Raw genomic sequence first — 144,179 nt, forward strand, 5'->3', positions numbered from 1 at the left:
GGCCTTCCATAAGGTGAAAAAAGATGAGACTTAGAAGAGAGAAGAAGACAGTTTGTTATCTGCTTACACCTTCCTCCAAAAAAATATTGTAGCCCCTGGCTGGGTACATACTAACATTGAAGAGCATTTTGATAGAAGTGTGAGCCTCAGTCATAAATAGTTAGAGCCAACTGGGCATTCAGCCAGTGTTTTTAAGGGGGGAGCTAAGCAACAGGAGGATTTCAAGTAGGAAAATAAATAACGAAGTATATTTGTAATCAGGAAAGAGAGAGGAGCACTACCCTGATCATTTGGAAAACCAAGGAATCCACAAAATCAAACTAGTCTTTAGAAAATAGAAAAGGAGGACCGATGTCAAGCGAAAAGCAGCAGTCAGCACCGGGATTGAAGTCCTAGTCCTAAGAGAATCTGGATCAAGTGAGTTTCCTAAACTGCAGCTACACTCCCAACTTCCAGCTCTCTGGACCACATTTGACATATGGAGTTCTCAAATTTTAGTGTATGAGAATCACTTGGAGGGCTTCTAAAACACAGATTGCTGGGCTCTAGCCCTGGGGTTTCTCATTCGGTAGGTCAGATGGGGCCAAATAATTTGCATTTCTAATAAATTCCCAGGTGATGCTAATGCACTGGTCTAGCGATGTACTGGACTACATCAATGTTGTCACATCTGCTTGCTGAGAAGAATCACCTAGGAGAAGCTTATTTTAAAAATACAAAATCCTAGGTCCCATGCCAAACTTTCTGACTCATAACCTCCAGGGAAGGGACCAATATTTTCTATTTTAATAAACTTTGAGTGATTAGTATGATTAGGCAAGTTTGAGAAACACTGCACCAAGTCTTCATGAATTTCCTTTTTGCATCTGTCATTTTCCCACATGGTACCAATGGGTGGGTTTTGCAGTATGGCAATAGTTGTACGAGAAGTTAAGAATAGCACAATCACTGAGTTCTGTAACCCTAATCTATTGATACTGCCTATAGGCCAACCATAGAACTGCACTTCTCTTCACGGACAGATGCCCTGGGAGAAGTCTTTCTTAATACCAACTGGCCCTGGGACTGTGATGTAGTCCAGAGCCCACACTGAAATAGGCCCAGGTGATGTAGCTTTTGCTGGCAACTCTAATACTTCTCTTTTGCTCCTTATTATCCCATAACCATGTCTTGCTTCCAATATTAATGGGGTCCCTAGCCTCAGGTTGTTTCCTCTTTAACTTCACAAGTACTTAGTGTGAGTTATACTCTAGGAGTTTTATTTCAAAACCACTTTCTCTTTTTTTTTGGCAGGAATATTCTTGCTGGCACCTGCAGAGGAAATCTCATTGGTTCGGCAGCTGGTTGATGGTAATTCAAGTTAATTGTTTAAAGGGTGGTTGGGGATTTGCAAAGAGCTTGTAGTAAAATTGTTTGGAGCCCAACTATGCCCATGTGCTGCTTTGGTACACATATAGTTCCTCAGATCCAAATTCCAGCCACTTACTCAAAAGTGAGGCATCCTGTAAATGGCTTTCTTTGGACCATCTTTTACCTCTGGGGATTTATAGTGGTCTTAAGAATAGTGGCCTCAAACATATCATATCTAATCTTTTCAGCAACCCTAAAATGTGTTTGTTACTCTTTTACAAACAAGGAAACTGAGGCTAAATGAGATTAAATATAGAATCTTCAAGGTCACATGACTAGCTAGTGTCAGTCAGGATTCAAGGCCAACTATCCAACTTCAAAGCCTGAGCTGTCTCTACAAGACTACAGTATTCTGCCTTTGAAGAAATTCAGGATCAAGTTGGAGAGCAATATTTCAATTTGTTATTTTTTTCTTGAGTTTCTAAGATTGCATCTAAACTTCAGTCAAGTGAGATAAGGTTGTGGCACTCTTTCTCAGTTTTGTCAGTTACTTCCACAGAATCTCTGCCAACTTCAAGTGTAAATACAAACCTAGTTCTGTGACTGGAAAGTCAGCAATTGGATGGTTATTCAGAAAGTGTGGCTAATTACCTGCTTTAAGTAACATAAAGACAGTTTGGACTTTGAATTATCTTGAACTTTTGCTTTTGCTCAAAGTCTCATTGCTGATTGTTTCACATCTTCTTTCTGTTCTTTCTTTCACCAGCAAGGACTTATTGAATACCAGTTCTATGCCATACACCAGACTCAGGGATGAAAAACATATCCCTGCCTTGGCTAGCAGAGAAGATGGGCAAATACACCAACAAATTACAACACAGATGGACGTTTTATCAAGAAGAAGGTTTCCTGATAGAAGTGGTACTTGAGTTGAAACTCATGAAAGATGAGTTAGGATTAATCATGTACAGAGGAGAAGGGAGTATCCAGCCGAGAAGGAACATTATGAGCAAAGTACAAAAGGGTTGGACGGCAGTTTGGCATTGCTGGAAAACAAGGTGGATGTGGAAGAGGAGACCAGAGGCTCAGCAGAGACTAGATTGTAGAAAGCCCCATAGACTAAGTTAGGTTGTTTTAACTTTATCCCTAAGGCTATAGGAAAATATTAAAGATGTTATGAAGGAAAATAGCATAAACAGATTTTCATTTTATTAACAAAATATTACTCTGACAGCAGAAGTGGAGGATGATTAAAGGGCCCAAGACCAGAATCAGGACATGGGTTACTGGGGTAATTCAGATGGGAAATGATGGAGGCATAGATTTAAAACATGGCAGTGATGACGAAGAGAATTGAGAAATACTGGTAGGATTAACAGAATTTAAAGGAAGGTTAGATATATAGAAAGAAGATTAACTCAATCTTTAATTTTTTTCCAAAGTCTTATTAAAAAATATTACTATGTTTTTCCTCTTCCCTCCAAATTCTCTTAGTATGACATTTACTTAATTTTGCTTGAATACCTATTTCTATTCTTTACCAGCAGAAGCAGGAGCCTCTCCCACCACCACCACAACAATCAGCAAGTATTTATGGAGCACTTATTACTGAATCATACTTTGTCTAGTCTTATAACAAATTTACATCCTTTTGTTTTAATCCTGAATTTCTATTGGTAGTCTCTGTTTGGTTTAACCCTGTATTTTACATGGCATTTTGGTTTTTTAGTGTATAATCTCTTCTGCCCTTCCTGTGCCATAGTATTTTAGTGCTTATTACTTAAGTTCTCATGTTTTCTATGTACACTTGCAATTTTATTCTTTATTATTTTCTCTAAGTAATTCTAAATAAGTACTTCTTGTCTATTTCCAAAGCATTTAAAAAGATTTAATATTTCAATTATAAGTTAAATACACTGATAAAAAACCATGATCAGCAACTACTAACTTTCTTTAAGAAATCAGCTAATGACTGTTATTCATTTACTATGGCTCTGGTATACTTATTTCGAAAAGGAAAACACTATACTTTGCTCAAAAAAGTCATAAAATGAAAATTTTCTACTGCTCTCATATGTGCAAATTATGTTCATTTTATTCCACAGGCTATATATCTTCAGCAATACCTTCATTTACTTCTAAGTGTAGTAAAATTCAGCTCATACACCAACGTAAGAAATAACTTAGCTAACCAAAAGACAAGTTAGTTTTATATGTAGTTTCTATTTATCTCATTTATTTTTTTTCTAACAGCAATCGCCCCATATTCAACAAATATTTGCAGTTGTTTTCTTCAAGAAGTCTAAAGAAGACTCTCTGCACCACTCAGATTTAAAGACTGACAGAAACAGCACATCAAAGAGGAAAAGTAAATAAAGAATCAACTGTCAACTAAATGCTACCTTTCCCCATATTGTGCACACCTAGTGTCTTAGGCATCACTCATGTAGATTGCAGTCTGGCCACTTAGACTCGCCATCAAGTTTTTATTGAGTAATTTCTATGTTCTTACCACAGTGCTAGGCTCTGTAGGTACAAAAGCAGAGGTCCTGCCCACAAGGGGCTTACAATATGGTTGAGTATTAAAAAAAAAAAAAAACTACAAAAGCTCTTAAAAATGCATATTGTACAAATTATTTTTATATAAAAAAGCATTTCAGATAATGACAATAAAATAAAGTCTTAGAACATGAATAAAGAGAGAAACATTTTAATCCATGGGGTAAGCCTAGACATATTTTGAATTAAAATATTTAGTAAAAGCCTGGATTAATGAAATACATAAGCACAAATATTTTTTAAGACAGCTGTTAAACATTTAAGTATTCATAGTAATTAATTAAAAGCATATCAAGCAAGGTATATTTTATTCAGATCCTTAAGGTGTCTGAATAGTTACAATTATCTTAACAATAGACTTCTTTTAAATGTGCTTCCAACTACTGAAGATGTTGAAAAAAATTTTGTTCTCTTAAGTAGCTTATATGGTTTCCTTATAACCTAGTTTTCGTTATTTATTTAATTTTTAAAAGTCGTTCTTGTAGACACTAAAAATGTAGACCAATTCAACACTGTCTGAATTTTCATATATTTTGTGGACCAAGGTCCCCTTATAAGATACATATACACATTTACATACAAAAGATAATGACTTTAATTTTCTCCTCCTTCCTTGGGAGAATTTGGATAAATATAACTTCTGATGGAAGCTTAGTCTTCTAACCCTAATATTCCTTGTTTCCTTTCCTTGCCCTGGCTCTGAGATTTCAGCATGGCTTGGCATGCCTCTTCACATTACCCTGTCCCAACCTCTTTCGGGAACAGCATAGCTGGATTTTTTTTGCTTTTGTTTATTTTGTTTCACACTGGGTTGCAGTGGTGCTGAATGAAATCACTGGCTCTGCAATAGAATGTTGGTAGAAGTAGGCAGGAGTTTATTTCTTCCAATGCAAAAGTCATAGGTCTATATGTAGTCAGGAACCAGGTGTATACAGCCCATTTTTTGTGGTGTCAAATACTGTACTAGTGTTATGAGACCCATGAAGAAAATATAAGAAATGTGTCTGTCAACCATGAAATACAATTTTGTCAAGGGAAAAAGACAGGCATAATGAAAATATTTAAGGAATAATACGGTAATTATCGAAATGAGCACTATATAACTTCAGAGCTGGGGAGAGAGGTAAGCAGATAACAAAGACATAGTAGCCCTCCCTTAGTTTCAGGGAATACATTCCAAGACCCTAGTGGATGACTGAAACCACAGATAGTACCGCATCCTATATATAGTATGTTTTTTCCTATACATAAGTACCTATTTTAAAGTTTAATTTATAAATTAGGTACAGTAAGAGATTAACGATAATAACCAATAGTTATTGTACAAGCTCTTTTTCCTTCTTCACAATTTCAAGAATAGAAGACTTCTTCTTATGTAGATTTTAGCAACCTCAGCATATTTTTTTTTCTTTCCTTATTAAATCGAGAACTTTCACTTAAAGGAAGCACTTTACACTTAAAGGAAGCACTTTACAATTTCTCTTTGGCATATCCGAATGGCCAAGCATCACTACTCTTGGGCTTTGGGACTATTATTATTATTATTATTTTTGGCCACACCACGCATCTTGGGGGATCTTAGATCCCCGACCAGGGATTGAACCCCAGGCTGGTGGCAGAAAGTGTGGAGTCCTAGCCACTGGAGCACCAGGGAATTCCCTGGGGCCATTATTAAATTAAAAGCATATTAAGTGCTTGAACCCAGGCACTGCAAAACCTCAACAGTGGATCTGATAACTGAGTGGGCTACCATGTGACTAATGAGTGGGATACGGGGGACAAAGTGATGATTCACATCCCAGGTAAGACAGAGCGGAACCCTAGGAGATTTCATCACGCTACTCAGAATGACATGCAATTTAACACTTATGAATTGTTTTTTTCTGGAATTTTCCACTTAATATTTTCCAGCTGTGCTTGACCACTGGTAACTGAAACTGCAGATAAGGAGGGGCTTCTGTACTTAAATTGTCCAAGGCCTAAGGACAAGGTGAGATTCGAACATGTGGGAGATGAGTAGGTTTTGTGTGGGCAAAAGTAACCATGAGGTATTAGAATCAAGAAGAATAGCATCCAGGGATTTGTTGTTACATAATGTTGATTCTGTCCATGACATTTCAACCCACACAGTCAGGAAGCCAGTTTATAGTTGAAAGTGAGAACTCCTATTATACAGTTGGAGGTAAGTCTAGATAAAGAATTAATCACAGTTAATACTTATTGAGTACCTATTGTGTTACACTCACTTGACGTACCTTATCACAATAACCCCACAGGTAAGTATTATTGTCTTTAGTTTACAGATTAATTCATTGAGACTAAATGAAATTAATTAACTTTCTCAAGTTCACAGAGCTAATGAGTGGCACAGCCAGATTTAAATCCAAGTTTGATTCCAAAACCCATGCTTTTATTACTAGATCACATTGTCTTATAAGTGGAGTATCATTGTAATAAGTCTCACATCCCACTGTGCTGTAGGGAGAACAGTAAACCTGGAATCAAAAAACTTAAACTTGGATCTGAATTCCTACTTATGTTAGCTAAGTGACATTGGGCAAGCCCTCTGTACACCTTACGCTCTTTTGTAAAAATAAAATAGTAAATAGATGAAGCTAGACAACCACATAGCTGGATGATGGACAGATAGAGAGGTAACGGGAGTGTGGATATTCCTATGATGGTCTGCAAATTCTACTTGCTCAATAAAATATGTTGAATTTAAACCTGAATAAAGGGATTGTGTACAGCATCAGTTTTGTGCCAGTTACATGGTGCTTGAATTTCAATACATATTTAATGAAAATAATTGTAGTTTGCAGCTAATTCACACTGGTTCAACTAGCCAAAAAGAATGATTCAACTATTTTGGTTTCATCACATTGACAGAAATGACAATGGAGTCACAGTATAGGCTCCTATTGCAAAACTACTGATACCATATTATCATCTCTTTCCAAGATATCCTCGTAGGTGACAGCATGGCCCTTAGGTGCCTAAAGAAGGGACACTCAATAAATATGTGTTGAATTAAGTGAATGGGGCGAGGGAAAAGAAGGAGGAAGGGAGTGGGAAAGAAAGACAAGAGAAAGAAATGTTGGTTGAATTTATGAGCAGGTAAGGGCACATTAGCTGAGAGATAGTAGATGACTCAAAGTATTTTTTTAAAGTTCACAGAATTTCTTATTTCAGACAAACTAGACCCTCATAAAAAAGTAACAAAACTTGATAGTTGATAACTATGTCATTTATTAATTTTGTCTTTTGTATGCCACCCAAGAAGAAATGGTAAGAAATGCTGAATTGATAGTGGTGGATCGGAGACTGCACCCGGATTTTTTAATGCTCCAACTCAACAGTTCATCCCTTAGCTTCATTATTATTTTCTATGACATATCAAGACAGCCCTTCGTTGCATCACACCTTTCAGTCTTCAAAGACAGAGAAATAACAATTATGCTGATTCCTGAGTTACTAAATGACACATAACCAGAATACAGACTTAAGGGCTTTTAGTTCCCAGCTTAGCCCAGAAGAACACATCTCCAAAACATTAATCACACATTTTGCATAAATATCTTTGGTCATGGTACCCTCCTGCCTTCACTTGGCATCCTGTTCTATCTCGTGAAGTTTATGTCTTATTAATTGAACTCTTGCTCCCAGTAAGTTGACTTTTCACTGACAAAAACTTTTACTGATTTTTCAAACTCATATTGTAAAACCAAAACTACGATAAAATGTAAAGATATCCACATCAGTTGAGATTCACATAAGGGTTTGAAGCTGGGGGAAAATTCCTGAAGGATGGGGTTTTCTTTTTCTCATTTTTTCACCAGTCACCATCTGTGCAATCGTGCCCAGCTTCTTAAATATATACTCAAAATCCAGTCCCAGAAACCAATTTTTAATACTCAAAGACACGTATTGCAGTAATAAACTTGGTCTCAGTGGATATTACTGACAAGAAAAAACATTAAAATTTTTAAAAAGATGAAAAAGAAGAAACAATCCAAATCAAAATATAAAATTCTCCTTCTCAGGTAGGAAGAAATACACAAACTCATGGAAGCAGGAATTGCAATAAAAAGTCCACCTCCGTTCTTTCATTATCTGTTAGAATAAAGAGAAAAAGATATAATAAGCATGGATAGGAATACTTTTGTTTTTGTATGGTGTGAGGACTAAGATGTAAGTGCGAAATATAATGTCTTAGACATCAAAACATTCTTTTTTTTTTTTTTTTTTTTAAATGGGGATGAGCTTGAGGGACTTTTTTTTTTTTTTTAGAAATTCACGTTCTTTTATTTATTTATTTATGACTGTGTTGGGTCTTCGTTTCCGTGTGAGGGCTTTCTCTAGTTGTGGCAAGTGGGGACCACTCTTCATCGCGGTGCGCGGGCCTCTCACCATCGCGGCCTCTCTTGTTGCGGAGCACAGGCTCCAGACGCGCAGGCTCAGTAACTGTGGCTCACGGGCCCAGTTGCTCCGTGGCATGTGGGATCTTCCCAGACCAGGGCTCGAACCCGTGTCCCCTGCATTGGCAGGCAGATTCTCAACCACTGCGCCACCAGGGAAGCCCCAAAACATTCTTGTTTGAAGTAATTACATCTGTGTTTTGTAAATAAAAACAATTTAAATAATTCTGGATTTTGGATCATGTAAGCCTCTGGATCATTTAATTATGCTAAGTGTATGCCTTCATTCTGAGCAATTTTTCTGGTTTCCAAGATTGTAATCCAGAAGAATAATCAAATTATAAAACTATATCGATTGTATAAACATTGAATGGTCAAATAATCTTGCCTTAAAAACAAGCACTAATCAGTATATAACCACACTCTAAAAGCATCAGGAAGTGTACTGATTAAAAGAGCCATGAAATACAATTTTTCTCCTATCAAACCAACAAAGTATTGTGTGTGTGTCTTAAGATACATACAGTGCTGGTTAGAATAAAGCAAAGTAGAAACTCTCACACATTGCTGAAGAAATTTTAAATCTCTAGTAATTCTTTTTGAAAGCAGACTATAGGCATCTTTCAAGAATATTAAAAATTTATATATTATTTATTCTTTAAAGTATACTTTTGGTAAAAACAATCACAATTTTTTTTTTTAATTCTGCATTTCAGTCTTTGGGTAATAGATACAACTCTATTCATCACGGTGCCAAATTTGAACACACATATGATTAAGTAAACTATAGTATATTCTTTTAATAGGCTATTACATAAATATTAAAGTTACTTTAAAAATAATTTGTAAATAATCTGAGGAATGCTTATTTTATGTTAAATGAAGTAAAAAAACAAGACACAATAATGAGTATATATTATCATAAGTATGTAAAACTAAATCAAGGAAAGTGTAGGGGAAAATGAAGAGAGAAATATACTAAAATGATGGTGGGTTTTTCTTGAGTAGTGGAAGTAAAGTTTAATAAGTTGCCTTTCTTTCTAATTTTCTTTATTTTCCAAAGTTTCTATAGAGAGCCTGGCTTATTTATATAATGAGGGGAAGTATGATAAGATTTACTTTAAAAAATTAAAAGTGGGATTAGCATGAACCTACCAATAATGAGATGGGAGCTGGGTATCTCCCTTCTTTTCCCTTCTTTTGTTTTCCAAGGGATCTGTGTTCATAGCAAAACAGTGCCTGTAATATGTATATTACAGGCAGATATCCAGGGGAAGGATATAAGATCATAAAAGTAAGTTGAGTAAAAACTTTATTGGCCTTGTGATTTTTGAGGTATGTTCCAGAAGCAACCAGCTTATTCTTATCCTTTGGGCATTGTTGCACAGTATTTATTGAAAAACACATTTAGATCTTGCCCTGAAGAACAGAAGTGATTATCTCTCAGTTACTGCCACTATGGGAGAACAAATGGTCAAAGAAATTGAGCTGCTTGAATGTCCACATCTCTCATAACAACTTATATTGAGTAGAGGAGCTATCGTACCCAGCTGTACCCAGGGAATGAAATAAAATGAACATGCTGACTTTCCATCAAAAATGAAGAGTTCAACTTATTTGAAAAGACATGTGCTATCTTTGAAAATAAATTAAAACTTTTTACATGCTCTCATTAAAACAAAAAAGATCACACAATGCAATGATACGCAGAAGACTATTCATTCAGTTAACCCTACAGTCAGTAACAAGAATATTGAAAGGAAATGTTTGAGGGAGGAAACTAATGCTCAAAATTTAGTCTGACCAAACGTGCATCACATTTGGCATTATGTTCTGCTTTCTGCAATGTTCATTCATTGAAATATATGTTTTATACAAAACAGATATAATCGAAAGGGCAAGTAAGAGTGTACTAAACATATGGTGAACATGCTGAGTTCTGGTGCTTAAGCAAAACAGGGGTCACTTTTAGTGTTAAAATACTCCTGGAAGGATGGGATTAACATGTATACAATACTACGTACAAAATAGATAACCAATAAGGACCTACTGTATAGCACAGGGAACTATACTCAGTATTTTGTAATAACCTATAAGGGGGAAGAATTTGAAAAAGAATATATATATATACATATATATATATATATATAAAATATATATATGTATGTATAATATATATGTATATATATAATATATATATGTATATAATATATATATGTATGAATTTCTGTGCTGTACACCTGAAAATAACATGACATTGTAAATCACCTATACTTCAATTTAAAAAAAATTTAAGAAATACTCCTGGAGACTGTTCTTACTATGAAAAGTAAATGACGTGAAGGCTCTTTCACTACATGAGAGTTGGTCAGTTCCAAGAGCAGCCTGGAGCCAGTCTCAGAAAGTTCGTAATTGGAGGAAATGTAAGTGAAGTTGTAAAAAACAACAGTAGCTCCTTGGGGAATCTAGTCCTCCTTAATCAGATGTGTGTGCTTAGTTTGCATTTTAATTCTTAGAGATATTCTGCCTTTGTAACATGAACTCGGAGCAGAACAGAGAGATGGGGGAGGGCTAAGCTGTAGATCCAGGCGGCTTCTACATCTCACCTTTCCAAGTGGTCACTCCACATCAAGGTTGAGGAGCACTGGTGGGGTAAAGAGGTGGAGCTGGAGGCATAGTTGTTTGTGTGGTGCCTGATCTGTGAACAGACAGAGGGTTTCAGTGGATGAATTATTGATTATGACTCCTTTCATCAGATGACACTTCCCTGAACATCTTTAAAAAAACAGCAGAGCCCCAATCCATACATCAATGCCCATCGGTTATGACCGAGTAAACAAAGATGTTTTAGATATTATCTCCCCGAAACTGTCCCATTCCTGCCTCTGTGCTTTGACCCACATTCTATTTCTTCCCACACTGACACACCAGACATCACATGAGAGCAGAAATCGGGTCTAATGTGACTTCGGGAGCCCTAGAGCATTTATCACAGCATTCGTTAAATGCCGAATGAAAGCTCACTGACTTCAAATGATCTTTATAGCTAAATCTAATTCTACCACTCTCCAGCTTTCAGTGGCTTCCTGTTGCTCTTAGGGTACAGATCAAAATTCTTAACGTTATCTGTTTGATCCAGCCTCCGGCTGCAACTCCAGCTTTGCTTTGAACCTTTTGCTACCGTGTGCTCAGGCCACACTAGCCGTCCAGGAATGTCACAAACAAGGTCATCCTCCTCCCTACCTCAGGGCCTTTGCACTTGAAGCTTCCCCTACCCAGAGTGCTCTTCCGTTCCCTCATCACCTGGCTGACTGCTACTTGTCCTTCAGGTCTTAACTTGGAAAATCACTTCCTCAGAGAATACCCTGTTGACTAGGACTGGTCTCCCACTGTGTGACCCACTATTTTCTTTGCAAGAATTCATTGTAGTTTGTAACGACTAGTTATTTGTGTGATTATTTGTTTAACACGAGTTGTTATCTCTAGGCTACAAGCTTCATGAGGGCAGAAACCATGCCTGGCTTAGCTTATCACTGCATCTCCAACAGCTACCACAGCGCCTGGCACATAGGTGACGGTCGGTAAGTATTTGTGGCCTGAATGAACAATGCTGCATAATTTGCCCTGAGGCCCGTCCCTCAACAGCATTCTACAAATAATCACTTAAATTCATTCGATGCAATAAAATATTGAAATATACACATTTCGACAAAGTTGAAATACATAAATAGAAAATATACCTGAAAAATGTTTCCTTTTTGTACATTTCTTAGTAATTCTCTTACAAGAACTAGCAAAATGAAATGAAATTCTTATAAGAAATTGTTACAAGGAAGAACAAAAAGAAATTGAATTCAATGTATCCTTAGTCAGTCTTTTTTATCAGATTGCTAGAGTCCTTTTTTTCTCAAGAGTATAGTTAAGATCATCTTAAATAGCATGTCCAACCCAAGTGGCGTGACATTATATAAAATGTCCAGACAGACATGTGGTTCTCCAGTTCTTGACTGTGTTAAGCAAATAGACAATTTTTTGTTTTAGGAAGGCAGGGTTATTTGAAGGACAATAAAATGACACGTCTTCATTGCAACAAAAAAATATAATTTGGCCAATATCTATTTCAGAGCAAACAGAAGATGTTCAGGGACACTTTTTATAGAAACATTGTGGATCTGGAAGAGTGGTCAGAGTCGAGGTCAAAGTAGAAAAGAAAAACAAAACAGGTTTTCCTCTTCATTCTCTGAGACTTTCAGAATCCCCTGGGTGCCCCTGTATGAGAAGACCCTCCATCTGTTAAAGAGCAATCTGGTTAGATTGGGTCCCTTCACTAGAGGACCGCTAAGTTTCTCTTCCTGATGTCATGCTGCTTAGGTTCTCATTTAGAGGACTGCTTTAACTAAGTAATACACTTGGGATTGCATTATTTGTTGGCCCAACTTTAAGAGCAAATATAACAGTAGGCATTTGGGTATCATATGCCTGTCCAATGTCAAGTAGCAGGAAAAGAAGGAACTAAAGAGAAATGAGGCACTGCAAGGTAATAGGTGAAGAGCCGTGAGTTCTGAAGCATGGTATGGTGCCCTGTTCCACCCCCTAAACCACTCCCCTGGTGGAACCCATCTCCCCTATGGACATTCTACGTGATTCACTCCGTCATTCACATTACAAAATTCTGCTTCACGGTCACACCTAATTCTGCAGCTTACTCTGCCCCTGCATTTCATGCCAATTTTCTCTCCTGTGTGTCTCTTTTATTTCACTCCTTCTCTCCAGTCTTCACGTCATTGTTCAGAGTCTCACCCTCATTCTTCTTGTGCAGTGTATCAATCTGAACTATATGAAATTCACATTTTTGTTGGATCAAAAATGGTTGGATATTGGAAATTATATCTGATTCAACCTAATAACAGCCTTCTAACTAACTAGTGTTTCTGACTGGAGTCTTTCTTTTCTCTAACACATCCTTCGTATTGTTTCCAAGGCAAACCTTGGCAAATCCTAAACATCTTTGAAGGTTCCCCATTGCTACAGGATAAAGTTCTGAAGTACCTAAGGTGCACCACTGAGTGGTTCCAACCTCCACCTCTGGGTTTATCTCCTGCTTCTCCTCTTCGTGTGACCCTTGATTTAATCCTGTAAACTACTCACACTTCCAGAAACCTGCCAAGGCTCTTCTACACCTAATTACTATGGAGTTTGCTATTCCCTTTCTAAAATGCCTCTCTCTACTTCTGTCCAGAATCAATTGTACTTTTCCTCCAAGATCCAGTCTTTTGTTTTCTTGGAAAAGTATCTTTCCTTCTATCATATATCCATGGCATCGTATACATTATTCAAGATGTAATTATCTCATTATATTGTACTGGATTGGCCAAAACGTTTGTTTGGGTTTTTCTGTAACATCTTACAGAAAAACCGGAACAAACTTTTTGGCAAACCCCATACTTATGAGTGTGTCAGTTTCTCACTTTCTGATTCATAGCAGGAGCCCAATAAATGTTTGTGAGTAAAACAGCATTCTAAGAAATGATTGGCTCTCCTCAGTGGTCAACATTATGAGGCCAAGGACTAACCAAATCTTTTGGCACACATAAGAACCTACTAGGTAGAAATCACTTTATCAGGCATGATGATATGTTCATATTTTAAGTTTCTTTTGACTCTAGAAATGTGTAGTCTCTGTATGTCCCATATAATACTTGAGCATATCCATGGTTACCTTTCACCTAACTATATATCACTCTAACCCACTGGACTGGGATGAAAGCACTTAGACACTCAGTGCACTTTTTTGAATGAATCAATGAAGGAATCAATGAATAATAAGTAAGGACTGTCTTGTGCTGAGTATTCCCAGAGGCAGACCCTGAGCCAAGGGCTTGTATGCAAGTGACTTATTAAGGATGTACTCCCAGGAGAAACAGTAAGGGAGTGGGAAAGTAGGACAGAGAAGGAGAAGAAGCCATGATGTGGTGAGATTTTAGGTAATTCCAGTCTCAGTCTGAAGCTTTGGGAAACTCTGGAGTGTAAACTACATTTCAGAGTTTATCCCATCTCTAGACAAAGGGTCTGGGCTTTCCTACTCCCATACCCATAAGTCATTGCTGCTTTGGGGAGGAGTAAAACCCGTAGGTTATGCTGGTTCTGCCTGTGGGTGAGCCTCTGAAGGTACTGGTGTGAACAATTGGCAGCAAAACAAGCAGAAGCCGGGGATGGGTATAGAACTGGTGTACGGGATCCGATAGGTTCTGCGTAGGGATCCAGTCATGTGGGACACACTCCAAGCAAATATTTGGCAAGTTAAGTTTAGCTAGTAGTGGAGGAGACTGCCCATGTGTGTAGACTGGGGAGCTCTGTTCAGCGGGGTGTCCTGTTGAAAATAATCTTCTTCACTCCTGCTACTGATGCCTGGACTCCCTCTAGCTAGGGATAAAACTTCTTAATCTATATTGAGAAGCAATACTTGAAAGGGAATTACCTTGGGTGGAAGGGAGAAAAGGTAGAAATATTTATGTCAGGCAATGCCAAACTCTTTTACGTTTAATCCATTTAATGCTTTACCGCTTTAAGACACTGAATTTCATCCACATCAAAGTATGAGTCTTTCCTGAGAGTGTAGGACGTACAGGTGCTAATGGGCCTCTCAGACATCTTAGCTCTTATCACCATGAAGACACTGTCCAGCTCAAAATAAGTCCTCTTCCTCTTGTTTTAGCTAAGCTTATAGCTTTGTGTGTTCTTCCCAAATTACCAAATATGTATAATACCCAAGCTGCTAGCGAAGCTGGTCCTCTCTCTGGATATGAGAACCCAAAGATTTTCAGTTAAAGCAGCTTCATTTACTCAGCCTTATTACAGGATATTTTTAAAGATTCCTGTTAAGATAGAAAAGACTATCTGTGTGTGTGTGTGTGTGTGTGTGTGTGACCTTCACTTTGCATTTGACTCTTGGACCAAATTATTTTCCTGTGGCAATTGCGATAAAAAGATTGATGTACGAGTGGCCACTCCAGTCACCTGAACACAACCCAGGTGTTGGGTCTGCTGCCATGGCTTGCGGGTGGACCCTGGCTGTTAGTGGCTTGGCTGAGGATGCCGGATGCCTGTGTTCCTGGAGCCACCCTGCCTCTGTCTGGTGAACCCTGCGTTAGTCTGTCTGTGAGGTTCCTTTCAGAACGACCCAGCTGCACCACAGAGTGCAGACTACTCTTCAGCATGTTGCTAAAGTTCCCTCTGTTTAGTTCGCATCATCTCACTAATTTCTCCCCATCCACTGTTTGATCCTGAACAGCGGAGGTGTATGGTCTGATCTATTGTCTTCAGGATTTCAATGCCAGATGTGTAATATATTATAAAGGCTAGCTGAATTCCTGAGGAACACAGAGAAAACTATTTGATGATTACTTACCTTCCATCACCTCTAACTACCTGTGTCCTTGTTATAGATCACCCTGCGCCTATAGCTAACCCTCCCTCTTCCAACTTTCTGTTCCCTGGCTCTATTCCACTGCCTTCAAAAGTCATAGGCTTCCCTTATCTTGGGAAATAAAATACACACAAACACCTGTTCTTGACTGCTTGTCCCTTCCCCTTTCTGTAAGTGTGGTCCAATCTCTCGCTCCCTTTACCACCAGCTTCTCTACATGATATATCCGCTACTCTTATTTCCTCTCCCTTCAACTCCCTCCTAAAAGACAGCCCCAAATTATAAAGTTCTTTCCCTTTGTCAGGCACTGTTCTAAACATTTGACAAGTGTTCATTCTTTGAAGTTTGCACTACTATCATCTCTCCACTTGACAGATGAGGAAACTGAGGAAAAGAAAGGTAAAATAACTTGTCCAGGGTCACCCACAGGTAAGTGGCAGAGCTTGGATTCAAATGCAGACAGTCTGGTCCCAGAATACATGCTAACTACACTCTACACTTCCTCTATAATTGGATTTCATCCCAGTGACAGTAAAACTAGTCTCTTGGAAACTTTGGAATTTACTATCATCTCTGGTATTGTAGTACTTGAGCTAGATACACCTATGCTGCATACTAAGATCTAATATTTACAAGATTGTCCTCTTTTTATACAAGTATAATGAAACTTCATTAATTTGGAATGAACAAATCATTCTGATGAGGGCTGAACTAAATGTTTTATTTTCATAATGTATAAAAAGGGGTTAATTGGGGACTTTCCTGGTGATGCAGTGGTTAAGAATCTGCCTGCCAATGCAGGGGACACGGGTTCGAGCCCTGGTCCAGGAAGACCTCACATGCTGCAGAGCAACTAAGCCTGTGAGCCACAACTTTTGAGCCCATGTGCCACAACTACCAAAGCCCGTGCGCCTAGAGCCCGTGCTCCACAACAAGAGAAGCCCACGCACTGCAACAAAGAGTAGCCCCCGCTCACAACTAGAGAAAGCCTACACTCAGCAACGAAGACCCAATGCAGCCAAAAATAAATAAATAAAATAAATACTTTTTTTTAAAAGGGGTTAATTGATTAAAGAAATAAGTAAAACATGTAAGTCAGTAGGGGCAGAATTTGACCTACTCCAGGAGAAAAAATATAGATAATTTTAGAATATTGAAATGCAAATATGTGACAAAGTTATTTTTTATAACTAAAAAATAAAGCTAGCTAGCTTGCAGCAGAGTCTTGTCTGGAATTCAGCCTCCTTATTTCTGTTCCATCATAAGGCCCCATAATCAATCTATAGATTTGATTCACTTGTAAACACCCCCAGAATATAACAGTTATTCAGCAAACACTTGTTTCATAAAAAAAGAAAGAGGTGGATAACTGAGCAGTGTGAAAAACTAAAATGTGACCTGGCCAATTATACTAGTCAGTGAACCCCACAAGGACAGAGATTTTTATCTGTTTTTGTTCACTGATGCACCCCCAGTGACTAGACCAGAGCCTGCCACAAAGCAGCTTAATTACTGTTTAATGTTTAAACGAATGATTTCTATGTGTTTTTACATAGAGTGCCTGCAAGTGGGTGGATATTGTTTCCATTTTATAGATGAAAAAAAAAATGAAAGCTCAACAAAGTTAAGTAACTTGCTCAAGTCTAGACCTAGATCCAGGACTAGAAACTAGGCCTTTTGCTCCTAGTTCATTACTTAACAGTAAAAATATTGCTTTCTGATTTTTAAAAAATCAGTTAATTATTCTGTATAAGGGATAAAGATAGATATGGAAGCTTCAGCAACATTCTAAGGAAATGCGTACCGCTGGTGCATTATCTACGGTCATTATGCACTTTCTGGTCTCGGAGTGAGGCATCGCTTCTACTCTGGGTCCTCCTATTCCACTCTATCAAGAAGAAGAAACAGTTTTGCTTCTTACTCCTCAAAGCTTTCCTTCCCTTCATCTTTCTCTTCTCAGAGAAATGAAAGAGGGAGGTGCAGCGCCTTTTTTCTAATGATGGTCTTCATGCTCTCCCTGAGACTCTGAGCAGCTAAGGCTACATAAAGGCTCTAATGTCTGACAATCACCTCCTCAGTAGAACTTCATCTTCGGGTTTTTACAGCCTTACAGTCCAAAAATTTTACACTGAAACTCGGCTATGTGACCTCCAATGCTTCTGTTTTAACCTAGTCTTTTAAAGGCGTTCTGCCTTTTTCTCCTTCTAAAACATTAAAATGTGTTCGAAAGAGAATATACCTTAAATGTAATTCACACTGGTTTCCTCACAATAGTACAGATTGTAGAAACCCTAAGAATTCAGAGAAAGGGAAATAAAAGTGGCTTTTGTTTTGGGGGGTGAGGTTTCATCAAGAGGTATAAGGTGTGAAAAGAATTGGTAGGGAGGAGGGGGAAGCTTGAACAAAGACAGATGCTAGAACATACAAGAGTCAGAAAAGCACAAGTGGGCTTCCCTGGTGGTGCAGTGGTTAAGAATCGGCCTGCCAATGCAGGGGACAAGGGTTCAAGCCCTGGTCTGGGAAGATCCCACATACTGCGGAGCAACTAAGCCCGTGCGTCACAACTACTGCGCCTGCGCTCTGGAGCCCGCGAGCTACAACTACTGAAGCCCGCGCGCCTAGAGCCTATGCTCCGCAACAAGAGAAGCCACCGCAATGAGAAGCCTGTGCACCACAACGAAGAGTAGCCCCCGCTCGCAGCAACTAGAGAAAGCCCACGTGCAGCAACGAAGACCCAACGCAGCCAAAATTAAATAAGTAAATTTAAAAAAAAAAAAGAAAGAAAGAAAAGCACAAGTGCAGCTGGCAGTAATGGGCACTTCACTTCGGGACTAAGATTGGGTAAAGCTTGGCAGCAGCTGAGGAGGCAGAACGGCTTCCCACCTCAGAGAAGTCTAAGACTTTGACACAATTTGGGGGATTACAGACTGATAACTGGTAGCCAGAAACCTCATGCAGGAAGGAAGGCTAAATGTTAAAAATCTCATTCTGTGTTACTCAGCCATAAAAAGGAACGAAATTGGGTCATTTGTAGAGACGTGGATGGATCTAGAGACTGTCATACAGAGTGAAGTAAGTCAGAAAGAGAAAAACAAATACTGTATATTAATGCATATATGTGGAACCTAGAAAAATGGTACAGGTTTACAGGGCAGAAATTGAGACACAGATGTAGAGAACAAACGTATAGACACCAAGGGGGGATGGTAAGGGGGGATGGTAAGGGGGGATGGTAAGGGGGGATGGTGGGGGGGATGGGGGGATGGGGGATGGTGGGGGATGGTGGGGGGATGGTGGGGGATGGTGGGGGGGATGGTGGGGGGGATGGTGGAGAGGATGGTGGTGGGGATTGGTGGTGGGGGGATGGTGGTGGGGGGATGGTGGTGGGGAGATGAATTGAGAGATTGGGATAATAAGAACCTGCTGTATAAAAAAATAAAGTGAAATTCAAAAATTCAAAAAAAAAAAAATCCCATTCTGGGAGAAGCATCCCAGACTCTACAGGGAGCAATGGTTGCTCTAGCCTCTGGCTCCCAGGGAATACTATCCACCCCTCTGCCACACCTGTTACAGTGCCTGCAACATCTGCTCTCACATCTGGCCTCTCAGGAGACTCTGAGAAGCTGGAATATCAACACTGAGGTTGTACCTCACCCCCGAAATTTTCTTTATTTCATGCTACAAAGTAAGCGGGGGGGAAAGTTTTCCCTTCAGAAATCTGGCTTACATTATATAAATGAAATACGAGAGTTTCTCAATACCCTGAAATCTAGCCAGCCTTTTGTGGGTAATATCCAGAGGTGGGGAAATTTTGACTGAATACTACTTCTCTGTAAGAAGAATATAATAGTTTCTTCCACAGCATTTGATAATATCTTTGGATACTATACTTCCCAAGAGCCAATTTAGTCATTTTTCCACTGCTAAGAAAATTTAAATCTCTTTTCCAACTAGTTCTTTTCATTAAGGGCCCTTATCATGCATTTTACTTGAATATTTATTTCAAAATTCCAATTCCAACTTATCACCAAATCTAAGTGATTCTTGTTTTTTTTTTTTTTAATGTATCTAGGAAATCCTTTCTTCCCTAACCATTCTGCATCTTTCTTAGTTCCTCCTTTATTACCCACCCACAGTGTCACTGCAACCTTCTTTAGTCCCCTAAGTGATTTCTCTGCCTCTAGTCTCTGCTATAACCCAGCCCTCATAAAATCCCACATTCAGCCTATGGCATTGAAAAAAAAATGGATTCTAAAACATACCTGGTTAGAATCCTGGTTCCAATAGTTATTAGCTGTGTGACCTTGAGGAAGTTAGTTGAATTTGCAGGGCATCAGTTGCCTCCTCAGTTAAATGGGAACAGCAGTAGTTCTACCCCATAATATTATCAGTAGGATTAAAAGGGAGAATGTATAGGAAGTGCTTAAAACAGAAATTGACACAGAGTAAGCTCTCAGGAAGTATTAGCTATTTCAGCTACATTGGGCATGTCATTCGTTATACCACCTGCACCTACAGACCCTTATAAGGGAAGTTCCTCTGCTCACAGCCCCACTGAAGGGGCATCCACATCCACAGGCTACCATATCTTGTACAAGGATTCTGCATATCCCAGGAATACCCAGTTGGACAAGGTATACAAACCTAAGACATATAGCCTTGCCAGTCAAGGAACAATGAGCTGACAAGGCAGATATTTCCTCTCTTGAGAATCTGAATTTGGAAATGTTGAAAAAATCAGGAAGTTAGCAGCAGGACCAGTGCCATGAGGAAGCAGATATTGTAAGTAAAGAAAAATTATAAAGTTAAGAAATTATATTGACAGTGGAGAGAAAGACTTGGCAGTTGGTAATGGAAACACAGTCAAACAGATAGAAAATAGCTAGGTCCAATGATGGCAGAGGATTAGCAAGGAACTCATTTATTCCAACAGTTGATTCTCTGGATCCTGATCTACCCTCCAACTCCAGCCTACGTACTCCAGGCCATGATATTCCATTATAATAAACCTCCCCTTGCTTGAGTTAACCTGAGTGGTGCTCCATTTCTTACATCGCAAAGAGACTAAACAACAACATTGGCCATTGCAGACACCTTAGTTGATGAGTTGGTAATCGGATCCCTACTTTAGCAGTTCTTACTGCCCATCAATCAACTCACTGCCCACCAATTCACCCTGTACACTGTCCCTACAATTCTCCTCGTCCTGAATGGGCTCCCATTCTTTTTTTTTTTTTAATTTCTATTTATTTATTTTTGGCTGTGTTGGGTCTTTTTTTTTAAACAAATTTATTGGAGTATAATTGCTTTAATGGTGTGTTAGTTTCTTCTTTATAACAAAGTGAATCAGCTATATGTATACATATATCCCCATATCTCCTCCCTCTTGCATCTCCCTCCCATCCTCCCTATCCCACCCCTCTAGGTGGTCACAAAGCACTGAGCTGATCTCCCTGTGCTATGCAGCTGCTTCCCACTAGCTATCTATTTTACATTTGGTAGTGTATATATGTCCATGCAACTCTCTCACTTCGTCCCAGCTTACCCTTCCCCCTCCCTGTGTCCTCAAGTCCATTCTCTATGTCTGCGTCTTTATTCCTGTCCTGCCCTTAGGTCCTTCAGAACCATTGTTGTTGTTGTTTTTTTAGATTCTATATATATGTGTTAACATATGGTATTTGTTTTTCTCTTTCTGACTTACCTCACTCTGTATGACAGTTTCTAGGTCCATCCACCTCACTGCAAATAACTCAATTTCGTTTCTTTTTATGGCTGAGTAATATTCCATTGTATATATGTTGGGCTCTCATTCTTTTGGGAAATATGCACAGCCTACTTTTCTTTCAAGAGCTAGGTCAAATCCCACTTTCTCCATGCAAACCTGGGTACCATACCAGACAGAACTGGATCCAGGCTTGCAGAACCTGAAGCATATACAACTTTCTTTAATGAAATGAATATAAAACCAGACCTCGGAAAAGGCCTGTGAAATGAGGGGCTTTGAAGCCTGAGCTTCATTAGCTTAACCGTACATCTGCCTCTGGTACCAACTCAGAAGGAACTTTTCCTCAGTGAAATTATTCTACCAGCTACATTTACAGCAATTTGTATAATCACACAGAGCTGCTAGATGAATTATTACAGTCTTACACCTTGCCTCCCACTTTGGGAACATCATTTGTGAGTGGGCTGCAACATTCTTCCTTCCATTTGGCTAGAATTGGGGTTGTTCGGACATAGCCAAAGTCACTTAGAAGTATCAGTATCTCCTGATTGTAAGTTCCATGGAAGCAGGGTTCACACCTATTTTGTTTCTGCATCATGCCCACATATCACAGTGCCTGGAACAAAGGATGAACTCAATAAATATTTGCTGAGTGAATGAATGAATGCATGATCTTTTCATTAAGATTCTAGTTCTTTAAAAGCAGGGCCTGTACTATAAATACTCTAACTAACTCCAAAGAGCCCAGCATGATATATGACACAGAGTGGCACTAGTTAGTATTTGCTGGCTGACTTATGATGCACTATGTATGTATAAGGGAGATTCTTTTTCTTTAAGCTTGGTGATAGCCATGCACACCTGGTCAAATTCACAACCTGCCTTATCTTGTATGCACTCCCCAGGTCTATAAAGGTAAACCATGCAAAAGGAAGAACAATTGATTGGCATCAACAAGATAGTAGACTAGAGACTAACCCTTTCCTACACCATCCTTGCTGCTCTCTGATCCATTGAATTTTGTTGGTTTGTTCCACATCTGGAGTTTTCTGATTCTCAGAACCAGGGGGATATAGCCCTATACCCAGACATAGACTTTAATCTGAGCCTGGCTCCTGAAAAATCCTGGCCTGCAGTGATTCATTGTCATGGAGAACTTGAGCTGGCCAGAGGCCTATTAATGCCCATAATTGTCGGTTTGAATAATGAAAACTTGTTGTTACTGGGTGTACAGTACTGCATGGCTTAGCTGTTGTAGCTATCTGTTATGTTGCTAATTCACTTAAATAATAACATTATTTAGGTTGATCAAAATAACAAAATTATTTTAACTATTCAAAATTACTAAGAAAATAAAGGTAACCTAGGAACTCACAACCTACTCTCCAGTTGAAAGGGAAAATATTTTTTAAACTTTTTCAAAGATGGGAAAAAATGAAGTTGTGCAGTTCAGAAAAATAGGGAAAGTATTTTGATGAAACAACAACAATATTCTTTGAAGCTTTAAATACCTCCTAATTATTTTTTGGATCAGTAAAAGTATTGTTTCCCATTTCCTCCCCACAGCCATGGAAACCATTCCATCATCATAGTCCCAGGCAAATGGGACCAATTTAAGAAGGAGGAAATGGCATGGAGGCAGGCAAAAGCCTTTCTAGTGCTAGGAGGCGGGGATGATATAGGAAGAGAAGCAGGAGAGATGTCTTTATTTCTCCACCACAACTGCCTCAGCATCAAACCCCACAAGTGGGAGGGTGACAAAAGAATAGAAACCTCAAGTAGAAAGAAGGGATGGTTACAAGTCTTTGAGGACACAGTCTCAGAGTGTGCCCTGGCACACATGTCTGGATACTGCTGGAGAAGGGGAATAGCAGAGAGAGGCCACGATGATTGTCTGGGTGCCCCCAGCCCTCACATGGTAGAGAAGGTCCCCCAGAGTCTCCCTGGGGTTCATGGAAAAGAGAAGAAAGCTAAACGCCAGAGGAGCTGCCATGGAGCTGCTATGTTCGGGACCAGAGTGACACCCTGGCAGAGATAGCAGTTCCTATGGGTTGGACAGCCCAAAGCAGTTTCCAGAGGAAGGAAGTGGCAGAGTCTTGAGGGTCTGCTGTGCCAGTGAGACAGCAATGGGGCTGAGTCAGCAAAGTAGGACCACAGGGCTCAAATGTGCTGAGGAAACAGTTCACAGGCTTCACCAGCCCTGAATCAACGGGGGATGCCAGCAGCTACCCAGCAACCAGGAAGACCAAAATCAACTCTAGGGAGGGTAGGGAGGACCCAGCGGAGAGAACCAGGTCCCCTGTGTGGACAAGCTGCCTCTCTTTAACTGCCCCCATTGCCATGAGGGAATATAAGCTTCTTCCGTCACACAGATGCCATCTTGGCTAAGGAAAGAAGGAGCTGGGAGACACCATGAAGAAAGAACACATCCCTTAAAGAGACTGAGTTAATACAAACTGAGAAAACAGATGGACAACATACCTTCAACTGTAAGTTTAAGAACCTACCCTCTACTGTCCCACCTCCCAGCCCCTGACCCAGCCAGCAGAGAACATAGACTTGTAAGGAAGTTTTGTTCTGTATAGAAGATTTTTAAAGACATTAAAAAAATACCTAAGTTTAGACTGTACAATTATCACCCCAGCCTTTAGCAAAAGTAGAGACTCCAAGAGCCAAACAAATGCAAATAACACTAAATAAATATAGTGACCACCTTTTAAATCTGTGACTATGGGCCTTTGTTTTCCAGTTTAAGGCATTATAAGGGAGATGAAGAAGGAAGCTGAAACAGTGCCCAAGATGACTAATAAAAGAAGCCCATCCTAATTCTAAACAAGTCAGGAGTATACAACTAAAGACAAATTAAATCTAATAATAGTTGCAAGTGTTGTTCTGTTGTATAACTTATAATCAGAGACAGTCAATGGAAGGTCTCATTGCAATTTTACATCCAGTTTTTAAAAGGTAAGTCACAGGACATATGGCTCAAATAAAAAGAAAATAATCGAATGCATTCTTATCGTATATTACCAAATTGATAGCGGTGAAAGATTAAATAAGATTAAAAACTATCATAAATATGGTAATTGCACTGAGTAATGGATTTCGTGATAAATTAATCCTGATCCTCCAGTTCAGAGCTGATTTACTTGATCTCTATGCACTTGGGCATTCCGGAGGATTTTCTAGTCCCTGAAGTTACAGGTGTGGTCACTGTCTGAGGTAAAACACTTGCATTCTTATGAAGTTACCTGATCACCTGCAGTCCCTTCTATGCATAGGGACCACCACAACCATCCAATACAATCAAATTAAACCAGCACCAGAATAACACTGTCATGAGGCTAATGATTGGATACTAGCAGAAGCTATCAAGGGTCTTTTATCCAACAGGCGAGTAAATTCCACAGAGTAGTGAAGGTTAATTCAATTCAGCACTCACTGATTACGTATCATCTACGCATAAGACACCGTGCGAGGCATTGAAGGAAAATCTTGACTCATCAATAAAAATGTTATAAGCTGTATATAATTAAATAGTATTCATTATGTGGTGTAAGTCATACATATTTAATGGTTATGATAAGTCTAAATTCTCGACATATTCCCATTTCTCTAAGTGATGACAGCAAAGAAAAATGGTTAAAGTCTCATTAGTCACAATTTGGCCAATTGGAATCTGGATCTTATATAAAAGTAGTTTCAAAGCCAGTTGCTTATCTTTAAATACAAAATAATATAGCAAATTATTTAGTATTCAGCTTCTTTTGTTTTTAGTAATATAATAATAATATAGTAGAATAATATAATAACTATGATCCTCGGGCAGAAACTTGATAGATTCTTTTACATAAAATAACCAATACACATAAAAGACATTTAGAAAGTCATGTAATACGAGAAAGAAAGACATCCTGCCATTTGTGACAACACAGATGGACCCCGAGGACATTGTGCTAAGTGAGATGTCGGACAGAGAAAGGTATGGTAGGATATCACTCATATGTGAAATCTAAAATAGACAAACTCATAGAAACAGAGAGTAAAGTGGTGGTTTACCAGGGGATGGTGGTGGTGGGGATGGGAGAGATGTTGTTTAAAAGTACAAACTTGCAACAGGTAGTAAACAAGCTCTAGACATCTAATACACAGTATAGTGTACTAGACAACACTATTGTATTATAACCATCAAACTTGCTAGGAGACTAGAACTTAGTTATTACAACCATTAAAAAAAATGATAATTATGTAGTGTGCTGGAGGTGTTAATTATTGCTACAATGGCACTCATATCATGATATATAAATGGATCAAATTAACATGTACACCTTAAATTTATGCTTTGTTATATGTCAAATATGTTTCAATAAATATAAAATTTAAAAATAATTTAAAAGGTACATAAAAATAAGGAACCATTCTTTGACTGTGGCAGGGATTGCCAGTTGCTTTCAAATATCCACTCTCCTCTTCTTTATAATAGAATCTTGATTATTAGCTGAGAAACAATTTAAATACTGCATTTCCAGCTCTGTCCCACTTAGGTGTGGCCATGTGACTAAACTCTGGCCAATTATATGAAAGCGGGAAGGAGGATGCAGATTAGTGGCTAGAGCTCAAGCAACCATACTGGGCCATGAGTCGGTACACTAAGAATGACAGCTAAAAATAACATAAGTCTCTGATGATGAGGAATGGCCAGATCATCCCGGGACGGACTATATACAGAGTTTATATAAGTAGGAGAGAAATATCTGTCTATGTTTTTCTTAGTTATTGTTATTTTAGATTTTTTTTTTTTTTGCAGCCCATCAAAACCTAACATACATAACATAAAGCCATCGCATCAGCCAGTGTAAATTCTAGGCAATTGTCAAGAGAAAACCTGAAGTAGTGCAGAGAGAAGGCATACTAATAAAAGGAAATTAATAGTGTTTTCATCATGTCTAGTCTAAGATGAATCCATTATCTAAAATGTGCAATCCTCAAGGCTTCAGGAGTTGACATGACGAGACTGATTTTTTGGCCCTAACCTAGGTTGTACCCAGCAGTTCAATGATGACTTCAAATTATTTGCAGGTAATTTTCCCAAATTTGTACAGTATTTCTGCATTTTCAAAGAGAAAAGGTGGCATAGCATGGTAAGCCTGCATAATTCAAATCTGCTCCTTCCCCATACTGTGTTTACAACACAGATGGTGACACCGGAAGGAGCTCAGAAACGGAAATCATAAAAGCTGGGCTTCAACCTTAACTCACTCTAAACCTGGACAAGCTTATTTACATTTTATAAATCTCCATTTCTTTGTCTATGTTATAGGGATAATGATAACGTTGGCCCCATTTTCCCCATAGGGAAGTCGGGATAATCAAATGAAACAGGTATATGTCAAAGCGTTATCATTGTTACTAAAATCATTTTGGTATTTACTTAAGTTTCACTGGGAGAGGGACTTTCTTTTCAACTTTCTGGGATAATTAACTTTAGAAAGTGACTCTTTTCCCACATTAACTTCCATTCCCTAACCGTCTCATTTTCATGATTCTGTAGAAAAAAATTTGTTTTTATGATGTTTGAGTTTTTAAGGGCTACATGTATGCAAGTATTTAAGCTAAAATGATGTTATTGGGAATGGGTGTTTGGCTAACTTAACAACTGCTTCTTTTGAAACCAGCACGTAAGAAGCACTTAGACAGACATTGAAAATAAAAATAAATTTATTAACTAATTACAGAAGACTGCGCAGTTAAAATATATCATTTACTGATTGAAATCTAAGTGTTCTGTGCAGCAAATTCCCTTTAACCAGGAATTAAGCATCGAGGCGTTTCACATAGCAGAACGTTTCACAACATTGAGCAATTATCAATGGTCATAAAAATGACTCTGGACCTACAAAATACTGAAGCATTTTCTGAACTATCAAAGAATCAATGTATTTAACTAGCTGAAGTATACCACACCACTATCTTATTTATATAGCAGGAAAGTTCATAGCAATAAAAAGACTAGATTATCTGAGATCTACATGGAGCAAAATAACAAAGGTTATAATTCCATTTTACAGGTAGTAAAAGTGAGATTGAACTTCTTGCTCAAAAGAAAGTAGCTTGTTTGAATTTGATTGTCAAGAACTGCCTTCTGGATTGTGATTCACTTCATAGGCTCCCTTCGTATTCAAACTAGATGAGTGGGGCTGCCATGTGATTAGCAGTGAAAGTCATCTTGCTTCAACTCCACCTCTCTCCCTCTCTTTGCTTTCTCTCTCTCTCTCTCTCTCTCTCTCTCTCACACACACACACACACACACACACCATTAGAACCTTCCCTCTTCAATATGATCTTGAAAAATGAGACACTCTACAAGGACATGAACTCGGGGGCTGGCCCTGGCCTCATACTTTAGAGCTAACAGTACAAGGAAACATATGGGAGAAGAGGAACTGACCAGTCATCTAACTGCTTTTTTTTGAAAACCCACCCACCTGCTGCTCACCATCAGCAAGGCTGACTGATAGGACATCCTCTGTCCTGGCTCCTCTCCAAACTCTGTCTTCCCTTATAAACTTGCTTTATTTCTTTTCTTTTTCACTGTGACTTTCAATATAGTATCTGAGCCAGAACATGAGGGAATAGGGGATGTATGTGGAGTGAGAAAGGAGGGGACGACTTACCCAGGGAGTGAGCACACGTAGACTGGGCCCCAGTCCTTTCTGGGAATTGCAGGGAGATTCATTCTGTGCCTCAGTCTCTGATGTGTGCCCAGGAGAGGATTTTGAAAGGGGCCACATTTGTTTCAGGCATATGTTTTCTCTCCCCAGTACCTTCCCTACAAACTTGGCCCCTCTTAGCCCTCATGGCTTTCCTCATGGCATTCCTTCTAAAGAAATCCTATCCCCAGCTCATCATAAAGCTTAGGTGTTCTAAGTCTCATTCTTGTGAGACTCTACTAAGTAATTAGAGCCCAAGGAAATAATTGTTTCTGAGCTATTAGAGAGTGACAGTGCTTTACTATTTTATTTTTACCCAGATAATGCATTTACTTCCTAAGATGGGGTCTTCCATGTTCTTGCTTAAAGGAATAATAATTCTGGGATTTTAGATCCTATGATGGGTCCTATAGGGTCACGAGAGCTTTTTAAAATCTTTAGTGTCGTAATTGAATTGCAGGATACCCAGCTGGTGTTGAAAAATTGGTGTGGGGAAAAAACCCTCATATTTGGTGTCATAAGTGTTGAGAGTAGCATGTAAAAGAAACAGTGTTTTTTTTGTTTTTGTTTTTTTTTAGAAGCAGAACAATTTTTTAATGAAATTCCAATTAGAAGCTTTATAGACATGACAGACAAAAGAGAGATCTTGAGCTCAGGCTATACTAATAGCTGGTGTCATACTGTTCAAAGTCCAACCCACCACCCCTTGCCCCTAATTCTACCTTACACACACACACACACACACACACACACACACACACACACACGGTCATCCCTGTAGATAGGACTCTGTTGAACCGAACTGAAATTCTATTGACTCCCAATCTCTTCTGCCTCTTCCAGCTGTAGGATTCTATGCAACCAGTTGTGTAGACACACCTAGCAGTAAAATCTCAAAATATACCCTCCTCTCTACAGTGCTCTCAAGTGGAAACAACCCAAGTTAGAGTCAGAAAAGAGGGCAAGCAAGCATTTCATCATTTCATTTGATTTCCTTTAGGGCTCAAGCAAATAAAGAAATATTCATTTAAAGCCTCACCCTATGCTATGAATCCCACTCAGGGAAACAGGAATGAGAAATGCAGTTTCTAATCACTTAGCACAGTGACTGGTATCTTGGAAGCATTTGATGAATGATCATTGAGGCTGAGTTGAATATTATAGCAAAATATGTCCAAGGCTCACAACGTAAATAGCTCCAACATCACTGTGGGCAGAACTCTTTGAGATTAATTCCATTAGATACTTGAAAATAAATTCCACTGACTTTATTGTTTCTTTTACTTCAATTAAAGTACATATTTAGCCCCTCAGTGTTGAACTCCTCCCTCTTCTAACAGCAAATGCAGATATTAGAGCTAGATATACTTCCTTCCCACCTCCAGGTAGCCTCTAAGAATCTCATCTTGGGACTTCCCTGGTGGTCCAGTGGTTAAGAATCCGCCTTCCAATGCAGGGAACGTGGGTTCGATCCCTGGTCGAGGAACTAAGATCCCACATGCCACAGGGCAACTAAGCCCACGTGCCACAACTACTGAGCCCATGCGCTGCAACTACTGAGCCCACACGCTGCAATGAAAGATCCCACATGCCACAAAGAAGATGCTGCATGCCGTAACTAAGACCCAACACAGCCAAATAAATAAATAAATATTTTAAAAAGAAAAAAAAGAACCTCACCCTTCCTTTCTGCCCAGTGGGACACATTTGTCTTTAATTCATTTACTTTTCAGTATCATTGTCCTACCTTTGTTACGTGTTCTTCCCAAAAAGCAGAAGATGTAACAGATGATGTCTCTGTTAAAGGGAAAGATCCTGGAGAAACCAAGGAAAATCCCGTGGTTTTGGTTTGCTTTGTAAAGCGCCTGCCTGCACGTGGGTCACTGGTGAACACACCTCTGGCACCTGAGTTAGAGGACCCCTAGTGCCATGCTCACTTTCTTAGAAATTCACTACGAATTGCCAAGTGAGCCAGTCTTAGGCAGCAATCTACATTTTGTATGGTTAGGCTAGAACATCCAACAGACTCTCCTTTTGCTGCAGTGCCTTAATAAGCCTGGGTGTGGTTGAGGAGCATTAGTGGAAGTAAGATCTGCTGTCTCTGTCTGAAGGGCTCAGGGCAGAGTTTTTCAGGAATGACCTATGGAGGCTGCTCAGGTGTGCTTTTGGGTTTTTCAGTCTTTGACGTGTGTGACATTCATGCTTTGCTCCTTGAGGGCAATCTGTATCCCTGTGTGGCCCAGCACAGTAACAGGCAGACAGGAGAAGTGAGTGGGTGAATGAAAGACAGAGTGAGTGAGAAGTAGAATTGATGGGGAAACTGTGGTCTAGTGATATGAGTACTGAGAGGAAGCAGAAAAGCGTTTCCAAGTGTTAACCAAACAAAGCCTTGGAGCTGGGCTGATAGCTCCCAGTTCAGCTTCCTTGCGGGTCAAAAGGAGAATTTCATCAGAATTTGTTTCTCTTGAAAAGCTCCCCATTCTTGGAAAGAAAGTGTTCTTTCACTCTTTATCAGCCTCTGACTCCACAGCTGTGTTGCCAAAAGGGCTAGGAGCAAGCGTGTGGGATCCAAAGCTCAGACTATTCAGACTATGAAGCCAAGGGCTGTTCTGCCCCTCATACCATCCTGCTAACCACAGCTGCCTTCTCTTCTCTCTGCCAGCCTGGATGATTGTCTCTCAGCAGGCCCGTTCCCTGGGTTATTCCGCAGACAGATGAATCAACAGACAGATGAATCAACACAGGCAAGGTTTTCCCTTCATGTTACCTTACAAGCTTATCATGAGTATAAGAAGTGTTGCACCCACTGAGACTAATGGTCCCTCCAATTTAATATTTTGTCCAATGGTGGCACCAAGGGACCTTTTACTGGGAAGGAATAAGGGACATTCTGAATGACATGTATGCCAAAAGTTTGGATGCTATCATCTCTAATTTCAGTCCCTAATGTAGTTAACAAATATCTGTTGAAACATGTACTGTATATCTAGCCCTGTGGTAAGTTATGTAAGCCTTAATTTTTTTCAAACCCCTCCTTGGACATCCTTGCATTTTTGATTTGTACTATTTGTACTGTGGTCATTTAAATCAATCTAAAAGATATTTCTATGTCTACTATGTGTCTACGGTTCAAAGTTTGTGGGAGGAGAGGAAATGGAAGGGCCTGGGACGCTAAGATTAAAAAGATGTGGTCTCTCATTCAAGGAGCTAATAGTCCAGTAGGAGAGCTAGAAGCATGCATAGCTGACTCTAATACAAGTCAAGCAGGGAGACGTAATCACAGAGGCATAAATAAGGTATTATAGATGCACAAAGGGGGACTTAGTAATTCCAAATGAGGCATTAGGAAAGAATTTTTAGAACAGGTGTCATTTAAGCTGGGCCCTAATGAATGAGTAGAATTTTTTCCATTAAGAAGAATACCAGTCAAGCAAAAGAAAGAAAATGTAGAAACAGAACTGTGAAAGTACATAATGTGTGTGAGGAAAGGATTCCCAGAAGGCTGGGAATCTGTGTTGCCAGATAAATCTGGAAAGGTGGGTTGGGACTAGCTTAATGAGAGCTTTGAAGAAGTGAAAACATTCATACTTTGTACAGTGGATACTGGGAAAGCATCAAAGGTTTTCTGAGTGCACTGCTGCTATCTCCACTATCCAAATAAGAAAACTGAGGCTTATAAAGGGCATGAAAGTCACTCTTAGGCAAGTGTGGAGGTGGTAGTTGAACTGAAGCTTAACTTCAAAGTCCAAATACTACACCTAGTCCTTTTTTCTTTTTTTGAGATATAACTGATCACAATATTACATCAGTTTCAGGTGTAAGACATTATATTGGTATATATTGTAAAATCGTCACCACAATAGGCCTAATTAGCATCTACCACCACATATAGTTATGATTTTTTTTTCTTGTGATGAGAACTCTTAAGATCTACTCTCTTAGCAACTTTCAAATATACATTCCAGTATTATTAACTAAAGTCACCGTGCTGTACATTACCTCCCCATGACATTTATTTTATAACTGGAAGTTTATAACCATCCAGTCTTATTCTTAGTTTTTATCTATAAAGTGATAATAATAACAGTACTTCTCTATCTACCTAAAAGTTGGATCAAATAAAACTACATATGCTAAAATGCTTTAGAAATCATAAAAGAATTCTGTAAGTATTAATTATTAGTATTATTTTATTGTTACCACTTACAACTAATATTATTGCTGAAGGTAGCATAAATGCATTTTTGCAAATGCAAGTAGTGTTATTTAATGTCAATACCGGCTATAAGTGATTGAGTTCTACTGTGCTTTGTACATGTATTATCTTATTTCCTTTCACCATACTGTGAGATAGGAATCTTATTTCCAATTTACACATGAGTAAACAGAAGCAGAAAGAGATTAAAAAATTCCCCAGTCACGTAGCCTTTAAGTCAAGAACTAGGCTGCAAATCTATGTCTTTGAATCCCCAAACTCTTTCCATAAGGCCGCCTACTGCTTTCTCATTGATGATGGTATAAACCTTTCAGGTGGCAGTGGCACATGGAAATGATGTCTTCAGGAAGCACTTAATGCTGCCAGTGATTTCAACACTTCCAGCAAGGATGGCAGTGTCTGATTCTGTGTTTCAAAAAAGATGTAACTATTTCTAACCCAGTTAAGGATCATGCTGAATAAATAAGGAATATGTTTCCTTTAGGCTTAATTTTAACTGGAAAACATGACCTATTCTGTCCCACCCTCTGAAAATGAAATAAAGTCTTTCTTTGAGAATAATTCCTCTGTTGATTTAAAAAACAAAACAAAACTCCTTATTGATGCAATTGTATTGATTCTTTATAGTTATTTCAAATTTTAAAAGCTTCCTTAAACACCTACTGAATCATTTGTTTCTATATTTTAAAGTATATTTCTCATTTTTCTTGGTCAAGAAACTTAAAAAAAAACACTAAGTAGGATTGGTAATGTACAAAAATTTGATGAATATTATTCATGCTCAGTTTATTCTTCTAAAATATATGTTTTACACATAGTAAAAAATTATCAGAGTAGATAACAAGCTGACTTTGACCAAATTCATAATCTTGGCAGTTTTTCATATTTAATGAGGACAATCAGATACTCAAGGCAATAAAATCATTGATAATAAGGCCACCAGATATTCCAATTTAATGGGAAAATAATTGCTCTTGCTCTTTTTTTTTTTTTTTTAATATAACATTCTTGTTTTCCTGAGTACAGTTTTCAAAAAATGTTGTAAACTAATAAGGTAAACACAGAGACCTTGAAAGGCTGGCTTTGAGATTAGATCCAACTATGATTCAGTTAGTGTCACATAAGGCAGAATATAAAGCACATAGGAATGGGGTTTGAAGCAGAGCACGGCTCAACAGCTAAATTCAGACAAATTTCTTTCTACCATTTCAAATATTTTAGCCATTTCATAACCGGTTTCATGCAATGAAATCACTTTGACAAAGGATGTTTTTTGTTTTTTTTTTTTGCCACACTGTGTGGTTTGTGGGATCTTAAGTTCCCTGACCAGGGATTGAACCCCGGCCCTTGGCAGTGAAAGCATGGAATCTTAACCACTGGACCACCAGGGAATTCCCTCACATCCTTATTTCCTTACCCTAAGTCTTGAGAAGGTTGAATAAAATTTGTATGCTTGTGAAGACATTGAGCCTCAGCTGGAAACTGAGCTTGATTTTGATATTAGGGATAATAATTTATAACATAATAATAACCATTTAGTGAATGCTTATTATGTGCCAGGTGCTAGGTAAACACGTGCACGCACTGTTTCATTGAATCTTTGCAATAAATCTGTTAAACTTTAGATAACATTATTATCTTCGTTTATAGTTAAAGAGACTGAGGTTTAGAAAGTCGAGGCTAATTAGCTTGATTAAGGTCAGCCTACTAATAAATGAACAGAACTAGGATGTGCCACCAGATTTAGTCTAATAACAGCCCCGTCCTCTCAAACACAATGCTGTATGCTTGGGCCTCCCAAGATAATGTTAAGGAATTAGTACAGAGGTCGGGATGTCTTTTTCCACATTCCCAGTATGGTTTATGGATTCCTCAAGCAGTTAAGATTGCTATTGTGGCTACTATTACTTCTATTAATACAGCATCAATAACAACGACCCCTGCATATTTATCATACCCACCACTCTTCTGGAATATTTACACATTTAATCTTCACAGCTACCCTATAAAGTAAGTGCAAAAATCCCAATTCTTCATATAAGGATTCAAAATCTTAGAGAGTTTAAGGAATTACTTTCAAGTTCCATAGCTATTAACCCAAACTTTGATCCAGGTCTGACTCCAAAACACAACTTTCATACCCCTGAAGGTAATCTGACCATGACACCTCTCATCCAAACGAAGTTCCTACTAATCTAGTTGGCATCCTAGTTGCCTCTTGCCTTTCTCCAAGGATATCACTCTCTCCCTTCCAAATGGTTGTCTCATGCAAATAAGAAAGATCCCCTAAGTTTGAGTGTATCATTCTCCATCCAGTGAAATGGAGAATGGTGTTTCCCATTAAGAAACTTCAAGCAATGTAATCATCCACTGTTATTACATTTTTTTTTTCTGAACCCATTCTCTCATTAAAACTTACTTTCCTGAAATGAGGTCTGTAAATTACTACTTTAAAAGTTATATTATTATTAACAACAAACCATTATGAAGATCGTCAGTCTCCATTTCTCATGCAGATTACATAGAAGTTGGCAGGCAGAGGGAATTTACCCTTCAAACATTTGCCCTAAGCTGTGACTCATTTGATTTGGTTTAATTAACTCCCGGGTCAGTAAAAAAAAAAAAAAAAAAAAAAAAAAAAAAATTTTAATAAAGGTTTAAGTGTAATTGGGTTAAGCCTGTTCTGAATAGATGCTAATCAACCCCTGAGATGCCTGAGAATTGCTGACTATTGTTGTAATTGAAATAGTAGAGATAATGTGCAAAATTAGACCAAAGATAAATTCCAAGATGCACTGATTTTTTTCGATTTTTCAAGTTAAACTGCTATAGGTAGGCTGCCATTTGCATTCATTTGAAAACACAGAATTCAAGTTTTGGAGCTGCTTAGATTTTATTCCCTTGAGCAAAATGTTCTGCACTGTTCTAATCAGCCTGACCAGTTCTGAAGAAAACAGAGCAGCCAGTTGAAGAGAAAATTGGTGAAGGAATAAAATGTCAAATATACCAAATAGATTTTGCTTGCTAGCAGCAAGGGAAGAAAGACTCAAACACTGGGGACAGCTTTTCTCTTTCTCAAAGATAAAATATGCTTCGCTCTGAAACTGCATTGTATTTTGCAGGAAGAAGCTAGAGCAAATTTCAAAATTAAACAGGAGGAGGTGATAAACAGAATGGTTTCACTGCAGACAAATGGCCGACTCTCCCTCTGGCCGGTCCTGAATTTTACAAGTTCTCCCAGGAGTCCCTGTGTCATTAGGAAGCAAAAACACCTTCTCATTAAGCCCAATCCTAAGTTACCTTACAAGCAGGAGAGAAAGTATGAAAGGAAAAACAAAAAAAGAAACAAAAAAAAAAAACAAAAGCACTGAAAAAGATGCATACTTAGTAACCCAGATCATGATAAGCTCTTAGTTTTTAGCAAAACTCACACGCCTGGGCAGCAAGCGGAAGTGCCCTCTTTTTGTGCAGCCATCTGCTGCCGGCGGTGATATTCTCTCCACTGCAGAAGCGGCCCTGCATCCAACAGGGAAGGTCTGAATGTCCTCAGTAGTGTGCACACGCCTAGATTGGACATAAGGACTACATTTTTGCTGAAAATCTTGTTTGCTGAATCTAATCAGTACTGTTGGAAAAACCACCTTCCCACTGCTGCCCAAGATTATTTCTGGCTGCGGAAAAATGCCCAGGCATCAGAACAGAGTCAAAGCCTTTCTTTCATGGGGCCTTAGAGGATTTCTCCAAGATAAACTTGATGCTTCAGAAAATAATCATAGTAGTAGTTCTTCACTAAGTGAATTCACAACGATTACATTCTAACCTGAAATCAGGTGAGAATCCCAGCTACACTTCTCACTAACTCTGTGGACTTGGCCACGTGATTTACCCTCCCCGAGCCTCAGACTTCTCATCTGGAAAGTAGTGGTAATAACATCTACCTTGTGGCATTGACATGAAAATTTGATAACATACGTAAAATATAGGTGCTCATAAAATGATATCTGTCACTATTGTTATTATCACTATTATTGTTAGTGTTCATGTGTATTTAAAATCATTTTCTTTTCTAGGAGTTTGGTTCCTTACATTTTTTTTTTCTATTAAAAAGCCCATTTTAAAGCCAGTGTGATCAAAAGAGTGAATTATTCAAGAAATACATCAAGACACGGAATCTAGGAAACGGGGTATCTAATAAAAAAGAGGCAATAGGCTGAATAGAAGAGAAACTTTAAAAAAAATCTTAGGCTCTAAAGGAGGTAAAGATTATCTGATAGGTTTGAGCACTTGGAAAACTGTTAAGATTTGGTCATTAGCACAAAGAAAGTTAAGCAAATTTAACTTGATAAGTTCTTAACTCTAGAAAATAAAAAATGTGTCCAAGAAAAGAAACATGATGACAGTTCTACTGATTCTGCAGTCAAGAATATTTACATTGTCATAAAAACGCAAACAACTGAATTCTGATTTAATAAAATTGTGTTAGAACCATAATGGGACAATGCGTCAGGAGAGAGTTAAATCCAGCAAAATAGAAAATCAACCTACAAGGTCCAAAGTTGATTAAGCAGGATACAAAAACATAAATAAGTTATTTAGAAATATGATGGTATATTTCAGAAGAAATGTTGAAAAAAAGCTGAAAGTAGTGATGTTTGGAGAGCAGGCTGGTGGGGGGGGGTTAGAATGAGGAGTGTGGGTATCATAATAAGCTTTTTTTAACTGAATGAAAGGTTCTTTAAATTCTGTAGTGCTTTACAATTTTCAAAAGTTTCACATACGTGATTTCATGTAATCCCATAACCCTTTTATTTATCCCCTAACCCTATATTGCCCCCATCCCGCCACTAGTAACCACTAGTTTGTTCTCTATATCTGTGAGTCTGCTTCTCTTTTGTTTTATTCACTAGTTTTTGTTGTATTTTTCAGATTCCACATATAAGTGATATCAGACAGTATTTGTCTTTCTCTGTCCAACTTATTTCACTCAGAATAATGCCTTCCAAGTCTATCCATGTTGCTGCAAATGGCAAAATTTCATTCTTTTTTATGGCTGAGTAGTATTCCATTGTGTGTGTGGGGGGGGGTATGTGTATCACATCTTCTTTATCCATTCACCTGTCATAATAAGCATTAAGTGCCATTTGGCTTTTTAAAGGGATGAACATAATATTGTGATTAAAAATGAAACATTGAAGAAAAGAAATGCACATTTGAGATATAATGGACATCCCATACACAGACACACAGACACACACACACATTGATAAGCCCAAGTCTACACAATTTAATCTTTGTAATATTTCCTGAGCCAAAACTAAAGACGTAAATGAGATCTATCATCTAACAATCAATATTATAGGATTTGGTAGTTTGGATGAGGAGGAAAAGGAAAGGAGGCAGAAAAACTTAAGAAATGGAAGGCATGGCCCCTGAATTCAATTATCCTCCAGTCTGGTAAGAGGACAATCTCATAGGAGAAGGAGGCTAGGAAACTAAAAATTCTTTTTAGGGAGAAAAGGAACAGAAACCTTTTATAGGCATTTCTGGCTATGTCGCCTAGAGATTTCCTATGAGCTGTTTTTCAAAATTCAAAAGAGAAAGACTTGTGTGTGTTTAGCTGACAAGTTGAGCTGCATGACATTCCAGAGAGAAAGGAAAATCATGGTTTTTCAGCTAGAAGAGACCACATAGATCAACCAACCTCTGATTGTACAGATGAGGCAAATAAACTTAAAAGAAGCTATGTATCTTTCCCTATGGGGGACCAGAACTAGACTTCTAATATCACTTGTGTGTTCTGGTGAATGCCCAATACTAAGTTAGCCAGACTGTACTATAGTGGTTTGAGATGAGAAAAATCATAATTAAATTTAATGTTCCACTGATGACATCCAGATAATAAGATAATATTAACCATTATCTACTTGTATAGTGCTTTCAAAAGTGTCCTTATCTTCATTCTTATTTAATCCTAATAATCCCGTGCTGATAAGCAGATTCAAGTTCAGAGACATTTACTAAATGGTCAAGGGCAAACAACCACTGAATAGCAGATTAGATAAACGGACTTAAGTGTTCTGACTCCTTGTCCAACACTGGGAGTTTTTCTTTTTCATTAAAAAAAGAAATGAACTAACCCACTAAACTTTAGAGAACATTTTAGAGAAATGACGTTGCTTTAAAAATGCTTTAACATATTTTAAACATGCAATCTCTTAGTAGTGGTCAAATATTAATTAATTAAATTAATAAATGAATTATTTTAGGTTTCAATGACAATTCTGCTGAAGGGATAGTAGCAGAAATATGCAAAATGGCTATGGTGGGAGAAAATCTGTCATAAGGAGAGGAGCCGTGCATGTCTAACTAGGGCTGCAAAACATTTAAGGCAGCAGTTCCCCTTCAGAGCTTGGCAATAAATGAATATTATTTCTCCAAAATTTTTCAAGTAAAAATTAATTCTGTCCCTGCAATTCTTAAAATAAAGAGGCCAGGCAAAAAAAAAAAAATTTTTTTAATGGTCAAGGAATGTTGAAAATAAGTAACAAAGAGCAATTGCTCTTCCTCTAAAAATGGCTGTTCATGGATCTTCTAAGGAGAAGACTCCAAACCACTGACTTATGAAAATCAACTTGCAATTTCATGCATACTATGTACAGCTGTCCGATTCACATACACACATCCAGAATGTAGGGTGCTCTGGTATCAAAGTGTGGGGTTTCCAAAATATAAATATTTCAGTGCTCTAAGATGGCACTTTTTTCCTCAATAAGGCAACAAAAATGCAAAGATAAATGTCATTAATTGCTCCAGATGTTTCCCTCTAGAGAAGTACAAACTATAAACATCAATACTGCATTCCACTAATAGTTTCAAGCATTGGCTTAAAGCATCATTAATCTTACATTTGTAAGAAGGTCTGCAAGTGTATGCCTTGCATTTTACTGAAAGTTTCAATCAATAGGTCCTCCTTGCTGCTTTCATTCTAAATAGCAACACAAAACTATAGTACATGCAGAAGTGTAAATATATATTTATACATATACATAACATAACATAAAGTCATGTAACAGAAAGTAACTGGAAGTTAGATTCTAACCATTTTAGACATTGCATTTTTCAGGTGAGGTGTTATTTTTTTTAATTGATTATTTTAATAGTTGGTTTTAAATCTCTCTTGCTGGATCAACACAAGGCAAAACTAAAACTCTGTGTAAGGCAAGTATGTCATTGGATAACTTGTCATTCTTTTTCAAAAATTGTCCTTTTATTTTTCAACCTGTTTTTGGCAAGTAACCTACATCGCTCCTCTTCTGTTTGGGATTGTGTTGTTTCTTTTCCCCACATGATGGCAATTTTTAAAAATGATTGCAGTTCCTTTTAATAATTCTACCTCCCATTATGTTGATTTCCTATTATGGGCATTATGCTGATTGACTATTATGGGCATGTCATTCCTTGACATGAGATATCAAGGAATTTTGGCATTCACAGGGAAGTAATTATGTTGATTTAGCTGCAGTTTTCGATTTTAGTTTTCAAACCAAACATGGACACTTGTGAGGTTCCTTGAATCACAAAGATTCTCTCACAGTGAGAATTCTTAACCTGTGTGTATAAATTTCCAAGACATCTGTAGACAGACTTTAGGAGGACTGCACAATCTCTGACACTGTAAAAAAATTCTCTGTGCTTTTTGTGAGAAGGGGATCCAAAACTTTCACCAGATTATCAGAGGGGTCTCTGACCCCACAGTGTTTAAGAACCAGGGTTCCACTGGGTACTTCTAGTTAAATCTAATTTTAAAAGGCTTCAATGGGTGGTAATGGTTTCAGAATTATTTTCTTCCAATGTTCTTTTCAAAACTGAATTCAAACAACCTTGCATGTTATCTTCAAAGACTTCTTTTTAAAAGATTGCATAATAATATTAGGTATAAGCACTGATTATCCATAGCCTTTCCCTACTTTGCCTCAGAAATTTACAGTAAACTAATGAGTACCTTTGTTTTCATTTTCATTTTGGGTCAGATTTGTGGTTTAAGTTTTTCAACTTCCCATTTCATGCAAACTAGAGTTTAAATGTCAGTTATAGAGATCATGACTTGAACTCTGTCAGCAAAAGGTATGGTAATAGCTCTACACCTGAGGTACTGCAGACTGGCACGAACTCAGAAAGGCACAGGCTGATAAAGAGACATTTGCCCCAGATTTGCCTGCTCTTTGATAAAAATTCTGTCTCAGATTAAATAAAGCTCTTACAACTCTGTAACACAGATCAGACATGCAAAAATTCCGTTAAAGACAGAATTTGGTAAATTAGTTCTCTCTTACCGACGCACTTGATTAAGAGGAATTATAACAGATTTTCGAGGTCCTGAGAGAAATGGACCATCTTTAGATATCCCTTTGAGAGACATATAACCCTAGGGTCTCTTATCAAGAACAAAATAGGGATTGGAGGCATCAATAGAAAGATGATACTTTCTAAGAAATTGTACCTCTTTGTCTGTGAATAGGTTTATGTGATTACGGAAGTGGATCAGGGCCCATGGTGATCAGGGCACTGCTGTAGTGGTAGCGCCACATTTTTGTGTGGTCAGACACAAACTGGCATTTTAATGCCTGCTTCCTTGAGAAATGCCAGAATGGTGCCTGTCAGGACCAACATCCCACTGATGGCTTTGTCCTGCAAACCCTCACACACCTCGCTTCCTCCTAGTGGCCATGGCCCTTGCCCTAAGGCAGAGGCTCCCAACTAGGGGCCAATATGTCCTCCATGCTGCATTTGGCAATGTCTGGGGACATTTTTGATTGTCACAACTAGGGCGGTATTACTGGCATCCAGCGAGTAGAGGCCAGAGTAGCTGCTAAACAGCTTACAACATACAGGACAACACCCTACAAAAAAGAATTATCTGCCCCAATGTGTCAAGAGTTCCATGGTTCAGAAATTCTGCCCTAAGGCCAAGTCACTTTTCCCCACTCTGTGAGATTACAGAGGTATGCACGATTCAGACCCACACTTTTTACAGGGCCACTAGAATTTAGTCAGTTTGAATGCCTTGGAAATTGTGCTGCTTTGGGCAGAGTGGAGTGAAAAAATATCCTAAAATGTGCCTCCACCTTCCTGGTTAATACCAACTCCTTTCTCCAAAAGGCAGATTAAATATCAACTCCTACAGGAAACTATTACCTATTTCAGCATCACCTCCCGCATATGCTTTCATTACCATAGGCTTACCCCAATAGCAGCTCTGTTCAAATGATTTCCTATTCCCCTACTAGATTATAAATTCATTGAAAGCTGGGTTTGTTTGTTTTTTAAATCCCTTAGTGTCTTAGTGCCTACCAGAATGCTTAGCCCATAATAGGTACACAACAAATATATGTTGAAGAAAAGAACAAGTCTGGAGGACTGGCTTGGATTCTGAGTACCTTCCTCCAAAATAGGTTTACTCAAGACTGTTTTAGGTGAGCACAACAACCCCCAAGATATCTAAGGATGCCTGACTCCTTGTCCTCCAAGAACATGAAACTGGGCAACGTCATTCCATGGCATGTAGGTTCATCAGCGTTGGAGTGGAAATTCTTGGTGTACCAGAAGGTAGCCATAATGATGTTTACCTCAAATGCTACAAGACAAAGACTGTAGAGATCATAAGATCTGGTCGGGGACTTCCCTGGTGGTCCAGTGGTTAAGAATCCACCTTCCAATGCAGGGGATGCGGGTTTGATCCTTGGTCGGGGAACTGAGATCCCACATGCCACGGGGCAACTAAGCCAGCGCGCCGCAACTATTCAGACTATTGAGGCCGTGAGCGCTGCAGCCTGTGCGCCACAACTAGAGAAGTCCACGTACCTCAACAATAAAGAGCCCGTGCGCAGCAATGAAGACCCAGTGCAGCCAAAAAAAAAAGATCTGGTCAGGGGTCTACGGCAGAGCTCTCCCTAAATGTCTTTTCTTAGGAGGAAGGAGGGCAAGCTCGGCGTGTTACTTATAATGAGCTTGGCTTTGCAGTCTATGTTCTACAGAACTTCTCCCATCACTGAGGGAGGAAGAAGTAGAGTTGAGATGAATAAGCACATGGAAGAGGGTAGTGGGGTAGCCCAACACATCTCTACCAGTAATCAGCTCACACCAGTACACAGGTACAAGTCTGCTAAAGGAGCTGACTATGAACAAGGCCAATTCTTATGTTGGCTGCCTGTAGATTATACTCAAATCCACAAGAAAGTAGGAGGACTAAGTTTAGAATAATTTATAAATGTGCTTTTGTATTAAAAACAAAAATTCTGAGATTGTAACATGACTAGGTATCATATTGAAAAGCACCTCTCAAGTTTATAGCACATCAGTGATAATTTGTACTATATGTTATTATGGAATATAAAACAAAATGATTTAAATGTTACAGATAGGATGATGCTATTGCATTACATTGTGCTGTTATTTTGGCAAAGCACATCAAATAGGATTTTAGCAAAATACTTAATGTGATTATAAGTAAAACATTCCTGACGTGAGTTGGCATCAGGAAAGAAAGACAGGGACATTTCAGAACATTTGACTTTATTTTCCATTGACAAGCACAACATAAATAACGTACATTTGTTAAGTACACAGACTAGCTATGACTAGAATGCCATCAAAATTCTGATGTACTTTTCATAGTCTCTTTTATTTTTTGTCCCCACCATATTGAAGACTACCCTTTAAAACATACTGGAAGATATGTTTAAATACACTTAAGATAACTAACTACATAAAGGTGACAACAGTATACCTTCCCATTTAACCACGTGTGTAGGGATGGGATGCTGAGTAGGAGAGGTGGAGAACTGTACACTTTCTATATACTGAGCTTTACATGGTTGATTAAAGTGCCAATGATTTCAATTCTTACTTAGATACATTTTGAAAATAATATATTCATCTGTTGTAAACAGATCAAAATAATCAGTGCCTATTTTTAATTTGTTTGCTTAAAGAAATGTTCAACTTTATGTTATTTGTACAAAATTGTTTGGTTAAAGAAGAGGGAGAAGGTAAGATATTTCATATATATGCAGGAAGATTGGGAAGAAAAAGAGTTTAGCAGTCAGTGATGACTTGAGTGAATTTAACATTCACTCTTACAGAAAAGAACACTGGCCACTCCTCGCTTTGTCCTACTGATGCTCAATTATGAAAAGATAAACGTGGCCTCTTCCTCTCCTTGCTTCTGTGAAATGGCCTAAAAGGATGAAGAATCTTGACAAGTTAGAAATATACAGGTTTTCCTTCACCTCTTTCTCTTTGTTCTCTGTCCCACCCTCCATGCCTGTTTCATATGAGTGCCCTTTCAAAAGCTGAAAGAACATTGAAGTCCATCAGGAAGTCATACACATTTTCTCCTGCTGAACATTACAGCTTTGATTTCTACAGAAACTGAAAATCATAGAAAGAAACTATTTTCAAATAACTATTAAAGTCTGGTGATTGGCTAGCTTTTGGCTAGATATCTGATTCACTTTAATTAAAAAGCCAAAATATTCTAATTCTAAAACAATTAACGAAAGAATTTAAGATCTGCTCTAAAAAAATTTAGAAGTGCTATCATCTCTAAAATGCTCAAAAAGCCTGAAAAGGCTAATTTGTATCTGATGGTAATCTCTTTCCTTCTTATCTTTACTCCCATAATAAAATTATTTCATCAAAGCAGATATTAAAAAGCAGACTCAGATGTTTCATATATTAGGACGTTAGCATATTAGAAATGTGAAACCATTCTCTCTCTTAAAAGCAATCCCAGCTTCACCATAGTAAATATTTCTGTTACTTTTTCTCCGTGAGAAAATGGAAAAACAGGCTGGAGGCAAGGGCACTGGGGGAACAGTCTCGTTCCTAATGAAGAAATAAGCATTCCAGTGGATATTTGAGTTGTTTATGATTTGAAACAGATTGATGTAAAACTTCTGAAAATAAAATAATTTTCATTCTCAATAGATAAAATGTTTGATTTATATATGAATAAATATGGTATATATCTGATTGAACTGCATTTCTAGAGAATCAAAATGTACTTGGCCTGTGGTATCATAATGTAATGGTTTACAACTCAACTTGTATAAATTATAAGCCTTTAAATAGAATCCTCACTTTAGGAATTATAAAATAGAGGCTACATAAAATAAAAATTCTGTGCTCTTTCATTACTTAAAAGAGTAGAGAACAGGGAAGAGTGAGAAAGGAAATGTAAAGTAGCATGCTTTGAAGATGTATTTCCATCTGACTTAAAAACTAACTGTCGACCTCTTTTGGAAAAAAAATGCCTCACTTCTAGACTTGTTGAAGTCTTTCATAAATATGTATAGTTTCAGTTTTCCCTTTGTCACTTTGAGAACAAAGTCACCCTGTACTACTCTTTTTACTTTCTTCAGTTTTATTCAAGGTGGACTCAATCCAAAAAAGGCATTCAGGGAAGGCATGTGAAAGATTTTACTTAATAACTATAACATGAATCATTATAAAATTGAAACCTTTTGCATGAGAGTAATCCAGGGGAAATGAACTTTTACATGTAATTAGTAACTATATTAATGATACCAATATAATGGAGTTTTAATTTTTGAATTTTCCCTAATTCTCTGTTTCATGCTTCATATGTAATCACCACCTGTCAGTAGTCTTAGAATTCTGAACTGATAGCAGCTTCTTAACAAATGTGCATGTGAGTTTTAGATTGATTTCCAAATTTTGTAAATAGACTCTATCATAACCTATGTTAGGAAACATCACAGATTATGTCACCTCTTATTAGCATTGTACTGCAACTCAGAAAACAGTTCTGTCAATTTAGCCACAATATTACTCTTCATTTAAAAAATGTTATAATCTCATTCATTGAACAATTCTTTTCATTTATTTAGACCTCAGTTTTTGCAGATTTGAGACATAACACAATCACAAAGCTAGCAATAAACAAGCAGTTGTGAAGATTGGGCATGGTTGGTGACCTAAACTTTTCACAGAGGTAAATCATGGAAATTTTAATTATTCCATACTAAGTTTTTTATATGTTTGTAGTAATAAACACTCTCTGTAGTAATAAAGTCTCTCTGTGTCACTCATCTTCTAGTAATCTGTATATTTCAAGAGAAGTTTTGGGGTTAAAATATGAGAATAAATGGGCAATATATGTGCCTAAAATTTCAAAAAACAAAATTTTTCTATTTTCTGTAACTGACTTAATCCCAATACAAAGAACTATGATTACTGACATGGGGAAGACTGAAAGCAGATCACTAATCTGGGGTCAAAACCAACAAAAACATATAAAGTATTAAATAAATAAAATTCCTAATTCTTGAAAATTTAATATTAGAATACTGCCACAGATTGTCCACCTTATTAAAATACTGTTTTTTCAAAGTTTTTAGTTTGTTTATTACTCAATGCCAGTGTGGCCACAGGGTCTTTTATAGTTAACTTTTATATGAGCTTCCACAATTTTATTCCATAACATGGTCAAGAGGTCTTTTATATAATGAAGAAGTGTTCAGTATATATGTGTACTTTTAAATTGACAATCATTTAAATCTGGCATGATTAAATGTTTACGCTTACTTAAAATAACTTCATATGTAGCATTAGGTAAATTTGATAAATCTTGGGATAACACATTTTGTTTCTTCAATTTAAAATATTTTAAAGATATCCACCATACTTATCTTATTTGAAAAGTAAACTGTTCTAATTGGTTGACGTGTCATTGTTCTCTTCTGTGACACAACACAGCGGTATAAATTCAGTTTGGAAAATCAAAACTGCTTCGTAAAATCTACAACAGCTGACTTTACATATATTTCTACATTGCATTCACTCACTACTTTCTATTTAGTTTCCTAGGTCTCTATTTTTTTCTTAACCAATACTGAGAAGTTTTGGAATTCTCATAATTTTTGCATGCATTTTTTTCCTGCTCAGATATATGCATGGATAAACTAAGTATATGCGAGTGAATTTAAAGGCCAATGAACTTAAACGTGGAAACTGACATACTCTTCTGCAGTGACTTTAGATGTTTACTTCCTAACCACATCTAGGGCCTCTGAACAACATCTCTGAAATCTAACCTCAACTATCATACAAAGGCTGATATCATTTAGGACTTATATTTCTTATCAGGTTTTCCATGTACTAACAAATGGCTGCCTACATAACAAAACTCACATGCTGTTTACGTAATTCTTCCTTTTCCATGTCCTTTTTTTTTTTTTGACAATAATATTATATTTTAAAGTCTCTACTAAAAAGATAGTCTCTTATCTCCAGATCTTTCTTCCAGAATTACTTGTTTCAATTATTTACCTATTCATTAATTCTTTCTTTTTTAGCATCTTTAAAACATCTTTATTGGAGTATAATTGCTTTACAATGGTGTGTTAGTTTCTGCTTTATAACAAAGTGAATCAGCTATACATATACATATATCCCCATATCTCTTCCCTCTTGCGTCTCCTCCCACCCTCCTTATCCCACCCCTCTAGGTGTTCACAAAGCACCCAGCTGATCTCCCTGTGCTATGCAGCTGCTTCCCACTAGCTATCTATTTTACATTTGGTAATGTATGTATGTCCATGCCACTCTCTCACTTCATCCCAGCTTACCCTTCCCCCTCCCCGTGTCCTCAAGTCCATTCTCTATGTCTGCGTCTTTATTCCTGTCCTGCCCCTAGGTTCTTCAGAACCATTTTTTTTTTTTTTTTTTTTTTAGATTCCTTTTCAAGCTTGTTCAAAAACTGCCATCATCCACAACTACCATGTATCCCTGGGCAGGAATTTGTTTTGTAGTTAAGTATGAGTTTTAGGCTGTTTTGTCTTTATGCATTTCTGTGGTTTGATGAAAAGTGATATTTCTTTGACAATAATCTCAATTACCACTTGGGAGTAGCAGTCTCTTAAATTATTAATACAAATAACGCACTTTGTTATGCAGCAATATGACACTGCACATTTGAAGATAAATTTGTGTTTCTGTAATTAAACAAGCAGAGATCATTCACTTTATCAGCTTGATGGTCTGTAATGGCATGAAGCGTTTCAACCATACTGTGGGGCCCCACCGATGTGCACTTGGTTTTGGCAGATAATGATTCATTCATTCTCTGAACAAATAGTCATTGAACACTTTCTATATTCCAAGTGCTGTACTAGGTGCTGGAAGAAGTAACCCAATCAAGCTCATACCACTTGAATTTATACTATGTGTATATCTAAACCTAGGGTCTGAGGACCACTCAAGAGGTAAAACCTCTTCACTATAAGATCATATAAGTGCACTTTTTTCCTGAAAAAAAAAGTATGTAGTTTTGTTTCATCCTCCATGAGGTGACCTGTAGGATAATCCAATTCTATGGCAGAGAGAGATTTTATAATGGGGTTTTAGTATAGGTTATTTATCATCATTTTTTCCAAAACTTAGACTAGTGGAATGATCATGAGTTACAAAAGTGCTCCCAGCAGATATTTTTTCTTTTATTTGAATTTTTGAATTTTATTTTATTTATTTATTTTTTATACAGCAGGTTCTCATTAGTTATCTATTTCATACATATTAGTGTATATATGTCAATCCCAGTCTCCCGGTTCATCCCACCACCACCCACCCCCCCGCCACTTTCCCCCCTTGGCGTGCATACGTTTGTTCTCTACATCTGTGTCTCTATTTCTGCTCCCAGCAGATCTTACCTTCTCACTCAATTTGACATGGTCATTTAAATTGATTCCTCCTGATTGACTTAGAGTGGCGTACATATTAATCTAATAGATATTTTGTACCTCTTAAAATTAATTCTCCCCCAAATGCTTATTGAACACAAACACAAATGTAGTTACTATAAAGGAGTATAAATAGATCTCAAGTTTCTAAAAACTAGGAAAGCAAAAAAGGAAAAAGCAAATTAAAATCTTCATGAGAAAATGTTAGTAAGTTTGCAAAATGAATGCTCTAGAGAGTATGAAGAACATTTTATGTAGGTCTGATTTGAAAGATTGTTGGGGAAATCTTTTTTTTAAGTGTAATTCTCAAAACTTAATGTAGTGACCTACCTGTGCCAAAAAGATATCAAGCTTAGCTATCAAGGTTTGTACACATGTAGACCCTGAGAGAAACATTTTAAGAATAAATATTTAGATAGAGCTACTTTGAGAAGAGGGCAGAGAAAGTGCTGTGAGGGATCAATATTATTAATTTCCTAATCCTATAAATAGGCCAAACTATGGAAAGTCTTTATGGAAGCTTCAAAATATTTATTGGTCTTAGAATCAGAGTTAGAATTTAAATACCCAAAATACTGAAGAGAATACTTTTGGTGGAAAATCAGGGAAGACAATTAGCCAGAGTACCTATATTTAGTGCTCAAATCAGTCCTTAAATAGCCTTTTGAAAAATCACTTCACTGACTCCCAAGCACAGTTTTACGAATCTTCTGCAGACTTATAGAAATTAAAAATGTAATCAAAAGGAAGAACATTTAGCAATTTGGATGGTCACAAATTCTGTCATTTTTGAAATAAATGGAATTGACTCTTATTCAGATAATGAGTAAACCTAATTACCAACCCAACCAAAACTTAAACTTTGTAAGGTTAGCAGCTAATTTACATATTGAGCAATATTTAAATAACATCAGTACCAATGAACACTGTGGATACGTTAGAGATTTTTTTTTTATCCTAACTCAACTTTTTAAAAAAATGTAAGGGGAATAAGAGTGACACAGAGAGAAAGAGAGAGAGAGAGAGTAAAAGAGAAAGCAGAAGGCCAAGGTCTTTGAGCAAAAACAAACCTTGTCTTCAACGATCTGTTCGTTAAATTCCCCATGTATTCAGAATACTAGAATATTAACTATTCCCATCCCGCCCCCATGACAGACCAAGATCATTTATATAGAAAAAAAAGTCTTCACCTAATAAATAATCACATATTCAGCTACAAATGACAGAGTCCCCCAAACACTAGACTATTATTTATCTATTTTCCTTTGTTTGTGTTTGAATACTTCTGGCACATAGGGGATTATCTATCCTTCTGAGACCATTTAGCCTTATATCAAAAATTCTACTTCAATGCATAAACAGTGGCATGCCAGAGATGCCTAAATTCACAGTATGGTTTAGGGCTATTTGTTGCAGAAAGCTGTGAACATGCAAGTTGATTAAGAGTTCTCTTTCATGCCTCTGTCTGTGTTATTTCATTGGATAGTGAGATAGTCTGTACTTTCTTTCCATTATTACAGCAGCTGGAGACAGCATTTGCTACCTGGCAAAACTTTTGAAGAAGGATCTTTCTTAGCAGCAGATAAACCCAGGGATCCAAGATCTGGTTCAGTGAAGCCAGGCGAACAGCTATTAAGAAGAAGCTGCACTCTTTCTGCTTTTCTGTGTACGTCTTGCAGTGCTCAACTGATGTATGATTGAAGATCATTTTCAACATCATTATCTAAGAAAAAGGGACAAATTATTATTCCAAAGATTAATAAAGTCATATGCATCTCCCCTACATGGTACTTTGCACATAAATTAACAATAAATTGGTTATTGGATTGAAGTGATTAACTCAAGCAACATTTATACTCACAGAACACAACCCTGAATTATACAAGATATTCCTCTGGATTTTCCCACATTTTTGCCGATTCAACGTGATGCAGATTTTTTAAAAGTACATGTACTCAGGCTCTTGGTTCTTGGGATTTAAGAAGTTGGAAAACAACACATCTCAAAATTAGCCAAAGTCATCTGTCTTGCTGCAGAAAATACCAGGAGGTTGACACCTAAATGAGAGCCAATGCTTCAAAAAAACCAAAACGTATGTAATCTTAAACTTCAGTAGTTGTAACTGGAAAAAAAGAAAAAAAACCCTAGAAGAAAAAATAGAAGCAAGAAAGGGGAAAATAGTAGTTATATTTCCTTCTTCTTCTTCTTCTTCCTCTTCTTCTTCTTCTCCTTCTCCTTCTTCTTATTGTCATTAGCATTTGCTGAATCCTTGCAATTTGCCTGACACTGTGTCAAGTTCTTCATATGCATTTAATAAACAATAGAAGATAAATATTATTGCCATCTCCTTTTTACAATTGCAGAAACCAAGGTTTAATGACGTAAAATGGCTGAGCCAGACTTAAACCCAGGTTCACTAACATACGTCAGACGGCATTTTACCTTTTTTTGGTCTCTCCCTGCTCACTGCACACACACTAGAATGTAAACTCCATGAAGGCAGAATTTGGGACTATATCTTTTTTTCCTCACTAGTTCATTCCCAGTACCTAGACCAGTATTTAGCAGAGGGTGTTCAATAACCATTTGTAAATGAATATATGACCCATATACAAATATAATATATGACATCTATAACATACATAATATAAATATACTTATATTTGAATGAATAAATATTTGTGATTTCCACAGAAGAGAAAAAAATGAAGATTCAAATGTATCTGAAAAGGTATTCAAGCTCATTAATCATCAGAGAAATGAATATGATGACAGAGTAAGAAACCATTTTACACCCACTAGTTTGACAAAAATGAAACGTGACTTTTCCAAATGTCGGTGAGGGTGTGGAGCAATGTGGGTACTTTTACATACTACCAGCAGGAGCGCGAGCTGGAGTGGCCACCCCGGAAGACAACGAGGCCCCATCTCCGCTGCTACTGTGCAGAAGTCCCACTCCCAAGAGTACGCTGCCCCTCACTCCTGCGCCAGAAGTTGTGTGTATGACTCTTCATTACAGCATTGTTCATAACAGCAAAAAACAAGCAGGAACAACCCAAACATGGGTTCACGCCTGCAAACAAAGAAAGGTGCTGACTTTATTACCAGCTCCTAAACTGGTCTTTCTAGACGTACATGACTATTAAGCACTTGAAACGTGGCTGGAGAAAATTGAGATGCTGGGATATGTAATGACTAATGAAATGATAATATTTTTGATACAGTGTGTTAAATAAAGTACACTATTAAAATTAGCATCACTTGTTTCTTGTTACTTTTTGAAAAATGACATTACTAGAAAATGTAAAATTATATATGTGGCTTGTATTTGTTGCTCACGGTACATTTCTATTGAACCCAAAATGTCTCTCTCTTAAGGCTCACATTTATTTGGATGTTCTGTCCTCAGGTCACACATCCCAAATTGAAGGGGTCCCAACATCCCTGGGCATCCCAAACACCCACAAACCTACTATCCCAACAATGGCACTTTCTTTCTTACACAGTCACCCTGGCTCAACACGTCAGGGTCACCTTCGAATCCTTCTTTTGCCTTGTCATCTGCACTGCCGTTTGCTCTTGTTCCAGTCTCATCCTAGTTCAGCTCCTCCTCTCATCTGAATTATAGTGACAGCAGACACCCCGATGGTGCAAACAGATGTCAGCACGACACAGATTCGGCATTCTAAATCTCGGCTCTGATCAAATCCTCACCAGCTATAAAAACGTCAGCTCGGCCTTACTGGACAGAATTGAGTCACAGGTAATTCTTAAACCAATCATTGGCAAAGGAGATGGAAATTTCCAGGTTTGGCTTATAAGACAAATCCATTCTCTGGGGCTTACACCCTGGCCCTTGACCAATTTACCACCTAATACCTGAACAAAATTATGGCTCTATAAACAAATAAGAAGAGAAAAATGGGTAGGCATATATTCTGACTCTGTAATTTCTTTCAAAGAAATTTTTTCCAAGGGATTTATTCAATAAAAGGAAAAAGCTGGACAAATAAGTGAATGTTCAGTGAAGAATTATCTAATCTAGTAAGAAACTGCAAACAAATAAATCTCTAGTATCAGGAGTAAAGTTTAATAAAATACAGCCTGTTTGCCTAATAATAGATATATGAAGTAAGTGAAAAGAACAGAATGTAAGATACTATCATGTATATAAAATTATATTGTTATTACAATTAAATTATGTAAAATACATAGACTTGCAGAAGGCAATGGAATTATTATTATTAAACAATTATTAAATTATTTAAAATTTTTTATGTACATAAAAACATTTCAAGCAATTTAGGGAAGTCTTTTGTTTAAAGGGAGTTGATTATTCCCTTTATTAATAAATATGAATTATTATACACCAAAATTATTTAAAATAAATATATCTACATTAGTATCTTCTGATGCTGGCTCGCAGCCCTGTGAACTGAACACTACCTCCCACATGTGATGAATGTTAAGGGCCTCGAGATGGGGCGATTATCCTGAATTATCTGGGTAGGCTCAATGTAATCACACAGATCCTTAAAATCTGAGAACCTTTCCAGCCGCGGTCAGAGGGAGATGGGTCCACAGAAGAAAGGTCAGAGAGATTCAGTGTTGCTGGTTTTGAAGATGAAGGAAAGGAGCCACGAGTTAAGGAATTACAGACGGCCTCTAGAAATTGAAAGAAAAAGAAAAAAAAAGCAAGGAAACAAGTCTGATTCTTCTTCAGAGATTCCAGAAAGTAATGCAGCCCTGTGCATACCTTGATATTAGCCCAGTGAGACCCATGTCAGGCTTCCAACCTACAGAACTGTAAGATAAATTTGTATTGTTTTAAGCCACCAAGTTTGTAGTAATTTGTTAAAGAGCTACAGTAGAAAACTAATACACCCACAGAGTGAGTTCTCAACAAATGCTGAAAGGGGATGGGGAGGTATGAGCTTGAAAACGACTTATTCTCTCTCACAGATAAAACATCCTAGCAATTTTCCTTACTTTGTGCACTTTCTTAGGAAACTTTTTTTTAACATAAATAAAGTAAAAGTAAACTTCATCCTAACTCATCTAAATTATCTCAATTTCTATATTTGCAACATGTAAAAATGCATTCCTGTTATTCAAGTTACATCAGTTAGATCTCAGTCTTTGACTAAAAGGTATAAAACTATATTTTCAGTTCAGTTGCCTTTAAGAAAAACACGTGCTTATTAATTCTTTCGTCTTCTTTTTATAAGCTATTGGTGCTAACTCTTTCACTCCCTCACCTCATCCAATAATTAAATATATTTGACCACTTACCATCTTTCAGGAAGTGTTCTGAGCCTCATCTAGAATGATTTAAAAACTCACTTAAGTTACATTTTCATTTTCTTTTACAATATAAAGTATTGGATTTCTCCAACTTTTTATAATCAGGAAAATGCACAAAATTACTTATTAAAATGGAATTTCAGTCATTTTACACAGTCCTCCTTGATTATTTAAAAATTAATTTTTATGAGGCTAATAATTTAAAATTATTTTTATTAGGCTAATACAGGTTTCATATGCCTTACATTGGCTAGTACACTGTAATTTCCCATAATTTCCTATTGACAATGCAGTGATTATGAAATTATGAAACCAAGCTCTGTAAGCAATAGCTGGCACATGGGAAGAGACACTTGAGCTTTCCCAGAACTCATGAGCTGTGCAGTATGAAGATAATTGGAATTAGAGGCAGTGAGCATGACATTGTCATTTCCAAATGGCAGCAGGGATGGAAGGAGAACTCTTAATTCCTTGTTTAATTTTAAACATAAATACAAGTTAACATCCATGAAAAAAGCAAGGAAAGGAGACTCCGATGCTCCTGCAGAGCTTCCAGCAGGGAATAGAGCCCTGTGGACACCTTGATATTAGTTGTCCTATATTAGACGTCCTTCTATTTAAGGAGCTGATCAGTGATGACAATTTTTGCAAATATTTTTTAGACGATCAGACTTTGCGAGAAAAACTTTGGCATCAATATATAGACTTCTGGTAGATTATTCCTATTAGTCCCATTCTACAAGGGAGAAGGGACAAACAGAAACCAGGATGCTTGGCCACCACTGAAGCTATTTTTTCAGCAAACACACTGCACAATTGCTCCTTCTAAACAGCCTCATATAACAATCTTGTCAAGGGAGCCGTGAGACCAGCTGTGGTTAAACAGAGCTGCCGCTCTTCTGTCAGCATCCTCTCCAGGCTCCATGTGACTCTCCCAGGCCCCTTGCCTCTCCTCCCGTTATCAGCAGGAAGAGAGAGTTCTCTTTGTACCGTGATAGCGAGGAACACAACTACATCAGTAACCCCTAAATTCTCCATCCCTGCCTAGTGTCAAGGGCAATTACTTTTCTCCATCCTAAAGGAAGATTTGTCCGATTTGTCCCTTCCCCAGTGATACTGATCTTTTAAATGTACAAAACACTAACCAGGGAGACTTTTTTTTTTTTGGTCATACTGCACAGCTTGTGGGATCTTAGTTCCCCGACCAGGGACTGAACCCGGGCCCTGGAAGTGAAAGCGCGGAGTCCTAACCACTGAACCGCCAGGGAATCCCCAGAAAATTGTTTTTAATATTCTGCATTTGGATTTTATTTGATTGCAGTAGGATTTAAAAGTACACATTTAAAAACCTTCAGTACTTTATTTCTTGGTTCAAAAATGCCTTGGGCTATAGGCTACATATATCTTTTGAAGATGATAAATGAGAAAACCCAGAAAAATTAATTTGTGGGGAGGGAATAAAATTTTTATTTTCCCTTAGGCTCCATTATGTGGCTTTTATGCATTTCCAGATTATTGTTAATATAATGTGTAAGAGAACTTTCCTCACAGCCAATTTTTATTTATGATGTTTTGTTTTCCATAATCTCCGCTTGTCAGGCTATGGGAGAATAACCTGCTCCACTGGAAACTCCCTGTATAGTTTGATAAATGTGCTGCATTATAATACATTGAAACCAGTCTGGGAGCTTTGAACCACTTAATTACATAATTTGAAGGACTTTCATGAGAAGAAGTTTCACTGCAGATTTAAGAAATAATTGTAGTCTTTTCAAGCTGATTACAACGCTGTTCTCAGATTGCCAAGTCATCTCAGCATTCTAGACTTTGTTTCAGAAGCTTCTCCTCTTTATCTAATCTGGAAAAGTTGGAAATAAACAGTTCATACACATTAAGAAAAGTAACTAGAAGTTGCATTACTTCATCTTTACTATTACACAATTTTATTAAATGTTTCAAAACAACAATGGACTAAGAATCAGAAGAAGCAAATCCTACCTGGGCTCTGCCACCAATTATGACTTTAGGCAAGTCATTCACTCTCTGTGCTTTATTAAATTTACTAGTAAACCATGGGGTTCGACTGGATGGTCTCTTACATATACTTCTATGGCTAAATCTTTTCTGATGAATTCTGGGGCAAAACTGGAAAATGAATAAGGATTTAATTTGAAAAAGAAAAGAAACCGAAAAGTAAAAGATGTGGAAGAAAAGACAAAACTCTTCTCCAGGAAAACCCCAAATGTGTCTTTTGGGAAATGGAAGAGAGAGGAAAACTACAAAGTTAGATAGTGGACAGTGTAAGAAGACAAGGGACAAGAATTCATGAAACTTTAGGAGGAGATATATTTTAGAAGTTCAGGCTTAGGCAAACACACTGATCAAGAGTTAAAGACCTGGACTTCCCTGGTGGTGCAGTGGTTAAGAATCCGCCTGCTAATGCAGGGGACATGGGTTCGAACCCTGGTCCGGGAAGATCCCACATGCTGCGAAGCCACTTCAATGAGAAGCATGTGCACCACAAGGAAGAGTAGCCCCAGCTCACCACAACTAGAGAAAGCCTGTGTGCAGCAACGAAGATCCAATGCAGCCAAAAATAAATAAATAAAATATAAATTAAAAAAAAAAAAAAGAGTTAAAGACCTGCCATAAATCTGACTCAGCTCTGCTTCTAGTTTGGGGACAAGTTACCTAACTTTGAATCTGGATTTCTCTTCTTCTCTAAAACATGATTAATACATGCTTACTAAGCATCTTCTCCATCTAGTAATGCAGTTGCAAAAATTAAAATGAGGTAAGGATAATTAACACCTTCAATCTACAGAGCATACCTCTCCCCAAGCCCCAGGCTACTGCACTATTGTATAGGTTTCTAGAACAGAATGCTTTGAGGTTCAAAGAAAGAATAGGGGACACTTAGGGGAATAGTGCAAGGAAATGAATGTATGATCTATAAGTCTGCTTTCCTTAGATTTCTACCTAGTAGAGTTATTTCAAAAAAAAAACCTTCAAATTTGCACTTTAAAAATATTTGGTAATGCAGAATTATTATCCAATCACTACACAGGGGAACTCAAAATTGTAAAGAAGGCTGCAGCCTGCCACCACATTATTTGGTACCTAGGAATTACTTTCTTCTCTCAATTAGTATGATTTGTAAAATCTGTGTGGCTCAGTATAGCTCAGTACATATATCTAGATAAATATTTATCTTTCTATTAGAATAGTCATAAAATGTCAGTAACAAGTATTCAAATTCTGGCTGAAAGGGGGAAGGCAAAATCTACTCTATAAAAACATTCATTCTTTGGATTATGGATGATAGATTAGCTTTGTAATATTCATGTCAGAAGAGGCAGCTTTATTATATTTCAAACTTTTGTATCTCAGGTGTCAAGAGAAAGTCTAGACAATATGTCTTTGTCAAGGTTTAAGGAACATTAATGTTTAAAAATGTTTAGAATTAGGATAGTTAGTTTTTCTTCCAAAATATAGTTTCATTTAAATCCAAAATGCTCTATCCTACTATCTTACACTCAGAGAGAACCACAGTATTAGTGACGATTAAGAGCAGCTAAATGGTTAAGGAAGGAATCAGAGATGTGGGCTAAGTTTTGTGTGCAGGGATAGTCTCCTCAATATAAAAGAAAATTAAAAACTTAAATGGCCAACAAAAGGACAATGTTCAAATTATGGAACATCTCTCAATGTGCATAATATATAGTATGCTTTCCAATGTTAACATTTAAAATCATGTTTTTGAAGAATATTTAATAACGTGAAGAAATGTTCAGGATGTGAAAAGTGGAAACAAATGTTTATTACATAATATAATCCATTTAAAAAAAACAATTCTGTGTGTATATATAGAAAAATACTAGAAGCAGTTAACTCTGAGTAGGAAATTAGGGTGATTTCTATTTTCTTATCTATATTTTTCTTTGTTTTCCGAATTTTCCACAACAAATGTGTTATTTTCACACTTTGAAAAGAAGCATTAATATTAGAGTACTTGAAAGCTTAGGTATAAAAAATAACCTCCTATATAATTTATTGGCAAAATTTTAGCGTCACAATCCATCCTAGAACCATCACGTGGTCATTTTAAGTTGAATTCTTAGGTAGTCAATGTGTGACTAATTTAACAACTAATAGGTAAACAGTCTGACACTCTTATAATGGGTCAAAACATTTAACTTAATAGACAAATTCAGTTTGGTTTATTAAAGGGAATGTGATGTTTAGTGGTAAAGTCCTGGCGTCTGAGATTCATGGACAGTACAGCCATGATATGCAAAAGAATCCCCTCCTGTGCCACAGAAAGTATACAACACAGGCTAATACTGTGATTCTAACCTGATATAACTTCTTATTTAACTTTGTTTCGTATCAAAATGACACTCATTTTTAGATCTGTGCTGTGGGAGAACTTCACCTCATAAGGGGATCCAAATAGACGCATGATGTACTTGGGATGGGCACTGGGTAAATATGCGCACACTGGGATCTCTTTTTGTATCCATGATCCCCAAATCCCCAGCCTCCTTATCTCATTCCCTAGTTAGCTCATCTCTCCCTCTCTCTCTCTCTCTCTCTCTCTCTCTCTTTCATTCACCACAGTGGCTATTTTACACATTTTCTACTGTCCTAATTCACATCACAGAAAAAAAAAAGCTGTTTAGGGTCCTTTCATCTTCTTAGGACCAAATTCAGCATCTGTAGCTCTCCATTCCTCCTTTCCTCTTGTTCAAACAGAAGACGTGTCCCGTCTCCTAGCTAAGACCAACCTCTGTCTGTGCCCTGGATCCTATCCTTCATGAATGTTAGAAGCCTTATTTTCTCAATTATCTCCTTCCTCTTTTATCTTTAACTTTTGGCTTTTTCCCATTATCATTTTAACATATCTAAATTTATCCTACCTTGAGAAAATAAAACGGCCTGTGGAATTCTTACCTCCCTACACATACTGCTCCAGAAGTTACAGCTGAACTTCTCCAAAGAGTTGTCTACCCTCTTTATCTTCAAATTTATTTCTAAACCTACTATAGCCTGACCTCAGTGCCCATAAATCCTCAAGAAGGGCTTTTTGAAATCCACCAGACACTTACCAGCCTTTCTTGAAACATTCTCTTCCCTAAGTTTCAAGTTCCCAAATAAGTTCAGGTTGCCATTACCCAAATATTCTCAAATATTCAGATTACCATTTGTTCTGATTTTCTTACTAATTTTCCTGGTACCTCTCTGAGTGCCCCTTTGCAGTCTCCTTTATGGCTCCTATTTCTCTATCCATCCTGAAAGTGTTAGCATTTTTCAGTCCTATATCATATATCGGGAGGGAGCTTCTACGCATAAACTCATTGGGTGATTTCTTCTACCCCAATGACTTCAAAACCCATCTATGTGCTCTAGGTTGTACCTCTTCTCTGAGCTCCATATTGATTGATTTAGCTGCCTAAAGCCCAGATCTTCCTAGATGTCTCACATCAAATTCAGCAGGTTCAAACTGAAATCATTTTCTTCTTCAAAGCTGCTCCTCCACTAATCTTCTCTGTCTCAGTAAACCCAGTCCCCTGAAACAGAAACTGAAGAGTTATCCTTGGTTCATCTTGATTTTTTATCTCTGTATGTTCCTCTCTGTCTAGCTTTTTCTCTCTCATTCCACCTCATTAGTCATATTCCTCACATCCAATCAATCACAAATTCTCCAATTAACTTCCTAATACTTTTAAAATCTATCACTTCTTTCATTTTCACTCCCATTGACCCTAAATTCAGACCATCATCATCTCTTATATAAACTACCACAGTAGTCTATTACATGATTCGTTAGCCTCCATTCTGGGCCCCTCCGTGCTGTTTACAAGATGTTCCTGAAATGAAAATTTGACTGTGTTATTCCACTTTGAAAAGTTTTTTCAATGGCTTTTAATTGCCCTGAGTATAAAGTCTAAACCCTTTAAAATGGGCATTGAAGGCTCATTATTATTTGGCCCCTGTAGAGATTTCTAGCCTAAATTCTCACCATTTGTTACTCCCACATCTATATTCCAATTACTTTGAACTTCTTTGAGTTCTTTAAAAGTGCCAGTTCTTCTTTCTTCTAGACTTTTATAAATGTGGATCCCTAGGTCCTATAACTCTCCCTCTCCTCTTCTTTTCTTGACTAATTCCAACTTATTTTTTGTGTATATTTGAAATATCAATTTATCTGCTGTTTCCCCTGCCAAAAGCCTAGCAGATAATTCGTAATATGTACTCCCAAAATTCTTGACTACTTTTATCACTCCTACACACTTTATATCATTGCTTAATTGCCAGCCTCTTCTAGTAGATGAAAATTGTTACAAGAGTAGGGCTTACTTCTATCCTTTTAGGTATATCTCAGGACAGGCCTAGCCCAGAATATATTAACACTGTAGATTTATAAATAGTTTTGAGGGACTTCCCTGGTGGTCCAGTAGTAAAGAATCTGCCTTGCAATGCAGGGGTTGCAGGATCGATCCCTGGTCAGGGAACTAAGATCCCACATGCCACAGGGCAACTAAGCCTACATGCCACAACTACTGAGCTCGCATACCACATCTAGAGCCCGCGTGCCACAAACTACACAGCCCATGCACTCTGGAACCCGCACACCACAACTACAGAGCCCATGTGCCCTGGAGCCTGTGTGCCACAGCTAGGGAAGAGAAAACCCACACGCCACAACTAGAGAGAAGCCTGTGCACCACAACAAAGAGCCTGCATGCTACAATGAGAGATCCTGCATGCCTCAGCAAAGATCCTGCACACCGCAACTAAGACCCGACACAGCCAAAAATAAATAAATAAACCTTAAAAAAATAAATAGTTTTGAATTAACAAATGAATGAATAATAATAGTAGAGTGTATCCTACCCATTTGTGGGTAACAGATTTTAGTTTCACCTAATGAACAAATTCACTAATATTTATCCCTATTCAAGACTTTGGTCTCTTTTTTTTCCTTTCTGTTATTATAATTAGCCAAGATGACAGCTTCAATTTAGGTATTAATAGAACTAAGCATATCTTATTACTCATAATTTTAACTAGAATGTTCATAGCTACAGAAGTAACCTGGAAGAGGCTGGAGAGTCGGGCTATAAAATCAACAGGAGAAGAAATATTTAAAATAAAACAGAGGTGTGGGTAAGATGATGGAGTAGGAAGACCCTGAGCTCACCTCCTCTGATAGGCGCACCAAAATTACAACTTTTTACAGAGACGCTATCTATGAGAACTGCCTGAAGACTAGCAGAAAAGATTTCCCACAACTAAAGAGATAAAGAAGGAACCACAACAAGACAAGTAGGAGGGATGGAGATGCAGTATAGTCAAGACCCACACCCCTGAGTAGGTGATCCATAAACAGGAGAATAATTACAACTGCAGAAGTTCTCCCCAAGGATTGAGGGGTCCAAGCCCCACATAGGGCTCCTCAGCCCAGGGGTCCTGCACTGGGAGGATGAGCACCCAGATGTCTGGCTTTGAAGGCCAGCAGGGCTTGTGTATGGGAGAGCTACAGGGCTGTAGGAAACAGGGACTCCACTCTAAAAGAGCGCATGCAAAATCTCACACCCTCCAAAACCCAGCTCGGAGGCAGGAATTTGAAAGGAGCCTGGGTTATACCCATTTGCTGATCTTGGAGAGCCTCCCAGAGAGGGAGGAGGCAACGGGGACACCCTCTGGGGATAGCAGCAGATTCTGGCAGCAGCCATTTTGGGGAGCTCGTTCTACCACAAGGAAACGGGTGCTGAAAAGTGCCATTTTGGAATCCTCTCTTTGCCTATTAATGCCAGAGGTTTACCTGCCCACCAGTGTGTTGGCACCAGCCCAGACCCCGCCCCCCAACCCCAGTCCCCCACAGCCAGCAGCCCCAGGACCTGGTCCTGCCACCAGCAGGCTAGCAGCCACCTGGGTCAGAGCCAGCCTTGCCTACCAGTGCACCCACGGTAGTGGGCCCTGCCACAACAGAAGAGCCTACACAGCCCACAGAGAGGGTACCCCTGGAGCATATAGCTCTGGTGAGCAGATGGGAGTGTGCTGCTGGGCCCCATAGGACATCTCCTCCATAAGGCCACTTCTCCAAGATCAGGGAATGTAACTGACCAACTTAATACTTAGAAATAAACACAGAGAGTTAGGCAAAATGAGAAGACAGAAGAATATATTCCAAACAAAGGAACAAGACAAAACTTCAAAAAAAAAAAAAAAACTGAAAGAAGTGGACATAAGCAAGGTACCCAATAAAGAGTTCAAGATAATGATCATAAAGATGCTCAACAAACTCAGAAGAATGGATGAACACCATGAGAATTTTAACAAAGAGTTAGAAAATACAGAGAAGAACCGAACAGAGGTGAAGAATACAATCACTGAGATAAAAAATACACTAGAAAGCATCAAGAGTAGAGTAGACGATACAGAGGAAAGGATCAGTGGACTGGAAGACAGAGTAGTGGAAATCACTCAAGGTGAACATAAAAAAGAAAAAAGAATTTTAAAAAATGAAGATAGTTTAAGAGACCTTTGGGACAACATCAAGCATCCCAGCATACACATTATAAAGGTCCAAGAAGGAGGAGAGAGAGAAAAAGACAGAAAACTTATTTAAAGAAATAATAGCTGAAGACACTCCTAAACTGGGAAAAGAAACAGACATTCAGGTCCAAAAAGCATAGAGAGTCCCAAACAAGATGAATCCAAAGAGGTCCACATGAGGACACATTATAATTAAAATGGCAAAAATTAAATATAAAGAGAGAATCTTAAAAGTAACAAGAGAAAAGCAACCAGGTATGTACAAGGAAACTCCCATCAGACTATCAGCTGTCTTTTCGGTAGAAAATTTGCAGGCCAGAAGGGAGTGGCATGATGTATTCAAAATGATGACAGGAAAAAACTTACACCCTGAAAGGCTATCATTCAGATTTGAAGGAGAGATAAAGAGTTTAGTGGTGCTAAAAGAGTTCAGCACCACTAAACTGGTTTTACAAGAAATGTTAAAGGGACTTCTCTAAGAAGAAAATTAAAAAATCCCAATTAGAAACATGAAAATTACAAAAGGAAAAATCTCATTGGTAAAGGCAAATATACAGCAAAGGTAGTAGATCAACTACTTATAAAGCTAGTAGGAAGGTTAAAAGAAAAAAGTAGTAAAATCATCTATATCCACAATAAGTAGTTAAGGTATACACAAGACAAAAAGATGTAAAATATGATGTCAAAAACATTAAAAGTGGTAGAGGGTAGTAAAAGTACAGGGTTGTTAAAATGTGTTTGAACTTAAGAGATCATCAACTTAAAATAATCATGTATAACATAATAAACATGAACCTTGTGGCTATCACAAACCAAAAACCTATAATGGATACACTCACAAAAAAGAGAAAGGGATTTAAACATAACACTAAAGATAGTTATCAAATAACAACAGAAGAGAGCAAAAGAAGAAAGAAAAAAAAACCTATAAAAATGACCAGAAAACAATTAACAAGTGTATCTATTAATAATTAATTTAAATGTATATGGACTAAATGCTCCAATCAAAAGACATATAGTGGCTGAATGAATTAAAAAAAAAAAAAGACCCATATATATGCTGCCTGTAAAAGACCCACTTCAGATCTAAAGACACACAGACTGTAAGTGAGGGGATGGAAAAAGGTATCCCATACAAATGGAAACAAAAAGAAATGTGTGGGGTAGCAATACTTATAAAAGGGACAAAATAGACTTAAAAAAAAAAGACTGTAGCAGAGACATAGAAGGACATTACATAATGATAAAGGGATTGATATAACAATTGAAAATGCATATGCACCCAACATAGGAGCACCTAAATACATAAAGCATATATTAACAAAAATAAAGGGAAAAATTGACAGTAACACAATAATAGTAGGGAACTTTAACACCTCACTTACATCAGTGGATAGACCAGCCAGACAGAATACTGATAAGAAAGCACTGGCCTTAAATGACACATTATACCAGATGGTCTTAATAAATATATATAGATCATTCCATCTAAAAGCCACAGAATACACATTCTTTTCAAGTGCACCTGGAAAATTTTCCAGGATAGATCTCATGCTAGCCAAAAAACAAGTCTCTATAAATTTAGGAAAACTGAAATTACATCAAGCATTTTTTCTGACCACAACAGAATGAGACTAGAAATCAACTAAGAGAAAAAAGCTGCAAAAAACACAAACACATGGAGGCTAAACAAATGCTACTAAACAACCAATGGGGGACTGAAGCATCAAAGAGGAAATTAAATTCCTGGAGACAAATAAAAGTGGAAATACAACAATTCAAAATCTGTGGGACATAGTAAAAGTAACTCTAAGAAGGAAGTTTATAGCAATGCAATTCTATCTCAGGAAACAAATGAAAGAAAATCTAAAATAAACAATCTAACCTTACACCTAAAGGAAGTAGAAAAAAAAAGAACAAACAAAACCCAAAGTTATTAGGAGGAAAGAAATAATAAAGATTGGAGAAGAAATAAATGAAATAGAGACTAAAAAACAATAGAAAACAGACCCATCGATACAGAGAAAAATTGGTTGCCAGAAGGGAGGGAGGTGGGAGCACAAAATAGTTGAAGGGGATTAAGAGGTACAAACCTCCAGTTATATAATAAATAGTAACGGGGATGTAATATACAGCATAAGGAATATGGTCAATAATATTGTAATAACTTTGTATGCAACAGATGGCTACTAATGTATGCAAATGTCAAATCATTATATAGTGCACCTAAAACTAACATAATATTGTATGTCAACTATATTTCAATAAAAAATAAAAATAAATAAAAATCAAAGAAGTTCACAAATAATAAATGCTGGAGAGGGTGTGGAGAAAACCCTCCTACACTGTTGGTGGGAATGTAAATTGGTATAGCCACTGTGAAGCACAGAATGGAGGTTCCTTAAAAAACTAAAAACAGTTACCATATGATCCTGCAATCCCAATATTGGGCATATATCTGGAGAAAACTATAATTCGAAAAGATACATGTGCCCCAATGTTCATTGCAGCACTATTTACAATAGCCAAGACATGGAAGCAAACTAAATGTCCAAAGACAGATGAATGGATAAAGAAGATGTGGTACATATATATACGTACAAAGGAGTATTACTCAGCCATAAAAAAGAATGAAATAATTCCATTTGTAGCAACATGGATGGACCTAGAGATTATCATACTAAGTGAAGTAAGCCGAAGACAAATATCATGTGATATCACTGATATGTGGAATCTGAAAAAAAAAAAAAAGATACAAATGAACTTATTTATAAAACAGAAACAGACTCACAGATTTAGAGAATGAACTTATGGTTACTAGGGGGGGAAGATGGGGGGAAGGGATAGTTAGGGAGTTTGGGATCAACATGTACACACTGCTATACTTAAAATGGATAAACAACAAGGACCTATTGTGTAGCACAGGGAACTCTGCTCAATGTTGTGTGCCAGCCTAGATGGGAGGGGAGTTTGGGGGAGAATGGATACATGTAATGTATGGTTAAGTCCCTTTGCTGTGCACCTGAAACTATCACAACATTGTTAACTGGCTATACTCCAATATAAAATAAAAAGATAAAAAAAAACAAAACAGAAATAGACCCACAGACAAAGAAAACAAATTTATGGTTACCAAAGGGGTAGGGGCAGGATAAATTAGGTTGGGATTAACATATACACACTACTATATATAAAATGGATAACCATCAAGGACTTACTGTATAGCACAGGGAGCTATACTCAAAATTTTGTAATAACCTATAACGGAATAGAATCTGAAAAAGAATATATATATTCTTTTAGTATTAGCATGGGAACTTCTTGACATTATTTTCTTTTTCCCAACACAAAACACTCCCTCATAACATTTACCAGCTTTCTTTATAGTTAACTCTCATTCTGTTGACTATAAATAAGGGCTAGGTAATTGTGCAATGCCAGATCCACAACTTGAGGGGAGTAAAGTGTCACACAGTGGCATCCTTTTTTCTTTGACATTAAGAAGAACTTTCTATGATTTCCTGACTGTGACAGGAAGCTCAGCCTCCAATGCCTCAACCTTTTTAAAGAGAACTGTGTTAACTGGGTTTAACTTCCACTTTTATTGCTTGGCCTTTGTGAGCGGGGAAAGTGACAACCAAAATTTTTGATGACTATCCTTTTGGGTGTCCAAGTAGCAGCACTGAAGACATTGATTCCTGCAACCCACTCACCTTCCAGGTTTGCTGTGTTAACAGATATGGACATATATTGTAACCTGACTTATAGTAAGTACTGTGTAAGTATTAGTTGTTATTGTTTTGGTATTGTTAATATTCAGATGTTAAATATAATAAAAGGAAGCATAAAAGGTCCCTTCACTGTCACCACTTAGCTAGTACATGAATTCCAATGAGGAAGAATGTGGCTATGACACACGACAGAATGGTAACTTTCCATGTCCAGTAGAGATACAAGTCCCTTTTTTTTTTTTTTTTTAATTTTATTTATTTATTTATTTGTTTATGGCTGTGTTGGGTCTTCGTTTCTGTGCGAGGGTTTTCTCTAGTTGCGGCAAGTGGGGGTCACTCTTCATCGCGGTGCTCTCACTATTGTGGCCTCTCTTGTTGCAGAGCACAGGCTCCAGACGCGCAGGCTCAGTAGCTGTGGCTCACGGGCCTAGTTGCTCCGCGGCATGTGGGATCCTCCCAGACCAGGGCTCGAACCCGTGTCCCCTGCATTAGCAGGCAGATTCTCAACCACTGCTGCCACCAGGGAAGCCCCAAGTCCTTTTTTGACTCCATCATCCATTAAGGTTTATGTAGCAGCCTTGTAATACATCTTCACAATCACTCTTTCCTTTCAGGCACTGTGTAGATGGCAGATGAACACCATCAAGTACCATGTGATACTTGCATTACAAATGATAAACTTTATTTTTCAAAATGCTCTTCTGAAAAGATTCTGCTTTCCATTTGCAGGAAATCAGACTTTACAAAATCACATAAATTATAGTTAACACTTACAAGTTTTTACCAGATTTGAGCAAAGTTTGAAGAAGATTAAATTCATATTATATGTAATGCAGGAACATGGAAACTTGTAACCTGTTCATCTTCTGTGTTTTCCCCCATTCGGCTGCTTTTTTCTCATCTGTTGATTTAGTTGGATTCATACCATTTGGTCCAACAGCAAAGTAAATAATAGGAACCAGAATTAAGCAAACATGAGGAAGAAATCTATTTTTCCCATGACTCAAATGCCAAACTCTTATGAGAATTATAGGCTTCTATGGAAGATAAACAGATCCCAACACTTGAATCCATTAGCTCCCTCTCTCCTTAACCTGTGAGTTCCGAGAGGAATTTTATTGCAGTACTAATTTCCCAGGGGAGATCTTAAAAAATTAATAGGAGTAATTGTAAAATTATTCCTGTTATTATCTTAGGGACTTTTGTTGATTTCATTTAAAAACCTATATTTGATGTCAATATTTTCAAGAATAATTTTGCAGGAGTTAGCGAACAGATATTATTGGGACTTGGAAATATCCAGCTCCCCACCCCATTGAACCAGAACAGCTTTGTTTGTATGTTACTCTAAAGATACTTATTGAAGTAATTTTCCCAGATAAAACAATTGGAAGATCATTGGTCTAATGCAGCTCTGTCCAAAAGAAAAGAATTCAAGCCACAAATGTGAGCCACATGTATGCATTTAAGTTTTATAGTAACCACATTTTAAAAAGTAAAAAGAAACATGTAGAATTGATTTTAATAATATTTTTAAATTTATCAAATATATCTGAAATATTATTTCAACATGTAATCAATATAAAAATTATAAGATATTTTACTTTCTTTTTGTGCATAATCTTCAAAATCTGATATGTATTTTACACTTATATCTCAATTTGGAGTATTCATATTCAAGTGTCCAATAACCAAGTGCTCCAGGCTACCATATGGGACAGTGCAGGTCTAGTGCTTTCTACTTTTTGACGGCCTTCCAACTGTATTCTCTCAATTAAACTGCATAGACATCATCACTATAGTGTCCATTATTGGTTGCCTGTTCAACATCCATTCTCCCATCTCCGCTTCTCCCAGCACATCTATTTTCATTGAAGACTAAGTGCTTCAGGGCTGACCCCATCCCCAGCTACTGGAAGTGTCTGGATCAGGGACGATGATATGACCCCATACTAGGAAATGAGTCCCATGAGGAAGTTCCCTAAGGACATCTGCGGAAAAGTTTCTTCATTTTTAGGGGAGAGCCGTAGAAAAAAACACGGCTTCTCTCTCCTGCTAGAGGGGAACTAGGAAGCCTGTACTAGCAACCATCCTACTACCTGAGGGGAACAAGCCATAGGCTGAGGCCAGACTGCAAAAGAAGGGGCAAGCTTGATGACAGTGCTGAGCTTCTGGATTAATCAGCTCTGAAGGCTGCCCCAACTCTGCGTTTGCAGTTATGTTTTTTATTCTGAAGACACCGTATTATACCATCTCTAATAACAACTGAGGGCAACATAAATATACTGAAACTTTTGAGCATATTTTGAAGCATGTTTCTCCCCTCCTTTGTTAGCTTTACTGTTTCCCTATTGTTGCTAAAATTCCTCATTGTTTAATTGTTATCCCCAGGGCACCTTTCCAAATATCCTTTCTGTTTTTTTCTTCTTTGGATACCAGGCATTAGAACAGCTGTTTTCTAGTGCTTCTACCCACTGCTTCTAATTAACTTCTCTCTTGTTTTACAAAAACAATGCTGTTTCCCCCATCCTTGTATTTTTCAGTCTTTCTAAGAATTTTTATTAGTAAGAACAATGTGGAAACAATAAACGTTAACAAATAAACGGAAAGGTGTAATGTTTTTTAAAAAATGCTCACAGTTTTACTGTATAAATTAGTACCATTATTCATTAGATACAAGCTGCACTGGTGGCTTTGGAATAAAAAATAGTTGGGTTTGATTTGCTCAATACCATTTACCAACTGTGGGACTTAAAGCAAGTTGCTTACCCAGCAAATGAAAAAATAATATAATAAAATAAAATAGATAAATATCTTCTACCTTGAAAAATTTATGTGAAGATTAAAAACCATGTAACTTATGTAAAACTCTTAAGGCCAAATTTAAACCTCAATTTTCTGATTCCAAATCTAGCGCCCTCTTCAGTTTATTGCAACTTCATTTATTCATTCATTCCATGATCATTTATTGAGTGCCTGCTATGGGCCACGAAGATTTATAGACAAATATGGCAAGGTCTCTGCTCTTTAGCAGTTTACAGTTTATAGTACATCAGATGAATAAATGGATATTAACGAGAGGGAGGCCATTTCATTTAGCGGTTCATTACATAGGCTATAAAGTCAGACAAATCTAGATTTGAAGGTCAGCTCTGCTTTTTGTTAATTTTGTGACCTTGGGAAAGCTACTTAACATCACAAAACCAATTTCCTCATCTGAAAAAGGAGATAACAGTATCCTCTTGTAGTGTTGTTGACAGAAGAAAATGAGATTATGTCTGTGAAATGCTAAGCTCAGTGCCTGTTGTAAAGCAAGCACTTTACTGCGGGCAGTCATCCTCACTGTCATAATAAACACTACAACAATTGTAAATATAACTGTGCATAATTAAGTAAAAAGGGTATGTGCATGCACTATGGAGTATAGAAGCAGGGCATTTAAATCAGTCTCCAGGATTAGGGAAGCTCTGTCCCCTAAAACAGCAGAAGCTTCTGGAAAGTTTTGAAATACGGAGTTCACACTTCTAAGTGTGAAATTGTGCAAGTCATTCTAGGAACTTCAGATTGATTTCTATGACTGAAGATAGGGATGCTGGGGGAGCAATGGAAAATGAATGGTAAATATGGCCAAATCCAAGATCTTAAGGATTAAACTAAGGAATCTGAAGCCTTTTAATCTGGGTGAGAGGGTGCTGGATGGAAACATGCCTGAATTCCATGTTAGAGAGTCACTGTGAACACACTAAGGTTCAGGCTCTTTTTCTTCTCTATAATTGTAAGAAAAAATAAAAAGACGAAAGCAGGTTTGCAAGAATCCCAATTGTACTGTATCATGCTAGAAGTTTTAAGACTGTCAAAACAGATTTTCTAATTTTGACTTTAGTCAAACACTTTCCCACTAAGCAATGAGAACTCAATAAACAGTTTTATTTGTTTTATAAATAGTTGAGTAAAAAGAATAATATTTGTGAATTGTACTAGCTGAAAAATGTTTGCCTAGTAAAACTTTACCACTGTATGTGAGTGTTCTAAACCTGAAGAGACAGACAGGATGAAATTGATGCTGCCCCTTAACAGAAAAAACCTCCTAAATTGTAGGTATCATGTTGAATGGAATCCTTTAACAGTCTGCTGTAGGACAAGCAAAATTTCTTGTCATTTCTACAGGGATTTTGACAGTATCTTCTCTAGAAACCCAAGCTCCTAAGAAGGGCAATCAATTACTGAATGAATGAAGATACTGCAGGAAACCTTTAATCACTGTAATCATGTGACCCATCCAGTTTCTGTGATTATTGACTATTCTCAATCAATCTGTTCTTTTCTGTGTGACATTTTCAACGAAGTAACTTGAAAACGTTTTAGTAAACTAATAAAAAAAAGACAACCAACGTGAAAGAGATTATTACAGCATAAAAAATCTAGCTGCTACCAATTTCTAGGGATAGGATTGGGGAGAATTTTTTAATTGTTTAAATTTTAGTATGTGCAACTGAAAGATGGGGATAAACATACCAAACTGATAAACTTGTGAAGATTAAATGAGATAAACTAATTCTCAAGTACTTGCATATAGTAGGTATTCAATAAATATGTCCTTTTGTTTTGTGGGTCTCTTCAGCTTCCTCTCCACCAGTCTCACTACACTCCAACTCCTCAGTAAGTGACATGAACACACACATACACACAACACACACAGGACTTGAAAGATACAACATTACTGTCATAATGTTTCTAAGGACGAATTAGATGATAACAGTGAACTCCCATCTTTTATTATTAATGCCCCAATTTTGACGAACTTTTTCTATATATTCTGGGTGGGAGAGAAATCTCAGCATATACCTCTCACTATCAGTTCCTACTTCAAAAACAAGTTGCTGCACGTGCCTGAGCCTTCTTCTAGTAACCCCTTCATATAGCCGGGGGGCAAAAAGCAGTCAGGTTTGCCCCCAGGACACAGAGACACAAAGAGCAATGGAGTTCGTAGTTCATCCTAGCAGCACGCAGCAAACTGTTTTGCAGCAGGATCTTGGCAGTGTGGCCTGATGCTCAGTATCTAGAATAGTCTGTGTCCTGTCTCTTCCAAACCTGGCCTGCCAGCTTTCCCTCTGATATCCTTTTCACATAGGCCCTTTGTGCTTGGAATCAGATTCTGTTGTTTGCAACCAAGAATCAAGTTGAGGGAGAAGACAAGAGATCTGATGTCAGAGGATATTCCCGCACTTCCTGAAATTGATCTACAGCAGAATTTAATTACAAATAGATGCTAAAGAAAAAAAAATCAGGATGTTCCCTAATATCTTTTATAGCACAAAAGTGAAGAAATTAAGAAATTTACTTCTGGATCCAGGCAAATCCTTAATCTATTCTGGAGGAAATTATTACCATTAAGTAAATTCAAAAATATGCCACCCAGCCTGTTGACTGTTAGCACATCCACTGATTTATAAAGAGAAAGTCGCCAGATTAACATCAAACCCAGACTGCAATTCACCCTTTATGGAAAAATCAAGAAAGAGCTTCTTTTTTCTTCTCCTGTTGCCTCACTGTGGTGTTGATGGCGTATTTGTGAGCTTTCAGAGCCTTATACAGCTACCTCTGTTCCATTGGAAACTTCACATTACACTCTTAACTCACTTCTGGACAACTCTCTGAGCCTAAATCTTTTATCATAGCTTAACAAAACTCACAATAGTCTTTGAAGATGAAGTGCGGTCCTGAAACTTTATGTCATGTATAACTGTTTCTTGCACTTACAAAAAAAAAAAATAAGAAAGAAGGAGTGAGGGAGGGAGGGCCAAAGGGAGGAAGAGAGGAAGAAAGAGAGAAAGAAAGAGAGGAAGGAAGGGAGGGAGGAAGGAAGGGAGGGAGGAAGGAAGGGAGGGAGGGAGGAAAGAAGGGTGGGAGGGAGGGAGGAAGGACGGAAGGAAGGAAGGAAAAGAAATTTGTTGAAACAGTCCTTCAAGAAGATGTAGTCGGGCTTCCCTGGTGGTGCAGTGGTTGAGAATCTGCCTGCCAATGCAGGGGACACGGGTTCGAGCCTTGGTCTGGGAAGATCCCACATGCCGCGGAGCAACTAGGCCCGTGAGCCACAACTGCTGAGCCTGCGCGTCTGGAGCCTGTGCTCCACAACAAGAGAGGCCGCGATAGTGAGAGGCCCGCGCACCACGATGAAGAGTGGCCTCCGCTTGCCGCAACTAGAGAAAGCCCTCGCACAGAAACGAAGACCCAACACAGCCAAAAATAAATAAATTAATTTAAAAAAAAAAGAAGACATAGTCACTGAAATACTGTATTGCTACAAAGGCAAAATTAAACCCCTACGTGCAGGCTGTAAATATAAACCTATTAACCAAAAGCTCTGAAAAAAAGTATATGGGACTTGGCCAATGAGCTGCGAAGCTATGTTTTAGGTTGGTTCCTTAGAAGCAGAGCCTGAATTGGAGATGCTGACACAGGCAAGAATTCAAAGTGAGAGATACAAAAAGAGAGAGTCCTGGCTTCTGTCTTCCACAAGGCCACCTCCACTCTGGGCACCCCCAGCAATTTATGTAAATCAAGAAATCTTCCCCCCCCCTTTTTTTTTCTTAAACTAGCTTGCTTTAGCTTGGTCTGGATCTTCTTTGGGGATGATGATTCTTATAACATCCTACTACTGTATAAGCAAACTTCGCTTATTTCTCTTTCTCTCTGACTAGTCCAATTCACATCTCAGAAAAAAAAAAAATAGCGCCCATTAGATAGAACTTAATCCTAAATCTGCCCATTGCTAGCTGTGTAAGCCTGGAGCGGTCACTTCCATTTTAAGGAGTCACATGGAAAGTCATTTGTGGACAGATAGCCACCTCCCTACTAGAGGCTCAGAGAGGAAGACAAGACCCTATTCCTTGTCATAGTTACAGGACAAGGATTAGAGAAATCACAGAATGTCTTGTAAACTCTTATCTCCAAAATGCTCTATGTGAATATATCCACTTCTCCACTCCAACCTCAGCTGTCATCGTCCCTCACTTGGAGAACTTCAACACCTTCTATCTGGTCTCCCTGCTCCCACTCTGGCCTTTCTGCAATCCAGTCTTCACATAGCTTTGAGAAGGATCTTTTAAAAATGTAAATCCAATAATGTCACTCCCCTGCTTCAAGTCTTCCAGTGTTCTCTTAAAATCATATCAAAACTCCTCTGCATGGCCTCACACAATCTGGCCCCCAACACGGTCTCTGACCTCAATTCATGGCACTCTACTCTCTCCCTGCTCATCTCACTTCAGCCACACTGGACTTCTTTCTATCCCTTGAGCCCACCTTGAGGTGAGGGCTTTTGCTGTTCCCTCTGCTTAGAATGTTCTTCCTGGAGATCATTCATACCTGGTTCTTTCCTTTCACTCAGATCTCAGCTTAAATGTTACCTCTCATTTAAGAGGCACCTTTCTCTTAAGACCCCATCTACAAAAGTTTCCCAGGCTCCCTCTATCACATCACATTGCTTTATTTTCTCAACAGTATTTATCACAATCTGACTTTCATCTAATTTAGTGATTGACTTTCTCCTTCCACTAGAATGCATGTTCCCTGAGAGCAGGAAACTAGTCTGCCTATTTAACTACTATATTTCCAGCACCTAGAACTGTGCTTAACACATAGTAATTACTCAATAAACAATCACTGAATGCATGAATGGATAAATTCTGAATGGTCCCCAGCTTTTTTCCTATATTCAAAATTGACAATGGAAAATAATGTTGCTGTTTTGAGTCACAACCTCAAGTTTCAACAGGGAATCATTCAGTAAACAACACATTCCTTGAGGACAAGGACCATGCCATTGTTCTGTCAGGTTGTAGCACAGTGCCTCGCACACAACTGATATTCAATAAAGTGTCACTTAAATGAATTAACACATCATGGCTCCTGCCCCTGACATTGTCAAGATAATTTCCTGTTATTTTACTGTTTATTTACATTGATTTAGTAGAACTCCTTGATACCTAACTTAGTAGTGTCATATAACTTTAAAAATAAAAGATATCTCTAATTAAATTTAGTATTGTTCCACATAAACCAAGGACTAGAATTAGCAACACTCCAATTCAACCAATATAAGGGAAATTAAATTTTTCTAATAGAAAGAACAACTCAAGATGAATTGGGCTACGTTGAGTCACCATGACTTGGAGAAAAGAGCTTGGCCATTGATTCCCAGTTTGACTGCTTACATTGAGTGTTACCTTGAATGAATCACTCAACCTCTTTTAGCTTTGGTTTCTTCGTTATCTGTATATTGGAACCTCATAGGGTTGTTGTAAGAAATAAAGGAAATTATTTGTGAGAAAGAGCCCAGAACATGAATGTAAGACCTGAAACCATAAAACTCCTAGAGGAAAACATAGGTGGTAAGCTCTTTGACATAGGTCTTCGTGATGATTTTTTGAATCTGACACCCAAAGCAAAAATAAACAAGTGGGACTACATCAAATTAAAAAGTTCTTCACAGCAAAGGAAACCATCAACAAAATGAAAAGGCAACCTACTGAATGGAAAAAAAAAATTGTAATTCATATATCTGATAAGGGACTAATATTCAAAATATATAAAGAACTCATACAACTAAATAGCAAATAAACAATCATTTAAAAATGGGCAGAGGATCTGAATAGACATTTTTCCAAAGAAGACATACAGATGGCCAAAAAGCACATGAAAAGATGCTCGACATCACTAATCATCAGGAAAATGCAAACCAAAGTTACAATGAGATATTACCTCACATCTCTTAGAATGGCTATTATCAAAAAGATAAGAATTAACAAGAGCTAGTGAGGATGTGAAGAAAAGGAGACCCTTGTGCACTGTTGGTGGGAATGTAAATTGGTGCAACCACTGTGGAAAATGGTATGGAGGTTCTTCAAAAAGTTAAAAATAGAGCTACCATACAATCCAGCAATTCCACTTCTGGGTAGTTATCGAAGAAAACAAAAACAATAACTTGGAAAGATATATGCACCCTCATGTTCACTGCAGTATTATTTACACTAGCCAAGATACGGAAACAAAGTGCCCACGGATGGATGAACGAATAAAGAAGATACACCCACACACACAATAGAGTATTACTCAGTTACTCAGCCATGAAAAAAGAATAAAACTTGCCAATCGTGACAAAATGCATGGACTTCCAAGGCATTATGCCAAGTGAAATAAGTCAGAGAAAGACAAATATCGTATGTTCTCACTTATATGTAGAATCTAAAAAAATAACAACAACCAAGCTCAGAGACAGAGAGAACAGATGGGTGGTTAACAGAAGTGAGGGTGGGGGTGAGAGAAATGGGTCAAAAGGTAAAAGAAAAAAAAAATAATAATAATAGAAGAATATGTTAGAGGGTGAGAATTTACTGTGTGCCTAATGTTGTTTCCAGATCCTCAAAAATAAATAAATAGATAGATAAATAAATAAATAAATTTTAAAAATAGAAGAAAAAAAGAAATGATACACAGTAGTATTTTATATTGTGTATATTGTATTATACAATACAATATATAGTATTTATATTTATATTTTATATAATATATTAAAAACACTTAAAATGAATATACTAGATTCATTTGTGTCAACATGGATAAATCACAAAACATCACTGCTAATTGAAAAAAGGCAAACTGCAGAATAAATGTATAATATGACACCATTTTGTCATATACACACAAACAATACTAAAACAGTGTTCTGGAAAATCATAATAGTGGTTACTTCTGGAAACTGAGGAGAAGAAGTATCTGTCACAAGTTGGAAGTGGGATAATGAAGCTAACATTTATTAAGTGCTTATTAGTGTGATATGATGTTTCAGTGTTTTACATATATTATTACATTTGATCATAAAAGAAAGAGAGAGAAAGAAAGGAAAAGAAAGAAAGAAGGAAAGAAAGAGCCTAGCACAATGCTTGCCTCTAAGAAAATGTTTTGTGCCCCTTAAAAAGCAATAAATTTCCTATAAGTAAAGGTATTCAAACAAAGCTTGGACAATTTCACCAAGAATATTCTAGAAAGAGATCAAACAAAACATTTGTTTTACTAAATGACCTTTTATAAACCAAGAGATTTTATAAGGTCAACCTTTTTATTTTACAAACATACAACAGAAGTACAGACAAGCAATACAACTTGTGCAAGATGAAATACAAATTCTTATTTCTAATTTTCAAGGCAATCTATCAACGCACTCCGCCCTCCCTCATCCTTCAGTCCCTATTTGACTCATAATATTTCTTGACTTTCTCAAGCATACTTCAACAAAAACAGATTTGCTTACCATTCCCAGCACATCTGGCTCAATTTTTCCTTCTGTGCTTCTGCACTGACTCTCACTCCCACTGCCAATTCTATACCAAGCCATGTCCCTCCTTCTTTCAAAGCAACACTTAAGGAAAAAAAGTTTATCCTTATTAATGTCTCTACATCTCCATCTGACCTCAGTACTCAAGGGCTCTGGCGCCTCATTTTTCTAATTCATAAGGCAACCTGAGTGATCTTCTTAATACACAAAACAGAACAAATCACTCCCTTACTCAAAGCTAGTTGTTTTCCATCATACTTGAGATAAAAATCTATAAACTCCCAAACAAAAATGACAAGGTTCTACATGGTTTGGCCCTGTCTACCTCCCTACTAGCTTCACCTTAAAGGCACCACCCGTTTTACTCACTCAAATGTATCCATCTGGCCCTCTTTAAGTTACCCTAATGCTTCCAGCTCTTTCCTACACTGATGGCTTCACAAGCTGCTCTTTCTTCCTCAAGTAACATCTTTCAAGATTCACCATAAGTGACATTTTCTTAGGGAAGCCCTCCTTAACCACCCCTGCATCCACCAATGCATCAAGAGAAGGTCCTCTTTGACACTTTCCCAAAGCACCTTTTCTTGCCTTCATAACACACCCATTGTTTTAATGATGTATGTAAGGGAATGTCAGAAGCTGCCCCCCTCTTCTCTGTTCAAGTGGGCAGAGCAAGCCACATTGGAGCAGATATTACAGAAGTAAGAAACATTTACTTTGATAAATGTAGAATGAGTAGATTTACACAGTGGAAACTTGTGTGGTACAACAAAGGAAAATCCATGCAACACACCTGGTATAAAGTGCTGATCACTTGGGAAGAGGTAGACCATCATATTTTCTGGATAAAAGAGGCTGAGAAATCTAACCTCCTCTCTCAATATCTGAAGCCAAGAAACTTAAAGCACAGTAACTTTGGCTACATTCAGTAGAGAGAAAAGACATGGAAAACCTTAAAAGAAAATTTACTGGAAGAGAAAGACAAACTTGTGAGGGGATGATCTGAGTACAACCCAGAGCCTAAGGACCCAAGAGCGAGGGCTGGTTCCAGGCAGTATGTGGCCTGAGGTCAGCTACTCTCTGGGTCCTTACCCTCTAGCACAGTGGTTGCGCTCCAGGGAATTGCTGGTGAGCTTCAGGGCTGAAGTTATGGGTGTGAATTAAGGTGCTCTCTAATGATTGCGCCCAAGCACGGACCCACTACAGCCTGGATGGGGACGTGCTCCATCAGGGCCTCACAGCCGCAGTGGACCAGCACTGCCCTTCAGCCCAGACAAGGCCAACCTGCAAAAGCTGTACCACGTGGCAGTGAAAGCGACCAGGGTAATGACCCATCAGACTGGTCACATTTGTTTATTGGAAGGATTGTTTATTCACTGTCGGTCTACCTTAGTGGATTGAAAGCTTCATGGAAGAAGCTAACATGTCCGCTTGGCTTACTCTCAGGGCTACCAAGTACAGCACAGATGGCACCCTGCTCCGCAAGGACTGTCATTCACATAGAACATGATGTGAAGAGTGCCCCCTAGAGCCACGTAACCGTTCAGCACCTACAACCGTACGCGTCAGCCCTGGTCACCACCGTATCACCAGAGTGGCAAGCATGTAGCAAGCAGTAAATATTCACAGAATAATTGTATAACAGAATGCATGATCTAGTCTGTCCATTTGCATACATTTCTATGATTTTTCTTAAGAAGTCTTTGGGTATGTTCCCCCACATATTTAATATAGTATGTCCAAAAGGAACGATTTTATTTATTTCGAGCCACAGGAAGTCAGAACCGGAAGGAAGGTTAGAGTGATAACTGTTTTATCTTACTGATGAGGAAAGGGAAAACCAGAAAGATACAGTGACTTTTATCCTGTGGTAAAAAAGCCAAGACGAGAACCCTGGGCTCTTGCCTTCCAGTGCCTTATTCTATGGCCCTCACCTGCTTCTTCAATCACTTTCTCTCTTTTTTTTTTTTAACATCTTTATTGGAGTATAATTGCTTTACAATGGTGTGTTAGTTTCTGCTGTATGACAAAGTGAATCAGCTATACATATACATATATCCCCATATCTCCTCCCTCTTGCATCTCCTTCCCTCCCACCCTCTCTATCCCACCCCTCTAGGTGGTCACAAAGCACCGAGGCGATCCCTGTGCTATGCGGCTGCTTCCCACTAGCTATCTATTTTACATTTAGTAGTGTGTATATGTCAATGCCACTCTCTCACTTCGTCCCAGCTTACCCTTCCCCCTCCCCGTGTCCTCAAGTCCATTCTCTACATCTGCGTCTTTATTCCTGTCCTGCCCATAGGTTCTTCAGAACCATTTTTTGCTTAGATTCCATACATATGTGTTAGCATACGGTATTTGTTTTTCTCTTTCTGACTTACTTCACTCTGTATGACAGACTCTAGGTCCATGCAGCTCTATTTACAATAGCCAGGACATGGAAGCAACCACTTTCTCTTGCTCTTCTTATGAAACACAGGCAGAGGTCACTTAATCACTAACTGCTGTTTGTGCCTTTGACTGCTGAGGCACTAGTCTATTTGGGGAAATACGGACGTGTGTGCTCTACTTGACCCAAACAAGGTGGTTGGTAGCAGGATGTTATCAGGGAAATTTCATACATCAAGACCACAATGAAAGCTCCACTCTACTGTCTGGTGAATTTTTCAAGACGTGTCGTATCTTTCAGAATCTCTCTTTCAGCATTAACAACATACTCCTTTTTCCAAATTTTCATGAATTTCACCAACAGCAGCATATTCTCAACCACAGAAAATGACACATTGAGTATTCAGAAAGAGGGACAGAAAAATCAAATTTACTTTTAGGAAATAAAAGATTAGTAAAAAGTATATTTTTAAAATTATACTTTATTTTTATTAGATCAATAATTGCTTAAAATAAATAGGCTTCCAGCTCCAATTTGGCCTTCTGTCTTTGTATTATCAAGATTTATAAAAATAGTAATGCTATTTGGTGTAGAATTTATCCTATACTTATATTACATGATTCTTACCTTAATTAGTATCTAATTTCCTTATTTCTAACAGAATTAAAGTGTGAAAAATCAAGCCTCCTCTTCTGTCTCTGCCACCATCTTTCATTTTTAGATTTACAGTCCTCAAACACCTATCATAAAAATCAGTATGGTAAAATAATATATAGATTTTGAATAAATGACAAGATCAGCCACTGAAATGTCCTCCTTATAAATGTTGCCCAAGAGAATTCTGGGAGGGCCACTGGATGGGAAAATTACACTTTGTGCTACTTGCAGATTGCAAATAATGTTAATGTCTTGTCAGGACCTGGTCTAACTGTGAGGCAGTTTACAGCTCTGTGTTTCTCATGCTTTGGTCTGATTTAAGGCTTGTGTGAACTCAGTTCTGGGCTGTGAGTCAGCGGTGGAGATTTTGTGCAGTCCCAACACTCCTGATCACCTGTGAAGAGATGAGGACAGCCAAGGCACAGGCTCTATCCTTAAGACGTCTGCAGAATAATTTGACCTAGGACAGCACTAGATGCATAATTAATTTGACTCATTTACATGAGAACAGGTCTGAGCATGCCACGTCCCTGACTGGAAAGACGAGAGACACATTCTAGACAGAGGCCTTCAGATCACGAGGTAGTAGGCACTCCTCCAGGTTCAAGGGAAGCGTGAGATGGGATCCAGCATGTTTTAGATTTAGAGGGTTACCTGGCAGCTGTGTGGGGGAAAGCATTCCAGAGCTGAGAGAATGCAGAAGAGTGATGGCGACAGGGGGAGAAGAGGGGGAATGAATTACAGTACCTTGTAAAAATTTATGCACCATTTTTCTTCTTTTATTTTTTTCTGAAAAGTTACATTCTCCACCACATTTCCCCACCAGTTAACTATAACTAATCAAGCTGTGAAACATCACTTGTCTCTTTTCTCCAGTTTCCTGGGGGGAAGGTCTATCTGAAGACAAGAAGTCAACATTATCATCCAGTAAAACATCATAGTAGTATTCCTAATATGGAAGAAATATTCCCTATTATTTTCACATACATTTATTTTGGTTTTCATTACAATCCTGTGAAATAGGCCGAGTAGGTGTTTTTACTCTTACTTTACAAAAAAAAGGAAAATAGTTCCCAAAGATATCAAGTAAACTGTCTAAGGTCACAAAATGAATTATGTATGTCACTGGGACCAGACCCTGTCTTTTGATTTACGTGCTCAGATATTCAGTTAGTAAGATCCTCTAGAGAGGATCAAGCAAGGCTCCTCTAACAAAGTGACTGCTAACTTGGGAACTTAACCAGTCCACGATGGGTGACTGCTCGGCAGCAATAGCTGAATGATTGAGGGGTGAAGTGTAAAGTGGGAAAATGGAGACAAAAGTGTTCTGAGTAAAGGGAACAGATTCACCATTCCATAGTGCTACTTCCGTGTGCGTGTGTCCCTCTCATGAAAAAAGTCACACGCTGTTCAACTGTCATTTCTATGTAAGAATGAATTACTGTGTTTACTGTAAAATGTTGACATATACTCAAGAGACAAGATATAAGAAGAATCCCCAAAATTAGGTTCCTTCTTTGGTTACCTTCATTAATCTATGAAAACTGGAATTTTCTAGGGAAAAGGGGGACTTGAGAGGTCATCTAATAATCCTCAAGAAGCATGGTAGGAGTTGAAATACAAACTTCTTACTTACCTCTATGATAAAGAATTGAGGGGAAAAGGGGGATTCGGAATGCGACATGCTACAGTTGTAGATCTTAAGCGTTGCAAGGCAAGAATGAGATGCATGTGGAACCCTGGTGGATTATAAAAATGCTACCCATATGTGAGGAGTTTGAGGGAGGACTTCCCTCCCTGCTTCCCCACACTGTAAGGCAAGGACTAAAAACTGAAACATGACACCCAGTACCCCTCACTACTACCTCTCAGCTCTCCCAGACAAATCATCAATCATCCTCTGTTACAAATGCCTGTAGTGCATATTCCTGAGTGTTATTCCCAGAAAACTGATCCTATGGCAACTTTCATAATTGAGTCATTGACCTTCACAGCTTTTTCAAAAGAGAAAGGCCAATGAGTCACAATTATGCTACAACTCTAGACCATCTGAATTTCTTCAAATATGATGGCTTAAGAATTTGTTTAATTCTTGGCTCTCTCTGACAAACTCAAAATTTAAAAAATCTACATTTGTAAGCCCTGATTTATGCCATTAATTTTCAAGTTATATTTGCTTCTGGATATATCATTTAGATAATCTGCCATCTCCAGACGCATGGTGTCCAAAAACCCTAGAAGCCCCCATTCTTATAAAAAAACAATTGACCAAGCAGTCTCCTTCCCAAATTTCTCATTCTGGATCATTAAACCATGATTCTCCCAAATCTCTCATAATTCTCCTGAGCATAACAAATGGAAAAAGACCTTAGATATCTATTAGCCCTACTTTTGCACTTTACAGATAAGAGGATACATAACTTGCCCAGTAGTAGTCCTAATAGGACTAGAATTCCTGGCCTTTATCTAAGCTAAACAAACAGACCAACGACAACAAAAACTTAAAAATAAACTCAGAGTCAGATATCTTGAATTAGAAATCTGGTTCTAATATTCTTTATACTTGAGTTCTTCATCTGAATGATGTAGAAAAGAGTGGCAATCTCACAGCATGCAGTTAAATGAGGTAATATATGTGAAAATATTTACCGCAAAGAATAGGACACAGTAGATGTGTAAGAAATGTTTGGTGAATCAATCACTCCTTAAATTGACAATTTCTAACAGCATTAGTTCTCTCTTACCTTTCTTTCCCTGACTTATCTCTTCCCATGGTATCTACCCTTAGAGCCTAACCCACCTGCAGAAGCAAGTTGTAACTGATCTCACGTTCCCGTTTTCCAGTCCAAATCTATCCATACACTACAGCCCTGCCAATGTTTTTGAAAACTCATTCCCCTATTCAAAACCCCAAAATAGAGGTTCCATGGACTACTGGCAAAAGAACACGGTCCTCATCCTGTGTTCATCCTAACTACCTCAATCCAGCCACAGGAACCTTTTCAAACCATTCCTCTCGTAGTTCCAGTGTGCACCCTCTGTGCTCATGGGATGGGTCCACAGACACAGACATTCTCAGCCATCAGGTCAAGCTATGCCATCCCAGTTCTTCCTGGAAGCCTACTCTGGCAAATTCAGAGAGACTTTCTTCCCAGAGCCAAAGGCACTATTAATTACATCCAGTCTTGTATTGTTCTCTAAGTGTTTCACTCATAAATGTGGGAATTCTACTTCTCTGAACAGATTATAACGCTTTGACCAGTTGTTAATAAGTCTACTTAATATCCCTTCCACGGTGCTTAAAATGTATTGTAGTAAACTCCAAAAAAAATAAAATAAAGTCTGAGTAATCTCAATTCTTATAAAAACAAATTATAGAAGTTTTTTCCTATAGTGTTGATTCACATGTTTAATCATTTTCCCTGAAGCAAAACCCTGAACATGGCAGAAATTAATAGGCAGAGAAAATTAGCAATTTAATAATACTTTTTAATACTATAAAATAGCATTAGTTCTGTAAAATAATGTATTGTATCTATTTATCACATGAAGTATATTTAAGACAAATTTCCTTTGTCAAAATATATCCTTAAATTAAAAGAAAAATTACATCTATATTGCAAAATATCTCCTTGAATCAAAGCATCCCTGTTGGCATCTGTGGATGTTGAGCAGGGAATTTGCTGGTTCAAGATTAAAGGCAAAAGTTTCTAAGACTGCTTTTATCCAGTTCCAAAGTTGTAGACAAGAAACTCTGTTCCTCATACCTCTCTTTTCACAATGTTGATAGTTAGCTTTATATCTACTATTTTTAAGACAGCTACAGTATTAGCCACGTTCTATCTGTTTGAGGAGTACCAGGTGTACAAAAGTATAAAATGTAGTTATGGCTTCCTCTGAACAACAGCTTCAGGTTATTCCTGCTTCTGAAAACTTGGCTATCATGTCAAACAACTGGACTATTTGGTGAGTGTAGTTCATAAAAAAAATGTAATGATAATAATAAGTCAAACAGATTGCATTGCTGAGTCAACTGTCTGATTCCAACAGAATTTGATGCCTCACATAAATATCGACTAAGAACTGTAGTTCATCTGCCAACAGTGACATCATTTCCCACTGTAGTCTCACTTAATTTCACATTTTCTATTGTACTTTGTAAAGTTTCTGGGAAAAAAAGGTAAAAAAGCTTTTGTTTGCACCATAGATAAACCCTCAATTTAAGTATTTGCGTAGCGGGAACTTGTAGCAGTTGAGATGTTTTCTTATTATGGTATCTCTACTCTGCTAAGTTTTTCAGCAATGACAACTGAATATTATTATAGTCATGATAGTTTTCCAAGATAAGATATACTCAGGGTCCTTTTAAGTAAGGAGTTTGGATAATTAGATTAGTATCCTATGCCCAATTCAGAGAAAGCTCATAGGGAATCTATATTTTATAGTTAGGAAAAAAGTATAAAAGACAATCTCTCACTTCAACATTAATACACTGAAAATTCAATTCACTAAATTCTAGTGTTTTCATTCTTATAATTCCCTAACCTATTAAGAAAGCAGTTTTGCCAGTTTCTTTCCTTTGAAATAATTCCAACTTTGTACTGTAGATCTTTCTGAAGATAGGTGGAGATTTAATTTCAATGGTGCACAAAACAGAAGATAGAATAATTTCCTTTAGTTTAAAAAATACCTATTTTGGAAACCACGAATTTTTTCTCTTTGATATGATGACACGTTGAATTTATTTTAAGTTTAATGTTTTTATGAGAACTGAATGCATAAAGTGTCTGATAAAATGCAGCAAACCAACAAATATTTTAATTGCAGCTATTAATTGAAATTAAATAAGATGAATTCCAAATACAGTCTTTCTTAAGAGAGTGAGTTTGGCCATCCTAGATTGCAATTTTCAGAACTGATCTAAAGTCTTCCTAAGGCTGCTATGCTTATCATATTAGGATCAAAGTTTTGAAATAAAAACCACACTACATAGTTTCTCTTCTACTTAAAAAAAAAAAATCAACAACTATAAGTCTTGTTAACTGTATGAGTAAGCATTTTATTTGCATGATTTACCTTTTTTCTTGGATATATAGAGTACAGATATAAAGATTGTGATAGAACAAACTCAGATATGTCGGACTCAGATGACTGTTGTGAAAAATTCAAATACTCTGTTTGCCTTTGAAGTTATGTTAATTATCAACTTTAGCAAAGTGCTTATTATTTAGAACTTTTTTTTCCTTCTATTTGGTCACCTACACACCACAGAAGTAAATATGTCTAAAATTGGTGCTGGCTTTGATAAGCCATGGTGATGACATCAGCCTAAGTTCTAGCTCCCAGAATGCAGCACTGAGACCTTACAGCGATTTGTGGGCTATGAGGTTCCAACATAACTCTCCTTGTCACCACCTATTACTGATTGGGAGACAAGACTCCTGCTCTAAATATACTACACCAGTTAAATACAGGCATTTTGTAATATCTTTGTTGTCAAATGCAGGGGAGGGTGAGGGGGAAAAGGAACTACAGTTCTCTTATAAAATACCAGGGATTTAAAACTATACATGGTGCACAACAATGTTAATGTACTTAATACCATTTAACTGTACACTTAAAAGTGATTAAAATGGCAAATTTCATGTTATGTGTATTTTATCACAATTAAAAAAAGAAAACTACGGGATTTCCCTGGCGGTCCAGTGGTTAAGACTCCATGGTCTCAATGCAGGGGGCACGGGTTCCATCCCTGGTGGGGGGAAGTAAGACCTTGGGTGCTGCTGGGCCCGTCCAAAAAATTTAAAAAACAGAAGACAAGAAAAGAAAACAAAAATAAAAAATATACGTGGGTGGGTTCTGAAAACCGTGCCATGGGATTCAGGAGTTTTTCACAACTGTCTAATAAATTTCCAGGTCCAATATATCATCTGTTATAACCCTGTCACAGTGACCAGATCGCTCTTTCAGGAACATCTACTAAGCCAGGCTGCTTGGGGCCTAAAAAAGCAACCATTCATCAGGAATTAGTAAACAGCACTTATACAAAATGTCTAGCTAAAAGTATCCCAGAGGAAAACATGGAAAGTACGAATGTAAGAGGGAGCGTTAGACTAGGAGCGTGTGGAAACTCACTTGCTCCCGAGCTGTGGCCCTCGTGGGGAGCCGGGAAGTGCACAAACCTCTACTTCCTATCCCAGGGATTGGCCTTGCCATCAGCCCTGCGCGGTAGCCACAAGGACAAGCAAAGGCTGGTCAGGGGGAGTTACCAGGTCTCAGGGCCCACTGGCTGACTGTCGGTTCAAGCATTTCCTAGAGGGAGAGGGTGCAGCACAATTCGAAAGGGCTGAGGCTGCCCGAGCGGCAGGATGCTTCTTCACTCTCCTGCCTCCCTTCAGGAGTGAGCCTGTAAGCAACGTGAGCGCCGGCTGCTCCGGGAGGGCAAGCAGTGGCTCAGAGACTGCAAGACAGCTGTGCCTGTCTGCAGTGGGTCGCAGGTAAAGTACTTCTGCAGACTGAAAATCGACTCAGCGTGCGAGAGGTATTTGAAATAGGAGAAAACCCAGAGCACCGAGCTATCGTTGTCATCGCCATCCTGCTCCCAATGCACCCGGGAGAAACCTCTATTTCTGCACAAGCACTGAAATGATACCTGGGTATCCTCTTACTCTCTCCGGTTAGAACGTGAGCAGCCTTGTGGTCTCCATGCGTGTACAACCAGAGCCTAATGCGATGCCTGGCACTTGGGAGGTGCTCAGCAAGTAAGTGAGGAGCTCAGCTCTGAAGCCGCGACCAAGATGGCACAGGCAGAGCCCTCTCCAAAGTTCTGTGCTTGCAAACACATCCCCGCAGGTGCTGCCATTTCCAAAAGTCTCCATTGCCCGCCGGCGCGCACGCTCCCACCCCGAACTCCCCACGCCCTGGGACTACCTACCAGCAACGGCGACCAGCAGACCGACAGCACGCACATGATCCCCATGAGCTGGATAGCCGTCTCGGTCGTGATCCGGCCCCACTGGGCGCTGGACTGAGACGCCGTGGCCTTGGCCCGGCAGCGGGACACTAGGGCCTTAATGGTGGCCAAGTTGCAGGCGAAGGTGACGGCCAGCGCTGACAGCCCCAGGAAAGCAAAGGAGGAAGCGAAGAAAATGTTGCCCCAGTTGTGCGAAGGGCTAGTCCCGTTGCCCCCTGCCCCGGTGCTAATGAAGCACCACGTCCCGGGCCACTGGATGGTGTACTGACCCACGCCCAGCACCGGCAACAGGGCGAAGGCGAGCACCGCCAGCCACACGCCGAGCAGCACGGCGCGGGTGGCGCTCGTCTTCATGTGGCTCGAGTACCAGTGCGGCGCCCGGGTGGCCAGCGCCCGCTCGACGGCCATGGCGCTGGCGATGAAGAGCGAGGAGAGCCCGAAGACGGTCATGGTCAGTCCGAAGAAGGTGCACAGCCTCCCCGACGGGTCGAGCTGCTCCCAGCGCTGGTGGGACAGGTACAGGACGATGACCACCGGGCTGGTGAGCAGCTGCCCGACCAGGTCGGTGAGCGCCAGCCAGCCGATGCATAGCAGGAACGACTTCTTGCGCTTGCTCTCCCGGCGCCGGTAGCTCTGCGACACGAGCAGCATGGCCAACGCGTTGCCCACGAAGCCAGTGATCAGCATGGTCATCGGGAAGGCTACGGACACCGAGCCACAATCCTCGCCGGGCCCCGCGGGACGCGTGAGGTTGCTCCGCGCCTCAGCGGAGCGCTCGGGCGCCCAGATGCCGGGGTAGGAGTGGTTGAGGCGCATGCAGAAAGGGGCACTCGCGTGGCCCCGGGTCTCCTTCATACTGTCTTCGAGGTGAGGAAGGAACGGAGCCCTGAGAGCAGCGACGAGAGCCGGCGGACCGGACGCGGGAGGCGGCGGCTGTCGGTGGCGACCGGGGCTGGGGCTGGGGCCGCGGCGGAGCTGCCCTCCATGATGCGGGGCTCGGCCGCCGCCTCACTTCGCCACTTCGGCGGCGGCGGCGGCGGCGGGGCTTTCAGGCGACACAGGCAGCCGCGCCGTCGGCTCAGGGAAGCGTCCGGCTCCTAGGCGTGCGGAGGTGCCCGGCCGGTTCTATAAGCCCGAGGGGGGCGGGGCGCCCGTGGGTGTCGGCCAAAGTGCTGTGGGAGGGGGTGCGGCAGAAACTGAGCGCCTCTCTCGGCTGCTGCGCGACCAATGCCTCGGCCGCCTGGGCTCGGCAAACCCCCCGGAGGACTCCTCTCGAAATGTTCCAACTCCTTCCTGGCCGGAGCGGACGCCCAGCCAGGCCGCCGTGCCCGGCTCCGCGCCTCCTCCGGTTCTCTGCCAGAGGAGCGTCCGTGGGCGGCGGGGGCTACAGTGTCTCCCAGGTCTACCCCACCTCAGCCAAGTTGCCAAGGCGGACCTGAGCGCCGGCACTCCTCCTTCTCCATCCACAGACGCTCGTGCAAGGAACAGGTCTTCCTCCTGAAGCTCTTTTGTAACGCTGGCAAGTGTCATTCACCTGACGCTGCGCAATCTAAGCAGACCACTCTCCCGTTGCATAGATGAGCCCGAACATCTTTCCCTTTCTGCTTCTGGACTCTAGCATGATCATGAGCGGGCCAAGTTGCTCTGTCCCCAGGGGCGCACTGAAACTATAAAACTAATAGTGCCTCGAGATTTAAGGGGATAGGTACAGGAGAACAAAATAAAATCAGACGGTCGAATTCAAAAATAAAGAAATCCCAACTACCAACCTACCCCCATCCCCCGCCTAAATTCTTCCCCTTCATTAAAAAAAAAAAAAAAAAAAGTTAGCTAGGGCAAAAGTGGCTAGAGGCAGGTGGCAGCCACTCACTACCTCACTCTTTCACTATCTCAGTGCATCTGAGATAGTGAAATCAAAGGCTGCTTGCCTTTGGGAGTGAAGGCGGGGTGGGGCGTAGGAAAAAGGCAAGTTCTTACAAAGTCTCCAACCATCTTTCTCCACCCCTGGTCCATTTCTATGCAATTAGGACTGGAAACTGCATTTAGATGTTATGTAGGCCTTCACATTTAGTGAAAATGGGCATAATCGCCTAGTAACATCTTTTACTAAGCCAGTATTTTATGTTTCACAACCATTTTCCCATTTTTTCCCAGACATCCTCCAAGGTCCTGTTGCTATTATTATTCCCCTTTTAAGGTGAGGTAACTGAGGCTCCATGAAGTTAAAGGATGTGCCCAAGTCTTTCAGCAATTCTCCAGTCTCCATCTTCTTATTTGAAGCAGTGTTCTTTACATAGATACCATAACCACTCTCAACAGGTGAAAATCAGTGGTAAGACCAGCTGTTCTCAAATCTAGGGAAAGCCTGGTTCTTCTGCCTCTTCATCTTGACCAGGAAATGAAAAGATTTTAAAAATTATTTACAAACTTCATTTTTCCTCATATTTAAGAAATTAGACCTAATCATATAGCACTATGAAGACCGTTACTCAGACTTCAGCTTGACTTTAAGAGCAAGCCCCGGTCAGTTCAGTTCTTCATGTTGATATTGTTATTGGGTGTAAATCAGTGGTAGGAAATGAGAATGGAATATGTTCCCCTGCATTCTTTCTTTCTATGCTGTTGTTTTGATTCTGTATGAGAGTTTGGAAAAAAAAAAAAAAAAGAAACATTATAGGGCTATATAGTTTTTAAAGGAGAAAAAAGCAAAAATGTAATGTAAACTCTATTTTAACAACATACATTAATCATATCACTAATTTCACTTTGTGTTTTACTGTTAAAAATTTTTTACACTTTTGAAATTTATTTCTCTTTTAAATGTCATGTTTCTAATGAGAATAGCTAGGAAGGAATGAAGTGGTTTACCTTTTAAGTCTTTCCCCAAACTTTTGTCTTATTAGTTTTAATTACTCTCAAACCCATACTTGGGAAAATGTTCTTCTAAAATGTCCTTTGAAAAGTAAAATAATTTTGATGGTATTCTTAGAAACAAGCTTTATCCAAAACAATGGGATGAAAGTACATATCAAAATTTAATGTTACAGCAATAAAATTCTAGTGTAACTATGTATTTTAAAATTTAAGACCTTTTTATGATTCATACATCAAAGCAAAGCCAATCTCCAGTTACATCAAAAATTATTCTCATTTTTATTCATGAATATTTGACTTCTTTGAAACTTTTGTTTCCCCCATTGCAATATACACAAATTAGATTTCATAAGAGATACAAGCATAAGGACATACAGTTATCAAAGAATTGTTAGCCTCTCTTAACTCACCTCTACACCAATGCTTTAAATGTGTTGCATTTAAGATCTTTTATGTAACACTTTCCTCCTTTTGGTGTTTTGCTTCACCCCATCCTAAGCTGTAGCTATTCACCTTGCAAACAAGTAATTTGGGGGAACTGAAGAGGCACACAATAGAATGCTGGCAGTTGGATTCTGATTGCCATTTTTTGGTGTCAGAGTAGAAAAAGTCTGAATTGTGTTGGTCTGAAACACCAGTACCCTCTAGTGCCCAAAAGGTTAATAACATGCTATGCAATTTGTAAATAACAAATATATGCTTTGCTTAGGGACCTCTGATATCTTTCACAGGGGCCTAAATCATTAACACGTAACTGTGGTCATTCTGTCTTCGAGTGTCTGCTTAATCAATAGACCAGTGAGGATTAAAGTTATAGAGTCAGATAATTGAAAGACCACATATTCAAAAACTTTTTAAAAGATTTTAAAGCATGTATTCACCCATTATATATTTTTAACTGATATTATGCCCTAGAAGTAATTTTAGTCCATAAATTTAAATCCCCTCTTGTATCTTACATTTAAAAATTCACGACATATGTCAATATTTAGCGAGTGTTGATGAGTTTATTCTATTTACTTCTACTGAACTTCTATTAAGAAATCTTAAAATAGATTAAATAATAACTAGTTTCATACAATCTGGCCCTTTTCTGCAATTCTTACTCCACAGAGCCAACTACTAATTTCAGCATGTTTTTAAGTCATTTATTCAATAAATATTGAGCACCTACTCTATGTCAGACACTATACTAGTCATTAGGCATACAAAAGAAAAACACAAACGTCTCTACATTTATGGAATTTATATTTTAGTGCAAAACTCTTGAGTTTTTTTTTACCCAAAATAACAGAAGAAAGAATGCTAATCTCAGTGGCTTTTGTGATTTGCCATGGAGGTAGGATCTTATAAGAAACACAATTTTAAAAACAATGTACAGTTTTCATGAGAGTGGAAAAAATATGTACAGTTTTCATGATCAAATAAGATTTATCTCAGGAACCCAAGGTAGATGTAGCATTCAAACATTAATCAATATAATTAGCACTTCAACAAAATAAAGGAGATGCTTTAAGTCTTTTCTAAATCGAACAGCTGGGTACCCTAAGTCCTTTTCTATTGACTGCCTTTTCTCCAAACTTTTCTTCCTGTTTCTTTACATGCCTAGTAATTTTTAATTGAAAACTGGACATTGAAGTTCATATACTGTAGTGACCGTGGATTCCACTTTTTTTCTTCTGAGGATTATTGATTTGGGGGGCTTCTTTTGGCAGTGCCTGGATTCAAAATGCCAACATTTTCTCTACTGTGATAGACAGCTGCTGCTGTTTCTTAGTATATTTATGTTTTTATAGATACACAAATATAGATATACAGAGATATAGATACAAAGATATGTATACACACATACATAAATACAAATTCAATTAATTTTCAGCAAAGTGTTAAGGTAATTCAATAGAGAAAAATGTTTTCAACAAATGGTGCTGGAAAAACTCCTATATAGGTGTGTCTTCTTCTCTGTAATTTCTTATTCTATTCTATTACACTTTGTATTTCTAGGTGAATACTATTTTGAGGTATAACATTCATACACGAAGTGCAAAAATCTTAACTCTATAGATCAGTGATTGTTAAAAACATATATACACAGTTGTAACCACCATCCAGATTTATACACCATTCTAGCAACCTAGGTTTCTTGTGCCCCGACCCAATCAATAACCAGCACAATGCCCCACAAGGTAATCACTATTTTGACTTCCATCACAACAGCTAAATGTCTGTTCTTGAGCTTCATATAAATGGAATCATACAGTATGTATATACTTGTTTGTGCTCTACTTTATCTCCATAAATGTCCCACGTGTATTTGAAAAGAATGATTTCTGTTATTGGGCAGTGTGTTCTATAAATATCAACTAGGTCAAGTTGATTGATAGTTTGTCATCTTCTACATCCTGACTTTCCTGCTTGTTTTATCAATTACTGAGAAGTGTAGAAATCTCTAATTGTGGATTTCCCTATTTTTGCCATGCAGTTCTATCAATTTTTGCTTCATATATTTTGAAGACTAGAACATTCATAAACATTTGTTATGCTTTTGTGATTGACTTATTATGACGTGACATTCTTTACCTCTATTCTTTGCTGTTTTTACTAGAATTATAGTTATTTTCCACCCTTCCACTTTTAACCTGTCTTTGTTTAGTGGGTTTCTTGTAAAATCATGTAAGTCTTGCTTCATTTATCCAGTTTGACAATCAGTACTTTATAATTGGGGGTGTTTGATCATTTATATTTAATGCAATCATTGATGTGGTTGGGTTTAAACCTACAAGCCTATTTGTTTTCTGTCACGTTTCCTTTTTCTACCTCCTTTTGCATTATTTGATTCCACTTTTTCCCTCCTTTATAAGTGTATTATGTATAACTCTTGGTTATGTTCAGTGGTTGCTTTTATAGCATCTCTCTTATCAGACTACCTTCAAGATGCCTACAACTTTGTGTATAACCTTACAATAGCTCACTTCCATTTCTCCCCTCTGGACCTGTGAGCAATTTTTGCTGCATATTTCACTCGTACATAAAAGTCTCACAGTGTATTTGCTTTAAACAATTACCTTTTAAAGAGACTTAAATAGTAAGTGGGAAAAAACCCCGTAACTATATTTAGCCACATAGCACTTTCTGTGCTACTTGTGTAGACCCAATTTCCATCTGATACCAGTTTTCTTCTGCCAAAAGTATCTCAATACTTTTTGTATTAGAGATTCAGCTTTTGAGTAGCTGAAAAATTTGTATTTTTATATTCTTGAAGGAGTAAATATAGAATAGTAGGCTGGTAATTGCACGATCTGGTTTGCACTGCTCTGACAATGCTGGCTGTCATTCTTATGATTTCTGTATAAACATCTTTTTCTCTGGCTGCTTTTCATCTTTATCACAGGCTTTAAACAATTTGATTATGAATAGTTCTGCTCTAATTTTCTTCATGGCTATGCTTAGACCTTGAAATGGAATGCTTTGTGAGAAGCATTTAAACTCAAGGATTTAACTTAATTGAAAGGATTTAAACTCATTTATTAATTTGGGGAAAATATTAAAACATAACTATTACAAGTGAAACGTCCCAATCTTCTCTCAGCATTTTTTCCATTGTAGGGTTTTAGTACTACAGGTACTGCAGCACTGAATATGTAGCCTGAGAAGTACTTATGTGGTCTTCATTTCTGGTAGAAAATGAACTAAACACTTTTTGACCTTTCCTTTTTGGTGATTCTAATGTATTAAGAACAGTGTAATAAAGGGCAACACAATTTTGTGATTCCAACCACACCATTTACAGAGTTGCAAATATTTCATTTTCTCTGACCATGGTCACTAGAATCACATTAAAATTCTTAAGCTCTAATAGCCACAGATTCCAAATTACAAGAATGTACATGATTTATCTTCCCTGCTCAGAATTCTGATGTGAAGTATTTAATCATTGAAAAGGCAACATTTTCAGCAGGTTTGAAGTCAACAGGTAGATTGTATACAGAGGTAATAATGTCACCAAGAGGATTAATATAATTAAAGACTAATTTGTCAGACTCGTTTCATCCAAATCACTTCCATTTTTGATTTTCAGGTTTTCATTTCACTAATGAGCAAATAACTTATAATTTACTTTTCTCATAATAAATGTCCAAATCATTTTTGCCAGTAAAATGAACTTCACTGGTGTAGTTATCAATGAATAATATTTTATGCTATTTTCTTCTATTAAAAGCTTTTAAGGCCTTAAAGCCATACTTATTAAACATGGTTATAACCAGTACATAATACGTTTACTGTTCTAAAGACTTAAGTACATCTATGACAGTTATTTTAATACACACTAAACCATTTTGACCTCTATTAGCTGGTCCTACACCAGAACACTAAGGCTAATTTTTAAATTCACTGCTTATTTTGCATATGATGCACCCCAATGCACTTAGTTCAAGAGTCATACATTCTAAAGGAACTCAATTTACCAATTCATAAGCAAAGTTGCTTAGATTAGTATTTTTGCAGAGACATGTTAGGAAAAAACCAATAATTGACCAAAAAATCTTACTTCCAGAATAATTTTTAGTGCTTCTGTCCTTGGTGATATAAAAAGAAACTAAAACAGATTTCAAAATGTATACCAGTGAGGCTGTTTCCAACCTTATCTAAGCTGTTTACAATAAACGTAAGTTGGCATACTTTAAATAGAACATTGAGGACAATGAACAGTGTTTACATGCAATTTCTACAGATTCTATACTACACTGAAGCATAGCTGGATAAGTAAATTCAAACCTTATCAGCTTGTGAAGGAATGGACCTATTAAACTTTAATAGAAAAAAAAAATGAGACCTGTTTGGTAACTGGCTGTCATGATATAACTTCAGGAAAAAACTCCTGCAATCAAATGTTTTCCAGTAAAGAATAAGCATTCATTAGTAGCATTGGAGGAAAAAAAATTATTAAAACCTCGTAAGAAACATGACAGATATTGACACCCTTGTCAAACACCGAGTGCTTGCTGTGAGAGAACACTGAAAGGTCTAGAAATACTGGGTAAGGCCTTTCAAGAAATTCACCTAATTCCTATGGAAACTCAGGAACCAGGGACGGCATCCTAGTGTTCGGAATTGTCGTGAAGGCCAAGTGAAAAAGGGATGGTAATGAGGAGTGTGCAGGGCATTTCAGGCATAGGAAACCTGTACGTGGATGAAAATCTATCACAAGTAGTTCAGCATGGCTCATGTGGCTAGCTATACAGGTTATGTGCCCAAGCTTGCTGGAATTGGCAGGGCTGGGGGAAGGGATGGTGACACAAAGGATTTCAGTTTAATCCTGAAACCCATAGGAAAGATGTTAAGCAAGGAAATTACATGAACAGAAACTGCTTGTTAATAAGACCACTCTGGTATGAGTAATGAAAGGATCACTGCTTGGTTAAATAGCATTTAGTAAATACTGTGGAAAACCTACTATATATGCCAGACAGGACTGGAGGCCAAATGACCATTTAGGAGGCAACTGTAGTTATCTTAGCCCATAAACCAAAGCAGTGATAGCAGTAATGGAGCAGTGCGGGCTTGAGGGTTAAGAACTATCGATTCTAGGGTAAGTCAGATTTATTTGGTATGGAGTGGGGAGGCAAAAGAGAAATCTAAGAGGATCCCCAAGTTACTGATAATGGTGTTGATGTGAAATATACTAGTTTTGATGGACAGATTGCATGGGGAGAATTTAGGTACGGTGAAATTGTTTGATATTTAAAAGGAGATACACAGTAGGCAGTGAGAGAAATGGATCTGGTGCCGTAGAAAGGAGTAAGTAGGAAATAAACATTTGAGTATTAGTATATATGAAATAACTGAAAACATAAGTAGGGAGTGAAATTAATAGCCAATATTTGCTGTATACTTGTGTGTGAGGCATAAAGATGTCCCAGGTCATACAGGTACTATGAAGTAAAAATTCAAATCTGGTTCTTTGACTCCAGGGGAAGAGTGTAGATAGAAATTAAAGCTCACCTTATTCATCAATAAACTTGTCCTTCAAGACTGCTCAAGTCAATTCCTCAAGAGTTTGCCTCTTCATTCAGACAAGACTGACTTTCTTCCCACTTTAGCAGACTTTATTTCCACCATGAAGTATTTTTATAAGAGCACTCCCCCACTAGATTTGAGATTATTGGAAAGGGGTTGTCGTATATATATTTTAGCTTCAAACCCCAGGTCTTCTTATTCTCTTGGATAATGCTGTATAGCATTCTTCATCTTAGACACACTTTAATCATTCATTTATGTATTTAGGAAGTTACCAGTTATTATAAATATTTTTCTAATGCTAGTACCTTTTATTTTGCTAAATACAGGCATTTGGGAACTATGAGTTAACACACGTTCATCTTTTAATAAGTGTGCAATGCTACAACACCCTCTACCCTCCTGTAAGTATCCATGTGGTTCAATGTGGCTAGGGAAAAAAACCAACTGTGTTTACTGGTCACTCTCAGTAACTATAAACCTGGCTCTAATGCTACCTGGATTCATCCTTCCTGATACTATAAGGTCAAAGCTATCATTACTACCACCACCACAGGTCTAGATTCTATTCCCTCACCTACTTGATGATAAAGCTCCCGCTTCAACAATTCTTCCTTCCCTTCCTTCCATTTTATTGGAGAATGGAGGCATGTCAAAGGATAAAGAGCCAACCCGAAAGGACTCTCAATGGTCAAAGCTGGGAACAGTTTGAGCAATAAAATAACATAGCATTGAACTTTCACTTAAAGGATAAATATGCGGAAGTCCATACAGATGTAAATAAATAGGAGACAAATCTTTGTAACAGAGGAATTACAAATATGAGTAGACAGCCTTCCCCCACAGGAGGTAGAGTTGAATTCTCCCTATCCCTACTCTAAAGGTGGGCTACACTTAGTAACTTGCTTCCAAAGAATGGAATAAATTAAGGGAAAAAAATGAACTACAATGGTGATTTCAGGCAATTCCTACCTTAATCAAGTGATGAAGGTTAACATCCCCAGTGATGTCATATGAATATCATGTATCCCTGACATGATGTGGTGAGAAGAGCACTTTTCCTCTGTGGTATTTGCTCTAAAACCCCACAACTCCAGTCTAATCACAAGAAAAACCAGACAAACTCAGAATGAGGGACATTCTAAAGTATACCCAGCCAGTACTCCTCATGACTGTCAAAGTCATCAAAAGCAAGGAAAGAATGAAAAACTGTCAGACCAGAGGAGACTGGAGAAATGTGACAAAAAAGTGTAATGTGGTATCCTGGATTAGAATAATAGAAAAATGCTGAAATACAAACAAAATCTGGATTGTAAGTAACAGTAATACATGAATGTTGGTTTCTTAGTTTTGACAAAATCACAGGGTAATATGCTAACCATGGTGGAAACTGGGTGGGAGTTTCCCACTATTTCAAAATAGTATGCCTGTCTACCAATCTACCTACCTATAAATGACTGAAATTAACACCTTCTTACTAAATCAGATTAAAAAACATCTGACCATTTTGGCTTAACATTTATCTTCTCAAACATGTTATTTGGTTGTTATTAGAGGTAATACTGAAATCTGCCATTAGACTTGGGGTTGAATCCCCATTATGCTACTCCTATGGCTCCCTTGGGCAAGTTTTTAATTTCCTTAAACTGTAATCTTCCTTTTTGTAAAACAGGGGATGATATACTACAGTATGTAAAGGTGACAGGAAGAATAAGCCTGCAAATCACTACTATATACCTTAAATTGTCTTTAATTAAAACTCTCCACTGTTTTCCAGAAATAAAACTATTTCCAGTTCAGGAAAGCTATAATGATTATTTCTATTAAAAAACAAAACAAAACAACTAACGATTACGTCAAAATTTTTAGGTAGGGCAGAAGGGAGAAATTCCCTACCTTCTCACCAGCATCTACAACACTAGCTGTGGATGCCAAATATCAAGAAGAAAACATGAGGAAAAAAAAAAAAATCAAAGATTAGTTTTACCTTGGTAAGTATGCCTAGAGATGGTCTTATGCTTAGAGCTTGCTCTGAACTTGGACATTTATTACCAGACACCAGCCATTCAATGTTGTTTAGATGAAGGATTCCACATGGAAATTTAAGGACACTTGGCAGTTAAAAGGGATACTTGTTGAGTGCTATAAAGTGACAGTTTTAATGGAAGCACACTATGGCATGTTTTTTGCCACATGGAATAAGGTTATGTTCTGGTATAAAGTATTCAACTAATTTGGGTACACTTCTGTTTAAAAAAAGTCACAAAAATTGTTCAGTGTCCAAGGTTATATAGTGATCATGGCTTTGGAATGTTTTAAACCAAGCATTCATATATAAAAATAAGGTGACCTTACATAAAGGGTAAGTGAATATAGGGAGTTTAAGATGCACAATCAAAAGTAACAAACCAGACTGTAAATAGCTTAAAAATGAAGATTAAATCAGAGCTTAAAAATTCTAATTTATTTCTAACAAACACCACTTGATGCTCGACTCACAAGCTTTATTTACATTTGTCTACAGCATCATTTCCTTACGAAATGAACTAGTACAGCTTTGTTAAACCAAATAAAATCATAATCATTTGAACTGTCTGTAAACTACTATTAGCTAAATTTATAACCTTGCATTTACTTATTAGTACAGCCAAAGATTTAAATACAGAAAGCACAAGAATAAACCAATGACAACATGTAGAATCTAGAAGATCATCTGGGCAATTTAGAAGGTGGACTTTCAAGAAGTCTGAGGCACAATTACAAGAGAGTAAAAGTTCTTGTGCAACCTACAGTAAATGTAGCAAAGAAAATTTTAAGACATAAAAAAAGCAGGGGAAGTTCACTGTAAAAATATTATCAAAATATTTCTACGTAAGCTATTTCATTTTCATCTTTAGATGAGTTGAAGAGAAAAATCACTCATTTTAAAATAAAAGCAAATATAATTTTGGTCTGTCTACTAAGTACCTTAAAACATTTTAATTTTTAGTTTCAGTAAACATTAATATTAAGGAAACACAAACAACCCCCCCGCCCAAAACAAAAAATGTGGATACTGATCCCCATGACAAAAGTTCCCAAGCACAACTGTCAACTTCCCTTAATATACTTACCTTGCATTGTCACTGAAGATACTGTTAAGAGAAACCATTTTTAAAACCAGAAGACAGAACAGAGCTCAAATGACCAGATTTTAATTTTGAGAAAAAAACCTTGAAAGTATTTTAAGCCATAAGTAATTTCAAGTGAATAGGAACAATTATTTCTGCTTATGTCACGAGGAAATAAGCATTCATTTGTTACTCAGAAGAAAATTTTATGCAATGTGTTTAAAGTTAAACATCTCAAAGCAAATGTTCACTTAAATTCACAATGTCTGTTGGTCTTTCACCCAAAGAGAAATATACTTCAAAAACTTTCTTCAATCTGTTCCTCATTAACTATGATTTAACTCTGTCTAGCCTATAATGTGATAACTAGATTTTTAAAGGATATCACACAAAGCTCCTAAAAATATTAAACATTTTAAACTAAGATGTTTTTCTCATCAACCATATTAGTAGAGAAGAGATGAACTGTTTGGCATTCTTGCTCAAAATTACGTGTCAGAAAAGGAGAAATAAATAACACCTTTCTCCTCTCCAATTCACAAAACTTTTCCGTATTAAACTTGGTGGTGCAAAAAGTAAAACTGGATAAAAGAGAAACAATGATTCTAAGGCACCCTTAACATAGGGAATTTCAAAATAAAGAAATTTCCAGTTGACTGTTTTACAACTAGTTAATAAGAATCACTTCGACATAGGTTAACATAAACAGGTTGACTCCTTTTCCCAGATTAACATAAACAGATTGTTTCCAACTACTTTACCACAGTCTTGCTTCCATGCCCAAAGTCCAGACAAGCCTAGGTAATGCTCATATTTGGAGATGAGAAAACCAAGAGTTCAAATTAAAAAACAAAGTACTTTGTTATAGCTGAGATGGTTTTAAATGAAGCAAATGGTTGTAAATAATGAATGATAAACAAAGCATCTATTTCGGGACATTATGGCTTAAAATACCATTTACTTTTAATTTCACAAATAAACACAGCTGTATTGTTCTGAAAAGCAATGAAAGGCATGCACCTCTACTAGCAGATTTAGCACTTCTGACCAAGTAAGACACCAACTTCTTAAAAAATATGCTTCATGCACTGTACTGGACTTTTTTTTTTTTTTTTAAGATGTAAATTTTAATTCATTATTTCTTTTTTGAACTTGAACGGGAACCAGAATGGGATGATCCAGAAGGTGACCTGTGGTGCCTGTAAGACATAATGGAGAAAGCAGGTAATCTGGTAAGCTGGAGCTGAATATCAGCATTCATAAGACTTTGAGAATATGAAAATTAAACCTCATTACACTGGTAAGAGGAATAATTAAAATCTGAGATATAAACTTATACACATAAAATTAACTAGTACTTAGACCTTGGATATGAGCCCAGTAGCAGTGCAATCATAATTTAAAAATCTCTCAAGATATAGCCACCTCTCAATTATTTAAGGTAATGAAAGAAAGCCTTGCAAAATTGTATAAAACTACAGATTAATACAACAAAGACATATAAACTTGGTGATGGCAGCGTGACTTAATCGTTCTCTTTGATACACTGTATATAATGTGGTAAGTCTATATGTAAAATAGATATAGCAAGGCTTCTGTGTATGCAAATATATATCCATAAATAATTATGTTTTGGAAATCTAGGTCACACAAGATGATTGTACAATTAGTTACAGGATTATATTCATGCAGCTAATATGAATAAGGCAATATATCAACCTGGGTAAAGTAGTGGTGTTCCGAGGGGTTGGCCCTGGGCTCAGGGTTGTTTAGTGTTTTCACCAATCACCTGGCTTATGGAATAGAGAACATGTTCATTAAGTTTAGATGACAACAAACTAGGGGGATTATATGTGGCTAAGATAAAAATTTGCAGACGTGGAAAAAAAGCAACAGAATGAGTTTCATTGAAGTATGGAGTAATTTTCTTACAAAGGAACAAATGCACAGAAATGAGACTACTTGTGTGTAACCTTAACATCTAAACTCCAAAATGGGAAGATGCAAAACCAGTCATTATGTACAAGTAGAGGTAATCCTAGCACTGAACACAGCAAAAATCAGATTTTATCTAATCCTTACTTTCACAAGCTGAAAGGATATAAAAATTTGCAAAGATTAAGGAAGCCATTAAAATGACTATGTAGACATTCAGAACCAAGAGAAAAATAATAAATCCAAATAATTAATTAGCCTGCTGCAGAAAAGGCTGACAGATGACACACTTTCCCACTTTTAAAAATGTCAACACAGATAAAGTAATCTAGTAAAGGTCTTTCTCTACAAAAAAAAGGACTTGGACTGAAAGATGAAAAATGTATTAGCTACAAGAACAATTTCCTTATAAAGGGCACGAAACAATAATTTGTTGTGGAAATGCATTTATACATATTTAAATTAGGACAGATTTCCAATGATCTGTAATAGTTAATTTTCTTATTAGATGCCCTAGAATCCTACGGTTTCTAATATTTAATGTAAAATCAATAGCATAAATTAATACTTATAAAAATCAACCTCTAAATTACGTCAACACACAGCTTCTGAATTAAAATCTTAAGAGACAGAAATAACCGAGAGTTGGCTATAATAATTATATATGAAAATAAAAATTTAAACAAAATGATCAAATAGTGAAGAGAGTGGTTTGATCTTTTCTAAACAACCTGATCAAAGCACAAAGGATAAACAAAGTAATTATCTGTTTTTTGAAGTCCAAAGTTGTAAAGAATAATTTGAAGTGGGAACGAAGGAGATAATGAAAATCTAATCCTTGACTGAGAAGTTCAGTTACTCTATTAAACACACTTAAGAACACCCATTCTTATTTCTACAGAAACCCAAACCTTTCAGGTGACCGTGATCTTGTTCGTCTTTTTTTGCGATCACCAGATGAAGAAGATCTAGAACGACTTCTCTTTCTGTTCCTCTCAGGAGAAGATGATGAACTTGAGTAAGATCTTTTTCGTGGGGAAGAAGAGCCCCTGTGGGACCTGGAGCTGGATCTTCATTGATTGAGAAACAAATCAAACATTTCATTAAAAGAAGAAATCAGGCAGATGGTTTAGTTAATAGCTCCAAAAATAAACAAACAGAATTTATAACTATAAAAATTTTATAAGAAAGAATACTTACTGCTTACTCAACAGAAGACTTCTGGTTCAACCATGAAATAATTCTACTTAAATAATTTACTTTAATTTCATCACTTTAAAAAATTCTAAGATAAGTGCTCATTATTTACAATTAAAAACCAGCTTAATGTTTTAAAGTAGAATTAAATTCTTCTTTTAAAATTTAAGGCTTTCATTTTAAAGTATACATAAATAGCAAAGCTAACAGGTGGGCATTTGCATGACTTTATGTCTAGAAACTACATCCTTCCATTTGGGGAAAAAATATGTATCATACAACTTCCTGAGGAAAGTAAGCATAACAATTCGCTGTGGAATTATGCAACTTATTAGTTAAGCTGCTGTAGAAAAAGCAGGAATAGGGGGACAAAATGACAAAGAACAGTAGCTATTAAATCGCTAGGTATTCAAACGAAAATAAAATGAATAACTTTAAAACTTGATTTATATTAACAATATTTATTTTTATGAAGGATTACTATCCATGAAGTATGAAGTGTTGACATTCACATGTTTCAGGCAGAGGTAAATGCGCAAATGTTTAAATACAATTTTTTTCTTCATTTACATATTTTGGTTGAAGTAATTTAGCTCAAACTTCCCAAAAAATTCACCTTTGGGCTTAAAATAAAATCAGAAAGCCCAAAAGGAGAATTCTTTGGAAAGTTATAAGCAATGAAAAAAATGTTTGAAAAGAATATGAAGGCTGTTCTGTAAACCTTAATTAAAGTGCTTCCCAAAGGGAACTAGGACTTAAGGATCTTCACCTAAGAAGCACTCAAATAAAAGAAATGAAACATTGATAATACATAATAATAACAATAATCTCACTTGCTCTCTATTTTGTATTGGCTTAATACAAGTGTGCATATCATTCTTTTCTCCTTAATGTTCTCAAATTACAGTTGCCCTCTAATGCTACAGATTGGCTCTAAAATAAGCTATTAAGCAATTATTTTTACTAAAATAGCTACCACTACACTTCAGTGTACTTCCACACAAGTGGAATTTTCGTTGATCTCTTATTCATGTTAGCTGCCTTTAATAGATAAACAAATTAAATTAAAAAGAAAGGCAGTATATTTTGACCAAGACTAGAAAAAACTTCAAGAGACTAAAAGCTAGTTTCTCACTTGCTTCTCTACAAATTATTTTCCCTCTGCAGGTCTAACTAAATGCAACCTGAGGTTAACAAGAATGCTTACTTTAAGATCACATCCTACCTAGACTAACCAACCAAACTTCTTGATTTAATTTGTGGAATTTAAGAAGTGTCTATATTTCTTACATACTATACATACTGTGTACAATATTCTGTTATATTACAGATAAATGGAAGTAAAACCCTCCAGAAACTTCATCTAATATAAATGACAAAATTATTTCTATAAATTTTGAAACAATTGCCATGCAAAACAAAATCTGTTTTGAGGCAGTTATTTTTCTTCCTTTTAAAATATGGAGTAAACTTTTTATTTGCATATCTCAATTTATTTTAACTACTACTGCAAAATAACTATAATGAACAGACATCTGGTGATAAGACTTGGCTCCATCTTCCTACTTCATCACAGTTTAGCACAAAAATAGCAAACCTTGCATAATGGAAAATAACCATGTTAATTCAATCATGGGAATGTCTTGGCACACTGCTGGCAATGGAAACGTCTCACGGTGAGAAAATTAAGCTGAGGCAAGTGCATTAGTTTTCTAATGCTAAAATAAAATTGACAAGTAGAAGCAAAATAAAGAGGAAAAAAAGCAACGCCTTCTGCAGCCTTTAAATATTTTTTCTCTCTGCTTTACAGAGAGATGCTACCTCATTCACCTTGATTTCGACCCACGAGATCTCGAACGTTCTCTGGAACTGGAACGAGATCTTGACTGCGAACTGGAAGAACTTCTTGAACGGGACCTGGAACAACATGGAAGGATTTTTTTTTTCCAGGACCATTTAATTAAGCTTTGTGATACGAACACTGAAAGAAAAATATGTATTAGAATTCATTTTCATATAGTAAGAATACTATTTGGGACATATATTTTCAAAATACAGTATTTTAAGGTTTATTTTAAACTTTTAGTCTGTATTAATACTTATGCCAAAACTTAAGGTAATAGATAATTTTTGAAAATAATCAACTATTACTTTCCAAGTTTGACAAAATTTCTCTAAAAATCATTCGAGATTGTACAAATAAAAACGTCCAGCATTATCACTTTATTAACACTGAATACTTTATATGTTCACAAATATTTAGAAGTATCCCGGAACTTACACATCCAGGAATACTGGATGTTGAAGTTTATATTTAACTTCTGTGAAATATTTCCATCAATTTCCCTTTTCCAATTTAAAAATCCTTCTATTTTCTTAGTCACTATCTAGCATAAAGCTTAAATGTTGATATGTGTACGTTTTTAAATCTACAGGTTTTTCTGTCTACTCAAAGGTTAGAGAATTAAAGAGAAACTACATTGACAATCCTGTCACTGTTTTACGTAATTATATAACTGAAAAATGACATAGGGGAGATATGGATGGTCCATTTGAATTTAAAAAGTCAACAAATGAAATAAATTTCATTTACTAATTTATACACTTAATTTGTCCCTGAAAATAATAATCTGCAGAAAAACAATAATTTTTACCTTAAAATTATCTTTATAATCACTCTTTTAAGCTTTCAGGCTTTACAGTACTCAATTAACAATTATCTAATTATTAATTACTCAATTAGCTAATATTTTATTCCCAAATACAGTTAAAATTCATTGCACATAGTTTCACTTAACTAAATAGGAGTTCTTCAAGGGAAGATCGCTTACATAAGGTATTGCTTTTTCTCAACCAAAATTTCATTTTTATTGTCGATTGCACAACGAGGGATTTTTCAATTAAAACTTTACATTACTAACAAAATAATATTCAAGTACAACACAAATTACATCTTCTAATTTATTCCTGGACAGCTCTAAGTATGAGCATTAAGACAATAGAATACAGCTGAATTTGCTTCTTTATTCAGAACACATATACCAAATAAAACACTGTGTAGTAAGCAACAACTTAAATGCCTAGAAAATTTTTGTACTAGTGGGAAATATAAATCTTCCCTTTACTTTAAAATTTCTAAATGTAAACCATCTCCTTAGATAACTCAATATCACTATATATAATGATTTAATTGAATTTTTAAAGTCTATTTTAATAAAAGGCATGGTGTTAAAATGGACTTAAGGAAGTTTCATATTAAAATTTTGTATTTCTGAAAATACTGGACAATAACTTCATGGCACTAAGACAGAAAAAATTATCTTATAAAAGATGACTTGAATGAAAACTCTGAAATAAAAGGAAAGCTTATTTAGTCAAGAAAAACAAAATTTATAAGTAAAGAAGTTAGATACTGACATTTTGACTGGTGTTACCCTTGACCTGTACCCGTTTACCTGGACCTAGACCTTGAACTGGAGGGGGAGGATGAGCGTGATGAAGATCGTGAATGTGAAGACCGAGACTTTGAGCGACTTCGTCTATTAGATTTCTTTTTATTACTATCTTCTTCTTCACTGGCATCAAGATTATATTTTGAGAGATCAGCATCATCTTCATCCTCATCCTAACGGAAACTCAGAGTCAATTATATTTAGACATTTAGATATCCATGCTATCTAGGAATGATGAATAGTTCTGTGTACTGGACATCTCCATATGGATTTATTATACAGCTAACACCTCAGCAAATTCATTCTCAGTCCTGAAATCTGACTACTACAGTCCTCATCTCAGCTAGAGACTTAATGACTGTCTCAGACATTTAAAGAAGTAAATGTAGAAGTCATACTCATTTTCTTTTTCATCACAATGTATTTCCAAATGAGCTGTCAAAAATTTTCAGTTTTACTCCCTTAAAAGTTCGTGAATCCAGCTCCCTTAGTCTTAGTTCAGAACTTCAATCATTAGTATACTACCATAACCTTTTAGGTAGTCTCCCTAACTGCGAATCCATTCTGCCTCCCAAGTATCTCAATATGTTGACAGTCATCACTCTAAAACACAGATCAGATAAATATCTCATTTGTTTTTAAAACTTGTTTCACATTGATTTGTTCAGCTGCATTCAAGGGCATCCTATGCTCAGTCCCCAAAGTACCCTTAATCTGGATCTATTCATCCATAAAATTTTACACTCAGGCCCCACAGAAAAAACATCACCAGACCTAATGTGGCTGCTGACTCCCTCATTACATTCTCCCCTCTGCTCTAACCACACTAGCCTATGTATGATTTTTTGGATGGTGCTGGCTTGTTTCCTGCTAGGGGAAACTTTATTTGCTGTTCTCCCTGCCTTAAAAGTGCTCTGACCCCAGCTCTTACAGCAGGCTCCTTCATATCATTCTGTCACTCAAGTTTCAGCTCAAATTCCACTGCCTCAGAAATCCCCCATCCACTAAAACCAAAGTAGCTCTTCTAATGCTCTGCTATCACATCATGTGTCTGCACCACAGTATTGCTATCTAAATTATCTTGTTCATTTATGTCTTTCCCCCTCTGGAATTTAAGTTCCCTTAAGAGAAGGGTGGTTGTGTCTCAGTCACTATTGTATCTCCGGAGTCAGAATAATGCTTGGCAGAGCAGAAGCTCAAAATTTTTGTGAAAACAAATGATTACATTGGAGAACACATCTTCACCATGGGCCAAAGGTTGTCAAAGACATTCATAAGTTATCCCATAGCCTGAATAAGACAAAGGGGAAATATAAGGAAATAATTTACCTCATCTAATTTATATTTAGAAAGATCTTCATCCTCATCCTCTTCTTCTCCCTCAGATTCTTTATCTTCAACTTCCTTTAAAATAGATGCAGGACCAACTGCCTTCCCTCTGTATTTTTTCTTTTTACGTCCAAACTATAGAAAAAGTTTCATAATATTTCTGTTAGCTGAAACTGTTAAAATAAATACTTTTTTTCAAAGAAATTACTTGTATATATTTAGTTAATATACATTTTTATGTCAATTATATGTTTAAGTCCATTATGATTTCCTACAAAATGGTAAGCTGCTGTAAAAGACTCAAAGTGTACTTACAAAAATGAGATACATTTAATATTTTCCTTTTGCAAGGTATTTTCTAACATGTTTCTCTAATTTGCTTTCAACCTGCACACTAATGTATAGCTTACCTCATCATATTCACCATCAGATTCTTCTCTTTCTATATATTCAACATTTTCTCTTTCATTAAAACCACCACCATATCCTAAAAAGGGGGGGGGGCATATACTGTTATAACAATTCATCAAAGTAACAAAAACATGTCAGAATCACTTACAAGCAATAGAAAAAAAGAAAATCTTATCAAAGACATTTGTCTATCCCTTTAATAAATTACTGGTCTAAAAAAAAAAACAAAAAAACCCCCCACCAAATCACTATAGAGAACAGTCTCAAAGTTATATACCATAGCTGGAAAAGTCCCATGGCTACACTTATAGCTCTTCTCAATTTCAAAATGTCCTGTATGACTTTAGTAATGCACGGAATATATGGGTGGAAAACATCTCCTTAAACCTCTGCTATAACCAAGTTTTAAAAGGACTTTCCTCTGTAGTTTATCCTAATTCTTCTGGGAGAAGTGGGTTCAATAAGAACCAACTATCAAATTTTACTGTTTACTAGTTGAAAATGGTCTGAAATCTTTTGATACACTGAAATTTTGCTGGGCTAAAATGTAACTAGAGCTTGGAAAATTTTTAATTATATAGACAAATATAATGACACAATAAAGGACATCCAAATTGGTTTTAAATACAGTTAAAAGTCACTCAGGTTTTCTGAAGAAGCCAGTAACTTCTCAACTGAAAATATGCTACTAAAAAGCAATCAGGATCAGCAACCATTATTGTTTGCTGTCACAACTAACATCTACAATTTAGACTGACAGATCTCTGATGTAGGCTTAACAGAGATTGGAATAAGAAAGTGAGTTAGTTTCAGAGAAAATGAGATGAGAAATTCTGAAAATATCTCCCAATGAAAAAAAACAGAGATGTGGTTAAGAGTAACATAATCTAACTACCTCATATTTCAGAACAGTACCAGCACATAAAGAGTGATTCCTGGATTTAATGAACCAGCAAAATGTTAAATAAACTTATGGACAAAAAAGTATTTTTTAAAAATTCAAGATTTGTGACTTTAAATCTGTCAATCACGGACATTAAAAAACTCATCACTTACCCTCTCATCATTTCATAAAAGAGCCACAAACAAATAGTAGAGAGCATGTAATTGCCCCAACAAAATAATGTAATAAAATTAACTTTCTTAAAAAAAAAAAATCACATTAATACAAAATCCTTCCTTTCTTCACTGTACTTTGTACCAGTGAAAACTGCAATGTATCAGTGTTTATCCTTGGATATCACTAGATATCATCCCTTTTTTCCTCCTCCTCCTACCTTGTTCTGGAGACAAAATAGACTCCAACTGTAATATCCAAGAATTTCCTTTTGTTTCTATGCATATGATACAAAAGTGAAAAGTGTCTTAAATACCAATAACAACTTTTCCTTAGTAAAATCTTGGCTCTAGTTTTTCAGAGTATCAAATATAAAGAAACAGAAACAAGTACAACTGGGTATATGTTCACCTCAAAACAGCTCAAATTCAATGTTAATTTTGGAATATGAACACTGCAGAAAGTTATAATTCAACAATACAGCTTCCTGTCTCTACATATATGTTTAATACTGTATCAGTATGTCCTGAGACTAAGGTACAAGTAGTTTGATAAACAAATTGTAAGAGATGACTAACAGTAAAGACCTAAACCTCAAAATACTTTGAAGTTGGTGAAAAATTAAGACAAAAAAATTCACGGGATCTAGATGGAAAATGATTCACGTAAGAAAAAAAAAGAAAAACTACGATACAACAGAATGATTGTTTTTAAGGCCAGTGCAGAAAAATGCCTGATAAACTGGACTATTTATATGTGGAAATATAAACATATTAAAACAATCCTATCAATAGGCTTTTAGTAGAGGTCTTTGTTCAGTCAGTAATCTAAAGCTAAAAAATGGTATGGCAAATATGGGGAGCTAAAGAATCAATTATACCAAGATTTAGAAAGTGAATGGTAACTCATAGAGGTAGATTTTGCATAGGTATCTAAGTAAAATTACTTTAAAGTGAGTTTGATAGCAAATACAAAGCTATTTTCATGTTCTCTCACATAGGCCATAGAAAAAGAACCTAAACAATCTGCTAACAATAAAGAGATTATTAAGGTATGCTGTATGAACCCATACAACAAATACACCTCACGAACTCTTTCCCTATACGTGGGAAATATAGTAGCTCTATCATAAAAAACACTTCAGCATCATTTCTACTGAATAATAAGTGAGTTAGAGGAATAACTGGCTTATTTATGTGTGTTTCCCTCATTCTACTAGTTTGAAGCTCTTCAGGGAATATTGTAAAAATTGGTCTTCTTGCTTCCACTCTTGCCACTCCCACCCCCTAATTCTTTTTCCATAAACCAGTAATGTTTAAAGAAAATTAGACGTGTCACTCCCTGCTAAAAATCCTTCAGTTACTTCCCGTTATATTTAGAATAAAATAAAACTCCTTATCATGATTTACATGGCCTTTGCCTATTTCTGAAGTGATTTCTGGAGCTCCTAGGAATTCATCCAATATGCTAAATTCTTTCAAGTCTCAGGGCCTGATTCACACAAGCTGTTTGTTCTTGCTTAGAATGATCTCTCAACTTGCTACTTTCACTTCTTAGCTTAAACATTGCTCTCTCAAAGAAGACTTCATTAATCCTTGCCTTTACATGTCTGTCTTGCTCACTCAAGTATCCCCAGCACCTTGCCCAATGGCCAAAAAATACTTCTTCAATATATTAGTATAGGAAACGCCACAATTCTGGTACCATTTAAAGAATGAGTTTTGATTTTTTTTAAAAGGCTTTATAATACAATTTAGATGACACAAGCAACCAAGAACCTCTGTATGTTTTTAGCCAAGTGTTAAAATAAAAATCATATCTTAAAATTTGTCTCAAAAAATGTAAAAATATGAGCAAGGACCAGTAAAGGATCAAACACAGATTTAAAACTGGCCTGAATTAGGGTTGTGACAATGGAAATGAAGAGAGAAAAGGGGATGAATATAACATGCACTTCAAAGGAAGAAGTGAGATACTAACTTGAAAATTCTATGGTTCTGTATTTTGATTAATTAGTAAACAGAACAAATAGTAAAGAGAAACTAGAGAGCAACAGTATGTATTAGCTCACATCTTCAACAGTGACCAGCAAAAGACAACTACTTATATACGGGGAAATAGGAAAGAGTCAAGACACCGGAATGGCAGAAAAAAGATAATGAGTAAAGGAAAGTGAGGTTATCAAACAAACTTTGACAACTTCAGTTGTTACACTATAGCTCTTGCATTAGTGAAACTTTTAAAGAAGTCACAAAATAGGTCAAAGAGAATGTGAATAAATAAAACGCTTTTAGGAATAATAATTTTTAACTGTTGAAAGATTTTGGACTTTATCCTAAAAGCAATCAAAATGGTTTTACACAAATGGAGTTTTTAGTTTGGAACAAAAAACCCCTGGCTGCAACTGAGCAGGAGGGGAATATGTACAGACACCAACAAGATGGCTCTTTTTCCAAGAAACAAGATATAGTGGTATCTCTGCCTAGGGTAATGATGGAAAAGACTTTTGGGGGTACAGGAGAAATGAAGGAGTTATTAAGAAGGACACCTAAGTTTCTGGTTTATGTAACAAGCATATGGTGGGTGGTACTAATCATGAGAAAGAGATCACTAAAAGAGGGCCACGTCCTGGGGGAAAATCATGAATTCAGTTTGGATATAATGAGTTTGACATTTACAGGGTGATGTTGAATAGGCAGCTGAATATACAGGTCAAAGAAGTCTGAGCTAGAGACATAAATTTGGTTCTCATTGGTGTGCCAATGCTCACTTAAACTTAGGGCTTAGAAGAAAATGCCTAGAAAATATAGAGCAAAAAAGAGAGCTCAGGAATTGGACCTTGAAGAACCCCAACATTCTGTGGCCACGAAAATAAAACCAAAAAGGAGACAGAATAAAGAACCAAAGGGGTGTGGGGGGGATAGATTAAAAATATAGGGGAAATAATGTAAACCTTAAAGAGATAAGGGAAGGAAAAAAAGGGAGACCCTTATTTAAAAGGTCTTAGTCTATACAGAGAATGGAATTGTCTAAAGTCAGGGAGGAAAAGAAAACAGGGAAATAGTTTACTAAGTCTAGGTCTGACAAGGTGACTACATATAGAATGGAGCCTTTGATTGTACAAGTTGCTGAATGATAAAATCAGATGTGAAGTACACTGATAATGTGGTTGCAATAATTGATGATAATGGGAAAACTATATTCTATTAAGCAAATAGTTTCACCCCACCACTGACAACACACAGAGCCAATGATAGGTTACTATTTAGGCCAATGATTACCAAACACTATCTGAATCACCTGCAGATTTTTGGGACTCACCCCGAAAGAGCTTTGATAGCTGTTTTGGAATCTGGATTTTCAGAGTTTCTCAAATGAATCTAATGTATAGCCAAATTTGATAATTATTGCCTAAACTTTAGACAATTACTTAAATGGTGCCCCATGCTCTTTTTTGTCATAGCAGGATATCAAATGAATTAAAAAAATGGTACTACCCTATCATTACTAATAACAAACATTTAGACCAGCAGAGGAAAGAGTGAGGAATAAAGCATTTCTAAAACTATCCTAATGTTGACTACTTGTAAGGATAAGGCCTCCTGATGCTGTACTTTGTAAACTGTGAAATTATCAAACAAAAGATGACTTTGTGGATGAGGGGAAAAAAAACAAGGTAAAAAAATATAAGGGCAGGGACTTCCTTGCTAGCGCAGTGGTTAAGAATCTGCCTGCGAATGCAGGGGACACTGGTTCGATCCCTGGTCCAGGAAGATCTCACATGCCGAGCAACTGAGGCTGTGTGCCACAACTACTGAGCCTGCGCTCTAGAGCCCGCGAGCCACAACTACTGAGCCCACGCTCCCCAACTACTGAAGCTTGCACACTCTAGGGCCTGCGTGCGGCAAGCACTGAGCCTACTACGCTCTGCAACTACTGAAGCCCGTGTGCCTAGAGCCTGTGCTCTGCAACAAGAGAAGCCACTGCAATGAAAAGCCCGCGCGCCGCAACGATGAGTAGCCCCCACTCGCCGCAACTAGAGAAAGCCTGCGTGCAGCAACAAAGACCCAAAGCAGCAGCCCCCGCCCCCACAAAAAAGGGCAGAATAAACAATCTTCATTTACTGTGTTCTTATGAAGTGGTATAATTATTAATTTCAATGTTTAGTTCTTTTAAAATCATTTAGTTGGACTGCGTTTGAATCTTACCTGTTCTTTCTTCCAGCTTAGCATACTTCGGAGTATTACACATGTTACACTCTGATCTTCTGGCCCAATTCACATTACTGCAACTTTAAAAGTGAAAAATATCAAATTAGTAGACTATAACATAAGACAAATAGTAAATTTTTAAAATTTTAAAATAAAAAGTAGAGTGAACTCACTATCATAAAGGAATGTGTACTAAGGATGCTACAAAGAAAATGTACCCATGTATGTATTCTGAAGAGAGAGTATGGTTCCAACAGACTGAACTACTTAAGCAGAGAAGCAAAACCTATACAGCATGAAGACTGCCTTTGTCATTTTATGAGAAATCAATGACAAATTATATCTATAGAGTCTGCCATCATAGGGGGGGAAAAATACCACTTTAAATGAAAGGTTCTACTAATTTCCCAGTCTCCAAATTCACCTCAAGAGTGAGGTTATACCTTCCAAATGTTAAAAAAAATCTGTTTTGCAGAATCAGTTCAAGCACTGGATCTCAAATTCAGCAACTAATCTTGCTGGAAAGTTATCTAATGCTAACTTAGTATCTGTAAGACCAGAAATTTGTGTAAGACCCTCTTCCGATTCAGTCTTCTTTCATGTGTATTTGATTCATCTGCTTAACAGAAAAGATGGATTATTGGAAAAATCAATACAGCATGTGAAAACCAGAAATATTAAGAAACCTACCTAATTAGGAATAATTATCTATGGTATGTGAGTTATGATTCTAAAATTACTGTGCAAACAGGCAAAATAAATTTTGTGGTATATTTCACATTAATAATACAGGCTAAAAGTTTTTGAGATTTTTTAACAGAAAGAAATAGGTTTTAGTGCTTTTAAATACCCTTCCCTCGTTTTTTTTTTTTTTTTGAATGTTAGCTCACCTTAAGCATCTGTTTACTGGTATACATAATTCATCTTAGTAACAACTAATATTACCATTAAAAAATAGAATTTAAAAGTTCTTTATACTATGTCATATATAGACTTAATAATAATCAACAGACCTTTAATTTAAAGGTTACTTTGGCTTGTCAATGTGACTAGTAAGAGTAGGTAATATTAACAAGTAGTGGCTAGATATATTATTACGGGAAAAAGTGAGGACGATCATTTGAAACACATACGTTTTACACTGCCAGTCATTAGCACTAAACAAGCCTCGGCTCTTTTCTGCGAGTGTCTTTCCTATTTCAGTGCCTCCAGCTTTCATCATCTTAGCCTCAGTTGTTTTCTCTGAAGAATAGAAAAATGAAGTATGAATCTGGGAAAATAAAGAAATGATCTGTATACACAGTCTTAAAGGAAGCTTCCTTAAATGCTTACCTCGACCACATCTATTACAGCTAGTTCTTCTAGCAAAGTTTACATTTCCACATCTGAAAATAAAGTAAAAAATATTTATACAGACATCTACTAAACTTATATAATTTTAAAAATCTTATTACACAACTTTTTAATGTGTCCTCCCTATATACCTGGGTCCAGAACTTCTACCACCATCTCTTTTCATGTTAATGTCAATGTTAACAAAAAATCCCCCCAAAAACCAACCCTCAAAATTTAGGTGGAATAAATACAAGATTTGAAGTCACAAGTCGAGGATAAGAAACTCTAATCTTTCACTCACCAATTATGTGATCCTGGTAAGTCACTTAGGATCTATGTGCCTCAGTGTCCTATTAGCACATATCGTTAATTATAATGAAATCCCCTCACAAAGCTTAAGTGAGATGTGAGTCCACTTGAACAATTACTGATGAAGCACCGGGGGTTCAAAAAAACTTTAAAGTAATTCTTCGTATAGAAAATAAGATTATACAATAAGAATTATAAGAAATACAAAATCCTAAGGGTGAACCAAGGGGGAGAAAATGGGTTAAGTCAGATACGGCTTCACAGATCTTAATAAAATACTCTTGTTAGAAATAGGAGGTGGGATGGTAAAAAACAAAGGGAGATAGGTTGTACTGACTAAAAATATAAATAGGTTCAATAATAAAAAGAAAACTGAGTTTTGGGGGATATTTATCAACCTCTGAAACCTGGTTGAAAAACTACAACCAATAATCTCAACACATCAAGTAACCTATCACTTTATACCAATATTTAACGAACAAAAACAAAAAACTTACTGGGTTCACTAACATGGTCTTCACAGTGCATCTGCATGTCAGTAAAAGCATGCTCAATGCTCTGAATAACATGTACAGATTAAATTTTAAAATGCTGATTATTTTTTAGGTGTTATACTAGTATGAAATAAAGTTGTGAAATATGGAATAGACACTAAACTGAAGCACTCCAATTAATTTTGAGGTTGTTATTCCCCCCTAAAGAATATCTTTATGACTCCAATAAACATTGAAAATATATTCTGAAAATGTTTTCTGGATTTATACACATTGTTGAAGTTACCCTGTTCATATATTTGTAACTGAGTTGAAATGTACTCTCTTACAAAAACCTACCTCAAATATTTGAGTATACTGTCATTAATGACACTGTCAAAAGCACATTATTCTACACATAACCAACAACACAAAAGTCACTTGTTTGTTCTATTCAAAATGGTTAGACTCGAGACCCTTCAAGTCATCTTAATCTTTATGCAATCGAGAGCCATCAATTTTTTATGTAAAAAACCATGATGTTTCATTTAAACTGCTTAAAATATGAATAGAAGGCAAATGCTGGGGAAATAAGGACTTACTCTCCTTTGACATTTGATTTCAAAACTACTATCCATAGCTATCAATCAGTATTTGCTACATTTTATTGCTCTACACATACAGTCTATGTTATATCACTGTAAGGGAGCTCTTCCACCTTAGTTTTTTTTTTTTTTTAAGCAAAGCTAAATAACCTATTTAAAGTTCCATGATCCATAAGCGATAGGACTGGAATTAAACCTAGGTTTATTTGCTTCAAAATTTTTACTTTACTACCATGAACTCCACATGCTATCTGTGGCTAGCTTAAGAAATCAAATGTTTTTTTTTGGAACATGAGTTGTGCATTTCATTTTTTTGACAATTACCTTCCGTAGTAATTTTCGTATCTCTCCAAATAGGTAGACCTACTTGAGGACCCATCAATAAAATAGTACTAACAATTTAATAGAGCACACCGGTTTCAGCAGAGATACTAAAACACGTGCTTCTTTGAAGCAGGCATTCTCCAGGGCTGAGCAGGCAAAAACACAAGGCTCATGTGTTTCGGCTCTAACGAGGCGAAAGGTCTAATTTTGGTGAGGTAATTAAAGGTCAATAAAGAAAAAATCAGAATGTCCCCAACCAAAAGAGGATAGTGTTCGGGAGGAAAAAGTATCAACAGTACGGAAAGTCTGAATTGGAGGAAAAAAAAAAAAAAGGTGAATTATGAGAAACAAAAACATGAGTTCAAGAAATGAACGCTTTCCGCGAACAACAGTCAAGTTCTGCAGGGAAAAGTCACGTGGGGGAGATCAGACACCGAGCTGGGCACGATGGGAGATTTCCTTACCGCTGAAACCTGGCCGGGGGCGGGGGGGTGGAGTGTGGGGCAAAAGGGCGGCCATCTCGCTCCCGAAAACAACTGGCTGACTTGGAGAGACACGATCTAGGAGACGCTGGAGACATACTCAAAACAAAGGCTCCCGAAAGACCTCATAGTGAGGAGACTAAGAGCCTCCTTCCCGCCCGGGAGCCGGCAATTCGCCGCCTCCACCCGGCTGGTGGTACCAGAGACCGTAAAAACGGAAGATGCCCAGTCGACTCGAGAAAGCCTCTACCGATCAACCCCGCTCCAATTCGGGACCCTTCATAAACTCACTTTTTGTCAGGGCAAATCCAGTCACCGTCACTGACTCGGAAATTCTTCGTCGACATCTTGGACGCCACCACCACAACCTCCCGCAGCTGCGTCTTCACAGGAGGAAGCGGGCCGGGGACTTTTGGCACTCCGGGGCTGTCCCCACGCTGCCTGACTCCTTCCCACCACTGCGACAGAGTTTGACAGTGAGAACCCTCGGCCGGGATTGAGTTTGAACGTTATTTTCCAGAATAAGATGCCTGTGAGATTTTTTCCTAGCCGAAAGACTTAAAATGCAAATAAATTCTCTGAGCTAAACTAACAGGCGCCGCCGGGACAGCCTAGGCGGGAGGCCTCCGTGGCACTAGAAGCCTCGGAGAGCCCCCTACAGGCGGGAGGACCCGAAAGGAAAGTACTTCTGCTCAGATGGGCGGAGCTAGGGAGGCGGGGGCGGAAGTGACGGTGATCCGCTGGCAAAGGCGGGTTCTTCGGCTTGCGCTAAGAGGGTGAGGTGTGGTGGGCTCTTCGTGTTTCTGGAGAAGTTATTTTAATAAAGCCTCGAGAACTCTGCTCTGTCACCATGGACACGGGATGTTGTTTAGACACTTATTGTTTTGGGGGTACGTAAATAGGTATACCAGATAAGCATTGTACACATGGGAACCAACCAGCAATTTTGGAACTAGGATATTGGCAGTTTTGTTAAAATTACCTGTCTTTTCCCATTCTATTACCTTGCTTTCCTCCAGAGGTAACACTCTCGTGTATTTTGGGTTTATTCCTTTGCTTTTAAAAATTTAGTTTGTGTACATGTATGTTAACTTTGATAAACGGTTGAGCTTTACAAGGATAGTTTATTGTTATGTAATCGTCTGCAACTTTTTTTCGTTCAGCAATGTGCTTTTAAATCATACTAGGTTGTTGCATACATTTGTATGTAGCTGTACTTAATTTTACTGCTATACACTGGTTAGCAGTATATATACTGCTATACAATGTTACTTTGTGTGACAGTTTAATCCCTTCTGGTTCACAGGTTTTGTCATTAATTCGGATACAAAAATGCAAGAATTTTTCTAGAGTACAGCATATATCTAGAGACAATGTCTTCATCTACTCTAATTGTAATTGCTTTAAAGTCTTTGGTAATTGTAACATCTTGGTTATCTAGAGGTTGGTAGCTGTTGATTTTCCCTTAAAAGCTGGCCATATTTTTCCAGTTCGTTATATATTGAGAAACTGTGATCCCCCGCCCCTCTGCCGCGCAGCTTTGGGGATCTTAGTTTCCCAACCAGGGATTGAACTCAGGCCCTTGGCAGTGAAAGTGCAGAGTCGTAACCACTGGACTGCCAGGGAATTCCCGAGTAATTGTGATTTTTCTCCAAGACATTTTGACTTTATGTTGCATAGACTCTGGGTCCTGATAAAAGTCTTTGGGGAATGTTGATTTTTGTTTTGTTTTGTTTTAGGAGGCTGTCAATCCAGTTCGGTTCGTATCTCAAGTTGAGTTTGGGTGCTGGTTCCATATCAGTTCAGTTTTCAAAGGTTTTATTGTGCTGCTTTGAGTCTGTTCTATACATAGAACACTCAGGAATATTTTGGAACTTGGGTAGTAATTTAAATTGTAGTTCAGTTAACATATCTTTGGCTGTGCAGCTTTTTGTCTGCCCTGCAGATGGTCAGTTCAGGTGTGAGCACAGGACTTATGTGGATTCATACATAGAATTAAGGAGTTCCCTTCTCCAGCTCACCCCTTTTTGATATTCCTCTCATATTCTTTGTTTTGCAGAGTCTCCTTTGCCTGCTCGAAATATGAGGTTTCTCTCTCTTTTTTTTTTTTTTAAATTTTATTTATTTATTTATTTATTTTATTTATGGCTGTGTTGGGTCTTCGTTTCTGTGCGAGGGCTTTCTCTAGTTGCGGCAAGCGGGGGCCACTCCTCATCGCGGTGCGCGGGCCTCTCACTATCGCGGCCTCTCTTGTTGCGGAGCACAGGCTCCAGACGCGCAGGCTCAGTAATTGTGGCTCACGGGCCCAGCCGCTCCGCGGCATGTGGGATCCTCCCAGACCAGGGCTCGAACCCGTGTCCCCTGCATTGGCAGGCAGATTCTCAACCACTGCGCCACCAGGGAAGCCCGTATGAGGTTTCTCTTGGAGTTTTAGCTTTGTGCCATAGCTACAGCCTCTGACTAGGGCCCACACTGGAGCAAAGAGGTGAGAGAAAAGACCAAAACAAAACAAAACGTGAATTCCCTCCAAATTCTTTGGACTGCAGAAGCTCCTGTTCCCAGTTTCCTTGTCTAGAAAGACAGGGTTTTTCTTGGTGTTGTAGCTGTCCAAGCCTAGGCCCTAACTCTCAGGTCAAGCCCAGAGGGAAAAAAGGAGAAAAAAAGCCAAGTATTCCCCCACAGACTTTAGCTCACAGAAGCTCCCTTTCCCCATTCATCTGGCTAGAAATATGGAATTTCTTTCTGTTTTTGCTTCCTTTGTGAAACCACAGTTGAACTGGGTACCAGACCTCAGGTCAAAGCTGTGAAAGAAAGTAGAAAAAAAACCACACAGGGCATTTTTCTAAGTTTTGACTCTCCTCCCCAATCTGCCTGTTTTTGTTTACTTTTTAGAGTCCTCAGGTAGTTGCTTTTTGTATTTTGCCCTGAACTTTTAGTTGTAATCAGTAGGAAAGATAGGCGGTAGTGGTCTTACTCCATTTTGGCTGGCACTGCAAGTCAAAGAAATACAAATTACCACTATGCATCCATCAGAATGATTAAAATGAAAAATTTAGACAATACCAAGTGTTAGAGAGGGTGTCGAACAACTAGAATTCTTATACACTGCTAGTGGAAGTGTCAGTTGATCGTTTACTTTGGAAAATGTTTGTCAGAATCTATTAAAACTGAACATATGCATACCCTATGACCATAAGATTCCACTCCCAAGTAGTATGTTCCCCACAGAAATGCACATATGTTCACTAAAGATGTATATAATAATGTTCATCGCTGCACTATTCATAATAGCCCCAAAGTAGAAGTTCCTAATTACTTATAAATGGTAGCCTGGGTAAATAAACTGTTATATGTTCACACAGTGAAATTCTATGTACAGCAATGACAATAAACAAATTGCAGCCACATTGAAGAGTATGGCTGTTAGACACACACACACACACACACACACACACACACAAATATTGAATTGAAAGAGCCACATACACACTAGCACATGCTGTATGATTCCATTTACATGAAGTTCAAAAGCAGGCCAAACTAATCTAGGATGATGGTTACCCTAGGGAGTGGGGAGGAGATAATGACTGAAAGGGGACATTAAGAGCTTTTTGGAGTTCTGGTAATATTCTTTGTCGTGGTCTGGGTTTTGGTTCCATAGGTATGTTCATTTTATAAAAATTCATTTAACTGTGGCACTTATAATTTAGGCATTTTCTTAAAACTTCAGTAAGTGTAAACAAATGAATTTGCCCATTTCACCATATCCCACCTATCCTCATCCAGTAGATCCTGGCTAAATATTGTACTAACTTTAGGGGCAAAAGGAGTGATCACAGACCCCCCTGTGACATTGTGAGTATGATTGATACATGGATACCTTCTGGCCCTAATGGCGATTGAGGTTTCTTACAGTTGGGATGTTGAATCCGCCATAGCTCATATTAAGATGTGTTACAAAGCTATTAAGAAAAGATCTGTTCTCAGTTCTACAGTTAACTGAGGGTTTGAGGTGGCAATGATCTAACTTCTGAGGTTTACATTTCTAAACTAAGATAATTTTCTTAAAATACAGAAAAATCAAGCAGATTTTGTTCTTGCGTGTTCAGACGCATGCAGGCAAAAAATCTGCTATTCAAAAACAATGAAAAATAACTTTATAAAGTTCCAAATCTTAAATTCACTGCATGAGTTACAATTGAAATATATTAAAATCATGTTTTTTTAACTGACCAGAATTTTAAAAAAATTTTATAATATATAAATCCTTGTGTTATAAAATATCTGGAATTATAACTTAACAAGCAACCATAAAATATTTGTTCTTGAAGTAAGTAGGTCTTACTCAGAAGAACAAGGAATTTAAATAAATAAATAAATCTGTGAACTTAATACTCATAACTAAGTAATTCTCTAATCTTTATCTGGGAATTTGTGGAAAGTGAAAGTCACTTCTTAGGTCACTAGGACAGCAGTTACCCTAGGCAAAGCTGGGGAGTGTGAAGTTGTGACTGAGTTTTAGAGCATTAAGTGCAGTCTGCAAGATGGAGGGCTGGGTGGCTGTGGCCTCCAGAAGGCACTCAGAATTAGAAATTGGGTAATAAAGTATCATTTGGAATTGAGGTTGGAAGGATTAGCATGTGACTGTTTAGATCAGCCATCTGAAAATAGAATTAATTAACTCACTCTAAAATCTGGTTTGTGTTTGTGATATTAAGGTGAACGGGACTCTCCCAAATCTGATCCATATTCCCAAGGGAATTATTTTAATAATAGCTATTTACTGTATATTCGGTAGTGTGCTAAGAGCTTTACATCCATTGTCACATTTAGACTCCCAGCAGTCTTTAGGAAAGTTTTTTTTTTTTTTTTTGGCCTCACTGCACAGCCTGTGGGATCCTAGTTCCCTGACCAGCCGACCAGGGATGGAACCCGCACCCCGACCCCACCCCACCCCCGCCTTGGAAGCATGGAATCCTAACCACTGGACTGCCAGGGGAACCCCTAGGAAAGATATTATTAGCTTTGTTTACAGATAAGAAATCAAGGTTTAGAAACTGTAAGGACCTTGTGAAAGGCCATAAGGTGTAATATATGATGACTCTGGAGTCAGATTTCTTGGGTTCAAATCTCAGCTCTACTACTTGTTAACTATGTGACCTTAGGCAAATCACTTAAACTATTTGTATTTTGCTTCTTCATCTAGGAAACAGAGACGGTGATAATAGTATCAGTATTTTAGAATTGCTAAAAGGATTAAGTGAGAAAGCTCACTTAGGTGCCTGATAAACAGAGCTCAATAAATAATGGTTATTATTATTCAATTAAAGGCTCACAAGTAATAGATGCCAGAGGTGGTGAATAACATGCAGTTAAAGTTCCAAAAAGTTAATCAACTATAGTTAGTAAAATTTTTCTGGGAGAATCATATGTCAACAGAAAGATGACTTGAGATAAGTCTAGGATAACAGTAGACAAAATATAAGAATATATCTGGCAATGACCAGAATAGAAAGCTATTTGAGTTCAAGGACTACAGCTAACTTTTCAAAGAGAAATATTCCTAAAGTAGAGAAGGAATTTCAATTATCCTAACTTGAAAGAAAAATCCCTCAAGACTACTCATTCTCTTCTCATTATCATTGACCCTTGAACACAAGAGTTTGGACTGCACGGGTCTACTTATACACAAATTTTTTTTCAATAAACACACTACTACACAACCCAGGTTGGTTGAATCTGCGGATGTGGACGGGAAGGCCAACTATTGAACTTGCGCATCCACCAATTTTAGTATCTGCCTAGGGTTCAGGAACCAGTGCCCCCGAGGGCACCAGGGGACAACTGTGTATGCTCACCAAACAACCCTGTGATTGGTAATTTCCTCTCCTGAGTGCATTTAACCTACCATGGTGAAATACCCAGAGTGAATTCTCCATACAAGTTTTTCTTTCTAGATACAGCTCTCTTTATAGATTGATAAATTGACATTCTGAGGTGCATATTAGTTTCTCATGGGTCCTCTTAACATATTGATCCCCAAGACGTTAATGTGCCCTGGTGGAAATGATAAACTTGAGTTTCCGAATCTACAAAGCTAAGAATCTGGCTTCGAATATTGTATTAGAGCTCTGTATGCTTGCAAGTAACAAAAATAAAAATAAAATGGCTTAAATCATGAAAGGGGGAAGGGAATTAATATTATAAAGAAAAGGTATTTTTTTATTTTTTTTTTTATTTTTTTTTCCACACACACACACACACACTGTATTTTATTTTTACAAGAGATAAATAGACTGACACCAAGCATTGTACATGGATGACCACAACAAAAGCAACAATGATTGCAATTACCAAACATGACACACACTCATACTATGTCATAATATTGACATTCAGTCCAGTAATCCTCCACTGTAACAGCTCCTTTACTTTGCAGTGAACATTGATTTGTATATTCTTTGCCTCTGAGTCCTTGTGGGATTTTTTTTTTTAATTCAGACAGAAAGTCACAAAAATTATACTCATCCTCATCAGTTCACTCAGTCCCATGTAATTAATTTTTTTTTATCTTGATCTTTTGTTAGCACTTTTATGAGTTCATCAGTTTTTCATTAGAGTTCTGAAAATGCTTATTCATTCAGTTCAGCAGTACAGTCAGTTACCAGAAACCTGTACTTGTCAGAGTCTTTTCCATGAATTTCTTGAAGATGAAACCCTTTTATAGGAACATATTTGCAAAATCATCAGAGTACACCCAGAACTGTCTGTAAATGACAAAAGACTTAAAAATGACCATGGTTAAAGATTTGATGAAAGTTCATAATAATGCAGTTGACAAGAAAATTAGTTATTTCTGAGATATACATTTTAAAGTAATAACTAGGATTATTACTTATAACATTATACCAGAACATATAAGATTTTTAGACGTTTCCTGTAATGTCTGAAACATTTATATTAACATATTTCCATACATATTTCCATACAAATACAAATATAAGATTTTTAGAAATTTCATGTAATGTCTGAAACATTTATATTAACATATTTCCATACATATTTCCATACAAATACAAATATAAGATTTTTAGAAATTTCATGTAATATCTGAAACATTTATATTAACATATTTCCATACAAATAACCCAATGAAAGTTTAGTATTAGTTGTTTTGTTTGTTTTTTTATACTGCAGGTTCTTATTGGGCATCAGTTTTATACACATCAGTGTATACATGTCAATCCCAATCGCCCAATTCAGCACACCACCATCCCCACCTCACTGCAGTTTTCCCCCCTTGGTGTCCATATGTCCATTCTCTACATCTGTGTCTCAACTTCTGCCCTGCAAACTGGGTCATCTGTACCATTTTTCTAGGTTCCACATATATGCATTAATATACGATATTTGTTTTTCTCTTTCTGACTTACTTCACTCTGTATGACAGTCTCTAGATCCATCCACGTCTCAACAAATGACTCAATTTCGTTCCTTTTTAGGGCTGAGTAATATTCCATTGTATATATGTACCACAACTTCTTTATCCATTCGTCTGTTGATGGGCATTTAGGTTGCTTCCATGACCTGGCTATTGTAAATAGTGCTGCAATGAACATTCGGGTGCATGTGTCTTTTTGAATTACGGTTTTCTCTGGGTATATGCCCAGTAGTGGGATTGCTGGGTCATATGGTAATTCTATTTTTAGTTTTTTAAGGAACCTCCATATTGTTCTCCATAGTGGCTGTATCAATTTACATTCCCACCAACAGTGCAAGAGGGTTCCCTTTTCTCCACACCCTCTCCAACATTTGTTGTTTGTAGATTTTCTGATGATGCCCATTCTAACAGGAGTGAGGTGATACCTCATTGTAGTTTTGATTTGCATTTCTCTAATGATTAGTGATGTTGAGCATCTTTTCATGTGCTTCGTGGCTGTCTGTATGTCTTCTTTGGAGAAATGTCTATTTAGGTCTTCTGCCCATTTTTGGATTGGGGTGTTTGTTTCTTTGATATTGAGCTGAATGAGCTGTTTATATATTTTGGAGATTAATCCTTTGTCCGTTGATTCATTTGCAAATATTTTCTCCCATTCTGAGGGTTGTCTTTTCGTCTTGTTTATGGTTTCCTTTGCTGTGCAAAAGCTTTGAAGTTTCATTAGGTCCCACTTGTTTATTTTTGTTTTTATTTCCATTACTCTAGGAGGTGGATCAAAAAAGATCTTGCTGTGATTTATGTCAAAGAGTGTTCTTCCTATGTTTTCCTCTAAGAGTTTTATAGTGTCCAGTCTTATATTTAGGTCTCTAATCCATTTTGAGTTTATTTTTGTGTATGGTGTTAGGGAGTATTCTAATTTCATTCTTTTACATGTAGCTGTCCAGTTTTCCCAGCACCACTTATTGAAGAGACTGTCTTTTCTCCATTGTATATCTTTGCCTCCTTTGTCATAGATTAGTTGACCATAGGTGCGTGGGTTAATCTCTGGGCTTTCTATCTTGTTCCATTGATCTATGTTTCTGTTTTTGTGCCAGTACCATATTGTCTTGATTACTGTAGCTTTGTAGTATAGTCTGAAGTCAGGGAGTCTGATTCCTCCAGCTCCATTTTTTTGCCTCAAGACTGCTTTGGCTATTCGGGGTCTTTTGTGTCTCCATACAAATTTTAAGATGATTTGTTCTAGCTCCGTAAAAAATGCCATTGGTAATTTGATAGGGATTGCATTGAATCTGTAGATTGCTTTGGGTAGTATACTCATTTTCACAATGTTGATTCTTCCAATCCAAGAACATGGTATATCTCTCCATCTGTTGGTATCATCTTTAATTTCTTTCATCAGTGTCTTATAGTTTTCTGCATACAGGTCTTTTGTCTCCCTAGGTAGGTTTATTCCTAGGTATTTTATTCTTTTTGTTGCAATGGTAAATGGGAGTGTTTCCATAATTTCTCTTTCAGATTTTTTATCATTAGTGTATAGGAATGCAAGAGATTTCTGTGCATTAATTTTGTAACCTGCAACTTTACCATATTCATTAATTAGCTCTAGCAGTTTTCTGGTGGCAGTTTTAGGATTCTCTATGTATAGTATCATGTCATCCGCAAACAGTGACAGTTTTACTTCTTCTTTTCCAATTTGTATTCCTTTTATTTCTTTTTCTTCTCTGATTGCCGTGGCTAGGACTTCCAGAACTATGTTGAATAATAGTGGTGAGAGTGGACATCCTTGTCTCGTTCCTGATCTTAGAGGAAATGCTTTCAGTTTTTCACCATTGAGAATGATGTTTGCTGTGGGTTTGTCATATATGGCCTTTATTATGTTGAGGTAGGTTCCCTCTATGCCCACTTTCTGGAGAGTTTTTATCAGAAACGGGTGTTGAATTTTGTCAAAAGCTTTTTCTGCATCTATTGAGATGATCATATGGTTTTTATTCTTCAATTTGTTAATATGGTGTATCACATTGATTGATTTGCGTATATTGAAGAATCCTTGCATCCCTGGGATAAATCCCACTTGATCGTGGTGTATGATCCTTTTAATGTGTTGTTGGATTCTGTTTGCTAGTATTTTGTTGAGGATTTTTGCATCTATATTCATCAGTGATATTGGTCTGTAATTTTCTTTTTTTGTAGTGTCTTTGTCTGGTTTTGGTATCAGGGTGATGGTGGCCTCATAGAATGAGTTTGGGAGAGTTCCTTCCTCTGCAATTTTTTGGAAGAGTTTGAGAAGGATGGGTGTTAGCTCTTCTCTAAATGTTTGATAGAATTCACCTGTGAAGCCATCTGGTCCTGGACTTTTGTTTGTTGGAAGATTTTTAATCACAGTTTCAATTTCATTACTTGTGATTGGTCTGTTGATATTTTCTGTTTCTTCCTGATTCAGTCTTGGAAGGTTATACCTTTCTAAGAATTTGTCCATTTCTTCCAGGTTGTCCATTTTATTGGCATAAAGTTGCTTGTAGTAGTCTCTTAGGATGTTTTGTATTTCTGCGGTGTCTGTTGTAACTTCTCCTTTTTCATTTCTGATTTTATTGATTTGAGTCCTCTCCCTCTTTTTCTTGATGAGTCTGGCTAATGGCTTATCAATTTTGTTTATCTTCTCAAAGAACCAACTTTTAGTTTTATTGATCTTTGCTATTGTTTTCCTTGTTTCTATTTCATTTATTTCTGCTCTGATCTTTATGATTTCTTTCCTTCTGCTAACTTTGGGTTTTGTTTGTTCTTCTTTCTCTAGTTTCTTTAGGTGTAAGGTTAGATTGTTTACTTGAGATTTTTCTTGTTTCTTTAGGTAGGCTTGTATAGCTATAAACTTCCCTCTTAGAACCGCTTTTGCTGCATCCCATAGGTTTTGGGTCGTCGTGTTTTCATTGTCATTTGTCTCTAGGTATTTTTTGATTTCCTGTTTGATTTCTTCAGTGATCTCTTGGTTATTTAGTAACGTATTGTTTAGCCTCCATGTGTTTGTCTTTTTTACGTTTTTTTCCCTGTAATTCATTTCTAATCTCATAGCGTTGTGGTCAGAAAAGATGCTTGATATGATTTCAATTTTCTTAAATTTACTGAGGCTTGATTTGTGACCCAAGATGTGATCTATCCTGGAGAATGTTCCGTGCGCACTTGAGAAGAACGTGTAATCTGCCGTTTTTGGATGGAATGTCCTATATATATCAATTAAATCTATCTGGTCTATTGTGTCATTTAAAGCTTCTGTTTCCTTATTTATTTTCTTTTTTTTTTTTTTTTTTAAAGGATTTTCTTATTTATTTATTTATTTATTTATTTATTATTTTTGGCTGTGTTGGGTCTTCGGTTCGTGCGAGGGCTTTCTCCAGTTGCGGCAAGCGGGGGCCACTCTTCATCGCGGTGCGGGGACCGCTCTTCATCGCGGTGCGCGGGCCTTTCTCTATCGCGGCCCCTCCCGTCGCGGGGCACAGGCTCCAGACGCGCAGGCTCAGCAATTGTGGCTCACGGGCCCAGCTGCTCCGCGGCATGTGGGATCTTCCCAGACCAGGGCTCGAACCCGTGTCCCCTGCATTAGCAGGCAGATTCTCAACCACTGCGCCACCAGGGAAGCCCCCTTATTTATTTTCTGTTTGGATGATCTGTCCATTGGTGTAAGTGAGGTGTTAAAGTCCCCCACTATTATTGTGTTACTGTCGATTTCCTCTTTTATAGCTGTTAGCAGTTGCCTTATGCATCGAGGTGCTCCTATGTTGGGTGCATATATATTTATAATCGTTATATCTTCTTCTTGGATTGATCCCTTGATCATTATGTAGTGTCCTTCCTTGTCTCTTGTAACATTCTTTATTTTCAAGTCTATTTTATCTGATATGAGTATAGCTACTCCAGCTTTCTTTTGATTTCCATTTGCATGGAATATCTTTTTCCATCCCCTCACTTTCAGTCTGTATGTGTCCCTAGGTCTGAAGTGGGTCTCTTGTAGACAGCATATATATGGGTCTTGTTTTTGTATCCATTCAGCCAGTCTATGTCTTTTGGTTGGGGCATTTAATCCATTCACGTTTAAGGTAATTATCGATATGTATGTTCCTATGACCATTTTCTTAATTGTTTTGGGTTTGTTTTTGTAGGTCATTTTCTTCTCTTGTGTTTCCCACTTAGAGAAGTTCCTTTAGCATTTGTTGTAGAGCTGGTTTGGTGGTGCTGAATTCTCTTAGCTTTTGCTTGTCTGTAAAGCTTTTGATTTCTCCATCATATCTAAATGAGATCCTTGCTGGGTAGAGTAATCTTGGTTGTAGGTTCTTCCCTTTCATCACTTTAAGTATATCATGCCACTCCCTTCTGGCTTGCAGAGTTTCTGCTGAGAAATCAGCTGTTAACCTTATGGGAGTTCCCTTGTATGTTATTTGTCGTTTTTCCCTTGCTGCTTTCAGTAATTTTTCTTTGTCTTTAATTTTTGCCACTTTGATTACTATGTGTCTCGGCGTGTTTCTCCTTGGGTTTATTCTGTATGGGACTCTCTGTGCTTCCTGGACTTGGGTGGCTATTTCCTTTCCCATGTTAGGGAAGTTTTCGACTATAATCTCTTCAAATATTTTCTCGGGTCCTTTCTCTCTCTCTTCTCCTTCTGGGACCCCTATAATGCGAATGTTGTTGCGTTTAATGTTGTCCCAGAGGTCTCTTAGGCTGTCTTCATTTCTTTTCATTCTTTTTTCTTTAGTCTGTTCCGCAGCAGTGAATTCCACCATTCTGTCTTCCAGGTCACTTATCCGTTCTTCTGCCTCAGTTATTCTGCTATTGATTCCTTCTAGTGTAGTTTTCATTTCAGTTATTGTATTGGTCATCTCTGTTTGTTTGTTCTTTAATTCTTCTAGGTCTTTGTTAATCATTTCTTGCATCTTCTCAATCTTTGCCTCCATTCTTATTCCGAGGTCCTGGATCATCTTCACTATCATTATTCTGAATTCTTTTTCTGGAAGGTTGCCTATCTCCACTTCATTTAGTTGTTTTTCTGGGGTTTTTTCTTGTTCCTTCATCTGGTACATAGCCCTCTGCCTTTTCATCTTCTCTGTCTTTCTGTAACTGTGGTTTTTGGTCCACAGGCTGCAGGATTGTAGTTTTTCTTGCTTCTGTTGTCTGCCCTCTGGTGGTTGAGGCTATCTAAGAGGCTTGATGGGAGGCTCTGGTGGTGGGTAGAGCTGACTGTTGCTGTGGCGGTCAGAGCTCAGTAAAACCTTAATCCACTTGACTGTTGATGGGTGGGGCTGGGTTCCCTCCCTGTTGCTGTGGCGGTCAGAGCTCAGTAAAACCTTAATCCACTTGACTGTTGATGGGTGGGGCTGGGTTCCCTCCCTGTTGGTTGTTTTGCCTGAGGCAACCCAACACTGGAGCCTACCCGTGCTCTTTGGTGGGGTTAATGGCAGACTCTGGGAGGGCTCACGCCAAGGAGAACTTCCCAGGACCTCTGCTGCCAGTGTCCTTATCCCCACGGTGAAACAAAGCCACCACTTGCCTCTGCAGGAGACCCCCCAACACCAGCAGGTACGTCTGGTTCAGTCTCCCCCAGGGTCACTGCTCCTTCCCCTGGGTCCCGATGCACACATTACTTTGTGTGTGCCCTCCAAGAGTGGGGTCTCTGTTTCCCCCAGTCCTGTCACAGTCCTGCAATCAATTCCCACTAGACTTCAAAGTCTGATTCTCTAGGAATTCCTCCTCCCGTTGCCGGACCCCCAGGTTGGGAAGCCTGACGTGGGGCTCAGAACCTTCACTCCAGTGGGTGGACTTCTGTGGTATAAGTGTTCGCCAGTCTGTGAGTCACCCACCCAGCAGTTATGGGATTTGATTTTACTCTGATTGCGCCCCTCCTACCGTCTCACTGTGGCTTCTCCTCTGTCCTTGGACGTGGGGTATCCTCCTTGGTGAAGTCCAGGGTCTTCCTGTCAATGATTGTCCAGCAGCCAGTTGTGATTCTGGTGCTCTCGCAAGAGGGAGTGAGAGCACGTCCTTCTACTCCACCATCTTGGTTAATCTCTCTCCCAAGAAAAGGTATTTAATGGAATAGGAAGGCAAGAATACAGCACAGATTCAGAAGGAGACTAAAAGAAGTCATCTCGCATCCAAGCAGCGTGCTTTCTCCTCTCTTGTCGCTGTCTCTGCTTACACATAATTTTCTTTTTGCGGACCAGTTTCCCCTGCTACTTAGTTCCAGGACAGACAGATGCAGTTACCACCCTTAGACCTGAGCAATAGGGGCTATTAACCCATCCCTGCACCTCTGGGGGATGGGGTGTGGGGGACACTTTGGAGAACCTTCCTCCAAATGTTCTAAGTCCTCTGTGGTGCCTGGGACCATCTGGCAGGGCCTGGAAGGCAGAACCTAATCTTGTGTGGGTCCTGGAAATGGAAGCCCTGAAATGTTCTATTGTCTGCTGGGGACTGGCCAGGTTAGCAGGCCCTTCTGGGCAGGACACCCTAAATCTGTACCAGGATTTTATTGGCCTCAGTCCCTGTTTCTCCCTTTTAGGACCCTCTCGACAATACCCCACTCTCACTGTGCATGGGATCCACCAGGTCCCCGAGAAGCTCTGGGACTTGCCTCTGTGGGGTGGCAGTTGGTTTTCATATCAGTTTTCTAGTGCTGTGTTAACAAATTACAAATTTAGCAGCTTAAAGCAACACAGTTCATTATCTGTCAGTTTCTGTCGGTCAGAAGTCTGAGTGTGCCTTATTTTTGCTTAGGGTCTCACCAGATAGTAATCAAGGTATCAGCTGGGGGTGCAGTTTCATCTGAGGCTAAGGGACATCTCCCAAACTCATTCAGGTTGTTGATAAAATTTAGTTCCTAGTAGCTAGAGGACTGGGGTCCCTGTCTTCTTGCCAGATGTCAGCCAGGATTTTCTCTCAGCTCTCAGAGACTGCCCTCAGGCCCTGATCACACAGCCCTCTTGCAACATGGAGCTTACTTCGCCAAAGCCTGCAGGAGAATTTCTTTACAATCTGTTCCTGCGGCTCCTGCTACTACCATTACTATTACCACCATCACCACAAATGTAGTCTTGTATAACATAATGTAATCTTGGGAGAAATGATTCCATCACCTTTGCTCTATAGTATACCAAATTAAAGGAGTGACATGCCATCACATTAACAGGTCCTGCCCACTCTCAAAGGGAGGGTATAATACAGGGCATGTGTACCAGGGAGCAAGAATCTTAGGAGCCATCTTAAAGATTCTGCCTACCACAGCTCTTGAACAGCCAAATACTCCAGCAGATGTTCACTACACTCATCACTATCTCAAGGCATTGAGAAATCCTTAAACTAACTGTCCACCTTTTTCTCCTTCACATTCTTTTAAGAACAACATAGTTTATTATAGTGCTTGGGATGTGTGTGAATATCCATAGACATGCAAATCTCACATACCCCAAATATACGTCTCTAAGAATTTTTTGTCGCACAGATTTCTTTCTACAATTTAAAATTAATGTGCTGAAAGAAATGACGAAATTATTAAACATTGTTTACTTAGTACACTTTACAATTTGACATTCCTGGAAATTCAGTGGATTAAAAGATGTAAGTATACACACATATACATTTCACAGATATCCTACAATTTAAATACTCTTTTTGTTCTGTGCAATAGGAAATTATTGCCAGCTGGTGTTTCAGAGTCCTTTACAAATTAATTATAGTATTTACTAGCTATGTGGGAGTGGAGAATCTAATTAGGTCAAGGAGGCTGGCCCTGCTGGAGGCTGAAAGGCAAAGCAAGTATAAGGTGTCAGCTGCAAGTTTAATGCAGTACTTTCTAGACCACATGTGTTTAAAAAAAAAAAGTGGGTAATTACTGAGATTACATGCAAATTTGTGGGAAAAATCATATCAGAATAAAAATTTGTTAGTCTACCATCAATCTATGACAAAGATATTTTAGCTGACACAGGACTTCACAGGTGTCCCATGTCACAGGAGGAATGCGATGCTTGATGCTAACAGCATATTCATTCATTAATTTATTCATTCACTCAACAAGACAAGGCTAGATGTAGCTACAAAGAGGACGATATCACAGCCTCTTTCTTTAAGGAACTCACAGACTGCAAATGAATACAGATGTGTAAAGAGATAGTTAAGAAGTAGTGTTGTAAGTGTAGTATGGGCATAATTAGAGAGTATTATGGGCATTACACTGATGTAAATAACTAAAAACATTTTAAGTATACATTCTTTTCAAAAGAATTTTCAGTTTAGCGAAGTCAAGACCTTAAACCATGGCTCAAAAACCTCAAATGTTTACAGGGACAAGGCAGTAGCATAAATGAGTAGAGCAGGCCAGTGTAAGACACTAGGTAGTGAAAGAGACTGTGACAGACTATTCAGAGACATTCCAATTTAACCTAAAAATAAATACTGTTTTAGCCAAACAAAAAAATGCCTCCTGGAGTATTAAGTCAGTAGGGTAGCTGTTTCTGCCCCCCTGCCTAAGGTTAAAGAAATTCAGTTGCTGTATTAGAATTTCTGTAGGCAAATGGATGTGAGGACATTAAGAGAATTGAATAGAAAATACTTGCTTGAGATATTCTTTGTAAGATTCCTTGTGAGGCTTTATTAGGCATTTCTTCGACTTTCCCACAGACCACAAGATTGAGTCTAGTTGTTCCCATTCTTTGCTGTCACTACTTGTTCTTTTGCCTTCATTCAGTGAGCCACAGGATATAACTGGAGAGTTTTTCACAGCTAGAATCTAGAGAAAAATAAAGTTTTGGAACAGGAAAGTTGCACATTGCTAGAAATCTTAAAAGTCTGTTATCTGGACAGATAGTAGACCGGACCAAAGCAGTCACAGTTTATATCTGCTTAATGTGCTTTCCTGTTGCAATCTCATACTCCAGGTGCTTCTAGCGGGGGAAGGTCAATCATGGTGCTCCCCTTAACCCCAAGCCCAGTGTGGGATTCTTGTCCCAGGCCATCCAATCAGAATGCCCGGTCTCCTGAAGGGGAGGAAGAAGTAAAGTAGCTGGCCTGTGACATTCCCTTACTTTACCTGAGAGATAGCACTAGGAAGAAGCAAAGAAGGGAGGTGATCTGGTCTAATCTCCTCAACTGGACTTCCAGGTAAATAGAGTAATGATTTTAGACAGGAGGAGGAGCCTTATCTGCAGAATGCCCTGAGTAGGCTCTCCCTTGGTAAGGATTGCTTACAGTAAGTAGATCTGGAATCTATTGATTTATGGGACATGGCCTCCCAAGAGAATGTCATGTAAGCTGCACAACTCTCTGAGGTATAAAATGGAGATGTTTTAGAAATTACATGCTTCACTCTGTGAAATAACAATCTGCAAAGCTTCACACAGGTCTTGTCTATTATTCTGGGCTAGTGGATAGGAAGGACCTGGCAAGAATGTCCCAGACCTTTCACTGCTTTATCTTTGTCTCTTGATTGCCTGTACTCTTGGAATTTTTTGTAAAGCTTGATGCTAGGTAAAAATCTCTGATTTGTGTGAGTCTGATTTGATAATCCAATCCTGTGTGTTAGCTTGCCTGGTCATGGTGATTGGTTGAAGAATGAATATGTGCATCAGGAAAGACCAGTCAGAATTATTACCTAGGATTTGATTAGGAATGTTGGGAGAGAGAAGTTCTCTCTCCATTTGAGTTTCTAAGCTGGTAAATGGAAGTGTGAGAGCCAATATATAGAGAGAACCCACTCACAAAAAGAAGTCAAGGAGAGACAATGAGAGCTGATAGATGGAGGGAATTAAACGGGGGTGGGTAAGGGATGGGGAGAGAAAGTGAATTCTACCTCTAGTTCACACATAAACATTATTGGAACTTTAAATATGATTACGACTGCTAAAACAGTATTTTTTTTGAATTTTTCAATTTATTTTATTTTTTATACAGCAGGTTCTCATTAGTTATCTATTTTATACATATTAGTGTATACATGTCAATCCCAGTCTCCCAGTTCATCCCACCACCACCCCGCCCCCAGCCACTTTCCCCCCTTGGCGTCCATACGTTTGTTCTCTACATCTGTGTCTCTATTTCTGCCCTTCAAACCGGTCATCTGTACCATTTTATAACAGTATTTTTAACTGTCTTACCCTATCAGTATGGAGGAACGCTCTTCTACCTTCCTCTTTTTTTGCCAGCTCTGTCCTGTGTGTAACCTCTTTTGGGGCTGTGTGGCAACGTAACACATAGTGGTTTGTGGCTTTGGCTTTGGCTTAGAAAGCAAAACTCTATTTTAGCAACTGTCCCTTTAGGTTGTAATTACTTATTTGTTTTATGTATCCCAAATTCCTCATAGATAGTGAGTAAATCTTACTTATTTCTTTAATGTTAGTACCTGGAACATAGCACTCAATATTTGTAGAACACATGAAGAAAGGAATTTTATTTTTGCCATCATTGAAACTATGCACAAGCCTGACCAGTGTGAAATTGTATAGGCTTGATTCCCTCCCACTCCATACCAAATGTGCATAATTTATATTACTGGGTATGCAACAAAATGTTTGATTGTGATGAACGCTATTATAGTTAAGGCATGTTGCTAACATTTGCTGCAATAAACAAGGAATGACTACTTTAAATTGTTCCACAGTTTAGAGTAGTGGTTAAAATCATGGGCTTTTGGGACTGGAATTTCTGCTCTGCTGACAAAACTGGCCCTGCACCAATGACTCCCCCTCCCCGACGTGACACGGCCCCAGGGTGGATACGGGAGAGGTAATTTTAAAAAACACAGCGGGACCAATTCTTCACTTTCACAGCAAAGGTCAAAATGCTACCTCTCAGTTTCCTCATCTGTATAGTAGGAATAATAATACATCATTTTGTTGTTGTCAGAATTAAATAAGTACTATATTTTAAACTCTTTGAGAGAAGAGTGTCTAGCACATAGTAAGTGCCACGTGTCTGCTGTGATTATTCTTATTGTTATTCTCCAAACTTCAGTTTTATCAGAGTCAAATGGGGATAGTATTACATATGTGTGTGAATTTCAAACAAGATGACGCATGTAAAATGCTTGACGGTAAATGCATAATAAGGAACAAGTATTAATAGCTATTAGTAGGGGAGTTAGATTAGTTGAATGTTACCACGTGTACCAAACATGTATTCCCAATTTTCAAAAACAAAATAATAATATAACTCATTTAACGTTAAAGTACAGTCACACACATAATGTTGGTGTTAATGGTACAGGCATTGGAAACAGTTTGCCTGGGTTCAGATCTTGGCTTTACTACATATTATTTGTGTGATCTTGGGCAAGTTATTTAACTTCTCTGAGTCACCCCTATTAAAGGAGAATAATGATAGCATCTACTCCATAATGTGGGTCTGAAGATTAATTGAGGCAATACCTTTAAATTAATAAACACAATGCCAGGAAAATAGTAAGCAATCAATAAGTTTTGGTTCTTATTATCTCTCTGAGCCTCAATCCCATTCAATCATGAAAATGAGGATAACAATATTTACCTGACCAGGCTGTTATGTGGATAAAATGTGATAGTGCTAGTGAAAATGTCTAGTAAATAAAAGGTATTTGATAAATGTCAGTTTTCTTTCCCATTTCTATGATTCATGAAGCAACTTGGAATTTTACAACGCCTTCGGGTTATCAGTACAGATATCAATTATATTTCTACGTGTGTGGATATAGGATAAAAAGGATCCGGTAGAATTCGATCAGTGATACATATTAAATGTTGCTTATTGAATAAATATCATTCAGTTGGCTTATTAGCTGCTCTTATAAAAGTAAATTGTATCAGAAATACCCTATTTTGTATATTCTTCTGATTCATGTCATAGATAAATGGCAATTTATTCTATTTAGAGAAAGATAGAAAAGTAGACTGGTATTCCAGGTTTCTTGCAGCGAACATGGTGCACAATCTGCTACAACTGAAGGGGAATGTTATTAATCACAAGATGCACGAGGAGGCAGAGGACTTCATTATGCTGTTTTGCTCCCACAACGTGCACCTGGAGCTTCTTAATGACTGTGCCCTTTGGAGACAGGTGGCACTCTGCAAAGTGTAAACCTCTCTAAACCTCTTCTTGTCGCAAACTGACACGTCTTCATGGCACTGTGTATAATCAGAGTCTTAAATGATGTGAAAGGCTTTGGTAGGACTATAATTAGTTGAAATAATTTTTTTCCTGGTCTCTAAGGAGTACACATGGCTAGAACAAGGGAAAGAAAGAATGTCAAGAAACAGCTGGGGGATAAATTCACATATTCATTGAAAAAGGCAAGCCTGTAAAAGATGGTATTGTGTACTGGGTGAACAAGCACAGTAGATGGCAGTTTAGTAACATAAAATATTATTATGTTATGTTTAGAAGTCATCTTTTTTAAAGACTATCTAGAAAAACATGCATCTTAAGTGTTATATATTTATTGTCATCTTTTTTGGGGGAAAGTTCTGTTAATGATCTCTGCTTACAGAAACAGATTGGTATAAACTTGTCAAATAGCATAGACTATAAGGGGACATTGGGGTGCTCGAGGATTTTTTTCACCATATTTTATTAGCATCTATTCATTTTGAAGCATACATTTTTTGATATTTGAAGAGCTAAAGCACTTGGGAATGACTCTCAAATAAAATAACACCACAACCAACCGTTGATTCCCCTGAAAAACTGGCTGAATATTTAATTGTTAAAATATTTAGCAAGTTAAAAACAGTATGGAAAAGGAGTAGAGACAGAGAGGATATCAGGAAGAAAGGTAAAATTCCCAAGAATATTTGAGTATTGAAAAGAGAAAAAATAAGAGCCCAACTTTCTCTGAGATACAAGCTCAAGACTGTGTCACTTGTTACATAGAATTCACCAAAAGTCCAGGCATTAGGAAAATTCTGATCCCAGAACAGAAAGCTGACAGTTCTTCCTAAGATGGAATCAGATCATTACACACGCTGTATTGGTTTAATTGAGCATACATTATTTCCTTCAGCAAAAAATCTTCTGCCATGGTACCCTATTTTCTTGGGCACCAGTGCTTGACAGATTTCTCACACAAGTAAGCAGTTGAGAGTAAAACAATTTTGACATGAAATGTGCTTATACTTTGAAAGCCATTAAATAAGACTTGTTTGCTTATAATTTTCTAATAGAATAAAGGACCTTCTGTGGAAAGCAGTTTTAAAAACACATCATAACATTTTCAGTGTGTAGGTCTTGCAACGTTTGTTGCAATTTTCTAGTGACAGACACAGAACAATAAGATTTCCCCAACAGATGCTCAGTGCTGGGTACTCACATGTCACTCAAACTGACAAGATTTTAGGGAAAAAACACTTTCTTCCCTATGTTATCATTTTGAAATATCAGCTATTGTGCATAATTCAATTTTGCTAAATTGAAAAGTATAAACTTCACAAAACATAATTTATTAACGGTAATATGATAGAATTAATTAGAAACACACCCTAAACAACTCACTAGACCTCATTCTACAAATTTGTGTGTCCCAGACAAAATTCTAATCCTACTTGCCTGGAGAAAATCTTTAGCTCAGTTTATGATAATATCACAGAATTTTGGAGCTGGGAAAAATACTTGTAGATCATGTATTTCAAGTTAGTGCCTAAGTTTCAGGATTTTCTCTTTTTATGTACTGGAACTATTTGGATTTAATTCATATTTAAATAATGTAGAGCCAGAACCATTCAGGCTACATAGTTTCTTTGTTCATTCATTCATTCATCCATTCTCTCAACAATTTATCGAGCATCTCACATGTACTGGTATATTCCAGGAACTATGTTAGAGATTGGTAATGCCATAGTAAATATTTCACTATTCGTGTCTCTGAGGAGGAGATCAGAGTATAGCTGGACAGATAGACAAATGAATTAATAGCTATATTGTAGTGTGATAAAGGCTATGACAGGTTTGTATACAGTACTATGGGAAAACAGATGAGGGAGCAATCTATGTCCTTGGGGGTTCTGAGAAGACAACACAGAGGGAATCATATTTGAGCCTGAGCAAGAATTCTCAGAGGAGAAGTGAGGACTGAGTATGTAGGAAAGGAAATAGACATGAAGGCGGAAGAGTATGTTTGGAGAATGACAGTGTAAAATCTAGGGAATGGTGAGAAATGATGTACAGTTAGACTGTAAAGGTAAATCAGGGAAAGATGGCAAATATAAGATTCTAAAGAGTTTGGCATTACTTTTCTTTTTTTTTTTTAGTTTGGCATTACTTTTGTGGGAAATGAACAATTGAAAAAATTTTAAAGTGAAGACAAGGATGTGATATGATTTGTATTTTTGAAAAGCTATCTCTGACACTGGTGTGAAAGGCAGTTTAGGCTAGATTAGTAATGGACATTTGAAGTACGTTTCAGTATTATGCTAGGGCAGTGAAAGTGACAGTGGACAAAGGCATATTTTAAGATACCTATTAAAAAAAAAAAGTTTATTTATTTATTTTGGCTGCGCCAGGTCTTAGTTGTGGCACACGGGATCTTCGTTGCGGCATGCGGACTCTTAGTTGCGGCATTTATGCGGGATCTAGTTCCCGACCAGGGATCGAACCCAGGTTCCCTGCATTGGGAGCTTGGAGTCTTATCCACTGGACCACCAGGGAAGTCCCAAGATACCTTTTAGAAGCAATTAATAGAGCTTTGTGGTCAGTTGCTTGGGAGAGTCGGGTGCTAAGGGAAGGGGAAAAAGTTAAGGACGGCTTCAAGAGGTCTAGTTTGCATGTTTAGTTTTGAGGGTTTGGATAGGCATTTATTTAATCCTCTTCACAAGCTTTTGAGGATTATAACAGATGACAAAAACTGAAGCTTTGAAAAGTTAAGTAATATGCCAGTTATCATGTGGGTAGTAATCTATGAAGGACAGATTCAAGCACATTCTATTTGACTAATCCCAGAACCCAAGCTTGTAACCATTGTGCTGTTTCTTTCTATACTGACCAAGTGGGCAGTGATGCCGTTTACTGGGCTGGGAAATACAGGAGGAAAATCATGGTTTGAATAGAAAATAATCAGTTTGTGCTTTAACGTCTTGACTTTGAAATATCCGAAAGACCAGAGAGTGGAGATATTCAGAAGAGAATTGGAAATAACAGTCCTAAAGCTCATGAAAGATATGGGGTCAGAAAGTTCAGATTAAGTGATGGTTGAAGCCATAAGAGTGACTCAGATAGCCCAGAGAATAGGTGTAGGGAAGAGGATTGAGCAGAAAGCTTTCAGTGGCTATGGAACAAAAGGATTCAGGGGGAGGAGACTGAGAAGGTGCACTCAAATGGCTGATTGGAAAACCAGAATAATATACTTACTTATAATATGCTTGTGGAGTACAGATTTACTTTTTCTCTCTTGAGTGTATGTTGGGCAGAAGATTGGACCCTCATCATCTTAATTGTCCATTGTTGCTTTAAGAGCATTGTTGGAATTGTGAAAACCTGTCACTCACAGCCTCTCCTTTTCTGAAGTTCACAATCTCTCCCCATTCAGGATCACCATCTTCCACTCTACACAAATTCCATCATCATACTAGGCCACAAGTCCACATCTTCAATGATGCACCCACTCTTACCTCAATTCCGAGATTGTACCTGAGCCAACTTCACCTCCAACATGTTTCCATATTTTTCTAGAAACTGCTCCACTTGTGAAATATTTAACCATGAAATTCCAGTGACTGAGCATAGCATCTTTATTTCTCCCTCTCTCCCTCCCACTAACTCAATTTAGATTCAACTTAGTTCACATCATATATTGAGTATCTATCATATGTTGTGTGCTAGGATTTAGGAGATACATATATATATATATATGTATATATATATATATATACATATATATATATATATACACACACACAATTGTACTGAGATATTTCACAGAATAGGAAGGGAGTGGATATGCAAACATTTTTTTGCAATCCTAGTGTGATAAGTAAAAAAAATAGAGGTATATTTTAGGTACAGTAGTGTGATACAGTGGAAAGTTTGAGCAGTTGCACTTGAGTTGAAAATGGGAGATATATCATTAATCTATAATTATATAACTAAAACCCCACATTTAGTGGCTTAAAATAGCACTGATTTATTTCTTACCATTCTGTGGGTTGACTGGGCTCCACCTGCATTCAACTGGTGGCTGAAATGGGCAGGAAGGGCCAGGAAGGTCTTATTTACATGTCTGGGGGTATGGGTGCTATATGTCAACTCTCCTCCCTTGGCCTTCTTCTCTGCATGATGTCTGTACTCCATGCAGGATAGCCTGAAATTTATAGCATGCTAGTTGTGTTAAGCTGGAACTGGCACAGTGCCAATTCTTTAGCATTCTATTGGCCTGCTCATAATCAAGGGTTTTTTGTTGGAGTAATGGCATGAGTGTACTGGGATGGGATGAAAATTGGCAGCTCTTTTTTGCAGACAGATTACAACAGGAGACTTTAAAAAGGAAAAGATTCTTGAGATGAGTCTTGAAGGCTGAGAAATCCATCAGGTGAATGGGGATTTAGGAGAAGAGAAGGAGCTCTTCAGAAAGAACAGCAGTGACTTGAAAACAGGAAGCAGCATAGTCATTGGGTATGCCAGGACATGTGGATTCCTGGGAGTATTTGGGGGAAGGAATAAGAAATGAACTGGCTAGGCAAACATGATTATAGAAAGCCTTGTTATCAGAAGTAAATTAAACTCTTCTTCCAGGCCGCAGAATGCCCTTCTGCAGGTTTTATGCAGGGAAGCAGCTGCTCTTCACTCTCATTGATTCTTCTACTTTCTTTGCTTCATATGTTCTTGATCGATAAGCCTCCTTTGGCTTCATTTCCTTATTCAATCCAGCTGTCAACCCATGGTACTTCAGCTGAATCTCTCTCACCAGTGCTCTCAGTTCTCAACACTCATATGACCTTGTTATTCCATTATCCTAATCCTCAATTCTAGAATAATCTAACCATCTGTTTGTTCTGATCCTGGAACTAGGCATTGAGTAATGCTGAAACAAATCATATAACCATGTTGATTGCCTGCCTTATACATTTATGATTTCCAACTACTGACTCTCAGTATTGTCTAGCAAATCTTAACATATCCTTACCCATTCCCTATGCTGGTAATTTTTTACTACTCTTAACAACTTTTGCACTTAATGCTGCACTATTTTCTCTTAGCAGATTACCTTGAATACTTCACAGAGGAAATAGCTGTGATAGTTGTGAAAAATTTCCTTCACAACATCTCCTTGAAGTTCATTTATTCTTTCTCCTTCTGGATCATCCTGTTTCTTTCCTTCCAAATTCCTGCCATCATCCTAGGACTTATTTTACTTCTTCTATACCTCCAAGTGTGTTTCTGACACATGGTATACATGTAGTAAATATGAATTAATGATCAATTTCTATTTGCCAATATTATGATTTCTTGTTAGCCTTCATCTTGCTTATGGTGTGGAGACACATTCCATTTTAAGGTCCTGTCCCTGGCTCTGTGGAAACTTTCAAACCACACATACAAGTGGACATAATGGCTGAGATTCTGTACTCCACAAATTTCTTCCAAAATCAATCTTATTCTATTTACATTTTGGTTTGTTGGAGCCTTGCTGTACCAGTCAGTAAATATATTGGATACTATCACTGATTATATATATATATGAACTTTTTTGGAAATTATGTTACTAAATAAAAATGATTATTATTTTTATTATGTTCTTCTTAAAGTGTGGTGCCCATTTAACATATGATAATCACAGATGTTTACAACAACAAAACTTTCTCATATGCTAGACAGACTATTACACAGGCAGGAACCATGGTCTACTGGCATATAATAGATAATAAATTTTTGTGGAGTGAATAGATGAATGTTCCTGATATGTAACCCAGTCACAATTTTCTAAATGAACATAGACTGTATTTCTGATATTTCAAATTAAATTGCCATCCATCATTAGGGCTTGGGCTTTTCACACATTCTAAGTGACTGTTGCTATTGTTTTGGGGGTTTTTTTACTTTAAAAAAATTTTTTAAAACACCTTTATTGGAGTATAATTGCTTTACAATGTTGTGTTACTTTCTGCTGTATAACAAAATGAATCAGCTATATGTATACATATATCCCCATATCTCCTCCCTCTTGTGTCGCCCTCCCACCCTCCCTATCCCACCCCTCTAGGTGGTCACAAAGCATCGAGCTGATCTTCCTGTGCTATGCAGCTTCTTCCCACTAGCTATCTGTTTTACATTTGGTAGTGTATATATGTCAATGCTACTCTTTTTCTTCGTCCCAGCTTACCCTTCCCCATCCCCGTGTCCTCAAGTCCATTCTCTACATCTGCTCTTTATTCCTGTCCTACCCCTAGATTCTTCAGAACCATTTTCTTTTTTTTTTGTAGATTCCATATATATGTGTTAGCATACGGTATTTGTTTTTCTCTTTCTGACTTATTTCACTCTGTATGACAGACTCTAGGGCTATCCACCTCACTACAAATAACTCAATTTCATTTCTTTTTATGGCTGAGTAATATTCTATTGTATATATGTGCCACATCTTCTTTATCCATTCATCTGTCGATGGACACTTAGGTTGCTTCCATGTCCTGGCTATTGTAAATAGAGCTGCAATGAACATTGTGGTACATGAATCTTTGAATTACAGTTTTCTCAGGGTACATGCCCAGTAGTGGGATTGCTGGGTCGTATGGTAGTTCTATTTTCAGTTTTTTAAGGAACCTCCATACTGTTCTCCATAGTGGCTGTATCAATTTACATTCCCACCAACAGTGTAGGAGGGTTCCCTTTTCTCCACACCCTCTCCAGCATTTATTGTTTGTAGATTTTTGGATGATGGCCATTCTGACTGGTGTGAGGTAATACCTTATTATAGTTTTAATTTGCATTTCTCTAATGATTAGTGATGTTGAGCATCCTTTCATGTGTTTGTTGGCCATCTGTATATCTTCTTTGGAGAAATGTCTGTTTAGGTCTTCTGCCCATTTTTGGACTGCGTTATTTGTTTTTTTGAAATTGAGCTGGGTGAGCTTCTTGTATACTTTGGAAATTAATCCTTTGTCAGTTGCTTCATTTGCAAGTATTTTCTCCCATTCTGAGGGTTGTCTTTTCGTCTTGTTTATGGTTTCCTTTGCTGTGCAAAAGCTTGTGTTTCATTAGGTACCATTTCTTTATTTTTGTTTTTATTTCCGTTTCTCTAGGAGGTGGGTCAAAAAGGATCTTGCTGTAATTTATGTCATAGAGTGTTCTGCCTGTGTTTTCCTCTAATTGTTTTATAGTGTCTGGCCTTACATTTAGGTCTTTAATCTATTTTGAGTTTATTTTTGTGTATGGTGTTAGGGAGTGTTCTAATTTCATTCTTTTACGTGTAGCTGTCCAGTTTTCCCAACACCATTTATTGAAGAGGCTGTCATCTCTCCATTGTATATTCTTACCTCATTTATCAAAGATAAGGTGGCCATTTGTGCATGGGTTTATCTCTGGGCTTTCTATCCTGTTCCATTGGTCTATATTTCTGTTTTTGTGCCAGTACCATACTGTCTTGATTACTGTAGCTTTGTAGTATAGTCTGAAGTCAGGGAACCTGATTCCTCTAGCTCCATTTCTCTTTCTCATGACTGCTTTGGCTATTCGGGGTCTTCTGTGTTTCCATACAAATTGTGAAATTTTTTTGCTCTAGTTCTGTGAAAAACGCCACTGGTAGTTTGATAAGGATTGCACTGAATCTGTAGATTGCTTTGGGTAGTATAGTCATTTTCACAGTGTTAATTCTTCCAATCCAAGAACATGGTATCTCTCTCCATCTGTTTGTTTTGTCTTTAATTTCTTTCATCTGTGTCTTACGGTTTTCTACATACAGGTCTTTTGTTCCCTTAGGTAGGTTTATTCCTAGGTATTTTATTCTTTTGGTTGTAAGTGGGAGTGTTTCCTTAATTTCACTTTCAGATTTTTCATCTTTAGTATATAGGAAGGCAAGAGATTTCTGTGCATTAATTTTGTATTCTGCTACTTTACCAAATTCATTGATTAGCTCTACTAGTTTTCTGGTAGCATCTTTAGGATTCTCTCTATATAGTGTCATGTCATCCGCTAACAATGACAGCTTTACTTCTTCTTTTCCGATTTGGATTCCTTTTATTTCTTTTTCTTCTCTGATTGCTGTGGCTAAAACTTCCAAAACTATATTGAATAATAGTGGTGAGAGTGGGCAACCTTGTCTTGTTCCTGATCTTAGTGTAAATGGTTTCAGTTTTTCACCATTGAGAACGATGTTGGCTGTGGGTTTGTCATATATGGCCTTTATTATGTTGAGGTAGGTTCCCTCTATGCCTACTTTCTGGAGAATTTTTATCCTAAATGAGTGTTGAATTTGGTCAAAAGCTTTTTCTGCATCTATTGAGATGATCATATGGTTTTTATCATTCAATTTGTTAATTTGGTGTATCACATTGATTGATTTGTGTATATTGAAGAATCCTTGCATTCCTGGGGTAAACCCCACTTGATCATTTTCATTTTGGATGATCTGTCCACTGGTGAAAGTGGGGTGTTAAAGTCCCCTACTATTACTGTGTTACTGTCAATTTCCCCTTTTATGGCTGTTAGCATTTGCCTTATGTATTGAGGTGTTCCTATGGTGGGTGCATAAATATTTACAATTGTTATATCTTTTTGTTGGATTGATTCCTTGATCATTATGTAGTGTTCTCCTTTGTCTCTTATAATAGTTTTTGTTTTAAAGTCTATTTTGTCTGATATGAGAATTGCTACTACAGCTTTCTTTTGATTTCCATTTGCATGGAATATCTTTTTCCATCCCCTCACTTTCAGTCTGTATGTGTCCCTAGGTCTGAAGTGGGTCTCTTGTAGACAGCATATATACAGGTCTTCTTTTTGTATCCGTTTAGCCAGTCTATGTCTTTTGGTGGGAGCATTTAATCCATTTACATTTAAGGTAATTTTCAATATGTATGTTCCTATTACCATTTTCTTAATTGTTTTGGGTTTGTTATTGTAGGTCTTTTTCTTCTCTTGTGTTTCCTGCCTAGAGAAGTTCCTTTAGCATTTGTTGTAAAGCTGGTCTGGTGGTGCTGAATTCTCTCAACTTTTGCTTGTCTGTAAAGGTTTTAATTTCTCCGTCGAATCTGAATGAGATCATTGCTAGGTAGATTAATCTTGGTTGTAGGTTTTTCCCTTTCATCACTTGAAAGCCACTCCCTTCTGGCTTGCAGAGTTTCTGCTGAAAGATCAGCTGTTAACTTTATGGGGATTCCCTTGTATGTTATTTGTTGCTTTTCCCTTGCTGCTTTTAAGATTTTTTCTTTGCATTTTATTTTTGATAGTTTGATTAATATGTGTCTTGGAGTGTTTCTCCTTGGATTTATCCTGTATGGGACACTCTGCACTTCCTGTACTTGATTGACTATTTCCTTTCCCATATTAGGGAAGTTTTCAACTATAATC

At 37.6% G+C, this 144,179-nt stretch overlaps 2 protein-coding genes across 3 annotated transcripts; both read right to left on the reverse strand.

The window, feature by feature from the left end:
• Positions 1-6,872: 6,872 nt before the first annotated feature.
• Positions 6,873-87,731, reverse strand: PTGER3 (prostaglandin E receptor 3). Of its 2 annotated transcripts, XM_007182920.2 has the most exons (4): positions 86,083-87,731; positions 49,710-49,889; positions 10,934-11,025; positions 6,873-8,022 (listed from the first exon to the last, which is right to left on the reverse strand). In XM_007182920.2, exons 1-4 carry the CDS (start codon positions 86,974-86,976, stop codon positions 8,019-8,021), a joined length of 1,170 nt encoding a protein of 389 aa, XP_007182982.1. In that variant the 5' UTR covers positions 86,977-87,731; the 3' UTR covers positions 6,873-8,018. The 2 variants fall into 2 exon arrangements, with proteins under 2 accessions (XP_007182982.1, XP_028022508.2); XM_028166707.2 differs by lacking the exons at positions 6,873-8,022; positions 10,934-11,025 and adding an exon at positions 43,033-43,756.
• A 9,724-nt stretch (positions 87,732-97,455) lies between these two features.
• ZRANB2 (zinc finger RANBP2-type containing 2) lies at positions 97,456-115,685 on the reverse strand. Its single transcript, XM_007198684.3, is given in 11 exon segments — positions 97,456-99,322; positions 100,970-101,111; positions 101,113-101,128; positions 103,086-103,172; positions 104,711-104,880; positions 106,037-106,171; positions 106,447-106,523; positions 111,713-111,795; positions 112,849-112,957; positions 113,048-113,100; positions 115,535-115,685. Coding segments are annotated over 11 exon segments (1,014 nt in total). The 5' UTR covers positions 115,591-115,685; the 3' UTR covers positions 97,456-99,236.
• Between the last annotated feature and the right edge of the window lie 28,494 nt (positions 115,686-144,179).

The sequence above is a fragment of the Balaenoptera acutorostrata genome, chromosome 1, assembly GCF_949987535.1.
Source record: "Balaenoptera acutorostrata chromosome 1, mBalAcu1.1, whole genome shotgun sequence".
In the NCBI taxonomy this organism is placed as follows: domain Eukaryota; kingdom Metazoa; phylum Chordata; class Mammalia; order Artiodactyla; family Balaenopteridae; genus Balaenoptera; species Balaenoptera acutorostrata.

Bases quoted from the DNA above. Each gene is read 5' to 3' on its own strand.
- PTGER3 (XM_028166707.2), bottom strand. From the start codon at position 86,976: ATGAAGGAGACCCGGGGCCACGCGAGTGCCCCTTTCTGCATGCGCCTC. The intron at 49,890-86,082 runs GTAGGTAGTCCC...CCTTTTTCTTAG, and splicing joins TCTGCTGGTCGCCGTTGCTG to ATAATGATGTTGAAAATGAT. The intron at 43,757-49,709 runs GTAGCAAATGCT...ATGTTCTTTCAG, and splicing joins TTCTTCAAAAGTTTTGCCAG to CTTTTGAAAGGGCACTCATA.